The sequence below is a fragment of the Brachionichthys hirsutus genome, chromosome 8, assembly GCF_040956055.1.
Source record: "Brachionichthys hirsutus isolate HB-005 chromosome 8, CSIRO-AGI_Bhir_v1, whole genome shotgun sequence".
In the NCBI taxonomy this organism is placed as follows: Eukaryota; Metazoa; Chordata; class Actinopteri; order Lophiiformes; family Brachionichthyidae; genus Brachionichthys; species Brachionichthys hirsutus.
The window spans coordinates 5,875,382-6,013,443 of NC_090904.1; the positions used below are offsets into that span (position 1 = coordinate 5,875,382).

Here is a 138,062-nt window from a genome sequence, read left to right on the forward strand (position 1 = left end):
GGAAAGGGCTCCTCCTGTTACCAGAGATGTGCCTGATGTTGCAAGAGCTCCTCGATTCAAATGACCTGAGCGTTTGCGTCATGTCAAGTATGCGTCAGAGTTGAGGAAACGATGTTTACAGTATTCCGAGGAGAAGAGACGATGCGGCGTGTTGGGATTCTTCAGCTCTGCGAGCGAAAAGGAGCTTTTCCCCCCATTCACGCTAAAACGGTTCACTATCGCAGTTAAATTAATTACAAATGTTGACTAAATATTCCTTTTAAATATTTCATTGCACGCGTCATCTTGAATTCATGCTGCCACTAGCATGCATTGTTGCAGAAAACCCAATGAACTCCGTGCCCTATCGGTGCACACCACAAAGGAAGCGCGTGCAGTCGTGCACGCCCTGGGTCGTGCTGTCCTCCTCATAATGTAGGAGTGATGAAGAACATGCCCCCCCCCCCACCCCAGTTCAGGGTCTCCTCCGTGCCATGTTTATGTGCTACCCTGACAGCTGGTGTGAAACAAAGCTCTAAAACAACAGGAAGCCTGGGGGCATCAGTGTCAGCCAAACTGCCCAACAAGGCATGCAATCTGTGGATTCGGTCCGGCAGGGACGGGAAGCAATCCGATCCTCGATAATGAACCCCCCGGGGCTTGCGCTTCCTCTCGCAACAGGTGCAAAAACAGCTCATCTGGCAGTTAACCAGAAGAGCGTTTACAGGCAGCAGGATTAAATCAAACACATTTAGTCACGGAGAGTGTTAACCCGCTCGAGGAATTCTTCAAATCATTTTAGTATTTATAGTTTTGTCTCTTCAAATCTTAATACAGTAGGTGTACGGACGTGATGATAGCACAGCCCCCCCAGTGGGCCGTGGAAGGGATGGGGGGGTCTGATGTAAAATATGAGCGGACAGCTTGCAGTTTAGATTCAGGATTTAGTCGTCACACACACGCAGCCCTTGATAAAAAAAGGAGTTCACACCCCGCTCACGACACCCCTGCAGCGGTTTCCGAGCAACCATACCCGCTCTACCTGTGCTGCAAGCAAACAGTGCGCACACCCCCTCACTTTACTGGATTGAGATAATAATGGTTAAAAGCCCTGTAGCAGGCAGGTGACTCACACCACAACACTCGAGTCAGCCATCTGCCCCATATATATATGTGTATATGTATATATATATATATTATTTTGTTCAGATTTAAAGATAGAAGGAGATTATATATTATAGCATATTATCTATCAAACTATCTTTGGGCATACATTTGAGATGAGCAATTTAATTTGCTTTTCATAAAGGACCGACATAATCCAGCAGATTAAATGACAGATGGATCTCCATTAAGAACAAGTTGTCTGTATAAGACTCGATGAGTTAGTCAGACACTTTAACAGTGCAGCATAAAATGCACAAAAAGTAACCTGGAGGTCCCCCCCCCCCAAAGGGGGGTCTCCAGGGACAGGACGGGCTTTCTTAGCCCCTACAAGCCTTTTCTGATCCGTCTCTTGACTCACCTATTAATTAAGCTTCGTCTGTTCTCCTCCGCTGACTCCTCTTTGCTCAGACGGAGCTCCTCGGTTTCTCGGTGGAGGAGGTGAAGCAGCGACCTCTTGGTTCCTCCTGCATTCAGGAGCCGGGCGCGCGCATCGTGACGCTCTGGTTAAAATGTGCCACTCTTAGGTAAGTGTGATATTGTAGCAAGGCTTTTATCAGATATACGCCACACTGGAGGCGCAGGCTCCGCCCCCCCCCCCCCCCAAACGCCTGCCCTTAAAGGCACAGCATTCATTTCGGCTCGTCTCTGCGCTACAGGGCAGAGCGCGTAAAACGTGCCTTCAACGTCCGCACGGGGCTGAGTTTAAATTAATCCGCAGTGATCGACGTCTGCAGTGCATCTGCTGGTTGGATCAATTCAGCTCAAGCAGATCTTTATGTTCTTTTATTATTCTGCACGATGAAAGCAGGAATTATGAGGTGAAACATCACGTCAGCTACTTCAGGTGTCATCTGTGCAGTTTCCTGTACAACAAGCATGCAAGTCAAAATCAATCTGCACAGATCTGTAGGTGGAGGGGGGGGGGGGGGGGGGGGGGGGCTCCAGGGTAGATAACACATGCAGCAGTGTAGGAACTCTTATCTGCACAGTGCTCAGCTGCCAACTGACTGTTTTAGCTCCTCGCTTATCAGATCATCCTGGGAAATGTTCCTTTAACTAGACCCCGAAGTGTTGTCAGTTTACTGACCCAGGCTAAACAAACCCAGCAACGACATGCACACTAACCAAACAGACCGATACAATAGCTACAAACAACTCGTGCTGAATCAATAGTCGAAGAAAGCAGAGGTGTGTATGAAAGGGGAGCAGAGCGTTCTGTTGCCCGACTCCACAAATCCTCCACAACTTGGGTAGGAGAACCACCAAAGCCAGAAGGATTATTAGCACATACTTGGCACCTGCATGGACCATTCTATTCCTGCTTTAAAATGGAACACACATTTCTTGGATTTCCCTGGGCCAGTTGTGGCCAGCACAGAAAGAGGTGAACATTTTGCTTTCTGTGACATAGTTATCATGAATGGTATGGGCATTATAGTTTAGTTTAAAACGGACTTACAGAAGTTAGATGGAACACACGGTGTAAGAAAAATAACTTATTTTTAACCACGTAGGTACATGATCAAAAGTAAGAGAGTGGGGGGGGGGGGGGTGTTAAAACCAAAAAACGTCTATTCCTGCTTTACATATCTTAATCTATCACTGAAAATCTTTCCATGTTCTACCAAAAAGGGACATTCAGTGGGAGAAGCTTCGTCCAAACTCGCTCTACTCCAACTGCACCCCCCATCCCCCTCCCTGCTTGTCTAGCACATTGTGACATCATCTCACAGACAGGAAGTTCCTTATACAGTTAAACGGGGAGGGTAAGAAAGTTAGCCAGTGGGGAGATAAGCAGACGCAGCTCTGACGAGATGTCAGATAAAGGAACTCGTGTCAAAGAGGATATCCTTTCCAGAGCGAATTACTCTGCTTCGGTTTTTCTTCGTTTCTGCCTCATGACTCAGGCCAAACGTTGTCCACCAAATACAGGACCCATTCCAAGAGAATGACACAGACAAAGCCTCTGAACCTATTTCTAATTATCTCTCACGCACAGGAAGGGTGTAGATGGAAACGAGGTAAATAAATAAAACAACAACTGTAAAATCAGTGTAAATGATTTATTCAGTCTGGAGGTCAGCATTGATTGCCTCTGCTTACTGAGGTAATTAAATTACATGAATATTTCATCTGTGTTCAAAGTTCACGGTGATACAGCTGCAAAAGGGTTCAGTGTATTCAGGTGACGTCAATCCTGTTGAACTGACAGAGATTCTTGTCAGTTGGTGGTTAAGGTTTGCACTTTTTCTCTGATTAGCTCGCTGACCTGACCGCTTTTATCCGTTACTGGCTCGCGGGTCTGGAGCCTATCCAACAGCGAACGGGCGAGAGGCGGGGTTACAACCTGGACACGCTGCCAGTATACAGTCAATCAGGCACACATTCACACCTATCGGCAATTTAGCATAATCAATTCACCTAATTTGCATGTTTTTGGTGCTGGGAGGAAGCCGGAAAACCCGGAGAGAACCCACGCAGACACGAGGAGAGCACGCACACTCCTCACAAGTCGGATTTGCACCTGTGACCTTCTTGCTGTGAGGCGACAGTGCTTACCACTGGGCCACCGCTGCCCCGTTAAGTTAAAAGCTGATTATAAGCAGGCACTCTACAACTTCCTGCCCTCAGGTAGAAGAACGGTGACCAGAGATAGATCCACATGCATTACGTCTTAAACCCTGGCTGCCAAAGAGCCACTGAAGTAAGAATATGTGGCTTCTATAATTGAGAGTACACGATTCAACATGATGTGTGAATGGATTCATGCTAGCTCCAGGCAAGCAAAATTATTTGACAATTTATGTCAGTCAATCACTTTGTAACCAAATGCGACAGTAGCTCACAGTTGCTCGCTGAGAGAGCACTTTAAATTTAAGGGTTCACGCCGCAGATGAGCTGCCCATCCAGTCGGCGTAGCTGTAAGGACCACATCCGGCGCGCAGGCTGACGCATCACAGAGAAGACATGCTGGATAATGGCTGCGTCTGGCAGACCCACGCACACTTGGCTTCTCCAGTGGAAACAAAAAACAAATCCCCAGGCAACAGGCTGTCATCTCCCACAGCAATGTAAATATTACCATATTCTACTCCTAAACCATCCCAGAATCCTGACACTCATCCAGACGCTTCAGTTATTAATCACTTCCTGTATTGAAAAAAAAAGACTTCTGGGAAATTTGGAGACTTGAAGGGTAAAATTGCATCATGCGCAGGTATTTTCTACTTTGGAGTGCAATTTAATCAAAAGCAGCAATCACGACTCGTCATTGCGTCACTCCTCAGCGTTGTTATGTTGAGTGCAGCCGCAACCTCCTGTTAGTAATGGGTGGAATGAGCGAGTACGCCTCCTTAATGATGGCAGGGTGTGTTTGGTCTCCACGACCCGAGGATCACTTCAGACACAGACCAGAGGGAGTTATTGGCAAACTCATCCCAGGACTGAGACCATAGCAAAGCCATGTCAAGATTTATGACTGATCAGTACTGTATTTATTCTTCCTTTTTTCTCTAACCACTGTTTCAGGAAGTAGTAAAAACAGTGAGAACATGCAGTACTGTAGATTATGTACACATAATCCGAGATGGACATCCACACAAACGCTCATTTGTTGTCTGATACTTGAGGAGATACTGTGAAAACGACAGCTGCGGTGTGGTGGAGTATTTCATGCTGGTTTGGGTCTCTTCAGCCGCTGGTTACGAGCCAACTCTGCTCACATGTTTCACCACTCGAGCGCCACAGGACTGATTGATACACATGGAAACGGGTTCCAAATATGGCTTGTTTCCGGCATCATAGCTACCGGTAATAGCCGAGGTACAGAACATCGGCTATGGTTACATTGCCAGAGTGCTTGGTCATGTGGGACGAGTTGGGTTCTGTCATTCCCTGCAGGCCTTTTTTGTTATAAATGAATTGAATTGTTGTGGTAGCATTAGATGATCCTTCAGGGCTTCACTTTCCTGTAATTTAACTCCTGGGTTGCATTTCATGTATTTCAAACAGCCAACACAGAAGCTCCTGGCCTTTGGCCAATGACTAAACCAGGTTTCCGGCGAATTTGATGTCATCCTGTATAAGGGAAGTTCAAGGCTTCCCTTGATGGTGTAATCTATAAATCCTAAGTAATTGCTGGGGGAGTTTGCTCTACCCATGGTTTCCTGGTCCAACCTCACTCTTGTGGGGGGTGATATTAGAAACAGAACAACCCAAAGTCCCTGACTACTGATCAAAATTTCAGATGCTGTCCACCAAAGAGGTTAACAGGCCCACCATCAGAAGGGGAAAATTCATGGTGTCATAAATCAGCCGCCACGGGGCTATGGCAGTATTGATCTCTGTAGGTGCAACATTAGGACAGGAAGGCCCATGCGAAATGAAAGATGCAGTCCGATGAGCAGCAGTCATTGAGCTGAATAAAACCTGTTTCCTCCTTTACACTTGAGTGTGCATGAGTGCCTGTGGCGGGGACTGATGACAGCCACTGAGTCATTCAGGCAGCGCATGTTTTCCTCAGTCTGCCTTTTGTTTCATTCAAACGCGGATTCACTTCCACTGATGACTACCTGATGCAGTGCAAAGCAGCAGGCACATTTATTCCTTGCAGGAGCGATGCTTTGGATCACTGCTCACACAACTCTTTCAACAAGGAATCCTGCAGGTTCAGCACGATTCTGATCAAGTCCCACTCTTATTTTCCTCCCCTTGTGATCAGGTTAGTTGTGCAGATGCATATGTTTGGGTGGGGAAATGTGGCCATGCAGCAAGAGAACCGTGTGTGGGTGGAAAGTGCAGACCCGTCCTAACCTCAATAATAAGGATACGAGGTCTGTAATGGCTTTGAGGCTCCCTGCTGAAAGTTAAACCAGAATAATAACTAAACTCAAGTCTACTTTGCACGGCAATATCAGCTCTGCCTTTCCGTAACAATTAATGCAAAGTCACGCTAACCCAAACTATTTATAATCATTACAAAGAAACATTCACTTTCATGAATTTACTATTTAAAATTAATATAATTCAAAGAACCCAATCAAGGCACACCCAAAACAAGAGGATTTTAAAGGTTTTCTTTTTTCTCATTTTCACATTTTAGTGTGGAATGCAAGGAAGCATATTGTTTTGAGTAAAAACGAGTATTTTTTAAATTAAATTTATGAATATATAAAATAAATTGAGGATTGAAAGGCAAAGATAATACATTATAAATATTTGCAACATGTTAAAATGCATGAAATTCCTAAAACAATGATAAAATTGTTTTCTTTATAATTTGCTTTTTTATGGCTCATGATGTAGCAAGACTCAGTAATCAAGCCTTTTATGAGGATAATAATATAATGACAAATTGACAATGTAAAAGGGAGAGAATGATACCATTTGCAGGACATGCTCTATTATCCATGATCAGAGATTTAGAATTCAGTTTTAGAAGTGCAAACCAGTGCAATTCTTGCCATATTATGGGTCCTCAAATTAAAGTGATGCTTTGTGCTCTGCAGAGGGGCCACTGAGAACGCTCCTGTTTCAAAAGGTGATGAAATGTAGAGCTAACAGCTGTTGTGCCAAATTAAACACAATTATCAGTGTGTCCTTCTGTATGCCTTCCGGCAGTTGCGGTCCTCCACACACCGCTGTGGTCTCTGGCAGGAAGTAAATCAGCCAGGGAGCCGCCCCAGACCAAACACTGCAAGGGCTTCCGGAGATGGAGGAGTGTGGGAGTCGTGCACCATGTCCACGGGACATAATGTGCCATAACTTCCTTGTCAAGTAAAAAAAAAAAACAGACACACAGATGTTCATATGCATGCATGTTGACTCATAAAGCACTTTTACAAAGTGCCCAGACTGACAAAGCTAAAGCAGGCTGCAGACAACATGACAACAGAAAAGTATAAAAGTCAAGCCAAACAGAAACTTTAAAAAAAAAGGGACATTTAAATTACAATTTAAAATTTGGAGAGTCTTTATTGCTGTCTCTTTAATTTTGTATTTCATTCTGTTGCCATAATACACATAACACTGAGCACACTTCATTTTGTAGTGTGGGTAATTTTCCATGACTATGTTTGCGTATCACATCTGGAACTTCATCGTCTGTGTCCGTCATTTATACGTGACAGCCAACCTTCCAATTCCCAATCATATATCATTGATAAATAGAAACTCTTCTCTATTGGTCGGGTCAATTGCACCTCCAGTGCCTCCATAACTGGAAAAAAAAAAAAGAATGCTGCCTCTAATATCATGGTCGATTGCGACAGACCCCTGGGTTATTTGTTTGTTTTGTCTGCAGAAGGTACATCTGTGGGTGGAGCTTATGGAGCACCTGGGTCCTGTGCTCCGTGATTATTTAAACCCTGCCTTCACGCTTGAGTTGCTCTCTGCACTCTGTGTTCTTTCTGCCACTGCCACCATCCTGCTGCTGAGTTGTTATTTAAATAAAGGAGTTATCATTTGTCTCCAACCTGCGTCTCTGACTTTTTGTGATTGGTTGTGACAACAATGCTGACAACGCTTTGACAATAATTGCACAGTATCACCCCCCATGACCCTCATCTGCCACACATCATCAAGTCTGATCTGGACCCAGATCTGGGCATGTTTAGTCTAACACGACTCATGGAAAATTCACTAGTGTGAGACAGTAAATAACGAAACGACGGACTAAGATTTATGCTAAACATAAAATTCTAAATGAAATCTTAAGGATTTTTATTTTTATTTTTTTATTGAATGTCTATCAAGCTAATGATACCAATGCAACTTCATAATCTCTGGGTAGTCATGTAATGAAGGTCAAACTATCATGGGGCAGTTGCTTTTAGGTGCAATGACATAATGGGGGAAAGGAGCTGCCTCAGCAGAGCTCTCTGTGTGCTGTCTAGTTAATAATTATGTAAATCTCATGTGCTTCCAGGATGAGGAGATCTTGGGAAGAGCGTGATGTTCAATTTAACCAAACTGCAAGCATACAAATGATATGTTTTAGCCTTATCACAGGTAGCACCATTCAGGCCACCATAATGAGAGATAGAGCACAAATAAAGTGGAAGACGAACTAGGAAGATGTTATTTGCTCAGATTTGTGTTCAGTTGGAGATAAACATATTTAAAAGTAGCTGTTGACTGAAGAATAATAAGAATATATAAGACATGAGGCTGCCCTATAGGGAGTCCTTGGAGGCAACCCTGCATAGCTGCAACCATTGTGAGATCATGAATACTCCCAAAATGTACAGCAGGCTCATTAAAGCAGATCCTTTGAATACCAGTGCAAAAAACAAAAAAAAAGATCCCTCCCTTTCAGTCTACATTTCTTCAGATAAAGAACAAACAATACAATCAAAGGTTGCAACGCGTCTCCATTGTCTGTTGCGTAATCTAATTCAGCATGTAAACATGTTTGCGTGTAAACTGAAGACTGACAATGTGCAGCGCTGCACATTGTTTACTATTTGTGCAGGAGTGGAGAAGCGAGCAGGCGCTAACACATTCAAACGCTGTCCAACCCGTGGATGCATACCAGACTCAAGCCAGATAAGATTGTTGTGCGCCATTGAAAGAAGTCCAGCACTTCCCTCCCATGTTTCAACAGCTCCGTTCAGGGATATCTCTTCCCGGCCTTTGGTCAGGACAGGAAGCGCCCAGCTGAGAGAGGCAACAACAGCTTAGACTCCTTTGGCTTTCCCTGCCGTGGGAGGCTGAGCTACCAGGACGGGCACTGCTGTCTGCTGAGTTTGTGTTTATGATTTAACAGGGATGTCCCTCTGTGTCACTGTATTGATATCATCAGCACTTCATAAACAGCAGATCATAGCAACACATCATGGGAGTAAATCAGCAGGTCTTTTGGCATTCAGTATGATGTGAAGGGGGGGCCCTTGATGTGTTTCCTAGTCCCTGGTTGCCTATTGCTATTAGCACCATAGCAGATTTATAGAAAGGCTTGATCGTGTCGGCCCGCACCAAACACCTTACTTGTTCAAAAACGTGGGCACCACTCCCTGCAGGATTAAGGGGCCTTTGTGTTTGTATAGGCATGCGTTCATCGGTCCATGAGACACAGTTACAGAGTGGTAAACAGAGCTGTCATGTTGTTCCTATGCCAGTGTAGTATTGGTAATGTTATTTATGAGTAAAATGGGGGAATTCATGGAGACATTTGTCTTGATGATTCACATGGAAGAAAGGAGTCAAGAGGAAGGGAGTTGGAGAAATGGGCGAAGAAGTAGTCTCAAGAGAAAAGCCCCCACACTTACCACAAAGGCTTGAGTCATGCGGCTTTGGTTGGCACATGGCTATGGGACAGAGACTTTGCACTTCTCTGCAGGACACACTGCCTGCACCCAGAGCTCAACCAGAGCAGAGCAGATTGTTCAGGTGACTGACAACAGTTTTCACGACTGGAGCCACAGTGGCTGGTTGGTAATTAGAGTTGACGCACAGTTATGTAAATCATAGCATGCAACCCTGCAGAGAGCTTACCTTGCAGGTCATGCACATTGTAGCGAGCTGCATTCCACATAAAGTCAGGGTGTGTGGCGTACTGCACTGTGAATAACTGAGCTTTGCAATACTTTTATTATGTGATTCAATTGCTAACTCGGTTGCAGAGAATGTTTACTGTTGTGCTTTATACATGCTGCTGACATGATAGCAAGACAGCGATTGGCGCATTATGTGCTGCTTGTTATTCTCTTTTTCCACAATAACGTATCAGTTGTATTCATGTTATGAAACAGAGTTGTTCATTTGCAAACATAAAAAAAAAGACAGTGATACCAGGGTTTCTAGGATTCATTCACAGGCCTAAAAGCACCTGATAGAACTTCAAGAGGATGGTGTGGTCTCCTTAGTTATCTATTAACATGAAATAGTTATGATCACATGTAACGCCTACTACTGTTTTCATTGTTTGGTCTCTCGATCCCCATTTTCAACTTGCTGGGTCCCTGGTCACTTTGTGTACTCTCTGTTTTCCATCAGCCTCCACAGCCCAAGCTAATAAAACCCTCCATCTATGGACACTGAGATAAGAGCTTGTGATTATGATAGGTAGAACAGTTAGTGTGCAATCTCGCCGGGGTAGAACACACACGTAGTGTTTATAAAACTGTTCTTGCCAGCTCTCTTTACAACTGTTTCCTAGTTGAAAAGTTCTTTGCAGATGAAATCACCACGATAGCATAAAATATAAAAGCGTTATTCAAGCGCAGGCTGTCGAGGATTGCCTGCCTAAGAGTTGTCCTTGTGTTGAACTAAGAGAATTAATTAAAAACGAATTCATCAGGAATGCACTGGCTCCAGGAAAAACAAGTGACAAACAACTGGACTTGAGTCATAGAGCTCTGGAGTTTTAGAGGCTAAAGGTTTCAGAGACCAGCTTGTTTCTTTGTCATGTCCTGCCATTGTTTTTTTTTTTAGTCACAATGTAATCAAAAGCGTGGGAAAAGTTAAGCAGTTCATAGCCAGGTCACCGTGGAATCTAATCAGCCCTTTACTGAAGAGCCCTCAGAGAGAGCTGAATCCAAGCACGTCAGTTGGGTGGAATAATGGTGTGGCAAACCCGAGCATTTTACAGAGTTGTGGTAAACGTGGATTAAAAAGAGTCTGACAGCTTTTCTATTCCCACCGCCCACACTGTCTGACAGAGGCAGGACGTGGCTGAAAGTCCAGCTTGAACTGCGTGAAGACCTTCTGTTACCACTAACTGCATTTTGTGTCTAGTGTTTCATACACAGAAAGAACCCACACATTGTTTGTTTTACTTGTTGCCCTAGCGACAGTGGCATCTTTCAATATGACCTGAATAGATGGCGTGTGGGTTGTGCCGGGGACAGCTTAATTTGTTTTCGCTACTACTGGCTTATGAGAATAGAAACACATCAGACATGCTGTAGTCTTCTATAATCATTGAGTATAGGGTGTATCCTTTGTCAGAATGTAGGACGTTGTCTTAAATAAGATCTCTCCAACAGTTCTATTCAAAATAAGATGGTCACTTTCTGTGCTGAGTGCATGATTTGTAACTCTAGCCGGGGCAATGGAAGGCCGGAGTATTATGTATCTGGCCCTGGAGTCTGTTTCTGGAGTGACAGTGATGGAGAGAGACCAAAACAGATTATCCTGGACCATGGAGGGGGCGTGTGCTGTTTGTTTCTGGATCAACAAGCTGTTCTTCTCCTGCTCTGTTAGCTATTTGATAGGAAGAGGGATATATAACAGCAGACTGATTGCTTTACAACCCACTGGCACCAGACCGTCTGCCTCAGGTAGACGGTCAACTCGCATTGAGTTCTGAGAACGCGTCCTGATCTTTCAAGGCTGACTGTCACCTGAGTCAGAGCTGTGTGGCACATAGTCAGTAATTGCAGTGCAGGAATCAGATGACCCTTTTGTAGCACTGTCACACCTTGGAACCGAGATCATGCAACTTCCGTACCGACAATATGAATATAAGTATTCCGACAAAGTATGACATTACAGAGCCTCTTAAAAGTTTGTCACATTTGTTCCAAGCATTTAAGAAGGAATCGCCTACACGGATCCATTTTACGAAAGAACTTCAGGAAATTAAAATAAGCTGGGCATTTTAGAGTGTGAATGCTATGTTTGCGTAATCAAGAAATCAAACTTCTACAGACAGGCTTTTGCAGAGGGCTCAAGTGTTTGCCAGATAATCATGGGGAAATGCTGAAGGTTTGTCACCTGTGACTGGTTGGACCTGATCTGTCACATGTGTCTCTGTCCTCGCACCGAGCACAGAGGGTGGGGTTTACCCCTGGCCTGTCAGAAAAGTAAAAGCAAAAAACGGATTAAACTGAATGTCTTCAATTACTTGCCTTTGTTTCTTTTTTTATATGTAAATAAAGCTTTTTATAGGTAAAGGACTTAATAGTTAAATGTGCAAATTGTGTTGCGATTACAGGCAGCAGAAGCTGATGTGGCCTCTTGCCCTTTATTTAAATATACTTCTAAGACAGGCCTTCATTTAACTATGATGCCCTGAAAATACATTTCATAGCATGAAGCTAATAATAAAAAGTACAATATCTTTCAGTTAGCTGCGGTACACTTCATCTTCATCATCTGTGATGCATGTCTTGGATCCAGCATGCACTTATTGAAAGGGGGAAAAAAAACAGGTCAGCATATTGCGCAACCTTTTGGCATGTTGCTGTGTGTCAGGTCATGCGAGTAAACGTGTTCTGAAGCATGTGCAAAAATTGCATTTGAAAACTGAACATGCATAAATACTGAGAGTAAATGCACTCAAGATTATTTCCTCTGATTGCACGACTTTCAAATATGTTTAACGTTGACACATTTTTACAGACAGCCAATGAGTCAAGCTCCTCTCTGTACTCCATACGTCATTAAAGAAAAAGACTTGAAAAGTCAAACAGGAAAGTCAGGATTTATGACAGCAGAAAAATGTGTGGCTGCAAGGTTAACCGAGCTTTGTACAGGAGAACGAGTATGTACCAATCTCAGAGCAAGCACCCACCTCCCAACATCTGGACATGAGTACATACTGTATGTTTCCATCACATGTGGATCTGTGCATGCACATGTGCAATGGAAGCTCTGACTGTGTCATATGGCCACAGTTTACAAACAGTCGGTCTACCGTTACCGGACACCAGTGCTATTCTGGCCTCCTCTTCCGACGCACATCGTCCTAGTGTCCGGTCTCCATGTGGAAGTCTGCAAGCCAAGGTCACCGGGTCACATTCCTCCAGCTCTCTGGCATTCTGCCCCAGGGTTCAAGTAGTGTGTAAGCATGTGCATGCGCATGCATGTGTGTGCGCATGGTGTGTGTGCCCGAGTTGTTTGTCTTTCATGCCGCAAACTGCATTCTGTTAGAGGAGGGGCATCGCAAGAGAATTCAGGCATGGTGACAGCGAGAGGAACAAGCACACACACACACACACACACACACACAGAGGTTGTATTTGAAATATAAAGCTTTAAAAGGAAATGTTGTACAGGGTTGTGATTCATGCGGTGTTCTCATACTTTCAACAATCTCAGTTAGCTGGGAGTTGAGCTCCATGTGAAACTGCTGTTTGCCGGGGGGGTGTACCGTGATATAGCGAGGAAATACTGTAGACCCATGGACACTTTGAAATCATTTCAAGTTTACCAGGCTCTTTGGCCACATCATCACCTTAGGTGGTGTCACAGCTTGAGGTGGGCCAGTGTTTTTTTTCCACACACTAACTTCCCCTGCAATCAGCTCATTCCTGTCACCTGTATTTCTGCAATCACCTGCAACTCATCCCTCATCAGTCCTGACACGACTTGGGCTCTGCTCCTACCACACTCATCTGCCAGATTGTTTAGTGATGATTCCTGCTCTCCAGAATTCCTGATTGACCTCCCGTGTTTCGACCCTGCCTGATCCTTGGATTCTGTTTCTTTGCCTGCCCCTATCTGGATTTGTCTGCCGTTTCGGACTAACTACCTGGTTTTGGAGAATAAAGCTCAATTATTGGATTCCCCCTCTTCTGTCGTGCAATTGTGTTCTTACCTGCCTTGGTTGGAAGAACACTTTTCCAGCTTTGCTTTGAGACCATCCTGTAGGCAGCCCGTTACAGCATCTAACCATTCCACTGCTCTCCCTGGAAAAAAAAGACAGCATCACCCAAGTGCTTGTCTCCAAACTGGTCAGTGCTGGTCTCCAAACACCCTTTCCATCAAACTCTCAAAAGTTTGATAAACGTGATTCGAAATAAGATCTTTTTTTAAATTAATATTGATGAGATATGCTGACAGACTGAAATAAGTTGGTGATAAAAAACAACAACAACTTCTCCTGTCTTCCAGATCCTCCTGCAATCAGCTCATTCCGGTCACCTGTGCTCCTATGTTCACCTGCAGCTTATCACTCATCAGCCCTGCCATATTGTCAGAGATGGTTCCTACCTTCAAGCGTTCCAAATTGCGCTCCCGTGTTTTGACTCTGCCTGATTCCTGGATTCCATCTCTTTGCTTGCCCCCTTGGGATCTGTCTGCCTGCCTATTCGGATTTGTGACCTCACCCAAGATCAGAAAAGAAAAGAAAACCAATGCAGAGTCGGAACAGGCAGCATCCTCCAGGGTTCTGTCCAGAAAACAGAGCAACATACTACTTAGGTCAAACGGCTGGAGCAAGAAAGAGAATAAATCCAAAAAGTATTTCTTGACCATTTACTGGCTGACGAGAGGCAACATCGGGGAATATAAAACAATAGTACACATTACACATGCTCTTGTAATGATGTGAACAAATTACTTCTGATCTTTGATGAGTAAATGACGAGTCATCTTTACCATGTTGTGAATTGAATCTAAATCAGCAGTTGAAGAAAGATATGTTAAATAAAAGCATGGGGCAGTGAAGTGTGAACCAAAGCGAAGCCACGTCCCAGAGCTTCCATGAGTTCTGTTCCCTGAAATTGCAAGAGTCCTGCCGGAAATCCAAGATGAGGCAATAGGCCGCCCCTTTGAAAGGGTCGTAGAGTGTGAATAAGTCCACAGAGCAAACATGGCCGTGGCTGACAGACGGACTGAGTCAGCGCCACATTCCAGTGGAGTCAACCATCCACTTTACCCTCAGCACATGTACCCCTCTCCACAAAACTCTCTCTCTCTCTCTCTCTCTCTCTCTCTCTCTCTCTCGCGCACACACACACACACACACACTCTGACCGTAAGTCTGCCAGCCATTGGCCGTGTGATGCATCTTCTTGTTCTTGGGGCTTGGTACCCAATCTCAATGTTTGGGGCCGATGAGACCACCCCGAACCTGATCTGGCGTCCTGGCTCCCCCTTGCCGTAGCATGTTTGTGTTTTGGATGAGCTACATTGTGCCTCATCAATATCCAACTGCGGTAGCAACCTCTTCCTGCGGATATTTGAACATTGAGCTAGTAGTTGTTTCTTGCTCGGTGTGTATGTGGGGTTTTGCTGCACTGTGAAGGTGTGTGATTAACTCTGAGTCAGATACAGGTGTTTTGCAATTCGAGGGAGGGTTGTAACACCCCCCCCTTCCACAGCTTCTTCAGGTTTGTAGTTGTGAAGCAGCCTTCATCTTCCCACGCAAGCCTGCTGTCAATCACAAAGAGCTGTGGTACACGGGCAGTCATTCGTCACTCTGGAGACAATTGGAGAGTCTGCTGGGGTGTCTGTCTGTGTTTATGTCGACAGATTTAGACCAGGTTCAAATTTAACTGATTTATCTTATGGAAGTGATTTCAGCAGAAACATATAATTATACACCTATCCTGAAAATATATAAAACATAACACACAGCATGTACATCATTTTCTATATTACAATCATTCTTAATTTGCAACCTGAGTCTCTTGCCCCATCCTGGGCTTGATTTTAGTGGCAGCTTGTCATCAAGAAGGCTTTTGCCAATGCACTGTATGATGATAGTGATGACTGCTATTGTCACTTGTTGGAAGTAATGCTATGTGGACTTTCCTGTAAGATGACAAGAGTGACGCAAAACTCATGTCTGAGGGGTAAGGACTGAGTCATCTATCCAAATAAAATATAATATACCTGGTGCACAGCACAGCACCATGTATATTGTTATGTTAAACATAAAGTCGAGCCAAAACCGGCACACGCCAAGCGTGATATAAAGCCAGGCCTCTTTTTTGAGTTTGGAACTCATTTTAGGTTAACTTTGTTAACTTGTGGTGGCTGAAAGGGAGCTTTACAGGGTGTGGGCTGACGCTGTAGTCAGAGCACCAAGAGCCATTGCACACAGATCTGTACAGGAAATGGACTATGATGGCAGCAGGGGCAGCGCCTAACCTGTGAGGACAGACACCCTGAGGGTTAGTCTGTGGCAGCTGCTCTACCCCATCCCCCCTCGCCTGCCCCTGGCCCCCTTCTCCTCCTCCTCCTCTGCTTCTGTTCTTCATAGCAGATGCTGATCTGTGTCTGACTTCAGAGGGAAGTAATTATTGAGTCAGAGAGCAAGGCGCACCTCTTTCTAATAAACCCACATCAAATCATCGGATGACTGACAACTTCATGCAATGACTCACGTGTTTGGCGGAAATGGAGAGTGAAGTGGTTCCACGGAGACAAAGAGGAAACGACAAGATCTTATTAGATGCCGAGTGATGCAGATTACAGAGCTTCAGGTAACAGACATCCCAGGCTTTCATATTCATTTTTATCTTGGTCCCTCGTCACTCAGGCGTCATAGCCTCTGTTATGGACACCATGCCTTTCAAGTTGCACTCCTCTCCTCCTCTCTCTCTCTTCTCTAGCTTGGCTGTATGGCTTTGCTCTCTGTCTTTGTCTTACATAAGGTTGATTTGGTAAAATTCCACTGGACTTGCTTGTCACAAGCTTTACCTGCTTTGAAAAACTGAGACAAAGCTGCCACTTTGGTCTCTGTAGATTAACCACTACAAATCACAACTGTTGCCAACACATAATCCAGAATAAAACAAAAAGAAACAAATTAAATTAAAATGCTTTATTCTCTTGGAACATTTTCAGTACATCTTAAAACAACTGCAACACAATACTGGTTTAGATTGATTTGCTGAACAGATTCCATTGTATCTTCAGAGGATTTGTAACATCACTAGCTATTTAGCAGGTAAAACCCGTACCGGTAGAGCAGACTTAGTCAAAGATCACCAGATAGCACATGTCATGTCATTTTCTAACCGCTGATTCCACTATCGGGTCACGGGCCAAGCTGGAGCCAATCCCAGCAGTTAATGGGCGAGAGGCAGGGGACACCCTGGACAAGCCGCCAGTTCATCGCAGGGCAACACAGAGACAGACAACCAGCCACACACACACTCACACTCACACCTACGGGCAATTTAGTGTCACCAATCAGCCTAGGCCGCATGTCTTTGGAGGTGGGAGGAAGCCGGAGAACCCGGAGAGAACCCACGCAGACACGGGGAGAACATGCAAACTCCTCACAGAATGGCCACAAGCCGGGGACGAACCCACGACCATCTTGCTGTGAGGCAACAGTGCTTACCACTGCGCCACCGAGCCGCCCAGATAGCACATCTGTTGAAAAAAAAAAAAAACATCACACACAGTCAAACAACACCGATAGGAAAGTCAGATATTAAGTGTTTTTGTTGTGTCACTCATGGTCATTTAAAATCTTGATATAGGCTTGATCAACACTGAGCTCATTTAGCGAACTCTTGACTGTAACAGGTACACACACACACACAGTTACACTTTCACAAAGTCACTATTTGTTTCTGCCTTTTGTTGAACTTAGTCACCGATTTCTCACTGCCGATTTAAAATATTAATGTTTTACGTTCTGCATCGTAGAATGATATGATAAAGAATTTGCATAGTGAGAAATGGAAAAGTAATAATTAAACATTTTAATTTTCCTTTGTTTCTAAACCCATGCATGTGCGAATGCACGTGTAAATTGCAACACACACACTGACGACACGATGAAGAACAAGTTTTACTGCTGGAAGTGGGGGAGGATCAATCCTTTATTTAACCCTTCAAGGGGAGCTAAAAACACCTCCGTGTGTATTACATGTGTTCAGGCTGTCATGACATACACAGGTTCTTAAATATAAAAAGGAGTGTTGTTACACATCTTTAGCCCTTATAAACAAAATCTCTATGTTGCCACATCTCCTCCAACATCATTGCCACAGAGCTGATCGAGACACACAGTCTCTTATCCAGCAACACAGTTTAGTGCTGTGCTGCCTAGCTGCATGGGCTCTCTGGCTGGCTGTCATCACTATGCTCGGGGAGGCTGGCTAATAATTGGTCAGCCCTTATGGGATATGAGGCCAGCATGTCAACAACGGGCCCAGTGTTTCTCACGCCAGTGATGGAGAGAGAGCAAAGCTGATACGGCCTCTATTAAGGCAAAGGGGAGGAGTTGTCGAGAGAAGGGGGAGATGGTGGTATTCCTGGGTGACTCTCGGGGAGGGAATATTACCCAAAATGTGTTTTGCCATGCTCATGGCCATTTGGAATGGAACGAACAACGAGCAGTGGGGGCATATTATGTTTGCCACTTGCAGCGGCACAAAGGAACAAAGGAGACTGCCATAAGTATCCATTGATTCAGGATGCATGATGTTCCCTTCATTAAAGAATGGGCCGTATCTTTGTTTTCACAGGAGCTGTTGTGCAACAGTGTTCCCTTCCTGCCAGGTTCAAAGGCTGACCTACGTAAATCTACAGACAAACATAAAAAAAAAAAAAAAAAAACAGGTTTTTAAGTGCAAATTATGTTTCTCTGGAGTCTGAGTCAACTGACAGATTAATACTAAGAGAATTATCTCAGCCCATGTGCAGGTTGCCTCCCCTCTGTTATCAGTTGTTCAAACAGCCCTCTACTACACAATGTACCAACCTGCTACCCACACAAGTGCAGGAAGCACCTCATCTCTTTCTTTTTTTTACTGCAGTTTCTCCGCTCAGGCTTCAGCTTCCCGTAATATTTCTGTTCTGTTGGTTTAGATAAAGTTGCAGATTATAAGCCAACAAAAAAAAGGGATAATATATTGGTAAAAAGATAAAATGCACACATCTGACATCTAGTGGCTGATTTATAGAGATGGCTATCTTCAGGAAGTGAAGCTCTGAATGCACCCAGATGATATTAACCGCCAAAATCCCACCTTCTTTGTATTGTGAATTAAAAAGTAGTAGGTCACTAATCAAATAGACTAATGAAATTGGAAGTATCTATTCATGGGTTAGGGTGTGCAATTTGTAATCCGATGCTGACATTCTTATAAGGGATGATACCACCAACCGTGAACAATGTTATTGTGAAGCATTTAATATTCACTCCAGTCAGGTAACTTTTCTGATCATCAAGTGCTGCATTACAGCAGTGATTCAGTTCCGTCACTTCTTAGGAATAACAACACGGGGAACAGATTACCTCCAGTATCAATGAACAGATCTGAAGCTCTCCAGACCTGTTCAACGTAAAAGAGAATTCAGAAAGTATATATATTTTTTATCATGTCTAATTCCATGGACCTGCAGCAGTATATGTTAAAGATTTGTTCAGGACGTATCTTGTTCAATGTGACACTAATAAAGAGGATGCTTGATATAAATTGTGTATCTGAAATTAAATGTAAACCAAGCTGCAACAATCAATAAACAAAAAATGTTGTTTTTTAAACACATAAGAAATGAACACTTAAAGATAATCGTAACCCCCCACCCCCCCCCCACACACACACACACACACAACAAACCGAACCAATCACATTGCCTTCTGTGTCCACAATGTGTCACTAAAGAACTATAGAAGACGTAATTGTACATCCTCTTCCAAAGAAATTATGTGAGGACCAGAAGAAAATAGAATATCAAAATCAAATGGGTTGAGAAAGGAATGTTTACCCGGTAACCGTTACCGGTTTAATTATTAACATCTTCCTCTTTTATACGAATGATCAAAATTCTTGATCACAACCTTCAAATTAAACAAAAGAAAACCCTCATATATAAATATATATTAATTAATAAGATGTAATTCTATTAAATCAATTTCAAGTCAATTGCATCCATTCTGTAGGAAGAGGTTGTTTCAATGCTGCATTGAAAAATTATCACCCCTCCTCTGTATTTGTGGCCATGAGCCGCCATTTCTACCTAACTAAAGGACCCGTTTACACGACAACACTTTCGACCAAAAGCTGTGAACTTTTATTGTGCTGTGGCTATTCGTTTATTTAGTCTGAAAAAACTGCAAAACTATTGCTATGTGAAACGTCGGACTGTAACTCCACCAAAAACAACGACATCGCACTCCCACTTTGCACCTGTCTGTTACAGTTCCAGCTTTGTTCACGTACATGGGCAGAACACTATGGATGGAACAATGTCAGACTGTCTAGTTGTTTTGTGCTGAAAACACTGTTGATAGATTACACTGCCGGCCACTGTTCTGACTGTGCTTACAGGAATCTATTAGAAAACATTGCAGTCTAAATGCAGAACCACTCATACGGCTTAAACCTTTCTCAGCAGACGGGCTGGACCTGCATGTGGTGCTAAGCTGTATCTGACATGGAAAGTCTTTGGCTTTAACCAAAGGGCACATCACCGCCCTCATTTGAATTATCGTAAATAAGAAGTCCATGCAGGGATCTCAGCCTGCCTTTTACCCTACTTCTTTCCGTCTCTCCATTTTTATCGCTCTCTTCTTCTTCTACTGTCACACCTCCTTTTAATCAATAAGAACATTAGCACTGATGTGCAAATGCTGCAGCTCTGTCATAATCTGAGCATACTGTACATGTTGTACTCCAGAGCTTCTCACATTTATTCCAAGGTCAAAGAGAGAAGTGGAGAAAAAAACAATCAGAGAAGGAAGATAATGAAAGAACAGCAAATCTGTGTTTCTTTTCTTGACAGGCTGGATTTTGCGTTCAACAACGTTTAACACTTCCATAAAAAAAACAAATCTGACTAGAGACAAACTGATCAAATACAGATCTTATATGATCACAATTGATGTGGAATATTTTTGCAGGAACAAAATAAATCTATCATTCCATTACAAGAGTAATTTCATTTAATCTATTTACAAAATATGAAATTGAAATTTTCCAGAGCTGCGCTGATCAAATTAAGTTTTCTTTGTTTCTTTGTTCATTTGTTCATATATCAGGGATACGGGATGCAAATGTTTTATGCAAGGATAGGTAAAAGGTTGAAGAGTTGCTCACGTTTTTCACCGTAAATTCACCGTTTTTTACGAGAACAGCAAGCTCTTGCATGCAGTAATTATTGATTATTTCAGCGGTTTCTGTGCCTTCAAGCTTATAAATGCTGCTTCAAAGTATGCTGTTCAGGTGGTTTTCAAAGAAGCTCACAATTTTCCAAGTTTTATGATGAAGAATCCTGGAAACAATTATCTTTGACATGGAGCAGCAATGAAAATGCTGACAAAAACACAGTGCATTGTGCAATATTTAAACTTCCATTTTCAAGACACTACTACTACTGAAAGCTCATGCAAATATCGTGGGTGGAAATGTGTCAATTTGCTTGTATGGATGAAAAACACCAAGCGCTGGTTTTGCATGCAAATGGCCCTGCATGCAAAAAGAGGGGAATGTAATGCACGACAACAACACAGGTGGGAAAAGTCCTTAACATACAGGGAATTAGAAGCATCAGCGGAATCTTGGCTGATCTGCTCTCATCTTTTTCTTACTGACACGCAGGTTGCAGTAGCAGATGGGAAAACCATCCATACAAAATTGCATAAACATTTGCAAAGTGAGAAATGAAAGGTTTGGTGTGCTTATGGCATCATAACTATAGAGAATCAAACAGCAAACCACAAGCAAATGTCAGGGAAATGTTCCGGAAAGATTCAACTGACCTGCACAAAACACACACACACACACACACACCCACACACACACACACCCACACATACAAGTCCAAAGGCTGTCTTCACTTTGAACATCAAATGCTGATAAATAAGATTCCACTATTTTCTCTTTTCTCAGAACTTGATTTGATCAATTTAGTCAGAATCACAGCGATAGTGCAAATAAAACTACAACTATTGGGGGTTTTTTTTGGGGGGGGGGGGGAGTTCAGATATAAACTGTAAAATAAATCTTCATTCATCTTCATCTTTCATTTCATATTTATTCATACCAAAAATGTAAATGTAGGTCAAAGTCTTAAGGAGCGTTTAAAGTGATTTTCAGTCACTGTGTGTAATACCTTCAGGTGGTTGGAGAGGGGGGAGGGGCCAATCGCACCAGTTCAACTCTGGGGTTCGAGGTGAGTTTGCATACAACAATATTCTCTGCTGTACTGACACTGACACGCTCCTATGTTCTGTATGCATCATGGCTGCCCCTCTTACTGTACTGGTTTTGTGCTGGGCGCTGAGGCTGAGCTGCAGTACACCGGAATGGTTCCACAATATCTCTACTAGCCTCTTCAGTTTGTCTGGGGATGTTATTCTTGGAGGGCTCTTCCCCATCAATGAGCTCACCAGCAACCTGAGCCAGAGGAGAGAACCCGGTGACATCAGCTGCAAAAGGTAATTCAAGGTTTAAGAAAGACGTCGTTCTAGTGCCTGAAATGCTGAACCAACGTGTAAGTTTAACCCCACTGATCAGTGTTTTTAATTATGTTGTGTGTGTGTGGTCTCACAGTTTAAATGAATATGGACTGGGCCTCAGTCTAGTAATGAAATATGCAGTGGACGAGATCAACGCAAACCCGGTTCTGCTTCCCGGAATCAAGTTGGGTTATGAGATTCATGACACTTGCAGACAATCAGCTGTCATTGCGAAAGCTACCCTTTCGTTCCTGACTGCAAAATCAGACAATGTCCTACCTGTGAAGTGTAATTACACCAATTATGAGACCATCGTATCGGCTGTGATTGGTCCTTATAGTTCGGAAATGGTGTCAGTCGTAGGAAAACTTCTGGGATTCTTTCTAATGCCACAGGTTTGAGTACAGATAAATAGCTATACAGTATATATGCACATATTTTGAATGAATGTGATATTTTTTTAAATAGTATTCAGAAATTTTAATGCATATCTTAAGAGTAAAGCTAAATATTTGTCTTTACAGCATCCCACATTAAAATTATTGTTTTATCTCAGAAGGGATTGACTTGTTTGACAAAGCAAAGTGTATCATAAATAATAATAATAATAATAATTCAGGATTTTCACTAATTATTTTTTGGTTTTTAATAAAGGTATATGACTAACCACAATAATATCTTCACTTCAGATTAGTTTTGGTGCCACCAGTGACAAATTCAGCAACAAGCTCCTCTACCCATCGTTTTTCCGAACAGTGCCCAGCGACAAATGGCAAGTGGAAGTCATGGTGCTTCTCATGAAAAAGTTCAACTGGAACTGGGTGGCAGTTGTGGGCAGTGAAGAAGAGTACGGACAAAGAGGTGTGCTGGAATTCTCTAAAATAGCAGCAAACAATTCCATCTGTGTTGCCTATCAAGGGCTGATTCCAGTATACAGCGACCCTGAGCCAGCGATCAGAACCATCATCAACAATATCATAGCAACCAAAGTCGGAGTGGTAGTTGTCTTTTCCATTGTGGAACAAGCTCAAATCTTTTTCAAAGAGGTTAGTGAAACAGACAACTATCAAATGCGAGACAGCACTATTGACTATTTTATGATATTGATGGATAATTATATTAAAAACAGTCATCCAATTCACCCCAGGTTATCAGGAGGAATGTAACAGGCGTGTGGATCGGCAGCACAAGTTGGGCCATCCATACTCGGATAAGCTCTCTCCCCAATATTGAAAAAGTCGGCACTATCATTGGCTTTACTGACAAGCTGCAGACCCTGGATCTGCTCACTGCGTACACACAGCAGCTTCTCGTCAAAATTAGTGCAGAGCGTGACCACGCATCCCCTCCTGCCCTCAACGCAAGCAATCCTCCCAATCCCTGCCCACAATGCTGGAACTTGTCTCCTGCTAATATCAGCTTGGTGACAGAACCAGGCCTGCAGCGCACAGCCTTCAGTGTGTATGCTGCCATCTATAGTGTGGCGCAGGCCTTGCACAATGAGTTAGGCTGCGATTCAAGTGCCTGTCTGCAGGGACCTGGGGCCAAAATCTATCCTTGGAAGGTGATTTTCTTTTACAGGTCACCTTGTAAATTAATTATGATTTGTTAGATGACAACTCTGAAATTAAATAATGAATACATTCTTCTTTTGCAGCTGTTGGAAGCTTTAAGGAACATGTCTGTAGACATAAATGGTACACTTTTAGTATTTGACAGTAACGGGAACCCAAACATAGGATACAATTTGGTTGAGTGGGTTTGGAATGCCTCAGATGTAAACTTCATAGCGGTTGGAAGTTTTTATAAAGAGCTGTTCGTCAACATATCTCTCCTCAAATGGCACACGTCGGACTTGCAGGTAATTTTCAGAAAATTGAAATTAACATACTGTTTAAGTTCAGTCAAGCAGACATTCCTCAGAAGTCTCTGTTTTTTTTTTTTTTACCTTAACAATTAAAGCTGTATTGCAATTTTGCAGGTTCCTCAGTCCACCTGTTCAGGAGCATGCAGACCAGGCCAGGTCCGCAGAGTCAAAGGCTTCCATTCCTGCTGTTATGATTGCATTGACTGTTTGCCAGGCAGTTACCAGGCAAATGATGGTAATAAAATGTACAATATATCTGAAATATTTTGGAAAATAAATGTCTTTGCTTTTTTTCTTGAGAGAGAAATTTAAATAATAATAATATCACACTCTCATTTCTGATGGTAATTATAAGGCTTTCTGTCAGTGATATATACATGGAAGCTCTTTAATATGAAAGTCACATTTTGTTATATTTATCTTTCCATCCAACTCTGCAAAGAAGAACATTTCCCAAAATGTCAAAGTGTTAATTTTACAGTGATGCAAACAATGTATCACCAATGCGTCATGATTTGGTTTTATTGCCATATGGCTATTAATCAAGCTTCAATTTCTTGCCGTGCTTGCGGATTCACAGACGACATTCACTGCACTAAGTGCCTGAAGGGCCAATGGTCTCTGGAACGGAGCACAAAATGCACTGAACCCAACTTTGAAGTTTTGTCCTGGAACCGTCCTGAAGCTTTGGAAATGATGGTTGCTGGGGTGGTAATACTGGTATGTCAGGGGTCAGTGGGTGCTGTGTTCCTGAAATACCGGGGGACCCACATGGTACAAGCTTCGGGGGGGTGCATGTGTTTTGTGGCTCTGTTTAGCCTGATGGGAGCTTGCCTCAGTCTGCTTCTCTTCCTGGGGCGTCCAGGGGACTTAGTTTGTCGTCTTCAGCTGCCACTCAGCTCCATTTTTCAAACAGTGGCTCTCGCTATTATCACATCCATCTCACTGCAGGTGAGCCAATGACAGGTAGAACATGTTTCTGTCTTGTATAATGCATGTTGTAATCAAGATACAAACCATACTTTTAAAACAGATATTCAGCGTGTCCGAGTTCCCAAAGATGGCAGCTTCTCACCGTTCTGTACTAAGAGGCCCTGGAAGCTGGCTCCTTGTTCTGGTCTGCTGTGCTGCTCAGACTGGAATCTGTTGCTGGTTTGTTCATGAAGGGCCCTCACTGTCTGCACATCTGGAAAATATGGAAATAAACTTTGTGAGTGCATTTCTGTCCTGCCCAGTATCACCGGTGACTGGATTTGCCGCAATGCAAGGATTCAACAATGCAATGGCAATTATATCATTCATGTGCACCTTCATGGCAGTGAAGCATCTTCATCAGTACAACCTTGCAAGAGACATCACCTTTTGTTCCCTGATCTACTGCATAGCTTGGGTGACCTTTATTCCAATCTACATAGCACTGAATGACATATACAAGTCTATTGTCCATGTTTCTTTCAACCTGGTGAGCATCTTTGGGCTTGTGGCAGCCTACTACTTCCCAAAATGTCACTTTCTGTTGAGAAAACCTGAGCTCAATACAGCAGAATATTTCTGTACATTCTTAGAGGTTGTCCCTTCAAAACCGGTTCAGGAGGAACCACAGACTCAGACAGAATCAGAGCAATAAAGTAGCAAATTTAGAAATCTAAAGAAATCTCCAAGAATTATATATTTTGTAGAAAGAAAAAGTTAATGTTCATATTTTGTATGAGCAAATGTAGTTTGGTAATCAAGTAGCTCAGGCCTTAAAAAAGATATTAGCCAAAATAAATTTAATATGAATCTCCAAATGTAAGATAATGTTCAGAGCATCAAACTGCCAACAATGGACTGACTAGCATTTTACTTTATTTATTTGTATCTTCATCGACATCACAGACATCAAAAAGAGGCAATAAAAAGAATAATTTTATTTTCCATGTGCTACGTTTTTTTTGTTCCTTCTTTTAAAATGCCCTCTGCTCGCGTTCATCAAGGTACTGCTTTTGCTAAACTTGAGCTCATTTGAATAAATGTACCATTCAGAATTAGAAGCATTCTCAAAGTGCACTTAAGTTTAAACACTTAAAGTATTATTTAGTCAGCTTGGCCCCAGTAATTGTTACACAACATATTTTATAAGTATTATACGTGAGGTAGAACTTTTGTGACGGTCCACTTTAATTAGTAAAAGGTATTTTCAGCTCTGGAAGTCATATACTATTTTGCATGACAGTTGTAGTATGTGAACAAGTCTCTGAGATTTTGACAGATCTAAATCAAGTCTTGACTCATCAACCTGGCTGTGACGTAACCGCTGCCTGACAAGCATTACTCTGGGGAAAACTACACTACACCCATAGCAACGGTTACTACCAACTCAGCCGCTGCATCTCTGGGAGGTGACACTGGGTTTGACGTTCTGTTAAACTTGGAGAAGGTGAGTTTAAAGCTTATTTTCTTCATTATTTTAACGCTTATGTTATAACATCGTTCCTAGATATTAAACTCAGTTAGCAAGGCTACATGGTTTTTGGTTTTTGCTCCTGTAGGTATGGATGTAGTGTAGGTCGTAGATTATGTCTTTGCCTACGCTTGTTTTCTGTTCTTATATTTTTTTGTTTGTCTTTTTGCCTTTCTGCTTAATTCTTTGTCTTCGTTTTTATTTTAAAAATAATTTGTTGGACTGTCTGTGTCAGAGTAATCCTAATAAACAGGCAAACAAACAAATCCAACACGGGGAAAAACATGACCTCTAGTGGAGAGGATACTATTAAACTAGTACTCATGGATAACACATGATGTTTACCACCATTTACTGGAAAAAACATGAGTCTGAGACCATTTTTCAAAATCATTTTCTAGTGATTAGAACTTTAAATCAAAATGCTGCATTTGTATAATCAATAAAAAAAAATTAACTCAGTCCATCGGTGCAAAAGTTGTATTTGTGGGCAACTTTTCAATCTTTTCCCATGAAGCCCTGTGGAACCATGCCTCGCAGAAGATTTGCCCTAAGTGCTCACTCAGACAGCAGTGAAATGGATCCTGACAGTGCAGGTAAGGCTACAGTTTTTATTAGGTGTTCCTGCTGTTTACTTATTTCATAGCTGAAACGTCGTGCTTGTGATTTGTTTAAGCAGGATCAGAAATGGCAAAACTGCAGAGGCAGTTCAGGATCATGGAGGGAGATCAGCAAGCCTACAACCTTCAGGCCCGGGAGCAGATCCGCAAGCAACAGTGAATACAGAATAAATCACAGCTTTGCAAGTGTTTTAGCCCTTTTTCTTATCAGTTGTCTATCTTGTGTGAGAGAAGGCAGGAGATGGAAAAACTACTGAAGGAGCAGGAGGAGCAACATCGAAACCTCAGTGTGTGCAAGAGCATTCCATGCCAACAGCAGGACAATGAGGACATCCAGAGTCTTTGTGTCCTGCTGGAACAGAAAGACATGCTGGAAGAGGCACTGACGAAGGAGAAGCGGTGTCAGAAAGAGATTGAGAAAAAGGTAAAACAAAATGTAACTCTAAATAACATCAATTCCAGTGTCATTTCATGTTTACTGATATTGTTGGGCACAACCTGCACTCTATATGTTGTGTCTGTAACGTGGACAGATTGCAAAAATGCAGTTGAAGCAGGCCGAGCTGAGAAAAGGGCAAGTCGGTGCCAGTGATGTACAGAGGAGTGACGAACAGCGCACTCAGAAGACCATACGCACCTTGGAATACAAACTTGACAGAGTGAGTCATGAAATTGAGCATTTAAAGAACCCCTAGATAACAGACAGGCTGCTTAATGTCAGAGTGCAGAATGTATATTGTTGATTTTTTGATGCTATTAGATGATTCTTTTTTTTTCTCTCTCTCGCTCCTCATGACATGTTCTGTTTTGTCCAGGCTTTGACTCACTTCAATGAGCAACTAACCAAAAACAGCCGCCTGAGGCAAGAGTTGCAGACTCTTCATATTGAGCGAGTCCATTTCCAGCAACTGCAAAAGAGACTAGAAAAGGTCTTAATTTACACTTTTATTGACACTTGCAAAAGACAGGATTTCCACTGATTCCTGTGTGTTGTAGGAACTGCAGGATATCCACAAAAAAATTGCGGAGTTAGTTCACCTTTCCACCGCAGCTTACGATGCCAGGTCAGACGGTCAGACAGCTGAGGAATGAATCCAATCTGTCCTTGGTGATCTTCTTTGTTAGTTAATGTATCAAGTTTTCCTACTCAGGACAGAGGGTCAGTCCAAGATGACCATGATGAGGGAGAAGGCAGTGAAGGACCTTGCCCAGTACAATGCTGAGATGAAGGAACTGGACAGAGTCATTGCACACGAGTGCAACCTGAAAGAGTTCATGACGACCAAGTGCAGCGAGAGGAGTGGGCAGGATGCTGGCCACGAGACAGGACCAAAGCAGCGTAAGAGCCCGCCATGATGCTGTGTGGGATTATATTACCGTTGTGAGTCAGTAATAATCATAATGCTTGCAAAAGTGAACCTGTGTAAAAATGACTACAGCATAGGACTCAGTTTGGGAAATATTAGCAGTCATATTGATGATGAATATGTTTTAGAAAATGTGAATGTTGACATTATTCATGTTGGTGATAGCATCCCTTTCTCCCAGTGTCTGAACTAACGGAGCAAAGGAGGATGGACTTGGGAGACGACTCGCTGGACTCTCCTCAGGAGCTGTTTAAGATGATCCAGACTATGACAGGGGAGGACAACCTGGACGTGCTGGCCACCAGGTCCATACAGCGTACGTCCTAGCAGCCTTACAAATCATCACATGTTGGGACATGTTTCAGTATCTGTAGCAAACAATGTCTTATTGTTATGGTATTTTATTTAAAGACAGTCATACCATCACAGTCATTTATTTCTGTTCATAGAAAATTAAAGAAATAGACATACAAAGTCCACTTAATAATAATAATAAGAAGAAGAAGAATCCATTTCTGTTTAGAAGATTTAAATGCATCTCACTGCTGTTTCTCTCTTCATCTCTGTAGTTGAAGATCAGAACTTTGCTCTCTTCAACTTCGTAAATGAGCAAAACAATGAGGTGGAGAAGCTGAGGGACCAAATCAGCCAGGTGAGTGTCTCCTCTGTGGACACCATGGACACACTTTACAGACATAGTTAGCACAATTAATTCAATTCACAAAGAATACAGGAATACCTGCTATAACAACTTCAAAGTTCTGGTTTGTTAAGTACTTAGAATATTCCGGTAAAGTTTAGGAGATTACATGAAAGACAAGGCGATGGGGGGAATATCAGTTGAGTCGGATTCATGTAGAAGATTACTTGGTCGTAATGTGTCTGTTTTTTGCTGAAATCTGCAGGTAAAAGCAGACATTGAACAGTTTCGAGAAATGAGTTTGCAGCAGGAGGAAGATCATCGCTCTCTGCTGAGAGACACTGATGAGCAGCAAAAGAAAAGCACACGCCAAGCCGAGGATTATGAAACGCAAACCAGCATCATAAGCAGAATCCTGGATGAGGTTAAAATAGGTCTGGGAGCCATTCTCTAACTTCTTAAGAATGTGTAATGTAACGTGTAGCAAAGACCGTCAGGAGAAAAATGTGAAACATGTCTACAGACAAACATGGAGAATAAATTTCAACAATTAATGATCATTGAACATTTATTTTTTTCTTTATTTAAGCAGTTTTGTTCAAAGAAAACACCTTTTCTCTAATAGTTTAATGATATTATTTGGAAATGACATGCATCTAAAACAGTTGAATTTGCATGCTCAAGCGCCAATCATCAGAATCCCGATCAGCTGTGGCTCGACATTTATAATAGACCAGCACACACTGACATCCGCAGATTCTCCTGTCACGTTTCCCCCCCGTCACAGGAGTGAACGGCATCTTCTCCAAGCTGGAGTGTGGCCGCTCTCTGATGGAGGGGGCGCTCGGCTCCTCGACAGGAATGAATGAGACCAACATCATGTCCTACCTGGCGCTCGTGGAGCAGAAGACCGATGAACTGCTCACCGTTCAAGCTTTCTTCAGTTCCAAAGTAACTGGTGCAGAAACCTGTCGCTCTGTTTCTGCTGTGATTGTGTTGTGTGTTCGATATTGTGTTGTTCTTCCTCTTCTTACAGGATCCAGAGAAAGACTACAACCTGAAAGACCTTCCCAGATCTCTTTTGGGTCAAAATCCAGAACAACTTCAGCAGAACATCAACATCCAAACTGCAATTAAGAAGTGGGCTATTTATCTCTTCATTCTTTGTTCATTCTCATAACTCTATGTATACGTTGCAACATTTGAAGCGTTTTGATGGTTAGCGTCTGTGTTGGTTGGACTCAGTGTAGATCATGGTGCAGAAGACTTTCCTGTCACCAATGAGGAAGAACGACCTCTTTCAAAGGAGGAACTTCGCCGAAGAATAACAAACGCAGTCAGTGCTTCACTCAAAGGCTCGTTTGTGTTTTACGCCATATTATTTGTTGGCTTGATTCTTCTGGGTATGACTCACAGGTTCTACGGAGAGAGAGCTCAGCGACCAACAAGTCCTCCAAGATCCATCAGCAGTCTGCTGGCAGACGGCACTCAGCGGAGGACGCATTGATCTGACACACGAGCTGGATCTGTTTTCCCATTCTGCACATTATACAAAGAAATGCTCGCCCACCTCCTTTCAATTTTTTTTTTTTTTTTTTTACTGTAACGTAGACCAATGGCGCTCCTGACCACCAGTGGAACCAGTTCAATTGTCCTTTTTGAGCTTGTAAAAATAAAAACTTTCATTATGATGATGTGATGAATCTCATTGCCGTGATCTTTATTACATCTTGATGTCATCTGTTTAGTTGTAACTAATAAGGTTAGACGCTGTGAAGACCTTTTCAGACTCTGGTAACCAGCTGTCCTTTAGATGTACGACTTGCCATCTGGCTTTCATCGTGCAATCTGGTCTCAGGACCGCCTCCGTTCGTCTCTGGCGTCACGACGCGATCAGGGCTGCTATGCTCAAAAGGAAAGGTTGGGGGCAGCAGAACCTTTAGTAATCATAATTAGCACGTTGGGACTACTCATTGCACACACACATTTGTTGAAGTGAATTCTCTTGATTTCATTTGATATATTGTGTTTCCATTAAATGAGTTCTCTTTTCATGCACGCCACCATCATTAACGCTCCCTTTCTACGCTCAGTCAGTAACCTCTGCGTAAACACAGAAGGCAGATGACACCATTGAGCTGACGTCTACCGCTATATCTATTTCCTAATAGTCAGTGTTGATTAAAAAAAAAAAAAAACGAAACTTTTATCTTTGGCATTTCAAATGTCACCCAAACATCAAGGTGGCAACTTCCTTTGTACGAAGGGGAATGTATTTAAGGGAACTTATTTTAGGAAGCATTTTCATTCACAGCTCAGAGAAACAATCAACAAAGCACGTTGCTATATTTGGGTTTTTAAAGCTCATGCTGGTACAATCGTGCTTTTATGTCACAGCCTCACAGGTTGTCCACTGAGAGACGTGTGACCCTGTAAACCAGTAAGAGACACGATCAGGTCCTACTGTGTGTGGATTTAATCGGGTTTGCGGTTAAATATGTTTTTCAGTTGATATTCGAATATCATCTGCTTCATGCAGTAAAGCTGCTACTCTGTAAAAGCAACATTTGACTGATCGATCAATGACCGTTTGATAATCTCACTGACGTTCTCAACTGTGCGGCTATGCGAACCGATTATCAGAGATTAAAGGCTGCTGTGGAGCAGTCGTACGAGATGAGTTGGAGGAGGCTGCTTTCTTTGAAATTCTACTCCCACTTAGCCCCCTCCGCGCCCGGCGAACTCTCTGTGCACACGGCTCTCTGCATTGCCATAGAAACCTTCCTTTTAATCGCAACAGAAACCTCATTTCCTCCTCCTGACAAAGAGTCCTCATTGCCTGTAGAGACCGCCTGCATCAGCCATTTCCAAGGCCCACCTCCTTCTGCAGGCTGCGCCTACCAGCAGCACCCCCTCCTCAATCTCCATATAAGCACATTTTCCACCTATTCTCCTCCCTTCAGCCCAACAGTGTTGTCTTTCTCTTGGAGCACATTCATAGCCACTTGTCAGTCTAACCTGCTTCATTCTTACGTTGACTGTTGTGCTCAGGTTTAGGTCATCTTGCCAACCCAACGCCTACACGCTCAACTCTGTAGACAAAAGCAGGCACGCGCAGGTACTGCTTACCAGCTAACACTATTATGTTCAGTGGCGTGTTGGTCAACTCTCTGGTGAACCGCTGTCTACTTCCTGTCTCTGGTCTGCTTTTGGAAAACTAATTATTAGGACATATAAAATAGCTTGTTTACTTTATCTCAATTCTTGACTATTCTCTGGAGGACCCCCCCCCCCCCCCCCCCCAACATCACTCCGCGCGCACACGCGTGTCTTGTTTGTTTATTTGGGAATTGTGCCAGGTATTTCCCAAGTCAGTCTGCCTTCACCCATACCCTTGACAAACGCCCCCCCCCCAACACTCTCACCCTCCCAACCAGAGCCCTCCCTCTCCTGAATGTTGCTAAGCAACTGACTACCATGGTGCAGTTTCCAGCCAATCACATTACTGAACATATTTTTGAACAGTGTTAAAGGAAAAAAGACGTATTTTCTTTTCTCCTACACACCGCTGCTGACCAGGCTTGAGAGAAACGATCCTGCGCTCATCCTCGGCTCGTGCTGGTTGTCCACCGCTGGGTGGCAACAAGACCCGTTTGGCTTCTACCACACAGGCTGCATTTTTAAAATGTATATATATATATATATATTACTGCTGTTGCTAAGCAATCTTGACTCTCGTACCTTACCTGTGAAATATTTGTTATTTGTTTTTTACAGCTGTCCCTGACACCATTTTGTCTTTGCTTTCACCATCTTGAAAGGCACCGTCGTGTGAAAAGCAAACCACAATTAATTCACATTGCATCTCAAAACCTTACACAAGTTTGAAAACATTCAACTTGTAAATCGAAATATTTTAAGATCAGTGCCTGCACGAGGAAGAAATGAGACACCCACTGTGCTTGGGAAACGGATCCGGTTAAATATTAGCCTAGAACAGTCACAGTTGACTTCATCTCACCATGTAGAAGGCAGGAAACGTGCTCTTGAGTAATTAGACCAGTGACATCTTGTCTTCCACTCTATCCAGATACTCTCTGGGTTCTAATATCGAGCAGCTTCATTTGCCTACGGGCTAAAATGTTTGGTGTTTCACACATGATGCACCTGATCAAGTCCTACTTTAATGTTCCTTTGTTACTGTGTCATTGTTTTATTTACACTCCCCAGGTCCTTTTGTCCCTCCCCCTCGGTCCCCCTGTGTGTGTGTGTGTCCCTCATCTCTGTGCAGATGGCTCTTTGTTGGTGCTTCACAATGGGTCTAAGGTCAGGGTGCCTCAATGCCATCAACACACTCAAACTTCTCCACTCCAGATGTCTTGTCTTGTAGTCTGAAATGATTTTGATCGGGCATCCGGGATGCTCATGCGTACATGGCTCCAGTGTGGCCTCTAACTAAGAGGAAGTTATAAAACCACAGAGGCAGCATCGAGGGAGCGGCGACCTCACAGGCTGTAAACGTGTTAACGGTTATCATGTTGTTGTCCGTATCTGAGCCACAGCTTCGTTCTCCTCACTAAAGCTTTTCAAAGGTCTGACTTCTGGCAAACTTTGGCGCTTCTGATATTTCTGGAACAATACAGACACCAGGAAAGCAGATCAGCAACCGAAATAGAAATGCTAATCCACCATCTGCCCTGTTGAGCCCCAAACCACCTTTGTTCATCATCAAAGTGCTGAATGTCATCCAAATGGTAACGAGAGACGATGCTCGTTCAAGACATGGGAATAATCTGTGAAATTACATATTTAAAAAAGTGATCTGCTCTCTTAATGCCATTTTCTATTGCAACACATGGCTGAACTTGCACAAAATTACAGATTACACTAACCTGTTTAATAAATGGTTCACGTTTTAAGTTGATTTCATTTATATGCCGATTATGGTGCTACAGAATTAAAATGCTGAACTTGATTGTGAGAAATACGGTGCTTTCTCACTGTGACGTCAGCAGGCAGGCCACCACAGGCTCCAGGAGCAGAGGGCCACGAAGGAGCAGGTAGACAGGAAGGCGGGAAACCAGAGGGAGGAGGAGCATTTCTTGCCAGGCCGAAGGAATTACTGGAAATTTCCACTTTGCTCTGTCGAGGCAGTTGCAGAGGTGGAGCTAAGAGGTGGCTTAAGATGGACATGAGTGTGCAGAGGGGAAACTGTTACTGCTCATTTAAGACACAACTGTTTGTTGATTACCGGGTTTATGCATCTTCAGAGGCACTTTACTTAATTTGGACAGTTTATTAGCCCTTTTGTCTGATTTTCCTTAGAATGCATATTAAATATTGAATGCAATATCAAGGAGACATTTCAACCACCACAGCCTCAACAATATCCAGGGCAGCAGGATTCCAGCGTCAGTGGAGGCCGCGCGCCGTTGTGTGTGTTTCTGTTCAATTAGATGCAGTTATTCATATCGAGTTTCCTGCTACATTATCACGTGTGTTTACTTTTACTCTTGGAGTAGTTTTTATAATTCTACAATATTGGTGTTTTTTACTGCTTATTCGTACGCTTATTTCCATTTGCTCGTTTGATAGGCTGCTATACTAAATGTAGCTGCAGACAGTTTGCCCGAAGCAAATGAATTAATGATTCTTAATAACAAACCGTTCACGTTACAACAGTAATCTTTAAGTAGAAATATAATTTACCACTGGAATGTTTACTTTTTATTCGCTGTAATCATATTAGTTATTTGTTATGCATCAATATTGTTACTTTTTTGTTTTGTTTAACCAATCATTTTTTTTATTAGATAGAAATGCACTGCTGTTGTTTTTTTTAAGTACACCGTGAGCCTCCGGAGTTCTTGCAGCAGAAGTTATGTATATGTCTTCATTGCTGTAAGAAATAAATGTACTTAATTGTGTTAATCATGGATCAAAAAATAAAAGCGTCCTCCCTTGCTGTGAACTAAACAGTCCCAGTGAGAAGTCATGGTCAAAGAGTTCAGCTTGCCCCCAACAATTCTCCCAATTATTGCAACACCCCCCACTCAGTCCTGACCTCTGCTCTTTTGATGGGCCCCACTTTGCTTCACCCCCCAACCACTAACATTCCTCAAGTCAGGTCAGGCCTTTGTCCTCAAGAAATAAAGATACCGTAAAATGAAGGTGCAGTGCTTCCCATCCTCTGAGCTGTTAGGACAGCAGGAACAGTTTGGCATTCAAAGTAATGTTTCCTCAGGATTTGGGAAACGATGCAAAATATATTTAAATTCAACAAATACAAAAAGACGTTTCTTTCACACAGCAATGCATTCTGTGGTTTCATATATTTTAATAGCTTAAAAAGTTTTCCGCTCCATACTCGTGGATCGTGTGGTAAACAGTCAAGTTCTTCAGCCAATAAGAGGTTTCGACAAAGCACTGTATTGTATCTCTACTTCAACTTTTCCTTTCCCTTAAATGCTCAACTTGCTGCGACAGTTTGCTTCTCATCTTTACCTGCCAATGAACAGTCCGGCCATAGATAGTTTTTCTTTGTAACAGATTTGTGGCACATGGAAATGTACAGGAAATGACCTCACATACACCGTCCCTCTCTCACTGCTCCCATTTTCCAGCAACAGAAAAAAGTGAGCAATAGCTCCTTTGAATTCTTCTCCTTATTCCTCATGTACGTGTTGTGAATTTGTGCAAACACTGAGGCCATTACTTTTTTTTTTTTGCTCCTCAGTCTCCACAGTATCTACATTTCTAAAATGAAACCGTTTATGCAATGCGAGTAAGAGTCCTTATCCTCAAGTGCAGTGACACTTGAGGAAACAGTTTTTTTTCTGTTTTTGCAATTTCATTGTACTTGTAATGCCAATAAGGGGCGACGGTGGCGCAGGGGTCGGCGGTTCAATTCCCAGCTCCGGCACATGTGTACGCTGTTGTTGTTTCCTTGGGCAAGACACTTCACCCACATTGCCTGTGTGAATGTAGTGAGCGAGTGAATGTCGGTGGTGGTCAGGCGGGCCGATGCCGCAAATCGGCAGCCTCGCTCCTGTCAGTCTGCCTCAGGGAAGCTGTGGCTACAGTATGAATAACGCACAATGTAGAGTGTCTTTGGGTGCCTTGAAAAGCAACATATGAAAATGCATTATTATAAATACATATTCTATACCATATGTAAACTTATGCTTGATGTAAGGCAATGACATTACCTTTATGCCTGTTATTCATGATTTTCTAATTACCTTTGAGACATTTTAGTGTTTTATTATGTCATTAGTATTAGTTACCAAGTAGTTTTTATGACACAGCAACAAAGTCATTTTATGTTAGAGACAGACAATAAACCACGTAGCCACACACCCATTTGATCTGTGAATTTAAATACAGCCATAATTATATTTCAGCGCAATCAGAGTTGAATGACTAAAGGGCACTTGCAGGTTTTCTCAAAATCAGTGTCTTGAAAGCCGGTATAGCGTGGAACAGATAACGGAGACAATGTGGGATTAGGTCCTTGGAGCTTCTAAAATTCGAGGCCGAAAGGAAACACTTCTGTCGAGATATCCTGTTTGGGTGTGTTGGCTTCAGGACACACACATGAGTAGGACTGTCAAGGAATATTTGAAATGTATCTCAAATATGTGTCATTTATGCTTCATACAATAGAGTTAGTTCGTTGCTCCGGCAACTATCTGATAACTACAGGTAAACTGAATATAATTACAGCTGGTTATGGGCAGAAACAATGATGGAGGAATTATACTTGAGGAATTATACTGCTGTAAGATTGGCGTGACTAATGCTAAGTGTAGATTTTACCCATGCTGCCCCCCCCCCCCCCCCCCCCCTTTGAGGCACTATAGGTACAAACCATTTGTAGGTTTGTCTTCACTTTCTTTGGGTTAACAGTTGGATGAGTGAGATGAGTGGTGGCAAAGAAAATTAGCCAGAAAAGTCAGAATTTATTACAGTTGTCAAATCACTTCATGAAATGCCCCTATGGCATTACATTGTTATTACATGGTGCATGTCATCACTTTTATTTGTTTACACATGAAGGTATCAATACATATTTGCAGGTTACCTCTGATCAGGATTAGACTTAACCTCAGACATAAAGTTGTTCGGGTCTTCTTCAACTTTGGATGGCTTTACTATCCCAGGAATAAACCATTACCATCACATTACCTGTACCTGAATGTATTCTATAAATGTTTCTCTACACAAACGCTCCATTCCTGTCTCTGATTGCAAAGTCTGATGTTTAGCACATTACTCTATCAAATATTTACAGAAACAGATATACGTTTCTCTTACTGACTGTTGTGTATTATGTACGATACTAATGTTTAAATAAACGTAATTTTTAATTGGCTTTCATCAAGTCATTGAGTGTATTCATATGAAAGAATTATTATTTACACAAAGGTCACATTTCAGTGTATTCTGAATTCATAAATGCTTCACCCATCAGTTTGTGTTGTATGCTACAAATTAATTACAGGAATCTTTCTTAAATTGATTAATTGTCTTCTACTTGTTTGGCTTACTTAATAAAAAATAATAAAAATGAAATGTAAGCCCACTTGAGCACTTAGCATTTATTTTCGAGTGTTAAATATAGAAAAGAGGAGTGGCCGCAGTTGTCATATCGTCGTTTTTTTTTTTTTTTTAATGTAATTTGATACCCCATCGCTGCGGAGTAACATCGCAAAGACAAAAGATGCCGCTCATGCGCACATGTTCATGCAACATTCACAATTCATCTCTCTACGGCAGTACTCTGTCGTCAGAAGACGATGGTCGAATCCTACAACTTTAATAAACCGACCATTTAAGTATATTGTTCGAATTTAGATTTTTTTAAAAATTAAATAAACAAACAAACGGTGAACACAGAAGGAGGAAGGAGAACTCTGGCGTCACAGTGCAGCGCTTTAAAGCGAGTGACCAATCAGCGATGAGGTCGCCAGTGGGCGGAACGTCTCATCGTGATTGACAGGTTATTCCTCCAATCGAATGCACCGGCGGTCGGCTTCCTCCAATCGTTGGCGGGATTTGCTCGCTGTACCAAACAAGAGTGGCTTTTCAACTAGCTCGAGAGAAAAGCGGGGAGACGGCGAGGCACCATTTCGATCTCTGCTCCGAGGACCGTCCGCACGGAAGTGAACAGCCGAGATATTAAAATATTCTTTGAACAGGAGTAGAATTTATCTACATTAATTAATCCAAAACCAACCATGGCCGAAACAGCAGTAGATACGACCACAAAGGTTTCAGAGGTTTCCGTAAAGGTGGGTTTAATTGATTTCTTTTTTTTTTTTTTAACTGGCCTGTGCAAAGATTTTCTCTGAACTTTTTGGTCAAGTTGTGTTTACGTTAACATTTGTCTTGCTAGCTTTGGTGAGATAGCTCGGTGACTCTGGGTTAATTGAATTGTAAATGGTAAAAATACGTATATTTACCTAAACGACGGGTATAGTGAAATACCGACAGCGCGACGCGGTACACGGGGCTATTTTAAATGTCGCTAACTAAACGCTGTGTGGATGGAAGTCCGCCGGAGGTGAAGTAGTTCGCTACGAGCGCCTCGCAGCGCAGACAAAGCGGCAGAGAGGCTGCAGCTGGCGAGGCGAGCTGCTGCTGTGGGCGGGAAGACGAGAGTATCGATACCGGTCCGTCACAAAGCCTCGAGTGAAAACGCGAAACGTCGCCCACAATGAGTCCTTGTTTCCTGCGATGTGGACTTAAAACTTCAGATACGCCAAGAAAAAAAAGAAATTTAATTCAACGAAACGCAACGTGTCGCGTCGCAAATGGAGTCTCTGCTCGGTCGCTCATTGTGTTAAGAGGCGTGCTCTTATTTTGTAGGAGCGGAAAGAGAAAAAAGAAGTGGAGGAGAAGGAGGTAGAAGAAGAAAAGACGGACAACGGGGACGCACCTGCGAACGGCACGGTGAGCGAGGAGGCCGGCCTCATGGCCTTTTGTCTCAGCGGCACGCTGCTTTGTTTGGGTTGGAGAGATGGAAAGTCCGCGGCCATTTCTGTTTGTCTCCGGTCAGAGCTTTACTCTGGAGAGTAAAACGAGCGCACCCGTGTGTCTGACCGTGGGAGCATTTTACTTGTGATTCAGTGTTTTTGATAATCGTAAAATGATTGTGTTGTATGTTTGTTCCTTCTCTTCCTGCAGAATGGTGCCGATCACGGTGACAAAGTGGAGGAACCTGAAGAGGAAAGCAAAGATGGCGATGGTGTGTTCATAAAGAGCAGTTTACCTCCCCGCATTTAACACTTTATTACTGGCGGCTGGTCCCTTAGAGCCTCAAGCCTGACCTTGAGTTGACGGCTACATTTTGATGGATTAGTTCTTCCGTGAATTTGTCCTAATTACACTCAAACGGGTATAATTTATGAAGTTGACAAACTGTCCTGATAGGAAAAGCGGAGGAGGCGCCCCCTGCAGAGGATACCGACGCACCGCCTGTGAAGCGTGCGGCTGAGGAGGAGAAGGACGAGGTGTGTTGTCCAACCTGGCAGATAAAACCAGTTGATTTTTTTTTAACGTGATGGCAACTCTGCGGAACCTTGATCTCTTCTCGTGCGTGTGTTTATTCTTATTAGGAAAAAGTGGATACAAAAAAGCAGAAGACGGAGGAAAACGGCGCCGCTAAAGAGGCGGAAGTGGAGGCCTAGGTCGGCGGCCGGCTCCTGTCGGCACTGTCCTACCAGCCTGGTCAACGTTGTGTGTAGAGCGTGTGCCGTCTGTTCCTTTTGAGAAACATTTCATTTTGTTTGCTCCCATGTTATCACATTGCACTGGAGTCCTGAGAGAGATGGTGGCCCTGCATCCTTTTTTATGAAATGTTATTTATTGGTCTTTAAAAGGAGCTTCTTCTTCTTTTTTTTTTTTTACTTGTATAAATGGGGCCGCGCCATGAGATCAGTTTTGTTCATTTCATGAGGGTTTTATATCGGTATGTTGGAAGCGCAATCTCTATTATGCCAGTGCTGACCAGACAATTCATTCATATAGGCAGCTGCTCATGTTGACCGCTCAGATTCACTTAAAAAGGACCAAAGATAAGTTTTAAGCGGGGGCTAATGGACAGTTGTTGTTGAGGCAGAATGTTTTGTGGTGAGCTGCTACTTAATCCTTGGCTTGGCTGCCCTGTTTAACGTCACAGATGGTGCAAATGAATAAAGGGGGCTCTGTCTTGCACCTCCATGATAAGATCCCTTGATCTTGTTTTATGCAGGCAGAATTTGCATTGTTAATTAACCCCTCTTAAATCTTAAGGCTTTGGTCGTTTGTTCTGTATGCATTCCACGCAAGTTTGTACCATTTATACTTGTTTATCTTGCGTTAAATGAGTTTTGTTTTATGGCTGAGTAGCCCAGTTTTGTGTCCCAAGACTGCCTTTTTCAGAACCGGAATAACATTTGTTACTTCAGCCACTGCTTTGTATATTCTGATTAACAAATAAAATGTCTTTTTACTTAAATATATGTTTGCCTCTGATGCCGTTTTATAGATCATTACTGCATCTTAATCATAACCATCGCTTTATAAGTAGGTGATGTCACTTGACCCAATTTTTCTAAACATGGAAAATGGCTGTCTCATTTGCAGGAAGGAACAGGAGTCCTCTCACTTGGTAATGGAAACGGGTCCACGCAAAGAATTTAGCTGAGATGTCTCCTGGCGCCACCATGTGGTGTAAAATAAGATTGCATGACTGAAAATAATTGACACATGAATCCAACGTGGCAAAACGGTTGTTTTAGTTTGAACTGAACCCTGGATAAAAACGTGTTACAGAAGCATTGCTGATATTCAGCGATAGGTGGTCAATTATTTTTTTGGAGCTGCAACCGCAGGATCCATATACTTATTGTTTCCCCAGAAACACTAGCATGTTGTGCATTTTAGGCAGCAACTAAGACAAAGATGAGGTTCTCTGTAAGCTACTAAATCACAATTGTAGATTGAAAACTGATCATATGCTGAAGATAAAATTATTTTTTGAAAGCCCTGAAGTCAAACTTATTGCCCGTGTTGAGCAGAAAGTTTGCCGTGGCACAACAGATGTTTAAAAACAAACAAGTGCTATTTTTATGAAGGAGGGGATCAGATTTTTAGACCTCTTGTAAAAAATACCTGGCTGAAACGATTACGTCATTGCAACAGAGATGTGCAACAGATGGCTTCGGGGTCGTGGAGCAGAAGCGTATAGTAGCTTCATCATGCTCTCAAATGACAAAATAAGCACTTGCTGTTGGTCGTGTGCCCCCCCCCCCCCCCCCCCCCCCCCCACAGTCTTTAAACGCTGTCCACCTTCAGGGTTACCCACTGTTCACATGAGTCTTCTCCCTGTTTGCTGTTCTTCTGTTTTGTTCGGTTTCCAACTGAATGCTGATTCACACCCCAGTTTCAACTTCTCTTCCTGATAATGACAAGAATCAGTCATTACAATGGAATGGCCAGGAGGAGGATGACAGCTCAAGGCTTAGAGAGGGCCCACCGGTACACCTTCGTGTCTATGAAAGTGTGTGTGTGTGTGTGTGTGTCCTATTACATAGCACTGTGTGTTGATTAATTGAGCATTGTTAATTTGGGATTAACAATGAGTTAAAAAATAATAATAATCACCCAGCAACTGTGAAGTTTGAGTTAGTGTTGTGGTGATTCTTGTAGTGAATGAAAAAGTGTTGAAAATTGTGAGCAATGCAAAACCTTTAACGATTGTGAATGAACGTTTAGTTTCATGTGGAGAATACAATTTGGCTAAAATATAGTAGGAGAGATCTGCCTACGGTTGTGATGCTACGATGCTAACTCAGAGAAACAGGCAGGCAGACGTTCTCTTGGCCATTAGGTAGCAAAAACAAGACGTGAACTTCAAGGATTTTAAGAGATTAGAATGGAGCTCATGCAGATGTTTGGCAACTGATTAACGGAGGGAAGAGCGAAGGTTAGCCTGAAAGGGAGTGGTCAACCTTTCTATTCTGAACACTGACAAGCAAGAACATATGATGCCAGATTATTACATCAAATAATCCGACATAAGGTATACATACACAGGTATACATTTGTCCCACGCTGCATTCAGGAAGGTCACGCATTTTGTTTGCTAAGGTTATGATGCAATGGGAACACTGGACACACACGGGTCATGTATACGCGTGTCACAGTCGTGGCCAGTGTCTGCCTCTCTGTCTGTCCAGCTCTGAGACTAACGGTGCTGATCAGTGTGAGACAATCTATAGAACCGTGCTGATCAGTGTGAGACGATCTATAGAACCGTGCTGATCAGTGTGTGTCAGGCTGTGAACGCCAACCAGGTGACAGTGTGAGGTAAAGTAAATTAAGAGGCTCTTTTTTTTGGTTTTTTTTAAATGTGCACCAATAGTGGCTGGGTCTCGCTTTCGGGGGGCTCACCCTCAGGGGGGGGCAGCTGGTACACCACGCAGAGAGAGGAGTACAGGCAGCCCACGAATGACATCAGGCTTGAAAAGTACATCACTCCCTGGGCCCCACCCACCAGTGAGGTCAGAGGTCCCATCGCCACAGAGACCAGGATCTGAGCCAGGAAATACTGGCAACTGAGCAGAGAGATGTCCACCCCCATCCCTCGTCTGGTCCCCTCCTCTGATGAGCCACAGAACTGAGGAACATGTGACATGACATAAGTCAATTTGTCGCACCATAAAATCAGTAAAAAAGAAAAAGCTCCACATTTTGAGAAATGCTCTGATTCACTTTCTCACAGAGACGCTTGCTCTCTCATATCTGTGCACCATCTACAGAAGAAGCTACACCCAGCATCCCACTGTGCTACGCTTTGCATTAACACTTGGAAGAGAAGCAGCAAGATAGTGGTAAAAAAAAAAAAAAAAAGATTCTGGCCACCAGCTACAGCTACATCTAATCACAAAAACAGGATGCTCGAAAATGCTGATTATTGAACTCTACAGGTTGTGATAAGCATATCCCTTATTCAAGCCTCACCAGCTGTTGGCTTCATTTACCTGTCCACCACATCGCATTTTCCGAAAATGACGAACTGTTTAACAGTGATTTAGGTTGATCCGAAAGAAATTCCATCAAGCAATGACAAAATGACCCGACATAGTAATCTGTTAACGTATTAGGGTACTGACCTGAGGGCTCTGGTAGTACTCACATAGGAGAGAGTAAGGCAGAGTGCACAGCGAGGAGAAGAGCACCCCATACGTAGCACAGAGAGACAGTACCACATAGAGGTTGGTGGAGAGTGTAGCAAGGCCGGTGCCCAAACCAAATGCCAGGTAGGCGAAAAAATATAGAGTGCGAAGAGAGAAACGCTCCTCCAGTTTCTCCAATATGGCTGACAGGTGAAGAGGAAACCCCAGAGAGGCAAAAGAAACAACACATGCAAAGATTTAGCACGAGTGGCAAAAACACTCGAGCGACACTCACGTCATAGACATGATATGTTACGAGCGTGTCTTACCTGAGTAGAAAGCAGCACTGAATGCATAGATGCACATGCCCCAGCAGCCCATGCTAACGCCAGCATTATAGCGTTGGTAGGCCTCAGAGTCATGGGGTGCCTTTGGGTCTCCTTTAAACACCACCTCCCCCATGAAGTCAGTGTAGAAGAGCAGCATGCCCTCAAAGGACAGCCAGCCTACAGAGAGCCACAATGCATCAGCTGGAAATAAATGCACACAAAAGGAGTGGTGGAACACAATAAAAGTCGTCTCACCTAGAAAATGGTTAGTGCACAAACTTCGGAGGGACGGCGGCATCCTGTAGATGGCTATGCACAGCAGCTTCATTGACATTTGGGATTCTCCCGTCTCCGCGTTCTCGCTCAGATCGCTCTCATAGCGCACGCCGTTCAGCAAAATGTTGGCGACCTTCGCCAGAGGAAAGGGCAAACAGTGTTTAAAAATGCAGCATTTACGACGGACGACGCCGATTCAGTCATTTTTAAATGTGTCCCGACCTGCTGCCTGAAAGTCACAGTCCTCCTGCGTCCATTCTCCAGCCCAACAATCTGTGTTGCCATAGGCGCCTCCATTAGCGCAAGACTTTGGGGTCGCTTCAGGATACTAGCAGAAGAGCCTTGATGTGACCCGACACCAAGCTCTGCCCCAGCCGTGACCTGAGATGGTGTATCTCCCTCAGGCTGCAATGCCTCAGCATCCTGAGCTTCCCCAGTAGGTTGAGACGCAGCATCATCCTGGGTCTGTCCCACAAGATGTCTCCCTACCTCGTGTGGAGAATCGTTAGGATGAGGGTAGTCTCCTGGAGGCAGGAGAGCAGCGGCAGAGTCGGAGGTCAAGGCCTGTGGCGTCTGACCTGTGTGGCAATCTATAAGCACGCTGTCTATATAGGAGGTTCCTAATGAGGAAGCAAACTCATTGATTCCAGTGAGTGAGTTGTCTCTACTAATAAAGCTGCCATACTTTGGTGTGAGGGGGCTCAGGGGGGATATGGGGCTAGTGAGACCAGCACAGAGGCGTGCATTGGCACTGCAAGAATGGGAAAGAGTGTCAGTGTTCGATGCATGAGACTTTGCAGAGAAACTGTAGCCGTAAAGAGCATCCTCGTCTTCCTCGTCCAGTCCCAAAGTTGAACCCGGGGGAACAGGGGGAGAAGGAGGAAGAGGGAGGCTGGGGCTTTTTAGGTGGTTTTTGCTAGAGTTTTTGTTTGGCTGGCTCTTTGGTAGAGGCCGTTCGGGGATACTCATCAGAGTCATGGCTGTAGCGATCACCAAGGTGACACTTGTGAACATGTATATGACACGCAACTGGCCTCCCATTGACCGTCCAAACTGTGTCTGGTCCCAGTTGATGCCACCAACAATGTAGCCAAATCCACCTCCAAGTCCTGAGGAGCATAATCGAGAAGCACCTTAGTTACTGCTCATGACTTGAAGCTTTGTTTTAGTTATTTCCAATGAAATGCTGAAAATGAGAGCCGTCGTCTCCCATGCTGCTGTAATGATCAGCAAACCCAGAGGTTGTGACTGAGCAACGTGCGTTCTTGCCTGCTAGTAGTGCATGGATGTTCAGCCCCCGATCCTGGTCCTCTGGGCTGCACACGTCCATCATGTACGCGTGACTTGGGTTGTCAGCTGAATCAGCGCTGAAGTCCATCAGAACCACACCGCACACCGTCAGAATGATTCCCCACTTGTGGTTTGAGGCTGTGTCTGCCAGCAAGCCACCGATGTCCCGCCCGTTCAGCACAAAAGACAGACCAACCAAAGCCCCTGTTGTGACGAAAAGTGTAAGTGAGACACTGCTGTTGACCATTTACTATAGTCGTATTCGGCTTTATTAGTCATAATAAGGAGAGGCTGTGGCTTAGGTGGTAAGAGTGTCGTCTCCTTATCAGAAGGTGGTTGTTAAAATGTTTCCAAATCTACACGTGGGTGATGCAGGTGCTCCTCAGGGAAGTTTCCCTACAGCCATAAGTCGTTTTAAATGTTATGTAACTGGTGCTTATTTGGTACAAAATGACTGGGGTGCATGTCCTACCTATAGCCAAGGCAAAAATAAAGGGTCTCCTTCGCCCAAACCGGGATGTGCAACGGTCACTCCACGCTCCGATGAGAGGCTGAACGAGAAAGCCTGAAAGCCAAATACAGAGAAAGGAGTTCGAGTACAAACAGTTTTACGTGACTATCACTACTCAGAAATAGCACGATCTACAGCATCTCACGACACCCAGGTAGGCATCTCGCTCTCCGGTTCTCTTACCCAGTATAGGGCTGATAAACCACACCAAGCTGTAGAACTGATCAGGCAGGCCCATCTGTAGAAGCACAGGAGTCACATAGGCTGTCTCCATGGCGTAGCTGAATTCAATACCAAACAAGATGCAGCCGTTGAAGAGCAGCTCTTGGAAGGTGCGCCTCGGGGGAAGCTCGCTGAGGTCCAGTTGGTCCAGAGGGCAGGGCGTGTTGGGCGGCGGCGGCGGCGAAGGCCTTATCAGCTTCCGATGCTTTGGCTGCCTCTGGAAGTTGTTGGCTCTGTGACTCAGGTGCCGAGTGGTGGACGTTGGGAAGCTGGCGGTTTTGGGGAGCGAGCTCCTCCAAATACCTGCCTGAGATGTGGATAACCTCCCTCCTGGACTCGCCAAAAGGGGGTCACTGGGGGTGCCCATGCCTGGGGACGACATCTCTCACACCAGCTTACGCTGCAGCGCAGGGAAAGGGTTAAAGACAGTTAAAAACCCGATATCATATCAGAGGTCATTCAAGATCAACGCAATGTAGCATGTGAGACGCGATGCTGATGGCAAACCCCACAGCAAGAGGATACCGCAGTCATCAGCAACAATGGCCCCCGCGTCGACGGGCGCGACGCGCTGCAACCAATGCGCATGTTAGTGGTGTGCGCAAAAACGCGTGCGTGTGTGTCCGGCGTGGCTGTCTGACTCCCGCAGCAGAGGATGCGGCGCATGCAGGCTCTGAAGGAGCCCGGCTCCTTTTTAATATTTCATAGAGGGGGGGTTAAAGCAGGGCAAGGATGAAGGATAAACATCTGACCGACGTTTATCCAATATGCAGTCACGTCCAGCAGATCAATTCATTCATGGGTAGAATTATTGCCCCCCCCCCCCCCGATTTGACACGATCGACCTAAGATCAGATGAAGCAGGCGGTAGAATAGAAAGATGCTGATAATTAGCCTACCTGACCGGGGGAGGCTCGTCACGCAGCGCGTCATGCTGAACAGGCAGGCGGTCCACGCGTTTCGGGTTATAACAGAATAGATACGATGAATTGCTGGAGGCATGGTTGCTGTTTTGTTTCCCTTTTTCGTGCAGTCATCCCCCCCCCCCCCCAGCTCTCCCATCCGTCCCCTTTCCTTCCCCCTCAGCTCCTCTCCTCCCTTCGCCTCATCCTCCCGGTCTCCCCCGTGACGTCACGCCCCTCCCTGCAACGCGGCGAACTGTCTCCTTAAAAGAAAACCAGTCTGTGTCCACAAAGGTCCATCTATACTCTGCTGCATTATAACATAGATTTCCTTTGAGGTTTCATCAGGGCCGTTACTTGTATTAAAACCTTCCTGGGGCACAGGAGAGATGCTGAGCTCACAATAATCATCACTGCCATTGAGCTACATCTCCTGAAAGTGATACAACAGAAAGTAAAATATAGATATGAATCTTTCTGAAAATATTTAAAGATATATTCTGAACATTTTCATCTTATCTTTATTGTGAAAGTAAATGCCCTCGCCTGCATGTAGAAGTAATGGCAACGCCTAAGGTTAATAATTTTGCATGTTGCAAAAATAATTTATAATCATAAATATCTGTCACCTTTGGAGCAGTTTGGTTGAATGCATGCTGCACTTCACTATCTACCTTATGCAGCTTCTGAATGTTTTGGGTAAAGTGTCAGAGCTTCTGGATTGCAGCTCAAATAAATCAGGATCCAGATTCGTCCACAGTCAAATATACAATATTTTCAAAATTCACAATGTGAGATTTTTACAAAAAATACATCAAAACGGATTTGTGCTGTGGTAAAATGTGTTTACCAATGTATGTTCAAAATGCAAGTGTAGCATTTTGTTAAATGAACTGATAGAAAATCTCTACAGAGGTAAGAAGGTGCAAAGGAGTGTTGTGTTTATGAAACAATTTTTACAAGCCAGTTTCTGTTGAGGGTGATTTACAGATATGGAATTTATAGGGTAAAATCTTGAAGTAACTATTAGTTACAGCTGGTTTTTTTCCTGAAATTCTGTGATTAAAGAATATTTAAGCACATCAAACGGGACTGAAGTACAGGCTGAACAAAATGGCTTTGCTAGTCTCAGGATTTGATAAATCACAAGCAGAGGGGCAATAAAAGCAATAAAAACCCGACAGAATCGGGCAAACAATGGACATGGCAATAATTTACCTTATACCTGTGACCTCACCTGTTGCACAAATTACGCAACATGAATTGTGAAACAAAGTACATTTTCAAATAATCAGTTACCATAGTGTGGGAATTGATTCTATATCATACTGGCGCAAAGACTTTATTATACAAAGTGTAGGAAACAGTAACCAGTGTGAGTGCAGCTCGTTAAACAAAACAAAACATCACTAATGACTCTGCTGATGTTGCCTCTTTAAAGACCCGCCTACTGTGAATATATTGTGCACTCCAATTGGCTGGTTCCCAGCACCAGCTGAATGTGATTGGCTGTCAGCCGTCAGTGGGCGTATCAGGATGCAGCTGTTTCGTAAAGGCCTTTTCGACATTTGGTCCGTGTGTAAATCTCTTTGTCAGCGCGTTTCCTCTTCACTGTCCGGGTAGAAAATGGCCAAAGTCGACCTCGGTCAAGTCGGCAAGAACCTGTTGAAGAGCGAAAGTGGAGCGGTAAGCGAATTGGGCCGTGGGAACTGTTTATTACCGCTCGGCATGTATAAATGTTGTCATATGACGCCTCCGTGACGTATCGATGATCTGAATCAGATTTATCGCCTGTTTGTTTCGCAGCGCCGTGGCTTCTCGCTTTGAGCCGTTTCCCTGTCTGTCCTGCTGCAGAGCGTGGCGCTGCAGTCTTTGTGGCAGGGCCAGCCGGTGGTCCTGTTCTTCCTGCGCCGGTTCGGGTGTCAGGTCTGCCGCTGGATGGCGGCAGAGATCAGTAAACTGGAGCCGGAGCTGAGAGCCGGCGGCGTCGCTTTGGTGGGCGTCGGACCGGAAGAGCTCGGCCTGGAGGACTTCAAAGAAGGAGGCTTTTTCAGAGGAAGTAAGTGTGACGGAGTTTATAATAATAGTAATGCAGTAAAAAAAAAAAAAAAACCTGCACAAATGGGATTTATTTATTTGTTTATTTGAAAGGATAAAACCCCTTGAGATGAAACCATCTCGTTTTCAAAACAACAAAAAAGAATTAATTTATTTTCTATTAATGTCTTGTTTTCCTTTTATAATTACACACGTTTTTAAATATAATTTTTGTTTTTAACATACATCTCGTGGGTATTTCTGGTTTGGAGCTTTTTGTCCCTCCTGGCTCTCTATCCTATGTTCCTGCTTCCCCTCAGCACTTCCTGTCTGTGAACGCGCTGTGAGGAGCAGGGGATGAGAGTGGATGTCTGTCGTTGTGAGATTGTGTGTAAGTGGTTGTCTGTCAATGTGTGGCCCCGTGGATGCCCTGGTGACACATCCGGGGTGTACGCAGTCCAGCTGGGACAGGCTCCAGCCACACCTGTAAATCCACAAGGCAGACACAACATCGACGATTGAGGTTGTCTCGTCTACAAATGGATGACATTTGTCCCACTCTCGGTATTATTTCAATTGAAGGCCGTTCTCCTTGTGTCACCTGAAGCCTGTGAAAATGATCCGGTGAAATTCAATGTCTTGGCCACAACTGAAATGTTGATCAGATTTTGAACTGAACAGATCTGTCGCCGATCACCTTGGGGAAAAATAAAAATGTGCCTGCATGATTTGTTTTGCAACGTTTGGCTCTCTAATCTATTGATTATGCCACAAAGAATCAGACTTCAGCCCTTCACCCTCCACAGTACTTTTCTTGCACTTTTCTTTTAGGTATTTATGTTGATGAAAAGAAGAAATGCTACCAGGATTTAGGCTTCAAAAGGTGAGTCCAGTAAATCTCAAGTTTCTTGCAAGTTTAGAGAAGCTGTTTGTTTATAGCAGTGACGGCTCTTTTCATATGTCACAGATTGTTTGTTTAGTTTTGTCTTTATACATAGAGCTGCAGCTTTTAGTTGGTTACAGATTTGTCAGTTATCAGAAAGATGATCTGCGTTCATAATAATGAGATTGATTCATATATTGTTTTGTTTTTTTACAAAGAAACAAACGAAGGAGGGGATTGTAATCCATCCTTTGGCTTTCCTCTCCAATCTCTCTCAGATATTCAGCCATAAGTATTATCCCTGCAGCTATTGGGAAGCGAGTACGAGATGTAGCTGCAAAGGTCTCTGTATTCATAGTTTACAGCAAATGGGGGTGAAGTTGCTGAGATCCAGGCTGACCTCTGACCTCCTGATTTCTCTGCTGTATTCAGGCCAAAGCTGATGGTATCCAGGGAAACTTCTCAGGAGATCTGCTGCAGAGTGGAGGCTTGCTCATTGTGGACAAGGGTATGGACCGTACATGCCTGGGGGGGCGGGGGCTGTATTAGCACAGGTCTGTCTTGTGGAACTGAGCAAGAGAATGCAGACAAGGAAGGATAGAGGAGTATGTTACTGATTAATGTGCTCATTTAAACGAAGATAAGATTTTTGCTGCTTGTTCTGAGCCAGCGTTGGTCCTCAAAGCTTATTTTCCAAATTAAATTCCACATGGATATAAATGTGTAGAGTAAATATAAAGTAAATCGAGGTGTTTTGGATAAATCTGGTATTTATGAAAGAAAATTATGACTTTTTATAACAAACTGAGATTATAATAGTTAAATTCAACAAGCTACTGTCTCTGTGATTTCTCCTCGATTTATTCTGCTCTACAGGTGGAGAAAATGTCCTGATGCACTTCATCCAGGATTCCCCTGGAGACCACCCAACTCTGGAAGACATTTCCAATGCTGTGGGCATCTCAGCTACAGTAACCCCAGGGGAGAGGCCAGTGGTAAGACATGCCACAAACAACAACATCCCATAAAAACAGATTTTAAAACGTTTTGGGGCCCTTCTACCTATTTCTTTGCTTCCCTTTTTCAACTTTTGTATTGGGGCAGGAAGGTGGTCTGTCTTCTGTCCCGCCCTGCAATAAACTTGCGACTTGTCCAGGGTGTGCCCCCCCCTCTCACCCAATCTCAGCTGAGATAGACGCCAACATGAATCTGTGACCCGGATTCGCGTAGGCTACCGAAGATGAAACGATTATACTTTTTGTGTCGTCTTCAAGAAAATGAATGCATTTTCTGTTGGCACTGAGGGACATCAGCTGCATGGTGAAGGTTGAAATGGACGCCAAGGTCATTGTTGTGCTTCCCGAAGGACACTGAACTCATGACCCCTCTTCCATTCCCTTTTCTCTCGCTGGGGATCCACCCATTTTCATCCTCTTCATCTCTGTCTTTGACCCACAATAATCCAATTTCCTGCAGCGTTGTTAACCCACGAGACGTTAATCCGGCCTTGACCGATCCGGTATCACTTTCTTAAAATCGAAATGCCACATTCTTGGCTAGAGTCCAACCCTATGCAGAATGTGATCAAAATGTATTGATAACCATTCGCAATCATCACCAGATGAACAAAATACAAACATCAGTGATGACATATTCTCTATCACGTGAAGGAAAGTGTGCCCATGGCATCCAGCACGTTGCCCTCAAGGAAATTTCAATTCAATTCAGTTTTATTTATATAGCGCCAGATCACAACATAAAGTCATCTCAAGGCACTTTACAGGATTAGCAGGGAAAGACCTGCAGGGAAACACAGAACCCAACTTGACCCACAAGAGCAACGGAGGCAAGGAAAAACTTCCCTTTAACGGGCAGAAACCTTGGACAGAACCTAGGCTCATGGTGGATGGCCATCTGTCTGGCCGGCTGGGTTGAGAGAGAGAGAAAGAGAGAGAGAGAGAGAATGGCAGGTCGGAGACGAGTCAAGGAGATGGATAGGGAAGTGATAGTGAGACAGAGCAGGAGCAGACAAAAACTAAATGCTAATGCTAGCGACGTGGACTTCAGTGTTGAGGGACACAGGTCCAGGTTCTGCAGCACCACGGACAGAAGGACCTGAAAGAGAGAGAGGGACAAACAGCGGGAGAGAGCGAACAAGACTACGGGGAATAGAGACATATTGCACACATCTATTTATAACATAAATAATCAGATAAAGGGGGAGGAGCTCAGTGTGTCATGATGTTAAGCCACCAATGCTGCCTAATGACAGCAGATTGATTATACTGATTACTGCATTGATTAGTTATAAGGTTTGTTAAAAAGGAAAGTCTTTAATCTACTCTTGAACATAGAGATGGTGTCTGTCTCACGAACCAAAACGGGGAGCCGATTCCACAATAAAGGAGCTTGATAGCTGAATGCTCTGCCCCCCTGTCTGCTCTTGGAAATTTTTGGAACCACGAGCAGGCCAGCGTTTTGGGACCGCAGGGTCCTAGTGGGGCAATACGGGATAAAAGGTTGTGTTTTTTTTTTTTCTTACCCCAAATCACATTTCAGTTTCCATGATGAACAGCAGATTTCCCGATGACCTGTCTGAAAACCACGAGACAATATCACTGGAGCCCTTGAACTTAGGAGCAGGAGGAGAAGGAGGAGGAATGGAGTATCTCGAAGGAAAAGTTTGTGCAGAATGTTCTAGAAGTAGTTATTGGAGCATGTTGCTGAAGGAGATGAAGAAGTGATGGCCAAGTTTGGGATTCAGGACAGGAACTTAGAAGGACAGATGGTGGTGGACTTTGCAAAAAGGATGGAAATGGAAGTAGTTACCATTTATTTCCAGAAGAGAATAGAACAGAGGGTGACTTACGAGAGAGCAGGGAGGAGCACACAGGTGGACGACATCTTGTGTAGACGGAGCAGTTTAAAGGAGGTTGGTGACTGTAAGGTCGTGGTAGGAGGGAGTGTAGTCAGCCATCTGCAAATATTACGGTACATTGTTGTTTTTATTTACTATAAACACAACTGGAGCAAGAATGACGATTTCTGTTCTACTTTAGGTTGGAAACTGTGACTAAATTGTACTATTACTCCTGAAGAATCCTGTCAGCTCTTTGCAGATACCCAGTTTAGTGATTTGGGATACTAAAATAATTTCCGTTCAATCAGGAATTATTTGTACTTTTTGCTGGTTATTCAATTTGAATTCTACTAGAAACCACATTCCCCAATAGAAAGGAAAGCTTTTAAGTATTCCTTTGCAGTGTCGACGGTGATGATTCATTTTCTAGAGATGTGGGAGCGGATCTGTCCAATGAGATGCTTTATTTATTTCCATGCTGTTAACATTATATCTTATTAACAAACACATCTAATTTATCTAGCAGCTGGTAATGAGCTCATTATTTGATGTTTTAATGTCTCTTGCAGTGCAATGATGACGTGTGTACACGATGATGACGGATCCATCCATACCTGATGGGAATGGAGATGGTGGAAGTACTTTCATCAATCAAAATTCTAAAGTGAACATAAAAAGCACTGCCAAAGGGTCTTCTGATTTTGTTCTTGCATTATATTCAGGCTCTGGGAGGAACGGAATACACAGAATGAAAATCGGAGTTTAAAAATAAAAAACTGTATTCAGTTAGAGTAAAAAATGACATTTGCTGGAAATGGAAATTAATTAAAAGATGATATTAAAAAAAAATAAAGAACATTATTCATCCAGTTCTCACAGAAGTTACATTATGCATTACTGTAATGTAAAAAAGTTTTAGTTTTTTGTATCAAATGAAATTATTTAAAAATCAAATCAATGCGGACAAAAAAAGTAAAAGAAGCTGATGAAGAAGAAGCTATACAAAATGTTCACTGATTATCTTCATATATATTGTGAATAAACTACTACGAATGGTATCTTCGTGTGTATTGGTATGGTGTGTTCTTTATTGTCTTGTACGACAGGGTTCGATGAGTGAGCATCGGGCTTTTGCAATCTCTTGCGCCGCCGACTGCTTTCTTCTTCGAGAAGCCACAGAAAGCAAAGTTGCAATTACAAGCAGAGTTAGTGCACATTAAACACACACAGATAGGAATGACAATGCTGCACTGGGAAGCTGGGGCCGGGGTGCAGCCACAGAAGAGAGTCGGGGAGGACAGATGAGCCGGAAGGGAGGGAGGGGTGTTTGCGTCAGTCCTTTTGTTTGTTTGTTTCAAGTTTGTTGAAGGAATAAATAAATAATAGCACAATTTTAAAAGAAAAATTAGAGGATCAGTAAAATTATATTTAAAAAAATCACCTTGAAATGGAACAGTATTTATTTTTAATCCTTCACTAAAATCACTAATGTAATAAGAGAAGAGAGTTGAGTATTACCAAATTCAGTATGATTATTGATTCAGGTTGATTCATGAAAAAGATGGATGATGAATAAAGACTACAAGTTCCAAATTAAAAACAGTATGAAGGCATTAAAGACTGTTATTTTTGGTTGGGGGATTCGTCCCAGCTTGTCTGGGAGGAAATCTGTACATCATACAATTAAGATAACGGACGGCATTAAAGTGGCATTTTACTTCCTAAAGCTGGTCTGATGTCTGCTTCATGACAGGCATGATCAATAAGTGTGCTGTATTAGAACTCCTATTCCATCCTGATTCTCATGATCAATTTAAAAGGAGCGTTGATTCATGCTCCACTAATAAGATGCGACTCCAGCATCAATAACAAACATTAAGCCTCTGGGTGCTTTTAGAGGTTGACGGTATCACAAATCACTTTGTTGCGATATAAAAGATTATCTTAATTATCTTTCCTTTACATAACTATTGCTTAATCGATTTTTTTTCTTTTTAAATGCATGACATTAAAATGACCCTTTGAACAAAGAGACTGAAGAGCCCATCCATTGATACAGTCACTTTAATGGCAGTCTAGATAATTACGTAGCAATAACATTCATAAAACATCTTAAACATTTTGGATTTTTGCAAAGCAGCAATGTTATTTCTTAAATATTCACATAGACAAATAAACTCCTATGATTGACATACTGCTGAAACACATTCGTGTATAACAAAGATGCATTTGTACTTGTCCGGTGACTTCATGTTAACAAGAAGCAATACTTATGCTAAGAAATGTACTCTGTCTTGCTTACATAATTTGAATCCTTTATATGTAAATACTGCAGTATATAGCAGAACACTGAATATCCACAATAACACATTGTAGCATAGATTTCGTACAGATGTGTTGAATGTTGAATGTTTTTTTTTTCTCATTTTGAACTAAACCAGACAAAGTGTCTGCTGCTGCCCTTGAAGCAGTCGACAGACATTACCCTGCAAATGTAATATATCCTTGAACCTGTCATTACAAACTCATCCGGTTGTTTTAAAGAACAGTCTGACAATTTATGAAAAATGCTTGATTGTTTTTTTTCCAGTTGTTGTTAATATTACTCTGATGTCGATATGTTGAACAAAGATATATCTGATTAGCTTCTGTTGATTGCAAAGAAGAGAAGCAGGAGAAACTGATTACCTGATTCTACACGAAGGTAATGGAATTAATCTCTGTAAAAGAAAAGCATTAAAACTATGCAGTAGTTAAAAGGAGACAAGCATTATTGTCGAAGATCTTTTGGAACAGAGCAGACGGTTAGTTTAACACTTTATTTTTTAATATGGATTAGACGGCTGAGTTGTAAGTGTTAGCAAGGGAGGTTTTGTTACTGCTTGAAAATGCCATCCTAATTCTAAGGCAAGAAGAAATGCTTTTTTTCCTGCTTCATTCAGCACAAACAAGTGGCCGGCCGCTATCTTTCATCCTCTCTTCTCACTTAAGGCTCTGCTTTGATTCTTTTGCATCTCTTAATGATAAGCCCCATTGTTCAGCGTGTCTGCCTGCGGGCTTGTGGCTCGGATATAGCCGTCACCACGCCGCTCTGTATCCTTTCATCTCAGGCACTGATCAATGGGAATCCAGAGGGCAAACCACTTCATCTAAAGCTCGCCCATGTGAGAGTGGCTCTGAGGTTTCTTTTTGCCGACCCACCAGGCATCTAATGGCTGGCTATGCTTCGACGCTGAAAGTCTTCCAATTGCTGTGAGACGATAAAACGTTTTCTTTTATAAATCCATCAGCACATAAAGTCAAACTGAGATATCATGCAAGAAGACATTATAATTTTATATAAATATAGATAGTTGTCATTTAACAAATGACCTATACCAAGCCAAGTATGACAATTCTTTAAAATCATTGAAGGTGGAATGTGTAATCAGTCTAATCACACAACACTGCTGTGAGTTGTAACGGCAGGAACCAATAATGCAATAAAATTACATTCATATAACTTCATCATTATTATATATTTTCTTTCTAGAAATCAAGATGACACCAATATTAGAAAACATGTTTCTTTACAGCAAATCCTTATGACGTACAGTACACATACAATTCTACAATGATTATAGAGCAACAATAAAGAACAGATTGTAAAAGAAACTTTGGAGAGAAAAAAAAGTGCTTCAACAAATATTAAGGAGCTTTGTAAATTTTATATATTATCCATTCTCAAAGTGCAAAACGTTAAAAGCAGAAGCTCTCTCAGAATGTTAATTTAAGGCTAAAGCTGCAAAGATTTAACAGTCTTAAAGTCTTAATTTGTTCCATGTAACAGTGAAATGACCAAACTCTTAGAGTGTGACTAATTCTGCTGTGCATTTACTTCAGCAAAGTGAAGAGCTTTCATTTCCTTTATTCTCTTCAGTCAAACTTCGATTTTCTCACGACAGTTTCTTCTGAATTGGCACAATGTCTTAAAAGCAATGCACCAGAGGAAAGAAACTAAGGCAACGCAGTGCCGAATGATAATGGAAAAAAATCACAGGAGCTTTCTTTTTAGGATTAGTTCAAGAAAGACTGGCTAGCCACAGAAACCTTTAGTGTTTAAATACTTTGTATATTTTTTGTACCCACTCACTGTCTGTTGTGGGATGTAGCAAAACAAGAACAAGTAACTTGAGAAGATACTCGGGAAAGTTTAATTTTTTTTGTCATATGCAAGCTGCAAGATATCGGGTGAACTATTCTTATTTAATGAAATACAACAAGAGTATATGAAAATATCGGTGTCATCGCTTTGAACCAATTAAAATTTGAATAAGGAGGATGTCTCTCTCCATTTGGACGTACAAGCTTGTTCTTTTAATTTGAGCTGAGAACAAGTTAGAACACAACTTTCTACCAGACGCGACACTTGAGCTCTGGGTTCATTGGACTGCCTTTCTCACAGTGAAAGGCTTCTGAGAATGCTTCAAAATTCTGGAGCGATCCAAGCACTCTAAAGGCAAAAGAAACACAACATCAGTGTGATGAAAGCTGTATTGTCCTCAAACTTTTTTAGTATCAACAAATTGATCTGAGCTATTTGCAAAAGTGAAATTAGTTGTGCTTTGGTTCAGTAGTTTTAAAAAAAGCCATAAATTACTGTATATTGAAAACATGGGTTTATCTGGATTTAGGTTTAGATAAAGCGGAGCAGTTTTTTCACCATCTTCAACATACCGGTACATGATAGATTTTTTCTTTTCACCATTTCTGCCGCGCAGACATAAATGACCTGTGAGATTTTGATGAAACTTGGAACAAGGCTTGGACATGTATGAAGGAAGAACGCATTACATTAAGAAGTGGATCCAGATAGAGGGGTGGCTGAATGGAATTTGGACTAAAATTGAATTTATTTATGAGGAATCAGTGGGCCCGGGTGTAAACCCTGCTGGATGCACTTGAATTTTTAAAAATGTTACTTTTAACTTACTTTGCGTATTTCTTTTTTTTGATATGATGGAACCTTTAAGGAATTTTCACTATGCATGTGGATGAAAAGGTAATTCACTTAAGTCGCTCTAGACCACCCTTTACTCATTAACCGATCAACCTTTACTTTTAATGAGCGGATGGAAATCCATTAAGTGTCCATAAAATACCCTTATTGGTTCTTAGATAAACATTGGAGCACACTTAAGCTCCCTACCTGTATTCTAAAGGACTGTGTGAGTCAGTTTTGATGGACTGACTGGCGTATTCAGGTCGATAAGCGCCACACCACACCTGGAAAAAATATGAAATGAGTAAATAGTAACTTTAGTTGTGAAAGCAAACATTAGGATTTGCAAACTGTTTACATTATAAAAACAATTTTACACTGTCAAAATTAGTATTTCACCTCAAATACAACTTCTGATCAGTTAATGTACTTACTTGGGCAAAGTTGAGAAAGAAAATTTGTTTGTGGTCCATGTCTAGACCAGGTAGATGAGCTTCTTCACCTTCCCCCTCCACCCACTTTAGATAAGCCTGTAAACGCACACATGCGCAGATCATACACAGATTTTGCACGTGTAAAATGTTTGTTGTCGCAGTTATGGCGTGGTCACTGTTGTTGCAACAGTAAGGTATGGTTAAGTACTTTAAACATCCAACCTTATATGCTTGACGAACGCCTCCGTTGTCTGCAATGTTCTCCCCCAGAGTGCTGATCCCACTGACCTGCAGCCACAGAGACGAAGCCACACGCACACATTAACATGAAAGCACTGATTCTCTGGTGATCTCTTAATGCGAGGTTTACACATGGATTGCAGGAAACCTGGGCGCTTACGTTTTGTCCACCTGCTAGCTTCCAGTTGAAATTGCCGTATTGTTGCACCATGCACTGCGACTGGTCTTTAAAATGATCAGCAGAGAAATTACTCCACCAGTTTAGCATATTGCCATCCTTGTCAAAATTACGCCCTGCAAGGAAGCATAATGCATTAAATGCCGTTTACTAAACATCTTGCATGCGACCTACTGTTGATCAGAAAATTACAATCATTTGCAGTTTTGTTACTTTGGGCTTCCCAAAATATAACCACAATCAGTCATTCATGTCTCACCATTGTCATCAAAGCCATGTGTGATCTCATGTCCGATGACCATTCCGATTCCGCCAAAGTTGAGGGCCTGGTGCTGCTGTTTGTTGAAGAACGGCGGCTGCAGGATTCCCGCTGGAAACACTGGACAGACAAATTCAACGGCAGTGGAAATACCGCAATAAAGAAACAGAATTACACGGAGTGACGGTACGTCCATAGAGTATAACATATACGGTATATATTAGAGCATCACGGAGCCTTTACCTATCTGGTTCCTGTTGGGTGAGTAGAACGCGTTCACCACAGCAGCACCGATGATCCACCTGAGGAGTGATTTGTAAAAGGTTTACGAGGTAAAATTGTACAAAACATTATTTTCAGTAGAAGAAGCATTATTAAATCCATTAAGAGACTTTGAGTGTCCAGAAAAGCGCTATATAAATAAAATGTATTATTATTATTATACACAGTCCTTTTTGCTTGATTAGATTTTTTACTGCTTTTGAGGTCAGCTACCAGCTCATTGTCTTGGAGATTTCAACATGATGGATTTCTGTTGGTCTTAATGACATTTATTTTCTATATGCCGCCTGTCACGGTAAAAAAATCTTTTGTTTTACTAATGTGAACCGATCGTCTGCTCGGGTGTATCGCCAGCTTACAAGTCCGGGTCAACTGGTTCTCTGAGTTTCTTCAGACTCTTGTGTGCTTCGGATTTGAGGTTCTCAAGGACATTCTCAAAATAGTGTTCTTTGCTATAATTAAGCTGCAAAGACAATCAAGATAAATTTGGACATTAGCGGTAAGTGAGCCCATCGGTTTTCAATGAGGTTGAGAATGTGTTCTTTACTTACATGAGCGTACTCCTGGTCAAGCTTTTGGTTGCTTTCCTGCAGAATATGATCAGGATATCCAATGTGCTCTTTGATTGCCATGGCCTGCATGAGATGCAAAACAATTCCTGTAATGTTGGAACAAATGTAAGGTCTCATTTGCTCAGCTTGGTGCTTTACCTTTTCTCTTGCCTTCTCCTTCGAGGGAGCGTCCATCCAGCTTAACTCCTCCAGTGTTTCTACATACGCTGTCTGGATCTTAGAGATTAGATCACTGACCTGGGAACAGTGTAATCAAACCCCACACAGGGGCAAGCTTTCATTAGGACCGGGCCCTGGGTAAACAGAAATATTTCTCGCTACATAGCATGCAGTATTTTGTATTTTCACTAAGAGAAACGATGATGTTTCACTTTGTGATTTCTAAATGACATTTTCCACACGCAGTAAATGCATATATTTCCATGCATTTCTCTCGACAACGGAGCATGCGACAGTTATGGTATGCGTCATTGTTTGACTTAAGATGATTATCATCTATGATAATCCTTGGGGCGATAGTAAACTTAAAGGACTTACCATTTGTTTGCTTTCTCCAGCAAAGGTCTCACGGACATACAGCGCTCCGACCGCGTTCTCCATGCTGCTCTGGACGTAACGAACACATTCTCGCCACCAGGCATCCTCCACTGTGGTCCCATACAGAGTCTGAGCGCACCAATGGAAAAAACACCCTGTAATTGCTTTCTGAAATAAGCCCATATCGATGTATGCTGGTTTGCTCCATCCTGCACCTCACACCTTCCTGTAGCGGGCTCTGGCTTCTTTGAAACGGCGGCTCAAGCTGTTGACTCTTTCAAAGAGGAGCTGCCAGACAAGGTAGTTTTGCATCGTCCTGCAAACATGCGTTTGTTTTGTTTAACTGTTGTGATGGATCATGGCTTGCGCTGCAGTTTTCCTGCACTTCTGTTGTGCCGCTGACCTGGTGCTGTGCTTGGAGAGGATATCATTCATCTTTTCAAGGTAAGGGGAGCCGTACACCACCACCTCCTCCTCGAAGTGCACCCCAACGGACACGCTGGACAGCACTCCTTGAATAAATCGTGTCCAATTAAAACCCTGGAAAACAAACATTTGTTGTTGTTTTTCCCCCCGTATTTGTAATGTGGAATGAGTTCATGCATTACATTTAGTAAAGCAATTAATTCTCAGTAGTTTAAGCTAAGAAGAATAGAAATAGTAAGAACATACTCTGCATCATGTGTGCAGTATGTCTGCTGATGAACAGACTATCTCCGTTTAACAACGAGACAAAATATCCTGCTTTCAGTAAAGCCAACGCAACTCGTATTTAGCCTACGTGGAACCTTCAGTTACCGCCGGTGAGAAGTAAACAACAGTAACATCATCTTAAGGATTAATGAAAAATACTGAGGTGATGATAACTTCAACCAAATTTCCTTATCTGCCTTGGAATAGGATTTACACCGTCCACATGGTGATCTGGATCTTCATCAAAAGGTTCTAAATTATTCTTGGTATCTTTATACACCAACCATGAAAAGTAAAAGTGAATCAGGGCTGATGTGTATTTGTAACTGATTTTTGAATCTGTAAATGGAGTTTTGTTTGTTAAAAAGTTTTTTTTAAACTTCTAATCTGATTCCAGATCTGATCAGGATGAAATTCGGTGGTGAGATTGAGCCCCCCCCCACCACCACCCTATATGACTGTGTATAATTACATAAACATCAGTTAATAATCAACCGAGATATTGAGGAACACATTTTGAAGCTCCATTGACTGCAATGTTAATGAAAAATTCAAAGTGATCCAGAATCCAGGATCTCTTCTGGATCATCACCAATATGTAATCATCTGTTCCTGGTAACATTCCCAACATTTCCTGAAAATGTCATCCAGATCCGTCCAGACCATTTTGAGTTATCTTGCTAACAGACGGACGGACGGACAGACAGATGCCGGCGATTACATAACCTCCGCCTCGCCTCAGTTAAGTGAAATCACACTTACGTTAAAGCTGAACGTGTTCTGCAGATCTCCAAGTGTCATCTTGTTGTACAGAACAGTAACATCCTGGCGCTCCTCTGCTGGCGACGTGGCCTGTCCAGCACAGGAGGAAAAGCCTCCTATAAACTGATACCTAATTATATATTCACAATCTGCTCTCCTCTTATTCATCATCACAGAGATAAACAAAGAACACAAGACAAGTTAAAGAATCTGATCCACATCCACAATATATCCTGGTGCACTTAGAGATGCTCTGTCTCCTTGCCATCGTCCAGTTTCCATGTTTTATTTTCTTTTCTTTTATTCTATTTATTTATTAATGGGGACGTTTCAGTGAGATGTCTTTCAAAAGAGAGAGGCCTCGCCAAAGTACAAGAAATACAAGATGCCCATGAAGCTCAGGTCGAGCATGCAGGTTTTCTCCTTCCCCTTCCCGTTATTCCATGCACCTCTGCGGCCGGCACTCACATTAGCGATGTCTGTCTCCAGTTCCAGCACCTGCATCATTTCCTCCCAGACATGGTCGTCATCCTGAGTCAAGTTCCTGTCCTCTCGCATCATTTTTGCAATAGAAATCATGAAATGCACGTAGGCCTCACGGACCTAAGGCACAATCACAAGCTTTGAACACTTTTCCACAACAATGGAAGAGAATGTCAGTATAAAGTCAACGTCGAGTTATCAGCACGGCCAAACCGGATGAAATCTTTTCTTCTACGCTGTCACAGCACAAAGATCTTTCAAGGATTTGTGTGAACTGAACCTTTTTGTAGTTTCCATCATTGAAGTAATAATCTCTTGACGGCATTCCAAGTCCTGGCTGGTCAATCTAACCAGAACATAATGACAATCAACGGCACATTTTAATGTGTACAACTAAATATTCTATTGAGTACAATTAAGCAATATGGCTGGTTGTCTGCATATTTCTTCTTCTCAACCAATCCCCTGCAAAAACAACCAAAACACACTCAGTTGGTTCTAATACAACCGATCCCACCAGTGTTGTCCAGAAGCCCGTCAGTGAGTGACGCCCTTGGACTGGGTGAATGTCCCTTCACTAGCAGGAACAGGGACACTGTAGTTTATGTCTTATTCATGGTAATACTCAAACACGAATGCTGAAATATGTCCCCCAAATACACTATTAACCCTTGACTATTAAAAGGTATACCGCAGCATCACTCTTATGAAAGTTAGACTTTGTATTTCCTACTAAATTTAAAGGTCAACCATTAAAGTAGAAACAACAGCAACGGGGGGAGGGAGGCTGTTTTCTTTGCTGAATTTGTTTTTTCATGGGATTAGTTGACAATATAATAAATGCACATGAACACCAGCCTTATCTCTAATAAGTATTTGGTCATCACGGCTGTAATCTGTTACTTGTGCTCAAGCAGACAGCGATCTTACATAAACAATGTGGCGCCGAGAGTCACGGTCGTCCGTCCACACATACAAGTCCAGCAGAACCTTTTTGTGGAAGTAAGCAGTGAGCATTGCCAGGGTGTCCTCCAGGCTCCACGCGTCCTCTGCAATGATAAGAAAACTGACTTCATTCAGTAATATTCCATTCAGCTGTCTCCTCCTGCTGCTCCTGAACTGGATCGTTTAAATCACTGTGTACAAATGTAGTTGTGTGTGGTTACATCTTTTTGAGACACAAATAAGATGGCAAGAGTCCAAAGCTTTGGGAAGAATAGTCTATTTAAAGCATCCCTCACAGTCTCGAGTTCAGGACTGCTCCTATTCCCACTCATCCCGCTCCCAAAATCCACACCTCACTCCTGAGTTGAGGGGCCTCAGCCAGCCTCTCGATCCCAACAACAAAGTCTGTAGTCAGCAAATTCTCTGAATGTGGATATAACTTTGCAGGCTCCACGTGAACACGTCTCTGAGTAGGAACATGAGCACTAGAGAATATTTCTACCTGTAGTGATGTTCCAGTCATCTGAAGCCACAGGCCAGTCACCGATACCAGCGATGAGCTTCAGGAGGGGCTGGGAGTCGCGCTGCTCTATGAGGCCTGTTGGTAGCGTAACACAACATTGTGCTCATGCACCAATTATAATATCCTCAGTCAGGATTTGTGTGTGTGTGTTTACTCATTTTTAGGCATAAAGAACAAGTTTTTTTTGGGGGGGGGGGGGATATTTAAAAATGTCCATTATTTTTATAAAGGTCTTAAATTAAAGAACCTGAGCTGTGGGAGATCCTCAGACAAAAGTCAGGAGTTCAAAAAGCATGTATTTATTTTTTCTATATGCATGTTTTCTTGTCTTCCATTATAATTGAATGAGTATTGTGTATTAGGCCCGTGTTGAGACTGTGTTCAAAGAGCCTCACTCTCATTCATGCAGGAGCTGTAAAGGATCTTGGCCTTCCTGATGGCGTCTCTGTCCTGTTCATTTTCCACCTCAAGAACACCTGCAACAACATAACATGTAGCAACAACGTCTCTGAATGGAGCCCACGCTTAGCTCCAAACTCTGCAGCTCCACTGAGAGTTAACAATGACGCTGACCTTTCAGGACAATCTCCAGCTTGTCTCTAAGAATGTCAAAGACACTGTGGCGGGAGCTCGTCTCCGGTATGACATGTCGCTCCAGCCAACCCCCGCAGGCATACTGGTAGAAATTATCACAAGGCTTCACAGACTTATCCATATTCTGCAAGAGTCGAGCAGCTTTAAGGCACATCACACAGATAGGGGGGGGGGGGGCAGAAGGTCAGTGAAAATTCAGCTTTTGCAGCCGCTTGACTTGTTGACATGTAACTGCTGGAGGCCAGTAAAAAGAGAAAGCACTTCCTCTTACCTGCTGTGACACAGTCTGCAGTTGTACACACACTGTTAATGGTGGAATGAAATGGCTGGCCTGGAAAAATCAGTGTGGACAGTTAGGGGAAGGAATTTGCAGTATTTGACAAATCACCCCCCCCCACCCCCCCCCCCCCACCACACACACACAGGGAACAGGAAGATGTCTTGTGAAATGTTGCTCTAATCCCAAATAACAGAGCTCTATGGAATGATCTATGTGCATGTGTTTGTGCACGACAGTCAATGTCTGTGTCAGCACTCTGTTCTTTCACTTTTGTGTGGCACCGCTGATCTGGCAGGAAAGGGAATTAGAGTGTTAGAGTGACAATCAGTGGTGCACGCCTCGATATGACGCATGCTCATTGAGCTCACAGCATATTCTGTGTTCAAAGGCAGCAATGCTCACCTGCTGTGCTCCTTGACACGCTTGACCTATTGGATTGTTCTGAATTGGTTGGATGAAACAGATTTTAGACATTAGACAGAGTCAGGGCTTTAATCTATATTATAATAACTGTTAAACTGTAGATTTTTATGAACTTGTATCAATTAACAGAATTATTATTTTTTAAATATAGTCTTCATTGAAATTTCTGACAAAATAGTTGAAAAAAAAATTCAATTTGAATATGTGAGCTTTAATATCTATCATTTTTGTTACATCCGGAATGTGTGTGTAAAATGGAAGCGCATGTGTCTGATTGTATACGTCAGGGTTTTCAGGGAAGAACAAATATCAAATTTACAATGTAGAAGTCTCAATACCCTGAAATGCAAAGTATGGATTTAATTTAAAGGGTTAAATACATTCAGGTCTGACGCAGCATTGTTTTAGTGCATGTCCACAGGGAATCATTTATTCTTACAAATGTAAAAACTTTGGATTAATGTTAACCTTCACAGACACTAAAAAAGTTTCACTGACGACAGACGATCTTCAGTGTTACGATAAAGCATGTTCACGTTGAGAGCGTCTGCTGGGAGCCAGAATCGTTCCCTTGGTCAATGTCAGCGAGGTACTTATTATTACTGCTGCCATCTGTAACACCGGCATCTTTTCAGAGTCATTACCTTTAACAACAGAAGTGTAGAGGACTACCAGCCCAGCCAAGGCACAGCTGGCCAACAGCAAGAGCACGGATAGTCCAATTTCTGTACCAGTCCAGCGGCGCCGTCCGGGTTTACTTGATTTCTCCATAATATCCATTTGGCTTTCAGATTTGCCCATATTCCTCCTGACTCCCAGCTCTGCAAGAGAGACACCGCTGGAGTGTGATTTGGTTTGGTAGGGAGAGAGACACCAGTGTGTGTGTGTGTGTGTGTGTGTGTGTGTGTGTGTGTGTGGGCTGTGCAGTGATGTATCTCGTTGCTGACCTGCAGTGAGTGAGATTCAACGACTGCACACCTACAACAGCATCGCTGACAGGCGTTGTAAGTGTATGAGTGGTCTCATGGCGTTAGAAATAGTCTGCCATGTTATTATTATCGACTGAACGGTGACGCTAATTCCAGGTTTAATATTTATGGCTAAGGCGCTTTCATTTACGGAGCACCCATTATACACCAGGCAATTCAATGTGCTTTACAGGGCACATTTAGCAGTGACATTAAAAGGACATTAAATAAACAACTAGAAAAGCACTCAGAGAGAGCAGACCTCCTCCAAACAGCTCATTCCCCTCCTAACAGGATTTACATCATCCCCATGGTGATCTGAATCATCAACAAAAGTGAAAGTGACTCGGGGTTGATGTGTATTTTTAACAGAATTTTGAATCCGTAAATGGAGTTTTAACTGTTAAATTTAAATATTTTTCCTGACCTCCTTCTCATATCCAGATTAAATTCGGTGGTGAGATAGAGCCACCCACCATACATGACTGTGTCAAATTCCATAAACATCGGTCAATGAGGAACAAATCTTGAAGCTCCATTGACTACATCGCATCTCTTCACTTCACTTCACTTCACTTTTATTGAATTTGTCCCTCGGAGGGCAATTTGTTTTACAGCATGTACCCATTTTCCACAACATACAACGGACACGTAAGACACAATTACGTGTCAATCAGCTGTTCCCTTCCTAATCCTGGTCCACCTGCACACCTGTGTCAGATCAGGCCTTGATTTCCTGAAAGACTCTCGTGTCCTTTTTGCCAAATCTGTCTGCTGCCGGTTTTTTTCTTCAGTCGGATTAGCTTCTTTGTTTGTAGGGGTTTACCTTAGTTGTTTTTTGTTATGACCGCGCCCGCCGGCTTCTCGTTTTCTACCCTATGTCGTTGAACGTTATGACAGGCTGAGTATTTTTGCTGAACTTTCGTTTCTGGCGCTCATCCATCTTTTGCTCGTTTTTGATTACCGGTACTAGTTTTAGTTTCGGCTCTGTATTTTTGTTGTCTTATATAATTCTTGAATCTGAGATAGGATTCTAACACAGACAAACGACCTCCAGCCATAAGCTTAATTCCAGCAACTATATTTCTATGCGCAATAATTATGTATGTGTGAACACAATATTGCAAATGAGCATTTGGGCAGGGGACAAAACGACAATCATCTGCGGCTTCTAGTCACATTGCTTCACATCCATTCACTCTGCAGCACCTGTTTCTCCATAAACAGCCCTATTGCCCTATCATTAGGACTGACGGGGGGGACGTGCTGTAAATCAGAGGTTCACACTGCTGCTGTGCCCCATTAGCCCTTCCTGATGAATACTCATGGGCACATATCTGGCACTAGTGTGACGAAGAGCAGGCAGGAGCTTGTTAGAGCTGCACTGGCATTCTCTGCATCAGACGGCACAGAAGTTATCCCTCAGGCAAAATCCTGTTGTCACTTTATGGAAAACTGTGTAATAATGGGCAACGTAGTGTGTCAATGCGAGAGTAGTTGTCCGATAGGAAGAGGTTTTATATTTTTATGTCCTCTGATAGCTTTGCTGCATTTCTCCTTGCTGTCAGGACACAGGCAGACATGAGCAGTTTGGTTGAGTCTTTATAAGCATACGTTCATTATTCTATTTACAATAACCAACAGTTGAAATGCATGACTTTAATTGTATGATACAATAACAAGATTGGCCAATAAGGTTAAAATAGTTAGTCGCAGTAAAAGTTCAGCTCGAGAGCCGTTTGCAATCTCCCCACAATCTGTTGCAAACACATTCTCACAGACTAATTATCCTCACATCATTTGTGCCTCCCTCCTTTTGATTGAAGTAAATACACTCTCTGTCAAGTCTCAGTCGACTGGACTAGAAGGTTGAGTCAAGTCACAAGACGTAATGACGTCGACCTTTCCCGCTAGGATGGGACTTTGCGATGATTGGTCAGCATTATTGTAAGCGAACTAGCGTGGAAACAAGCGATGCGTGATACAAGCAGCGATCTGCGTTCGTCACTCGTCATCATGTTTAAGAGAATCCATCCGTCAGGTGCAGAAACACAGAAGAAGAAAGGAAACAACAGTCGCAAGGTACATATTTAATGTCGTTTTGTGGGGACTCTGTTGTGACTCGGTTGATAGAATGGTTATTTGTGTGGATGCTCGGTTGTGACTTTTGCCGTTTTGTTTTTTCGGTTAACTGTTTTTTCTGCAAACTCCATACTGGCTACTCGGATCGCTGCTGACTGGCTCTCACTGTCGACACAAAAATGACAGTGAGAAGAGCACCAGCAAATGAAATGTGTAGAAATAACAAGAATACATAGCTTGTCATAAAATAAGGCAAAAAAACAGTCTGCCCATTGCACCTCAACCAGAGAGTTCAAGTGCCGGCCCAAAGAAGAGCCAGTCGACCTCCAGGGCACTGTCGACCGGTGTGAAGGAAAACGAATCGATCTTAAAGGATCAAGCAGAGGTCCAACCCACTAGCTTTGATTGACAGACCAAGTCTTTCTGCTGAAAAACTACATTATGAAATAAAAATTGACTTTGTTAAAAAAACAATTTTATGTTATAAAATGTTGGAAAATAAAATATATATATATATATGAATATATCCCCAGCAATCTTCACTTGAACATGACATTTATTCAGTATTATGTCAGTAAACATACGATGCATGAAACAAACAGTTAACGTACCAGTGATATTGTGCTTCTACCAGGAAAGAGGTTCAATTAGTAAAAATAAAAATAAAATCCATACACGAAAACTAATCTGAATCTGACCGGACCTTGAATCTACTTGTTTCAAGAACATTCTGATTACGTACTACTGAGCACACTGACTGCTGTACTCCAAACTTAGTGTTTCAAGCAGCCAGCTGTTTGCGTCTGTCTGTGGAAAAACTCCAAAATGTAATAATGCCTCACACTTTTACAAATCTTGTTTTGGGGCTGCTGACAGTCTGACATAAGTAATCCCTAAAAGCTGCAGTTCCACGTGGTTTAACCTCCACTGAACAGCCAACATGAACCTGATCGAAAGGATCCCAAGGCTTACCTTTGAGGGTGGATGGCAGAAGTCCCCGAGCCTTTCCCCGCAGCGAGCTAATATCTCAAACACCCCTGCTGAGCATCCACTCAGAGCTGGTGTGTAGAGAAATAAGTCTGTGCTGCGAGTTGAAGAAGACGTGATCCCGTTCAGTGCGCCGCTGAAGAAATGAACCAGGCAGGAGAGAGGGAGGGAGAGATGGAGGGAGAGAGGGAGGGAGAAATGGCAGATGGGAGGTGGTAATTCTGGATTGTTTTCAATCACAGGACTGTGATGAGAACAAAATGTCAGAGGTGTATGCATTATGAGGTTGTGAGGTGGATCGTGATGTGTGTCTCTTCCTTCCAAGTGTTCCCAGCTGCAAGGCAGAAAGGGGCAGAAAAGCTCACAGACAGATCAAACAAACGCATTCTTAAAGGACAAATAATCTTGCAATACAAAGTTTTCTAAACCCCCTCCAGCAATTCTTTAGCTCTGTGTAAATCTGGTATCATCAAAATAAACACCACTCAGTTCTGTTACCCTTCATCTCTCTGGAAAACCTCGTCTTCGGGAAGATTGCAGATGCCCGGTGTGCTTGATGGGAATCTGAACCCTGGCCTGGTGTCACATTTAAGTGGCAGGATATGCAGACTCATTATCTGCCTAATTAACCACAGTAATTAGCTGATGATACAAAGAAAAGAGGGGGCACAGTATGTTTGATTGTTTGGCTTGCATCCTGTTGATCAGGTGCCGGAGGATCAATCCCATAATAAAACTCCTGCATAAGAGGGACTAAAATACAATCAAGGGCTTTAGGTTTGCTGTCATGCAGCGGCATTGAAATTTACAAAGAGGGGAAATGCAGAAGCTTGCATGCAGTCAGCGACAAAGGATGGAATGAAACACAGGGGGGTGGGGGGGGGGGGGGATGAGGTTTCTCAACTGAGTTAATTTATTCATGGTCTTTAATTAGCAGGACGGAAGATTAGTCTTATGTTTCGCATTAAAGGCAATATTATTAAATTCCCTGATGACCTGAGTCTTGGTTGTAATGTTCATGATCGCAGACGTCGATAGGGTAAATACACTTCTAAGGTTAAGGAATAAATATTCCGGTGGGTGTGGGGGGTGGGGGGGATTTGGAGAGCTTAACCATTTTCTTAAATGTAATATCTACAGTATCTTAAATATATATATATATGTATAAATTTAAATTGCTTTCTTGGGACAGTCCCTTTTTTTCTCCTCTTACCGTGCATCGTATTTCTCACTCCATGATTTTCACACTTTCATCATCAAGTTGCTGCATGCTGTCTGCAGGCTCAGGTCCACCTGTTATCCCTGCAGGTATGCACAAAGACTCAAGTGTTAGCAGCAGGTGCACAGCCAGCAGACTCAAACAGCCACCCATGTGATCTGTTGCAAATTAAATTAGATTAAAGTATTCCTTTGAATATCTCTAAGGAATGCTGCTTCAGTCCGTGCATGAAAAAGACCATCTGCTCTGACTAATGCATTGCTGCTAATTTGAGATTTCATCCCAAATAAATGAACATCAGTGTTTTTAAAGGCTTGGTGTCTTTCAGAAGAGTATTTTCTTCACCTGTTTCAGGTCACAGACTTTTGCTTTTTTGACACCTACGGTCTTATTTTTCCCTGATATTTACCTAATTTCAACCAAGCTGTTTGCAAATGCCAAAACTTTACTTTAATGCAGTTTTTCCAAATCTGGGTATTACATGAGTACAAAAGTAAGTTACAGCATTTAAGTCGGGAACCTTAAATTAAATTATTGGACATTTGCTGTAAGCTAAGTTTATGTTTGTTCTCGGATAGACCGTAAAATACTCTGTGATTAGTAGAGCTGACAAATAAGGCTGAAAGCTTTTTAATTAGGCCGTTGTTGATGAATGTGATGGTAAGAGATGGCTGCCCAACTCTGTTAAAAGCCTGTGGAGAAAATAAATGAGTAAAAAAGAGAAGAGATGGTTTTCAATATTTTGGTTAAAAACATCACATAGAAAAAATAGATACTGTATATTGAATGAATGGCTGTATAATATGGAACCAAATGGCAATGCACTCTTTGGAACCAACACAAGTCAGAGACCAAAAGGTTATTTTTTTGCAGCCACATTCACTCATCATCTCATCATTCCTACTGTTTTTTACTTTTGCCTAAAATCTTTATTTATAAAAAACAACTACTACTTAACAATGGTAGTAATCACTGCATTAGTCCAGCATTTTTATGCTAATTTTGTTGCGTGTTAAATCGTGTTAACCAGCATAAAACCAGAGCAGAACATTCTTCTGATAAATACTAATGATTCCATAGTTTGGGTTACGTAACATCATTTGCATTGATTGTTGGTTGTCAGTATACATGACGGCGGAGGCAGCTTGTCCGTCTGGCACGACCCTGTCGGTTGTCCTTACACGCTTCCTGTCTGCTTGACAGCACTCACGTGGATCCATTGTCGTCTCTCAGCCTGAAACAAAGGCTGTGATTAACTCAGATGCTCCTGCTCTACTGATTCACTGCTTGTGTTTAATAGGCCTCAAATAAGCGCACAGATCATTAAGTATGGCAGCGACATAAAATCCCCCAAATGATGCCCCGCAGCTGACGGTAACTCAGAGGAGCCCAAGCTGGAGCGGGCCTCATTGTCTCTGCCCTTGTCTCATGAATCAGCATGAGCATCACCATTTCCATGTGTAATATGCAGAAGTGTGTAAGTGTGTGAAGATCTTAGCTGGCGTTCTCAACCAAACAATCTCTGATAGACGAAAAGAAGTAAAGTCAAAGTGAAGCTGCTACTCAGAAAACATTCCATGTGCTTTAGACTTATTACCCTCGCCGAAGCGGAAGCGAGGGTATTGCAATTGGGTGCGTTTGTCTGTCTGTCTGTTTGTCTGTCCGAGCGCATAACTCAAAAACTAGTAACCCAATCGACTTGACATTTTTACACAAGCAAGGTTCTGTCCGTGGCTCGGTCCTCCCTGAGAATGGCGTTGATCCGGATCTGGATCCAGATTCTAGAATTATTTTTACATCTGGAATTGTGCCTGTGCTGTAAACTGCCACTTTAAGAGGGAGGGACACGAATGGCATGATGGGAAAAAGAGTCCAGAAGGACTCTTGTAGTACGTTCCGGAGCAGCAAGCTAGAGCAGGTTTGGCCCCTCTGATCCGGAAGCCCTGTTTACTGTCTCACAAGATCCAATAGTCTTTTGGAGGCGAGGGTCTGCAATCTCTGATTGTCGTTTTCTAGTTCTTTCTGGTTATGTCTAATGTGCTGTTCTCGCATCGCTCTAGAATTTAGACTGAGATTGCTTTTTGTTGTACGTCACGGTGGGCTGCTAGAAATAACAAGTTTAGAGAAGCTTCTAGCTGAAGAAGTGTCTTGGATGAAACTTAAAGCGAGTCTAGTTCGTTCTTTGTTCGTTTTTTTGCTCTTCTTGATTCACCATCCAAGCCGCTACCTGCACGAGGAGCTGGGCCTGGGACATTTCCATTTCTGCGCTCGCTGTAGCATCGCTACATGCAGCACAAGACTCGCTTCCATGCTTAAATAATCGATGTACAACACAGCAAATGTTGTAAGTTGACTCGGCTAAACAAAGTGAACCCAAGTCAAGCTATGTGTTTTTGCAGCACTATATTTCCCTACTGAGAGATGTCACTAACTCAGTGTCTATGCAGCACAGAGAGGTCTGCTACAGAATATGATTGGTGAGTGGCTGCTGGGCTGCCACCTAATCAGAAGCCAGGGATGGCACTGATATATTCCATGCTGTTTTTTCATTGGCTGAACAAATAAGATTTATTCACTCCTGACTGGCTGGGCACACATCTGCCCAGATGCTGTGTGGATTCATTTTAATCCAAACAAGAAGTCAGCTCAAAATATCGCCTGCTCATCTGCTCATGAAGCAGTCCCATTGGTCGCTGACAGCTAAGGTGACAGCAAGCCCCCGCCCACGTAGGGTCTTATTCTTTTCTACCTGTCCCTCGGGTTGGAGCAGTGAGGACAGCGATGTGGCAGGTCCAATCCTCCTTATCTTAATGGCATCTGCTACTATCGCTGGGGTGTTGGGGCCAATCGGCTCCTTCCCTTACTTTATCAGTGGCAAGCACCCCTCACCCCTATCTGTCAGAGAACCCCCCCATTCCAATTTGCCTGCATCCTGCTCAGTGACTCATTTGTACTTGTTTGGAGATGTTTGCAGGATAAATTAACTAGTTTTCAGAGCGATGCTTGTGAAAGTCAAATGGTCCATGTCTTACAGAAGAAGCTCACACACCTACTCAAACAGACGCTGCTCATAGGTTAGGTGTGCTCTCTGGGCCCGGCTGGTTTTCCTTTTTCCTCCTCCAAACTGGAATGAAGGTTCCTCCGCAACGAAGGACTCAAGATGGACTTTCATAGCCGATAAGTTGCAGCAAAGCTGAAAGAAGCGGATCTGATGCAGATACGGAGTTTTGTTCTCAAAGCCCTCACACACTGCAATTTGTATAACGGAAAACTCCACGTTCCCCGGCCAGCCTGTCAACTAAAGATAAAATGTTGAGCTGATGTGAAGAGGCACACTCCTCCAATCAAAACAAGCTTTATTTCTGGGCCGTGTAGACAAGGGAACCCAACGGGCTTTACTTTGAAACAATATTTACTCAGCTTGACCCTGATGAATTTCTGATTTCTGGCAGTTGCTTCAATGGAGGTAAATAAAATTAATTTCACTGCTTATTATAGGATTCTCTGTGTGTTTTTTTTATTCTTTGCCTTCGAGAACCGGTCCTGGCTGAGCTGAAGCCACTTCCATCCACTCGCTGTCTATAACTGACACTAGGCAAGAGCTGAACTCCTCCCTCAGGGGGTCACCAGTTCATCAGAGGGCAGACTTTATGAATACATTGGGACATGAAATGCGACTCTCAAAAGCATTGCCAGTGTTGATAATGAAACAGTCAGACAGACTTTGTTGCCCACAGTCACGGAAAAACATTGTGTCTCCTGAAAGCGTGAATATATTTCTTATCGATTTCTAATCATCGCTACGAATAAGAGCTTCTAGGAACAAGAACGACTCGCGTATTTAAAAAAAAAGTTCTCTGATTGGGATAAACACTGAGAACAACACACGAAATGCATTTGAGATCGGGCAATTTCAACTGTTTTCACATTGTTTCTACTATGAAGCAATTTGTCTTGCCGTGGTTTGCAGCTATACAGAACATATAGATGACCAATTAGCTTATCTCAGACTGATAATAATGCTAGTGACTCATGTGAGGAAAACCGCCCACTTGTGTTTTCTGATTCAACGGTTGACACGTGACCTTGTAGCCGTGTGTACTCCGCACCAATCAGGTATCAGAGGTGAAACATCTTCAAACCCTGAAACAGAAGTCCAGTTGCTCCAGATCCAGCTGCAGGATTACCATGAGCTGGACGAAAGAGAATCTGCACCGATATATGTCCTAAAGACGGCAGCCACACATCCCCTGACATGTACTATAGAATTCCAGGCCATCGTTATACAAAATATAATAATACTTGTAATATAGTTATGATACCATCAATATTTGATGTGATATTTTGCTGTTCAGAATAAAAATGAGTAATTCCACTTATTCGTTTGTTTTTGTTGTTGACGCCCGTCCCTAATCTGTGTCTAATGGACGAGGAGTCTTCTGGTGTCGGGCAGTAATTGCCTGGAGCCCAACAGCGGGGGTGTAATCGAAGAGACAGGGAAGAGTATATGACTGCATGACTGGCACCGTCATGATAATAGGATGCAACTCTACCTTACTGTGGTCAACTAAATCACACTGGACTGGCCTGGGCAGCTCTAAAGGCAAGCCAGCCGTGACTGGAATACTGAGCAGCAGCTCGCTCACATGCAGTTCCACACCACTGGCTCCACAGGGGATCAGGCATATGATCACACCTGCACCTCCAGCATTAGCATCAACAGGGACGGACATGTTTAATGTCATTAGGGCACAAGACAGAAGAAAAATACAATCTCCTTTCTACACTTTTACAAACGCAGACGGTCCTTTAAGATTGCGAGGAAGCCAACCTGATCAAATATAATCCAGGACATCAGCTCATTTTAAACAACTAAAAATATTGGGCTATTAATGAATCAATGTTTTGGTTGAACTGCATTTTATATATGAATGCTCCATCCCTGCAAATCACCTCAGTAATAAACTTGTATTTAATTATTCTCTGGCAGTGTCAAACAAATAATTCTTTGTAAAAGCAGAATTAACAATGAGATGTTACATTGGAGTGCATTAGATTGTACATGTGTCCGTAAGAAAGTGGCCACTGGCATCGAAAGTGTCACACAAACATTTCAAAATACACATTTAATTAGAGGAATGCCAGACCCTGCAATGATTCTAAAAGCTTTCTGGCAATGAATGTAAAGGAATTGCAGCATTTGTCTCTACAGGATATCCAGATACACTCCTTTAAGATAAGCGTCCTTTTACTCTTCAAGCAAATTTAGGTTTGTTTTATTTTACCACAATTTTATCCTCATTAAAGGAGCATAAAGGTTACTTTAGCAACCTACTCATGCGTTCTTCTTCTGCCACCAAGAGCGCACAGCTGGAAATATTGGCACATTTCCTCACGTGTACCTGAAATTTGTGTTTGATTGCCGAACTTTAGATATAAAGCCAGCTAATGTCTTTACGATTGTCAACAAATACACAATTTAAAGACCAGAAGCAGGTAATAAATAGTCCGTGTGCACTGTGCAGTAAATGACTAAACAGCGCCCTCTGTTGTTTAATATCATGTTGTGTATCTTAAATCAAATGACTGTCACTTTAAGACAACATCGCGAAGGTTGCAAGGCATGACGGGTAAGAGGGTCTCACAGCCAATCAAATCATTGCTTTAATCTGTTGTTATGGCGCTGCAGGAAATCCCGTTTTAAATCGCAAACGACGTTTGGTTCACAAAGAACGTTGCGCTGTGGTTTAAATTTAAAATAAAATGTCCTCAACGGACGAGCTGAACGTTTTACGAGAGCGTAATAAAGAGTTATTGAAGCAGCTGAAGCAGCTTAGCGGCTGCAGGCAGAGACACAAGAGGGGGCGAGAGGACGACCCGGAAGAGATCCTGATCCGGACGGACGCAGAACCCGGTACCGCCGGGGCAGCCCTCGCCAAACCTACCGTGAGATTTGCAGGTAATAAGATAATTTATTACCGCCCATGACAACGTAACTAGCAGGTTGTACCGGAGTTTGGCGCCGCGTCATTCTTATTCGCCTAAAAACATTTTTTTTCTTGAGTTAACCACAAAAATATCATCTTTGAAAATATGTCTAAGTTTATTCTTCTTAATTATCCACCCAATGACATGCTTTGATATGTTTTGCACGTTCTGTGCTCTGATCTATCGCTTTTCAACATCACTAATGTGGTTTTTGCTGTTTTCTGTTGCTTATTTCAGTTCACGCATCCACGATGGCGACTCCTCCGCCTCCATCTTTGACATCCAAACACGGAGAAGGATCTGCTGCTGGACGTTCTTCAGACGGCGAGCGACATCTTCAGGACCAGGGCGTGAGAGCAGCCAGCACAAAGTCACGTCTATTGAACCACAGCGAGGAGCAGGCATGAAAGAAGACCCGAGGACACTGATTGAAGCAGGACATTCTGGCTGAGACTCAGACTCTTCGTCTCTTGTTTGTCTTCGTAAGGGGGAGTCGCAGCGTGGAGATGCGGTCAGCCATCGTTTGCAGCCTTTGCTCGGCTATGACTGGATAGCAGGTTCGTCTCCCTGGACTCTCTGTGAACCCGTTTCCTTCTCTGATGGATCTCTGCCCCTTCGAAGGCATCCTGGAAGCTGACGACTCTACGATCGAGCGCCCTGACGAGTTCTTTAATGAACTCAGTGCATTTCGCTCTCTCAATAGAGTCGAGTGCCACCACAGCCCACGAGCGGCGTGAGTCTTTCACGCTTCATGGTTCTTTGCATCTGATGATTTGTGCCGCGTTCCCCTGTCATTTTGGATATATTCATATGTATTACTTCTCCTGTTAGGTTTTCTGAGTCGAACCACTCGGGTCTGCCGTCGCTAATGGACAAGGATGACCCGGAGGCTACCGTGGATACTCATAAATGTAAGAGGAGTCGCGTATTCTCTTGTCGTTAAGGCTGAGGTTGTTCTCATCTCTGCTTGTTCTGCTTCTCTTCAGGTACGTTCTCCTACAGGATTAACGGCAGGCTGTTCCCGGTTCCGCTTCGCTCTCAGGAGAGCTGCCCCGTGTGCAAAAGACAGAAGTCCTTTCACCCCCACACTGTGACTGAACCAGCTCCCGTCAGGTAATGATGGCGTGCGCTCTGGCTGCGGCATGCTGGATTGCAAGCGGCTAACAGACATTTTGAGTTGGCTCTACCAATAAGAATAAGAATAGCAGGGCGGTGCATCAAGGCAGCGGGTTCAGTAATGATCTGTTTCATGCCTCGAACGTGTTTGAATTCCTGCTGAAAGACATCGGACATTTAAAACAAATTCAAAGCTTTTTACTGCATTTTTATGGTTTCAAGGTTGAACTCTTAACTTGATACTTGTTTTTCTTTTTATAAAAATAACAATGATCCAGTTCCCCACTGTGGCAGTTTGTACATGGTGTCATGAACGTTCTGCAATCTTTCTAAGGGTCAGCATCCCTCGTGCCGCCCTCGGCCCACCTTTCAAGTACAGAGCTCACCGGCGATGCAGTTTTGATCCTTCTGATAGTTTGGGGTTACCATCGGTGAGTTCCTTGAATTACAGAGACGCTTTCTGACTAATAGACTGTTTCTCTTTAATTAAATAGCATCTGTTAACATCGGATTGTTTAATTAGCATGACAACAGTCATTATTTTGCTCTCTGGTCTTTTCAGCACTGTCTCTCGGGCTGGTCAAACACCGGTCCCGGCGCGCTGCCGCCGCTCAGCAGCCTTGACCTGCGGAGCAATCTGAATAGGAAGACGTCCAGCGGGTTACAGGACACGGAGCTGGAGGTGATGCTTCCAGGCCTTGTACCGTAGCCAAGCTAAATCAGACTTATTTCACAGCAGACGTTCACCTCGCCGAAGCAGATCTAGCTAATAAAGTTAACAGTTTTATTCTTACGTTCAGCAAGTTTTTTTCACCCACGTCTGTCTGTCTGTTTATTTCTTACTAGAATTGCACAAAATCAACTGCGCAGATTTGAAATCGGTATTTACTAAAGTTATTCTCAGATAACCTGATGGTGCAGGACACGCTGTAGTCGAGCTCATGAGAGGACTGTAAAGTCCGACATTCATTTTTACATTTCAGATAAACGTAGTCATATTTATATCAGACCGCTGGAGTTACAGAAAATAAGCGCATATTTTTAAAATATTTTTTTTAATGGTGTGTGTGCCAGCAAAAATACTTTTTTGATAAGTAGACAGATCTAGGATTTCTCTTTGCAGTGCGTACTATTTCAATATGCTCTGTGTTGTTTTTGTTGTTGACATTTTCCATTACTGCACAAGAATTATTCAACTTATTTCCACTAATATTTGAGACGGGGTGGGTGGAGACAGGAATTTTTAGAGCTTCGATGTCATCGACATTGTGATTGGCAGTGAAAAAATGACGGCCAATCACAATCCAAATGATTTCTGTGTAATGTCCGTCTTGAATATGACTGGGATGTGTGAAAAGAAAGAAATAGAAAAAGATTTACGTTTTTAATTTTGTGAAAACAAACATTGCACTTGTTCTTCAGGCTCTCTCTGTGCCCGGAGTCTCCGGTAACCAGGTCTGGGACAAGATTCCCGTGTCTCGCTTGGCTCGCCACAACTTGCAGCACGTCTCTCCCATAAGAAAACGAGGAAGCTCTTCTTACCCTTCGTGCTGACAAACCATTAACATTCTGTTTTTAAGTGATTACAATGATTCCTGTGTGAGACATCTGGTCAAATATGTCCTTTTTTTTCATGCTTTTGTTTTTTATGTCTTATTTCTATAATGCTTTTATCTCTGTAATAGCTCTGCTAAGTGTGCTACGCCACACTTTAAAGCTTGATGTTTGTTTTCATACCAAACATTGGTTCTAACAGGAAGAACGACATTTAGTTTGGGAACTGAAACATGGAATCAGTGTTTTCAATGACTGTGTAATGAGAAAGAGAATGAAATGTTGTCGTTCTTCTTTTTAATGTATAAATAAATACATATTTCTATATACATAACATTCTAATAATGTAATGGGATCATTTAAATGGCAGTGGGAGGTACGTTGTGTTTGCCTCAGCTGAATTGAACCTGGAACACAGTCGGGTCTGCATGTGACCGTCAGCAGACTCATGAATGTCAAGTTAGAGGTCAGTGTTACGCCAGAGTGGAAAGGGAAGAACCGGGCGGGTCACTTTAGATAAAACTGAGTCGGCTATATTAATTTCACATATTTAGGGAAGTCGAATTGAATAATTGCCCATTGCTCAGGCATCGGTTCGTGTTTCTCTTTTTAGTAGGTTTTCTTTGGCTCCCAGGTTCAGACGTACTTCTGTTTTTAACTTCCTTTGACACTTCTTCCTTGCAGGGTTTTAAATGCAGGCTGCGGTTGCAACTAAAGTACAAGGGCTGTAATTCGTGGGAAACCAGCTACACTAAAAATACTTACCTGTGGCCCTTTGGGTTTTACAACTGGCTAACATATTTCAATAAGTTGGCATAAACAAAACATCTCAAGATGTGTTGAATGAAATCATTATAATTTTAATTCAAGTTTCGTGTATGTTAAATCTACTATACTTCCTATTTATTCATGGCCCGATAGAAGTGTGGCGTAGAACCTCTGCAATCTCGGGTAAGAGGAGGTTTTGCGTGTGAATCTCGGCCTGTCGTCAAATCTTTAATAGTCTGTGTGTTTTCATGCTCTCTTTGTTTTCACTGGGCAGTGCATCCAGCAGTGATCAGATGCTTGAGTCAGAGAAATCTTTTATTTTATGGGAAAGAAAAGCAAAATGTGGAGAAACAGAATTCCCAGGTAAATAATATATTATACCTGAGCCACTTCTATCAAATATCAAATCTGCAACTTGTTCTAAGAAGCAATGCAACTTCATATAAACATGTGTTTGGTAATAGTTTATATTTAAATACAGAGTGAAAATATGCAGCGCATTTCCATGCTAGGAGAATTGGAGTCTTCAGCAAGATTATAGCAGACTGTGTTCATACCATCGTGAGTTTGCCATCGTGTAAACGTGGAGATTAGTCAGCAGGAAGGTCCAGTAACTTCTACAGCATCAGTGTAGACATGAAAGTAGACCAAACACAAAATGTCTGTAGTCCAGGTTTCACTTGTTCCAACTTCCAACTCATTTTTTATAAGTATTCCATTAAAATCACTTACACTGTAAAAGTAATCCTAACTGAAGGGGGGGGGGGGGGGACAAGACCAGCACGGGCAGCCTCTGCTGTACATTAACAGAGAAATAAGAAGGTGGGAGGGGAAACTCTAAAATTAAATGTCAACCTGTGGCAGAGGAATAAAGTGAAACATGACAGCAGTAATGTGAATTACAATGTCATGATTTACCAAAAACAACATTATGATAAGAAAATAATTGTAAATTTAAAGGGGGATGGGAGGCTTAGGGCAGTCTAACCTTTCATTTCTTAAGGTTTTTTTTTTTTTTGCCAGTTGTTTCTGGTTGGGTTTTGGTGTCCTGAGACAAAGATGGCCTTATTGTGTCTGGCCCTGTTTTCATGCTCCAGAGTCACAATGCTGAATTTGCTGGCTGCTTTTGTCTGCCTGCACTGTGTCAATGGCATCGAAACAGCAGCACCGATCAGCTCTGAAAAACACCAGAATTTCCATCAACATCCTGTTTCACATTTTGTGATGGCTAAAATGACTCATGCTGTGCACGAAGCTGAGCTTTGTGGGAATGTACGCACACACACACACACACACACACACACTGAATCTACTTTCTGTTTTGGTGTAAAGACACTGTTGCTTAATATTCCCTTCCATTCATATTAATGGCTTATAATAAGCAGGGAAATTCAACTCATATACTCTTAATCTTTCTGCAACAATGTGTTGATAATATTAAAACTTGTCATGTAGGATTTTATGACCAAATTAAAGTCATGTAAGCGTTTTTTTGTTTTTGTTTTTGCTTTGCAGTGATGCTGACCGACTAAAAGTTGGACCCTCCAGACCGAATCCTTGACTTCACTCAATTTAACCATCATATTATGTGACTCATAAATCAGTGGCTGCATCAGCGATGAGTCAGACTTCATTTCAACACAAATGTCTGCAGTTTATACTCCTTATATTTCCACATTCACGCTAAATACATTTGTGAATACCAACAGCTTCGTAATAAAAGGCTAACTCTCCTAAATGAAAAGTATATTAAAATTATATGACCTGTGGTTTAGTTGTAAGAATACATCAAATGGCTACTTTTAACTTTGATAAATACATTTGAGAGCCTGCACATCTTCAGTTTTACTTTAGCTACCGTAGGAATGTTCTCATTATAAGTACAGGTCTGCAGCTCTATTTGGAGAGTGAATCGCTGTTGTGTTGCCTCCTCTGCTCATTTCCTTCCTCCAAACACTCATCTTAGGTTCAAGGAAATTGCTCCTGTTCACACTGGCTGCAGGTCCGCCTTGTAAAATGATCAGCACAGTTCATTCGCTGGTAGCTGCATCCTCCACACTCTCTAATGTGCTTTTAAGAGGCAATGAAGGACATAGTTGCACTGCTTGTTCTCCTGAGCACCCAAGCTTTCCTGGTAGGTTTTTTGTGTGTGTGTGTGTGTTTGAGCCTGTGATCCATGTTTGCACTATTTATTGAGGGCGGCATAGAGATTGTACATCCGCATATTACTTTTATTTTGCCTGTTTCAAGGGAGTCATTGAAAAGCAACACTTCAAATGTGTAATAGCACTTTTTGTGTCATCACTCTGAATATGAATGAATTATACTTCAACTTTTTTCTACTCATGGAGTCAATAATGGGAGTGTTTTCCTCCATTCTTGTGACGCTGTTCCATCGCCAGCAGATCCTGTGTGAGCATTACCCTCCAGCAGAAAGTCGTGTGATTCTATCAACGTTTGGTTTCGGTTGCTTGGCATGAGAAGCAGTTTCAGTGTCCCACTGTTAACAGCCCTGGTCGTCTTCCAGTGTCATTGTGTATTTCTGATAAAGAGATTAAATTGGTTTAAGACGGGCAGCCAGAGGATAGGAAGGAAGGAAGGACGGGGGAAAAAAACTGAATGTTCTCTTTCCACAAACTTTCACAAAGCTTCACAAAGCTTTGCCCCATGTTACCGCCAGTGGGTCAGACCGCAAAAGAAGCAGTGTGCTTTTGAACCGAGTCCGCCGCCTCTGTTTCCTGTAATACGAGAAATAAACTGCTGCTGTCAGCGCATGCCAACTGTTGCCTGACACTGAAGAGCGTTGCGGTAAATCGCAGGTGCATCAGAAACTGTTCATTGGTTCAAAGCAATGTTATTGGTAGCATTCATATGTGTGTGAGTGTGAGAGAGAGAGGGTGCACTTCATGAATGCATGTGTGCAGTGACCAAAGCATGAAGAATGCTGAAAGGCGCCACTCAGTCAAGATACTGCAGGCATTCAATTCCCTTTTTTTGAACAATGGCTGTTTGTTTGACCATTTCTGCAGCTCAGGGCAGCAGAATCACCAGAAGGGAACGGTGGGTGGAGGTGAGAGTAGTGCGGATGAAAAACCGATCACTGGCCAATAAGAGTTGGGAAAACGGCAACGGGCCATTCCGCACTCTCAGTGCTGTTCACTATTCATGGCAGTTTAAAGACACGTTTAAATTCCCTTTCCCATAGGTCGACTCTCTGCCTTATCAGACGGACTCAGGTGGAAAGTGCCTCAATGCGACAGAGTACCTGGTAGAAGATTCTAATCTGTGCTGCACAAAATGCCAACCTGGTGAGTGTTGCCTTGCCAACACAGCAAGGGCTGGACATTTGTTAAATAACACATGAACTCTAAGAAGTGATTGAACACACTGCTCTGACAGACCAAGCTGTGTTGGTGTGCATTAAAATACACAAGCAAATATAAAACAGGTCGCTCAAAGCTTTGGGGGGAATCAGCACCGACCATATTGAAGATAAAGATATTTCGTTTCGTTTCGTTACGACAGACCAAGACGTCAACGGTTTAATGTGTTTTATCAGCTCACAGTGTTTTATTCCAGTTTGTATGAATATATGCAGAAAAGAAATCTGAAATTGAACTACATCAATGCTGAATACACATTTTCAGCACGAGCGAGTTAGTTAATCAATCGATCAATTCGTCGCTGAATCTTTGCCAATTCAGTTACTGGGCTCGATCCTGAATAAAATCTTCATCAGTTAAATATTGCTTTTCTTGAATAATTCATTGTTGTATCAATGATACTAATGTGCTTTGAACTTAGAGGCATGTTTTCCTGTTAAAGGAGTCGACTGTCGATGTGCTCATTCAGTAAAAATGTTCAAGGAATAATTTCAAATTAATTCTTTTTTTTCCTTTTTTTTATGGTTTTGTTTCCTGTTGGAATTTCTGGAGCTAAAATACAAATGTGAGTTAAACATGGCCAACGTTTTGATTAATGTGAACTAATTCAAGTCATACTTTTAAAGGGCACCGACTGAAAATCGAATGTTCCCACGCGAGCGACACCGTGTGCGAGCCATGTCCTACAAGCCAGTACGCAGAGGGCGAAAACTTCTCCCCAAACTGCATCTCCTGCAAGAGATGCAAACCGGGTGAGCAGCTAGAATTGAAAGAGATGACGCTTTTATCTATTGCTTCATTGTATTTTTACACAAGATCACCCCTGTGAGCAAATCATTCTTTCTACACCCAGCCAAAGGTCTGCTGTATGTCCAGAGGTGCTCCGCTGCTGCGGACGCCTTGTGTGGCTGCCGCCCTGGGATGTATTGCATCATGGGATTTGACTCCCCATCCTGTGCAGAATGTATTAAGTACCGGCTGTGTCAAGCCGGTTACGGAGTATCTGTGTCAGGTGCAGCACTTATTTTCAATAGTCAGCAGTTAGAGGATTACCGCGCATGCAATTCCTACACAGGTTATTTTGTGTTTTAGGAGTGAACACGTTGTAATTTGAGCTGCCTCGTTTTTTAGGGCTCCTTTATAATGAATGCAAATTTGCACAAGCAGAGCGCAATGACAGTTTAAAGAATTGTGAAAAGTGTGGCAAATGTTAATTCACGTGATTTTCAGAGTTTACATAGAACTATGGTGTCACAATAATGGCATCATATTAAATGTTAAGTTTAAGTATCTAAGTATTAGACTTCTGTTTTACGATTCTGTGTATGAAAATGCAGTAATTAGGGTGTAAACATGCTCATAAAGTGAAACACAAAGACTGACAGCAACTGTTTGGGTGTCTCCAGGTACGGCTGACTCAAATGTGAAGTGTGAACAGTGTCCTGAGGGGACTTTCTCTGACACAGCCTCCAGCACAGACCGCTGTCGAGCTCACACTGAGTACGTGAAGGGCAGTCGCATCTCAATGCAGATGCTTTGGGTGATCAGGCCTTTGACTTCTCATTTTCTGTCTCCAGCTGTCAAGGGAGGGCTGCTGTTAGAAAAGGCAACGCTACGGCAGACGCCGCGTGCGAACCCGAGGCTTTCATAGCCAACGCACAACCTGCAACAAAAGAGACTCACAACAAGTTCACAACGATGATGATCACAGTCTCGGAGCCTAAAGCCGTACACAGACCCGAAGACCCCACACCGTCTATCAGCCTTTCTGCTACTGGGTTGGGGTTTAACCACTCGGCACCAGCCACGGCCTCTGACAGTGCACTCGGTACTGATACTGACTCAGCATTTTGAAGCAGTCATCATGAGACAACTATGAAATGGAATCGGCATCTCCATATCTTTCTTTCTGACGTTGCATTGTGTTGTTGTTGTTGTTTTCCTGCCTGTTAGCTGCAGTCAGTGCCAGTGTCGCTGGAGTAATACTTGTTTTCATCGCCATCATTCTGCTGTATCGTCGGAAAACAAGCTGGAAAAAAGGTGATAAAAAAGTGCATTAATCAGTCTTGTTCTGTGGAGAACCTTTTTTTTAGCGCGTTTACCTGCTGCTTGAAGCAGAGGATGATATATGATGATGAAAAATGCTGGTCTTTATCTCGTCCTTACTTACTGCATGCCCGTTCTGCCTTTTCTTTTACCCAGATGCTGCAAGATTTGATCCTAAAATTGATGCAAATGGAAATTGTGCGACTGGTGACAAAGTGAGTCTTGCTTGGATTTTTCACCCAAATGCCTTCGAGTCGAGTTCTCCAGAATAATGAGAGATAACTATTTCAATGTTTTTCTCCTGCAGATTAATCGGGATTACTGGGGTGATGCCCAGTTTATTTCTTTGGCGCTGGCCTCACCAGAACAACAGTGTCTGCTGGAGACGGGGGGGAATTGCAGTGACCAGAGTCAGTGCAGCAACGACAATGAGACTTTAGCAAGGACAGACGGCTGCAGCAGCAACGGGTCAATCGGCCCGTTGCAATCCATCGGTGCTCATTCCACTCCAGAATCAGCGCCGTCTGACCCTACGGCTTCACTGTCCCACATCGAGCCTCTTCCTCTCCAGACCGGCATGCCCACACAGTCCTCCTCTCAGCCCACCAGTCCTCAGATCATTAGCCCCATTACCACCAGTCCCCACGTCAATGTCAACATCACATTCCACATAGGAAATGGCTCCGGCACGACGCCGTCATCTGTCATGCCCCCAGACAGTAATGCACAGATAGACCCGATACTCCCAGTGGGAGAGGAAGAGGAAGCCTTCAGCATTCCACAGCAAGAAGCTGGAAAACAATCCCTGATGTCAGTGCAGGAGAGTTCAAGTTGAAGACTCGGCTGCATGACAGACGGAGATCATTTGTTGTTGTTGTCGTCAAACAATGTGACCGTGCGACGCTTCGACGTCATAGTTGCCACTTTGTGTTAGTGCATGTACATAGCGCATGCTGTAAATAAAGATGTGCATATTATCATTACAATGATTATGTACTTTCATAATGCTGAGACTCAATTTTAAGATGTAACAGAAAAACTAGAGATTTTAGAACACATGCATTTAATTCCGCGAGCCTCTGTCAATTTAAAGTGTAATACCATTATTCGCATGTATTTTTCATATAAATCTAGTGGGTATACAGTATCTGGTGTACCCTGGATTTGCTTTGAAGTACTGTGTACACTTGTTCGCTACCGCTATTGGTCGTTCTGCGGATGATGCTGACCTCTGCTGGTTAAAGTCGGGCACTGCAGCTTGTGGATCTACATAATTGTGAATTGTGGCTAGTGTCCACGCAGACAACAGTTCCTCGTGTATTTAAAGTCAGTTTCCTCCGTGGGTTCAAATGTTAATGAAGTATTTGCTGGGTTTGTCGCAAGTATTGTAGCTGTCGGTAAGTAGTAGCGATGTTAGCCGAGAGAACGAGACGGAGGGAGGGAGTCTGGGCCATTCCATTATTTGACAGATAAAACTTTACATCTAGCATCTAGAATTGTGCGCACTCACATATGAGCTTATTTAAACCTCTGAATAAAAACAAATAAGCAAAATCCAATTTATTTTCTTTACGTATTGATCTAAGAACTGTAATTATCTCCGAAATGGTATGTCCGGTACCCCCCCATTGTTCAGCACAATTGGTAGCATCTGTTGCCGCTGTGTGTTGCTCTCCTTCCTGGAAGCCACTTCCTCGCATTGAAGCCGCTGGAGTCGCCCCGGAGACCTCGGTGAGTTAATGTTTCTATATTAGTGCTTCTGCAGCCCTAAGTTCATGAACTGTCATGTTCAGATATAGTTACCCCCCCCCCCCCGCCTTCGTGGGCGACTGCCTCGCCTGTTTGCCCCTCTGCCCCACTCATCATCCCGCTGTGTTTACAAACGCAGGAGGAACAAACCGATTATTAAGCAGCAAAGCGTTTTAGCGTTTAGCACTATAACTTAAGCATTGTGTGCTAGTTGTAGCACGAATGTTGGATCGATAGTTTCTGGCGCATGGCAAGAAGTAACAGGCTGGAAACCAGGCTGCTGGACTCTCCCCCCCCCCCTTTACTGGGGAAGGAAGCCTCCTCACGCCGGGTGTAAGAGAGCAGGAGCTGCAGGTGATTCCCTGCTGGGGGGGGGGGGGGGGGGGGGTAAAAGGGATGCTGCAAAAGGTGTTTATTAAAACAAACACAATGAACATGTTCTGTTTAATGTTGGTAGGCTGTCACGGTTTTTTAAAGATGTTTTTGAAGACAATCATTTTCAGGTTTTAAATAAACATCAAAAGGTGGCATCGTTAAACTGCTTAAATTACCCTTAATTATGAGTGTAATACAAAAAGGGATTTCCATCAGCTATAACTGTTAACGTTGACCGAAAAATAAGAAATGATTAGAACGTGGAGTTTTTCTTTGGCTTGGTTGGGTCCCTGTGAAGTAGAGGGAGTCCTCCCCAAATCATCAGCACTAGCATATCATCAGGTAGTGGTTCCTCCTACGCTCGTTAGCTCCAGAATGCTAATGTCATCCCCTCGGCCCGGGTGAGAGCATTTCACTGCTGCAAAGAGCTCAAAGAAAGTAACTCCGGTATTTAGCGGTTAGTCTGCACCGGTGGGTTTCTCAGGCCAGCAGTGTGCTCATAGTGCACGTTAGTGCACCAGCAGTGTGCTCGTAGTGCACGTTAGTGCACCAGCAATGTGCTCATAGTGCACGTTAGTGCACCAGCAGTGTGCTCATAGTGCACGTTAGTGCACCAGCAATGTGCTCATAGTGCACGTTAGTGCACCGTCAATGTGCTCATAGTGCAGGTTTGTGCACCGTCAATGTGCTCATAGTGCACGTTAGTGCACCGTCAATGTGCTCATAGTGCACGTTGACGGTGCAACGGACAACTGGATACCGTTTTCAGCCTGAAGATATTGTTTTCCATAATTAAACCGGGAGCACCAAAGCAACAATAATAATAATAATTGTTTTTTGGTTCATCATTCCTTGCATTAGAATGAAGAAGACCTTTGCTTGTATCTTTGCGCCCCCCCCCCCCCCCCCTCGTGTTTATTCCTCTGCTCATGGATGTCCTTGTTAATGAATAACCGACAGAATCAGCTTCTGCCAGTGATTTCTTTGTTGTGCACACGTTGGTCCGTGCGTTGCGTGCATTATTAATGATTTTCTATACGCTAATGTTGTTGTTTCCCGTATTTCAGAGACCACTAAAGGTGCGAGTCTCCTGAAGTCGCCTGCTACATGTTCACTGCATCCCTCACTCGGAGAATAACCCAACGAGACTCCGCTCCAGAGAATCGCCCTCTTGGACGCGGCTCGGCGTCTCTGTTCTCAAATGGCTTGCTGTCTGAAGGACGAGCTGCTCTGTTCCATCTGCCTCAGCATCTACCAGGACCCCGTTAGCTTCGGCTGCGAGCACTACTTCTGCAGGAAGTGCATCACCGAACACTGGAGCAGGCAGCAGCATCACGTAACGCGGGACTGTCCCGAGTGCCGGAGGACCTTCGCCGATCCTCTCCTCTCGCCGAGTCTCAAATTGTCCAACATCGTGGAGCGCTACTCGGCCTTCCCGCTGGACGCCATCCTCAACGCCCGGAGGAGCTCCTATCCCTGCAAGGACCACGAGAAGGTCAAGCTCTTCTGCCTCACCGACAAAAGTCTGGTGTGCTTCTTCTGTGACGAGCCGGCGCTCCACGAGCAGCACCAAGTGACCACTATTGACGAGGCGTACGAGGAGATCCAGGTCGGTAACGGGACACACGCGCACGCACACACACACGCACGCACACACACACACTGACGGCTCATTAGAGACGGGGAAGCTGACATTTTCTTAAAACCCGTCAAGAGGATGTGCTCATTCACCCCTTTGGAGCCGCCCAGACAGTTCAGGCTCAGTCCTCGGAGCCGCTCTACTCATGCGCTTTGAGAATTTAGCACTTTTTTCACGACTACCTTTGCTGATGTAGACTCTCGAGACTGTATTTACTGCCCCCTCCCCCTCCCCCCCCCCACACTCTCTGAAAGCCCTCATTACCTCATTCTCATCTCTGAGTTCTTTTGGGTTTCATTTTTTTCGACTGTGACTTTTTTAGGGTTGTTTTTTTTTTTATGTAGGCAATATGCAAAGGTTATTTCAAATGGCCATTTAAATTCTGAAAGTATTTTATAGAAAATATACCCAAAAAAAATGCAACTCTGATAAATCTAAGGCTCTGCATTTCACTCCCGGTGAATTTTGACACCAATGCTTGCTATCAACAGAATGCTTCCATGACAGTGACTATGAAGATATGAGCTCACTTGCTAATCTTGATTTCATGTGGAGGTAGAAATACACCGACATGTATTTTCCACAGTTCAGTGTTTTGTTGGATCATTCCCACTGAGCCCAAATCCAAGAACTGTGAAGCAAAGATCCTAATCTCCCCCCCCCCCCCCCCCCTTTGCTATGCTAAGAAACAGATTCCCGTCTAATTTCATGCCGCCCCTCTCGCTTCCCAATGACGGATGTTCAGATCAGGGTGAGCTCGGATGGGAAATGGACCGTTTGATGGTTAATATTTACTTTACAGCACACGGGTCCGAGTCGGTGTCAGAGTTCATCGGATTCTGTACATTGAGTTTAACGTCATAATTAAATGGTTGTTCCGCGTCCACATAAAATGCCCCCGAGTCTCTTGCAGGAGTGTAACTCTATTCTTTGCTGCAGTGCCCGTCTCGGGGAGCAGCCTCTGTTCCACTTCCACATCTTCCACTTCCCTGGCAGCGTTTTTGAAACTGGTCCTTTTAAACGCATGTTTATATGAAGAATACTGCTGAGTTATGAACGGCACGTTGGTCCGGCCCCCCCCCTACCCGACTTCCTCTGAGGGTATTGTAGGATAATAGTCCCGATGGTGGCTCTAAATACAGAAGCCATACATTTGAAACCACTTAATATGCATAACCTTGATCAAAGCGCAGCCATATTCAGACTGAAATGTTCAGATGGTCTCAGCTTCAGATTCTGAAGTCATTCCCCAAAGGTGTAACCTCGCCAGACGTCGTTCAGGTGAATCATCTCTCTGCTGTTGTTGAGTCAGAAGCAGAGTTTCCAGGAGGATGAATTTATATTCCCCATCCGCAGGAGTCCTGCAGTGGTCGGTCTGTGGCAGGCTGTGAGCGCCTTAGCCTGGCACGTCACTCCATTCACCTCGGCCTCTGAGACTTGTTGGTGTGTTGAGAGCTTTACGTCCTGCTGCTTGACGTATCTGTAACACTCTAACACGCCAAGGGCCCGGCCATGCCGGGGATCATTGCTGCACACGCATCGCAGCTCTGCCAGTCAGTGAGTGAGTCATAATCAGATTATCAGATTTATACATGTGTAGATTCCTGTCGCTTTAGTTGTCTGCTATTTCTCTGTCTTCACTTTGAACTCACTAAATCCAGTGAGAACCAGAGAGCTGCACATTCTTATCTGCGCATCCTCCTCTACTCGATGCTCTGGCGAATGATACCTTGTGTTTTTGGTGCATTGATGCCATGTTAATTAGAGATTAGCTGTGTCGCTGTAACCCTGACAGGAACTGGACAGAACTTTGCCCTTGATCTCACCACCACTGTGACCTAAGGTTTGCCGTGGACTCCTGCAGAGCACAACTGTCGCCGCTGCACCTTAACTGTGATGATGGAGACTGTCGGTCGTCTGTGTGCGACTACAGCTTTGCAGGCTTAGATGGTGCCCAAATAACCTGGGGGCTTGGCCTGAATCTAGAATGGCGTGGAGAACCCCCCCCGAGACGGCGTCGCTGTAGCGGCTGTGCAGCGATCCAGCTCTCACTAAGCCTACCGGTGAACGATGAAATGATGAAGAGCGAGTATCCGAGTCATCCGCACGGACCTGCCGTCCAGCTACGCCCGAACGCTGCCCTGGATCAATACGCTCCGCTGTCAGGCCTCAAAGTCAGGCGTTGACTGTAGGAGAGTATCGACGCGTTCAGAAAGGGCAGACGGAGAACGGCAGCTTCGGAGGCGTTCCTGTGGTAGCTCCTCTCTCTTCCCCCCCCCCTAGTTCTTCTCTCTCTTTTTCTGTCCCTCTTTTCTCTTCTCTCTCTCTCTCTCTCATCCTGCCATCACCACGCATGGCCGTGCTTACTGCAGTAATGAGTCAAGGGCACCCACGACTGCCTTTCCCCCCCCTGTGGCTCATTTCAGCCAGCCTTCCTGTTGCAGCTCCATCTTCCTCCCTCTTATTTCGTTTGTCTCTCCAGCTCTTTCGATGCCTTTCCATCCGTGCCTCACTGCGTCGTCTCTCCGTGGTCGAGGCACGCGCCTCCATTAAATGCCACGGATCTTGTTCGGCGTCCGACATTTCAGCCAAACAACAGCCGGAACACGAGCTGCAGTTTGTCCAGTTTGGCTGCCAGTCAGTTTGGGTGACAGAGAGGCAGCTGTCGTGTAGAGACCATTACCGGGCTTCCATATTGCATTGGATTTCACTGAGTAAACTGGAGACTTAATTCATGTCATTGAGCCACAATTACAGGTTTCAGGACAGAAATAGCCTCTTCCAATGAGGTGTGTTGTGCAGATATGTAATTCTCTCCCACACCAGATGAATGCTTCCTGTCTGCTGTATGACATCAGAGGCTGGACCCGAGTCTTTCAGGTTAGACCAGGTACCGCTCTGAAATCATCGTTAAATGAAGGACCGGCAGGGAAACGTCTGAGGTAGCACAACCCTAAAAAGTGCTGGATATCAAAGTGGAGACAATTTCAGGTCTTAGAAAATGTAAAAAAAAAAAAAAAAGCTTCTCGGCCTCGCAGTTTTATCTGTCATTTGGGTATTTGGGAAGATGTGAGCTGCTGCAGCCTTGAGATTCTGCCTTCTTAGCTGCCTGATGAGCTGGGATTAAAGGCAGATTATTGGTCATTGTTCTCAGTGGGCGGGGCTAATCTCCTGTCATGCCCTGCAGATGATTTAATCAGACGGGCTGCTGGTCGGAGTCTTCAGTCTCCGTTCCAACCAGCCAGATCTGATGGAGGCTTTCCTGTCGCTGGGACGGAAGCAGAGAGGGACTTGCATCCCTCTGATCTGAGGTGAAAGACTAACAGTCAGTTTTGCCCCCCCCCCCCATCCAGTGACAGATAAGATTACCTCATACAATAATGCTAGAAACGGATCTTTTAAATTCCTGGAACTGCCGCCAGCGTCTGCAGGAACAGTCTGTTATAAACAGACATCCCAAAAGTTTGGGCTGAGTGAAAGAGGAGCGGAGACGCTCTTTATTTGGTCAGACGGCGCTGCTGGCCAGCTGTAGCCGACGAGACGACAGCCGCAACAGAAACGCTTCTGGACCGAGTCGAGGTACAAAAAGCCGTCATCCCTCCTGTACGCGTTGGGCGTGCCGGGACGACGCGGCGAGCCTTCTTTCATGCGCTGCGTGGTTTTATATTAAACGCTGACTCCTTTAGGTTTTACTAATCCTAAGAAGCGTTTCTGAAAAGATGACGCGAGCCTGTCTTTGAGCTGAGATTGATGTTTCACAAGCAGCACGTTTGCTCTCTTTACTCTGAACCTCTCAAATGTCCTCTCTTGTGGTGGAGACCCAACCCGGGTTTGTCTTAAATAGCGTGTCCTGCATCATGTTTATCCATCAAACTGGACGCTTTGAGGCCCGTTGGTGCCTTTAAAGTCTCCCTCGTGCGTTCCTAATGCCTCACGACACACTCTAAAGCTCAACCCTTTATTTATGTTTTTAACAATTCATGAGTGATTTTATGTTCTGGATGGCGGTATTAAAATGGGCATGCATTGTTGGTTTTTTGTACATTTGCATATTCTGTGCCCCTCGTCGCTCCAGAAGTGGAGCAGTGGCCTCTGTGTGCATTCATCATTTACACGACGTGTCCTATATTCAGAGGACTGGAGGCTGCTGCCAGCATCAGCGTGTTGCACACCATCCCCACTGTTTCTACCAAACGTGTTGTGTAAAACGAAAGTTGGAGACATTTGGGGGGGGGGGGGGGTGTCACGTGTGATCTCGAGATCTGAGCCAGCATCAGTCACACAGAACTGAATACTCTGTCACAGGATGTCTCGAATGTTTTTCTGTCACATCCTGGACGATTCTCTTGAACTGTCAGGTGGTGGTTTCCATAGAAATGCTCAGGAATTAGATTTTTATTTTCTCTGTGCAAATTTAAGTATAAATATTAAACGTGTGGACTGAAATATGTAGTTGATCATTTTAAAAATCACCAAAAATGATTTGCTGGTTTTTGGGGTTTTGGACCCTTTGTATGTAAGATTAAAGATTACATTTTATAGGCCAAATACCAGAAACTCTTATTTTCATTAAATATTACCATGTTACTGATTTGTCTGTAAAAAAGTCCATAAATACTTCTCACTTGTCATCACTGTTATGAAGGAGGAGGCGAAGTTTGCTCTCACACTTCCGTTTTAATCAGTTGACTAGTTAATCTTTACAGCGATATAAACTGATCTATCAAACAACAACTCGGTTGAAGCCCGATGAAATCCTCCGTTGTCCCTGACGACAGCCGGGGGTGTGGCCATGTGAGGCCCACAGTCAAACCCTTCTTTATTCATAAAGCACATTCACACAGTTTGCTGTACAGACTGTTCCCGTCTGCCTGCCTGGGACAGATGTTGGAGGTGATGTAGTGTCTCTGTCCTGCAGCTTTCAGCCCCCCCCCCCCCCCCCCCCCCTGCTGATACTCGGGGAAAGAAGGCACTGGGAGCATCACAAGTTCATTTTGATGTCTCCAGAGTTCACAGCGTGAGGCAGCACTTTTGTTTTTCTGGTTTTTGTTTCTTTTCACACGTTAAAACTATATTTGGCTGATAGTTTTACTACTAAGCAGGAATCTATCCTCTGTCGGCCCGTCTGAAAGTCTGATTGTGTACAGAATCACAAAGACTGCGCGCCCAGAGGCCATTACTCAGCGTTCTGTTGTTCTGTTGCATCAAAGACGAGAAAATATGTTTTGAAATACTACACCGCTGAACTGTTGCTTTTATTTCGGTGTTTATATACTCGCAACACTTTGAACCCGCAGCAGATTATTTGGCGTGGCTGCTCTGCTTGCTGTTTGTTTTTTACCATTTACAAATCAGAAATGTTGACGTTTCATCTCCCTTTTGCAGTTTTATTGACTTATTGTTTCAGGAATTATGAGTTTGGGCAGGGGTGGATTTTTTTTTTTTTTTTTTTTGCACATTCATTTGAACTGATTCAGTCTAGATACCAAGAAAGTAAAAGATGGATTGTTGGCATTTAGTTCATGTTGATCACTCTGTGAGTGAATTTTTTGTTCTCGAGTGGATGATTATTTGGGACTTTAATTTCATGCTAGATTCATCGTGCGATTGTGTGTTCTGCACCGAAGCTCCTTCTGCGCTGAGCCCAAACCCGGCGGTTTGATTTTAAGACCAGGACAGAGTTGAACTGACTTTCATGCCAGCCTAAAACAAACCAATTAACTAAATGCACCAGACTTTAAATGCACCATGGTGATTGATCTGATACTCTTTTTCTACCCGTGCATAAAAGGAAAGACTAACCCTACCCTAACCTTGAGCTGGACGGGCATATTTCAAGCTAATTCCGTGCTAAATCAGGAGGAGCTCATAAAGCTCACCCCGACTGTGATGCTGTGATGCGTTCACTGCTTTGTCAGTGTTCGGGGTCCTATTTACGCACCCCGTCTGCTGCCTGCAGGAAATACGCCGTCAGCTCGGTTGTGCCAAACAGTCCTTGCAAAAATAAATAATTTGCAGTACTATACATTGCGATATTGTCTGCTCTGCTGGGGACGCCAGTCTAATGAGGACCCGATGAAAGCTGCTGTTTTCCAAGCAGCGTGTCCACATTCAACATGTCCTCCAGTCAGGAGATTATTCTATTTTTATTTCCTGTCATAGGTGCATGTGGGTGAATTCTCTGGGAGCCAGGCCTGCAGTGTGTGATGACGTTCTCCACCCTGTAGGCTTTTTATTATTCATGCTGTGACACTGCGTGTTGTTTTGTTCTCCTCTTCATCGGGGCTGGCAGCTTAAAGCCTAGAACGCTCTCTGAATCCCGAACAAGCTGCTGAATGTAATCAGACTCGGCCGTGAGGAACGTTGGAGGAATTTTCAGCACACATTCATCGGTTTGTAAAAAAAAGATTTTTATTCCTTCTATTTCCTCGTACATGTAGAGCTGCCAGCCTCACAGAGGAGGAAGAGGATGAAGGGAGTGACAGTGTGAGATTTAGAATCCTTCAGCCGTGACCTCCATTTCCTTCACCTTGAAGTCCTGGGGAAATGTCATGTCAGACTTGTGTTGGCCAGATGTGACGGACAGGAGAGAGAGAGAGAGAAGCGTCCACACACTTACACACACACACACACACACACACACACTCCTCCTGTTCCTGCCAGAATTTAGTCTTTTGTTAGAGCTGGTTCGTGTTGCGTCCCTCGGTTGATGAGGGGGCAGCGACTTTTTAAAGTTTCGCTGCCGATGTGCAGCGGGAGCCTGTTTTGTCTTCGCCCTGCCGGTACCGCTCCGTCTCTGTGTGTGGGAGAGGCCTTTGACCCGCTGCAGACACGAGTGGCGCGATGAGGCGGAGAACCTGCTGAGCCTGCCGCACTCCTGTCATTATCATGGAGAGTCACGCTCCACCTCTGCACCAAACATTGTCCTCCACTCTGCTTGTCATTTAGGAGGAGCCCCGATTCCTCCTTCAGAGCAGCACATCGTCAAAGTCACACGTTTTCTAATTCCCCGCAAAAAGATGCATGGATTCTTTCTTTCTCCTTTTTTTGATTTCGTGTGATTTCCCCTGTTTAATTTGCAGAATAGATGGTTAAATGGTTGGGTCAGTGGAGACCTAGTTTTACATTGGCTCATCACCAAAAGGTTCTAAATTGTTCTTGGTATCTTTATACACCAACCATGAAAATAAAAGTGAATCTTGTTGAGTTGATTTGTGTTTTTAACAGATTTTTGGATCCGTAAATTGAGTTTTCAATGATAACAAACGGCAGCCATTTCAGGACCTCCTCGCTGGAGGTAGAAATAGATCCTGATCCTCCAATATGGAAAATCCTTTTTTTTTTGTTGATAACTGATTAACTGCTGATGATAAATCTCCTGCTGTAGGTCTCCAGGGTATTCCGATGGTATTCCTTACTTTGGCATTATCCGATTCCAGTCATGGAAACATTGCAGCAGCCCGTGGTGCCGTCTGTGCACGGGGACAAAGCGAATGACTCATCTCACAGAGATAGAGTGTTTGTTCAGAGTGTTTGGGTTTTAGATGTCAGCAGGAGGTCGTTTACATCCGTGCTGTGTTTGATTGTTGCTGCAGACCCGTGTATTTAAACTTGAATGTAACGGCACCGTCATGGTTTGCTTGTTTTACTAATCACTAAGCATAAATACTCTGCACTGTTTGTTTGAATAGTGAGATTAAATATCCAGTCGTTTCTGAGCTGCAGTGGCTTTTTCTACTTCATTGATTGTGATAATAGAAGCTATTTGTCCTTTGCCTCCACGGAGATGATTGCTTTTTTTTTTGCTATGACATCAGAAGTTATCTTGGTAATTTGCATCAGATTTCTTTATGTGTTGAGGAAATTTCAAAAGCAAACAACTTGCTTGAACTTTTTCGAACAATTTGTAATCATCCATTTCCTTCGTCTTTCTCCACTCAACACAAATAATTTTTATTTTTTAGGAACTGACTAATTATTTTATCAACTTGAAAGAGGAGCTTGCCTGATTGGCGTATTGCATGCAACTAAACCCTTGCAGACGGTACTCTGCTGCTGTGATTGTGGTGCTAATGCCTCATCTCAGACCTGCTGGTTGTTGTCTTCCGTTGTGTGCAGAGGGAGATGAAGGAGCAGCTGGCCACCCTGCAGGACAGTGAGAAGGGACACACCGAGGCCCTCCACCTCCTGCAAAGACAGCTCACTGAGACCAAGGTGCTGCAACATTTCCTTTAGCCGCGTTTCGGTTGGTCCAGGAGCCGTTCTTCATCTCAATAGGCCGGCGGCAGCAGATCAAGCCTCAAAACTAAAACGCAGCCACGAATTATTCATTTGGAATCATTTCTGAATAATGATGATCATTTCTTGATTAATTGATTTTAGTTAGAAAATGTGAATGAGACAGTGATGGTTTGTTTTGGGTTTTAAATTCAAACGGGTAAGTTGGTTTATTGACAGTTCGACACCTTTGAATCAGCGAATAATGGGCATCCACTCTTCCGTTCGAAGCCACCCCCCACCCTCAGACACTCCCCCTTTTCTCTGTCCTGTGCTGACATCAAAGCTATTGACCAGGAAATGGTCTCACAGACAGCGATGTGCAGCAGTCAGCTGGTATTTGTCATTCAGGAAGCGCCGTCCTCTTCCTCCCGGTGGTGCGCCCGTCGAGCGATGTCACAGCAGCATCCTTCTTCCTGAGTTCTGCACTGCGGCGCCATCGGCTGCCAGAGCGAGCCACGCCATGTCTGTCCATTGACTTGTTTTGACTTCTAGATTGCAGCCCCCCCCCCCCCCCCACTCCTCATTGGACGGGACTGATCTCGTTAGGCTTGCATCCATTTGCACTGAGTGGTCTGCCTGGACGGGAGCCACGCGGTGACTTTATTGATCTCTGATGTATTTAGGGAGCTGACAATGAAATGTCACTCTGCATTTTGTTCTTATGTGGGTACGTTTGCAGTTTGTACTTCCTTAATGTTGTTTAAGCGATACGTTGCCATCTTATCCTTGCACTCGTAACACTATTGGACTCGTGAGGGACAATTCCGATGCCTCGCCGTATGCCGACCATTGAAGCTGCTTCTGTTGTTTCCGCTCTGCCATCATATATCGTTCGCTCGAGCGGCTCGGAGCGATTGAGCCGGCCTCACACTCCGGTTTTAATCTTTGGCCCGTGTGTGTCTCGGTCTGAAGCCGAGCCGTTGTTTCCTATTCACATGCCCACCGTAGCTTCGCACGCTTCCCTGGAAGGCCGTCAGCCTCATGTCTCCAAGGGTTGCAGACATTGTCTCGGTCCCAGCGCGGCCTGCTGGGCCAAATAAGCAGACGTGTCACTGACGGACTGATTGGTGGGCTGCTGCCGTCTCCTCCGTACCATCAGTTCCTGTCTATATAATAATATTAATAATAATTGTGAGTCTGTCAATATCCTCCTGGGACCCAGCCCGCCAGTTAGCATGTCCTCTGTAATGGACAAATGTCCACTACGGAGGACATGCTAACTGGCTGGGTCTCAGGAGGATATAAATGTCGCCGTCCTCAGCTGCTCTAGAGAATCCTTGGATTCATTTTAAATCTGTTTATGGACATGAGTTTAATTTTTCTCTTACGTGACGATTGATCAGGACATACGAGGGTTCAAACGGTGTGTTTATGTATTTCTGGTTCAATGTGTTTTTGTTTGTTTTGTTTTTTTCTTCTCTGTAAAATGGTGTGAATCTACTTCATTTTCTCAGGGCGTGATTGTGCACAGTCTGTTCTCAGAGAGACACAAAAATCTATACATTGAATCAATAACGGAACGTTAATGTAATATGAACACAATTTAGAGCACTGACCTGTATCTAATTCAGTCAACTCGGATGAACTGTACTCTATAATCTATTTCATGGCCCCGTAATGGCGCTTCCTCTCACTTTCCTTTTCAGTCCTCGGCCAAGAGTTTGCGCGCCACCATCGGCGATGCCTTTGAGCGCCTTCACCGCTTCCTGCGCGAGCGCCAGAAAAGCATGCTGGAAGAGCTGGAGATGGACACGGCCCGCAAGCTGTCTGACATAGAACACAAAATCCAGCGCTACAGCCAGCAGCTGCGCGACGTCAAGGAAGGCATCCAGATCCTGCAGGAGCGCCTCAACGAGACGGGAAGGCACGACTTCCTGGAGGGAGTAGCGATCACGTCTGAAAGGTGCCCAGAGATTTCATGAACCTGTCCCAGCGCTCAACGCTGCAGCCCAATGAGAAAAGAGCTGAGCTTTAAATTCACTTGCTTCAAGAAGGATGAGGTTTTTATGAACGCCTTAAATCCTCCATCAACTCGCTTTATAGCTGAAATATTTGCTGTCGAATGTTTTCAAATTAAACAAAAAACAAACCTCACAGCCTGTTCAAGGTAAATGTGAGGTTGCTTAGATTTAGGAGCAAGTACGGATTTGAGCATCAGCTAATCCCTGAGCAGATGGTGTGTTAGTCCTGAAGTAGACCAGCTGTTATGTTTAATCTGGGAGGAGGGCTTAATTGAGCAGTTTAATATCTTAGATTAATGAGGTTGAGTGTACAGCTAACCATAATCACCGAATCACGCGGCCCAGCATCATTTTATACGATAAGGTTTGCTGGATAGAATCCTGTCCGGGTGACGATCGGCTCATTTCACTCCGCTTCATCCTTCATCCTGACGTCTCGTGTGAAGGAGTGCAGCGAGCGGATGCTGCAGGTTGAGCGGCACCTCCTCCTCCTCCTCCTCCGTTAAACATTCATGTCCGTGACTGTAGAATGTCATAAGTGGACCCGCTGACGGTGTGGCGCAAACAAAAGGGCGTGTCATTTAGAAATCTGCTGTTGATGTGTTTATTCTACGTCTCAGGATTAAAGGGAAGATACACGAGACCAACCTGACGTACGAAGACTTCCCCACATCCAAGTACATGGGTCCCCTGCAGTACACGATATGGAAGTTGCTCTTCCAGGATGTCTCGCCAGGTATGTGAGCGTAAATACAACATGCTGCTGCTGCTGTTGTTGTTTACATGGGTCAGCGAGCAGGCGTTAACCAGCAGCTGGCTAGCTTAGCGTAGCATCAAAGCTGGAAACAGTATACCGTACATAGATTTGTCCAATAGGAAGGAGCTCCTCCTACCCTTCTGAAGCTCAATAGTCTTCCTCTTATATCGTGTACATTTCTTCTCTTGTTGCTTTGGCGACCTCGACACCATGCTGACCTCCTTTCTGCGTGGGACGCTGATGTCATTTAAAAAACCCGCGCAAGGATGATTTCCTCATTCTCACTGTTTATTATTTATTCACGTTAAACTCTAGACGGTGTTTTTTTACCACCATTGGCTTGTGGCCACGCCCGCCATCCCGCCCTTCATGCCAGACAGACGAATGACAGCGTAGCCGGCGTCGTGGTTAAAACCGAGCCTGAGGCGAGCGTAATCGTCTTAGTGGTGCTGGTGGCGGGACGTCTGATACCGTAGAAACTGGATTCTACGGCTCCGGATTCAGGAATTCTGGGATGTCTTCGGCTTTTGTTCTCTCCTCGGATGAATGATGATGGCCGGAGCCGGAGTGCAGCCGTGCCCCATCCGTGATTGACGGCGTTAAGGGGAGCACTCCTCCCTCCGTCTCTCAGCCATCGCTCACTCACCGGAGATTATCCGGAATAATGTGAGGAATTTTTCACTCCCTCCATCAATTCTTCCAATCGAGCTTGCTGCCTGCTGAGGGGGAGGCCAGGCTGGGTTTTTTTTTTTTGCCGTCCGTTGACTGGCTGCCAAATGGAACAATTGATTGCCATCCATCACCAGCAGCTGGTAGACATGAAATAAAGACATTCCTCCCATCATTGTCCATCCCTCGTTGTCACCGGGCAGTTAGTCGGGAATATCTAGCCGATCCCGTGTTCTGCTTTCCTCCCTCTGCAGGAAACGCGGAACCTCCCCTCACGTGCACGCTTGTTGGTTTCTCTGTGACACAACGAGGAACCTGGGTTATGAAACTTTAATGGCTGGATCGTAACAGACACCGTTTGAGCCCCTCCCCCTTTCTGTTGCCTGGGCGCCAGACTTTTCGCCTCTTTTTACCAGAAGGAGCTGGAGAAAAAAAAGCCTTTATTTCCACTTTTAAAAAGCTGTTTCCTGCTAGAGAGCAAAGAGAACGAATATATATTTTTTAAAAATGGGTCATTCTGTTCTCGCATTCACACTGGCTGCACAACTCGGCGTTTCGCTGTCCTGACATTTGATTGGGTGCTCCACGTAAACAAGAAGCCGTCAGTCATGGTTGGCCTCGGGGCAGCGCTTTGATCACGTCCTCCAAAGACAGCTTCAGTGACGCATGCTGGTTTATTTTGTCCACATTTAATTCTCGGTTAAAACTCACCAATCTGTCTTCTGTGAAAATGAACCATTTGTGGAATTCAGCGTGTCTTTACTGGATAATTCACCGAGACGTGTCCCCTATTTACTCTGATGCGATGCTGTCCTGTGGACGCCGAGTGGCACCTAATCCCACCCTGTCGCTTCAATCCTGATCAGACAGTCATTGTGGATCTTTCTGCAGCTTTCTCTTCTGGCTCTAATGATTCGCTGTGTGCTGGGATTCCACCTTAAAAGCCTCTCAGATGTTTAGCTCTCACAGGATCAGACGGCTTGGTGGACGGCAAAAAGAACTGGACAAACTCCGCTTTATTTCATGGATTCCTTGAATGGACGTCATTCCATTTTGAGAGATGTCCGTTCTGTTTTTGCGTGCTTCCTGTTCTGGATCAAGTGTGTAAGCAAAGAGGAAGTCACATGTGTGCAGCCACACTATACTGAACAAACGCAAAAGCCCTTTGAGGCAAGTTTCTGATTGAGTAAATTTACCAGTAATATAAATAGACTTCGATTACTTTTTATGTATGTTGATTGTATTAAGAACCTCAGATGACCTGCATGTCAAAACCAGTCAAAAAAGAAAACAGTTCTTCTGTGACATCATTGACGGAAGACAACATTTTCATTCTAGGTTTTCCAACCAGACGGGTTTATATCTTCTCATCCGCTGCCTGCATGAAGTCTTTTCACAGGGATCGGTTCATGACCTTTTCTCCACCTCGTTGTATTTACTCTCCGCCTCAGCATCAAACTGTTGACACAACATCTGTGATGACGAAGAAAACAGCCACTAAGAATGGCGCTGCAGTCCTGGCGTTCTGTGCTTATCGTGACGTACGGATGTTTGCTTTCAGCTGGGGGCCGGTTCGTAGCGCTATTGAGCCCTTAGCTACCGTTTAAAGTACGTTTCACGCCACTGAATCCTCCTCCAGATCATCGGAGCAAGCTACGACGCGGCATGGATAAAGTACTTTATTATATCAAAGCTGTGTTTCTTTTGCATTGAGCCGATTTGATGCCAAGCCGCTGCAGCAAAAACGAAGGCGCTAAGCTACTGAGACAAAATGCAGCTACGCTAATAGCGCTGCTGCTAAAGGCCGACTTGTTTCTCTCCGCAGCCTCAAGTCAAACCAATACTTGCTGACGTTTGTCTTCGTGTGGTTGTCTTCCTCAGTGCCGGCGGCGTTGACCCTGGATCCCATCACAGCCCACCAAAGACTGATCCTCTCGGACGACTGCACCATAGTGGCTTATGGGAATCTCCACCCGCAGCCCCTGCAGGACTCCCCGCGCCGCTTTGACGTGGAGGTGTCTGTCCTGGGGGCAGAGGGCTTCGTGTCGGGGATCCACTACTGGGAGGTGATGGTCTCAGAAAAGACCCAGTGGATGATAGGCGTGGCCAACGAGACGGTGAGCCGCAAGGGCAGCATCCAGATCCAGCCGAGCCGGGGCTTCTACTGCATCGTCATGCACGACGGGAACCAGTACAGCGCCTGCACAGAACCCTGGACCCGCCTCAATGTTAAGAGCAAGCTGGAGAAGGTGGGCGTCTACCTGGACTACCACAAAGGTCTGCTCATCTTCTACAATGCCGACGACATGTCCTGGCTGTACACCTACCGAGAGAAATTCCCCGCAAAGCTCTTCCCTTACTTCAGCCCGGGCCAAAGCCACGCCAACGGCAAGAATGTGCAGCCGCTGCGAATCAACACGGTACGCCTCTAGGAGCTGCTCGCGTCTGAGATCACGATCGTCCCGAATCCATCAGAGGTGAATTCACAGGACGAGTGGACGTTTAAGAAGATGAGTAAAAATAAGGTTTAACAAGTTGTTTGGTTCTGTTCGGTTCAGAATTACGCTCAATGTGTCTATGAAACCTGCACCGTCTTTTGCGACTTTATGATACCGGCCCGCGCTTGGGCCTCATTCCACGTCTTCAAATGAGAAGATGGCACGAGAGACAGAGGGCCGGTCTTCTCAACAGGCTCCAGGTTTGTCAGACGATGTATAGTCGACTTAGCTCTGTGTGTGGAACATGATTCGGTTCCTTTTTTTTTTTTTCGTCCAGTAATCTATACCCGGAGGTTTTCAAGGACTTTCTTCTGTCTGAGGCCGTGGTTTCCGTTCCCACTGCAGGTCCAATCCATTTGAGTTTTTCATCATTGGAAGGAAATGCGTGTGTCCGAGCGAGTATTTATGCCACTAAGAACAAAATAAGGAATCTCTGTCCAGCTGTACCTCGCGGAAGGAACGTCGACATCTGGAGGTTCGGAAATATGCTGCTATTGTTGTGGTAAAATCTGCATGTATGTAAACAGATTATCCAAGATTAAAAGGTCTAAATGTCTGATCATGCTGGCTCCTGCTTAATTTTACCATTCTTAGTTCTGTCAGTTAAATGACGATGATGTCTGTCTACAAGTATAACTTCTCAGATGAAGTTCTGAAAGGTTAGAAATGTATCATTGATCAAAACCGCTAAAGAGTCGGTGGAATCGAGCTGGATTCTGTGAGAAATGTTGATTATCAAAGGAAACGGAGGGCGGCTGTGCGGAGAGGTGGATGGCTGCTGCCGTGTTGCATAATCACAAAATCACTGATAATCCACGCAGGTTTATTCCCCCCCCCCCCCCCCCACGTATCTCCAGTGTACAGACACAAGATCTGCAGAGGCATCTCTAAGAGGCTCCAGTTGCCCAGCCAAGTCCAGCATACTGAGAGGTGTGTGTGTGCGTGTGTGTGTAGGTGTGTGTATAGGTGTTTATAGCCTGCTTCAGATATAATTTTAACATCTAGTTTTGCTTGAGGAATCCCATCTGGCTGCTAAAATAAACCTGTGCAGTGACCAAGAGTGATTATTCCAGAGCAGATCTTCGGTAACTTTACAACAGTAAACAAAAACAATCACTTTGGTCTTTGCCGCTTTTACGTGTGTGTGTGTGTGTGTGTCCTGAGTCCGTTTAACAGGAAATCGGTGCGGCGCCCTTGTTTTGTAAAGTGAACCTCCAGTCTTTGCAGTATGAAACAACTGAGGGTCAAATGAGCTTGGCCTGGAACACTGGTAAGCATGCAGCTTACCAGTGTTCCAGCATTCCTCAATTTAGTTTCTGCACATTGTTCTGTTTTCAGGTTGGTAACATGAGTCACAGAAAGACATACCTCCCAACCAACAAGTTCCCTATCCTCAAATGGGTACTATAATGATTAAATAGTGACTTCTTGATACATAGAATCTGTCACGGTCTGCAGTTTCAGATCTTTTTTTAAATTGCTGCAGGGTTAACCCTCCCCAGGCCTATAAAACTCTCCTTTAAGCCAAACCCTGGCATCAGTATACTGAAAGGTCGTCACGCTACTGTTTAGCAGTCTTTCTCGGTGTGTAGCTGGAACTGAAACACTTGCTGGAAGCAGCAGGGACATCTGCCTCTGCTTGTCGGTACCTGCTTCAGTTCAGTAAAGCGTCATGCCAGACATTTTCCCTGACGTGTGCCGAGCTCTCTCAGCCCTGCTCATCCATCCAGCGGAGGGGCGGGAGGTTCCTGCGCTCTTTCCATTACTGCTCTTTATTCTGGCAAAGGCTGAGACCCAAACATGAGACATAATAACTAAAAAAAAGAAAAAGATGGCCCCCTGTGGGGGAGCAGCAGCTTCTATCCATTTGTCATCTGTAACAGCTACACTGGAGAATATGGCCATACCCAGAAAGTCTGTCTGTCTGTTTTGCTTCATATCCGGCTGTTTTTCTCTCACACTCCAGAGTAAGGGTCTTGTTGCATCACGATTGCGCCTGCAGCTCTTTCATGTCAGACTGTGTGGTTTGAAGGAGTTTTTTTTCCCAGCAGACCCACAAGACAGATATCTCCACATCCCCGGCTTTGATTCCGAGTACTTTCCTCCCCTGACTCTCGTTATGACTTTTTCCATTTCCAAGGTAAGGCGTCTGTGATAAAGTCACTACGGTCCCCTCTTAGAGACCCAGATCTGACTCTGATACGCGTCACTCCGGGCAGGATTGAGAGGTTTTTCATCTATTAAGTGATGGGAAGCACAAAAAGGAGAGCTCAGTTCTATCACCTACAAATAGGGAAACATGGGCCACAGCTATAATCCTGGGACATGAACAGATTTGAGGTTTATGTTATCAGGTTAAAGATTACTCTGGAATAATCATTTTCTTTTTAAAATAGGGACAGGATTTGATCCATTCTAGCAATGAAATATTTTTAAAAACAAGTCTTTCCCAGTTGTCTCTGTCCCGACATCAAATGCAGAATAACCATACTGCTTTATTAAATAAATAAAAAAATATTATTTTATTTTACATCAGGTAGTGTCGATGAGATAAAAGCATTAAATATATAGTTGTCACATTTTGCACAAAGATTTTAAATGTTTGGTTGCACATTCAAACATCTTTATGTTGCTCCAGAAGCCCGTTATAAGATTTGCTTTTTATTTTTATTTTAACCAGATAACTTCTAAAATAAATACCGCTGCTGGAAATCTGTACGGTGCAACTTGTCCCGAGAAACATGAATGATTCCCTCAGATAGGAAGAGAAGAAAGGTCACATGAAGGTCAATCTGGGATCATTTATATTTCTGGGAGCAGCACAAATATGTTTGAATAAAACAGTGTTGGGAAGGAAATTATTTATTTACTAGTAGCCATGACATCCTCACCAAGCGAAGGTCCTGCCTGTTCTGGATGTAACAACTGAAACGTCCATATTTCATCATGGTGTCGTCATAAAACAGACAAAACCCACTGAGCTCATTTCCCTTTGTTCTATTCTCACACACACGTCAGCAGAACATGTCGTCTCACAGATGTGAAGCAATAATGACCTTTCAGTGCATCAGGGCAGGCCCAGCGACCCCCATCCTGAGACGACATCTCCCTCAGCCTTGTAAAAGTACATGTAAATATACCTGGACAAATATTTCTTCTGTCTGAAGGAAGAGGTGAAATTAGAAACTCCTTTCCTTTCATATTTCTTAAACTTTATGTCCAACATTTTGGAGCCCCTGAGTTTGAATGTCAGACCCTTTGAGTTGTTGCGCTGGAGCGCCCTCTGGTGTCGAGCCGTGTCCCAGCTCTGGACCGGCTCCAGTACCTGGTACCTCAGGCTGGGGGGGGGCCATAGCTGCCCGCCTGCCCCGACATGAGTAGAACTTGCCTCACTTCCCGAGCCCGACAGGGTTCTTCTGCCACATTGACTGTGAATTGCCATTGTGTGAATGTGGGGTGTGCTTGGCTGGGCCTGTGATAACTGGCGACTTGTCCAGGGTGTTACCCACCTCCACGCCGGTGTTTGATGGAATAGCTTCCATCTACAATGTGTAGCTGTTATTAGCCTTTTCCTGTTTTTACGCTAACTGGTTATCTCCTCGTTTAACTTCAGACAAGAGAGGAAGAGTGAAATGTTTTAAAATATCGGTTGATGGAAGAAGAAAAGGAAGAGCTCGGCTTGAGAATACAAATGTTTTCATGTTTTCACATTCAAGGCGAGGGACAGAAGTATTCTCTGCGTACGTTATACACCCAGTGAACTTCCACCATGACCGATATTAGATATTAAGGGGGGGGGGGTTCTCTTGTTGGGGGTCAGCAGCTGAATTACAGAACACAAACAGACAGAGGTTTACCCTCCAGCTCACCCAGGATTTATTTGAACGTTACTTTATTCAGGGCTCGTGTGATGCAGCATCAACACGTTACTGGTTAACCCATTGTCTACTGGCAAATACTTCCATTGTTCTGCAGTCTCTGAATAATGAAAGTCGTCCTCCAGCTCAGGTTTAGCGTCTTTCTGTCGCGCAGGCCTCAACCTGCCTGCTCGGGACCTTTCAGCCGTTTCCACGTTTTGCTCTCGCGTGAACAGGAGCTCAGATTGGGTTCAAATGGGGTCTGTTCAAACCGCTGTTGACCTGCTGGTGGTACAGATGCAACATGTTTCTGGCGATCCTGCAGCAGGACGCGTCCTTTCCGTGTCCCCATTTGCTCCTCACCAATTGGATCTTATGCAAGACTTTGTGAGCGTTGGATTCGTTGACTGTGTTTCGAAATAGATGAAGCTAAAGCTCCGATGCACGGGTCTAACAGAACCTCTATGGTTCTGATCAGAATAATGTTTACACTGAGGTTTAGTGGCAGGACAAAGATGGCGAACACGGCCACCAACGCTATCATTACATTCACCCCCAGGCTGGGGAAGCCCCACCGTCGCCCCACCCCGCCCCGGCTCCTGTATCCTGAGTCCGTGGGGTCCTCGGAGCTAAACCTCACACCTGGAGCCGTCTTTGTCCCGTCCTGCTCGGGTCCTGCAGGCAAACACGTGGGGAAGGCGATGCCAAAGTCGCCATGGTGACGTGCAGACACCTGTGTGATGTTCCGGGAGCCCGCTGTGTGAACGCTGCAGCTGCAGTGTGTTGTCTCTGGGTCAACATGGCGTGCTGCCGCTGACACCGACATGTCGGGGATCACAGGCTTCCAGAGTACCGCCGGCGCTGCAGCACGGGCCGGCCAGCGACGCTCGGTGTCGGCGTTCGCTTCAAGTCCACGTTTTTCTCTGCGTGGCCGCGCCATCGGTGCACGATGACACTGCGGTCTTTGCAGACGTGAACTTGTGACCAGGGCGAGCGAGACGAGGGAGAGGAAGGCCGTGATCCAGCAGGGACTCAAGGTGCTGGACACGGGGCTCAGGTGGTTGGGCAAACATCTGATCAGGGAGTTGGTTCTGCGCAAACAATCGTTGGCCCGCACTTCCTCCTGCCTCCAGGTGACATTGAGGGCGACGACAACCCACAGCGCCAGGCAGCAGAGGTAGCTGACAACAGGAGACGCAGGCCCCTCTGGGTTGTTGCTGTCTTCCTCCTCCTCCTCCTCTTCCTCCTCCTTGACAGTCCCCTGTCCAACATAACGTCCATCACACAGCCGTTGGGTGAGAGCCTCGACAGCGATCAGCGGGGCGGTCAGCAGCAGCACCATGCCATACGTGTGGCTGAGGAAGAGCAGGAACCGCAAAGCGATGACATCACTGACGGCGGTCGGGTCACTCAGCCAGCGTTCAAAGATGCAAAGGAGAGTCAGGAACGCTGGGGAAGAAGAAAGAGAGAGTAGCAGAGAGCCCACATTAGATCAGAGCAGCAATTCCCATGAACATTCGCACAGCTTGGAATTTTCATTCCATCTGTCCGCATTTTGATGATTGTTCTTTTCCCTGTTTTTATTTTTTTTAGGGCCATCAGGGATTCTTCATGGAGGTACAATCAGAAGATGACTGATGTTGATTGGAGAATGCATTGTCACATATTTATGATGAGATTATATAATTTGTGCGATGCAAACACAAAGATATTTATGTCTAATTGGACTATTGGATGTTATTTATTAGCAAAGTTGGTTCCAAATGACTCTTTTTTTTAAAGAGTTTTTTTTTTTTTAATATATGAATATATTTTCGTATTTGAGATCTAGAGCCAACCGCTTCCTCTGGAAGAAATACAAAAAAATGCACCATAATTACAGAATCAAGTATTCAGCGCAAATAATATTTGATTATGTTTAGAATTCCTGCTGCCCTGCATGAAAAGACGATCAAGCAGAAGAGGAAGTTAGATTGGATGACCAGGAAGTTATTCCTTTCGGCCCCCGCTGGACAGACAGGATCACTCAGAGGTACGTCAACATTTTCTAGACTTCACGAGTGAATGCTGAAGAATTAATTTCCTCATTTCGGTCAAGAGGAGGATGGTTTCATTATTTATAAAAAATAAATACAAATCAGACATAGGTTTTTTTCTGTATTTGTCTCCTTAGTAAAATTAGTAGAGTAAATAAATATAGAAATGAAGTTTTTTGTAATGGTAACTACGTTGGAGGGAAATACTTTGCGTTATTTGCTATGTGATTTATTTTACTTTACTTTATGCTGTCATATCTTTTGTAAAAGTTATGTGTGATGGATGCCATTACATCACATCACATAACAATATAATATAATGAACCAACCAAGTGCTCAGGCTCTAATGTGCTCAAACTATAACGATTTCTTTATACAATTCTTCGTATTAAAAGGCAAAAAGGCCACACCTGAGTCTGGGTTATATCAGGAATTGATCCTATCCTGGGACTCACTTGTGACCAGGAAGTCGGTGAAGATGAGGAGGCAGCAGCAGCAGAGGCTGATGGAGCTGCGGGAGGCAGCCACCGCGGGCAGGAAGAGCAGACTGACGGCCAGTTTACACACGCACAGTCCCACCGATCCTTCCAGCACGCCATCCATGGCTACAATGAAAACACGCGCGTGTGTATCAGCACGTGAAGAAACTGCACCTTTTGCCTCGGGGTGGAGGTCCTCAGGAATGCCAGGCACTCTGCTGACACTAACTGTCCTGCTTTTCTGTAAACGTTTACACGTCAACAACGTGCCTTTGCATGAAGCTTTCATTGTCGGTGAATGTTTCTGCTCTGTGGCTGCAGATCAATAGTTTTATTATTGACTTTACTCGTGAACCCTGGACCAGTCGGCTGTCAACGGTTCGTCCTGCTCTGAACATGTATTATATTTAATTACATTTCAAAACACATTCAACAAATGGCTCGTCGCAGTTTCTCAATCCAGTCAATATTAGCTTCTCCAGATCCGGTGGAATCAGACTGTTTTGAGCATGTTTAAAAGCAACACGTTACCTGTGTCACATCGCTGCAATATAAAAATGTAAATTACACGTATAGGAAAAAAAATGCTAATCCAGGTGGGGAAACTGCAGAGAGGTGCATAAAATCCTACCTGGAGTCAGGAGCCTTCAGAGCAGCGTGTCAGTATGAGCTTCAAATGTTTCATCTGCTCGCTTCACCTCCCTCTTTTGCTCCACCCTAAAGGAGATAATGACCTCCTCCCTCCTCCTCCTCTCCACCTCCTCCCAGGCCAGGTGCAGGGAGCATGTGCGTTTGAGAAGGTGTGGCCTTGTTTGTGCAGACGGGAGAACCTGTCGAACAACTAACAGAGAAATGAACCTGCTGACAGCAGCAAAACACACAAGAGGCATGTTTGATTTAACGGCGAGCACACAAGCCGTATTACCGCTACGTTGTTTGGGCTATTATTAAGCAGGTATCCACTAATATACAGGCAGTGTGTTCCACGGGGCAGGATTAGAGCGTCAATCACAGAGCGGTGAGGCAGGGCTGCTTATATTGACAATGAACCATTCATTATCGGAATAAGAATCATTGGTGTTTCCCACTGATCACCCATCATTGAGGAATGATAAAGGTTGTTGTTTGTTTTGTTTTTTTGCATTCAATGTGAGTGTAATTCTTTTTATTATTATTATTCATCCTAATACGTTTTAAAAGCCACCTGACTGAGTCGGCTTACAGGTGGGGCAGATTAATGGGCGTGGCTCATGTGTACCTTGGGCTGGTCCCAGCAAAAGGTGACAATAATGTGTAATGTTATCACACAACACGATGTTCCGAGGTGCCGTGCAAGGCGACACGCAAAATCCTCCACGCGCTGCAAAGGTTCTTTTTTGTTTTAGTGCTAGTTCCAAAGAATAGCCGAGCTGCTCACGTTCCCATTTGAGTTCCTGAATACAAATATAGTAAACCAGACATGTTCTTATTTTAGAAAGCCCAAATAATCAATAATAATAATCAATGTGATCCGGTTTAAGGAGCAGAATCTGGTTTTGTTGAATACTTATTTGTAATTCTGTCTGTATTTGGAGTGTTTCTGACCTTTCCCTACTGCGCAGGCCGGATTTGCTCCTTGACCTGCTTGAATTCAGAGGTGGGCCCCAGTAATACTGGTAAAAGGACTTCCGTCTCTCTCTGCTCTGCGGCTCGCTCATTGTAGGACGCGCGTTGTGACTTCAGTCCTGCAGAGGTTTGCATTTGGGTTTCAGCCTACATTTGAATGTGTGAGCATTATTTTGTATGTGAGGCTGCGGGTGCGGGTAGGAAGGGAGCTGGATGTGCAGGGCTGAGCGATAAGCGGCGTTCGTTCCCCAGAAGACACGCCTACCTGCAGGTTAAAGCATGAAAGCTACACAAGGAGTTGCTACTAACATCACAGCGCTACCTGGCAGAGAAAATATTCTTTATAGTAAAAGCATCTCCAAATAAAAATAATCAGACCAGACATTTATTTTAGGCCAAGTTTGAGAAATATTTACTCATAAAATTGCCTTTACATTTAAATATATGTAGATGAAGCTTTTGGAACATTCTCAACATACGAGCACACGTTTTAGAGGAGCAGCCCCAGGAGTGTTGCCAGATCTACGATGTCCAATCACAAATGTGAGAGTTTCCTGACACGTTTATGGCTGAACGACGTTCAGTTGACCTTGGATGTGACCGGAGGTACAACACGGAGCTCTCTCCCTCACCATCCATCCGTAACAGCACACAATCAGGATCGACACATCCGCCTGCAGCCATTATAAGCCTGCACATGCTGGACTTCAAGCCTGACCTCTGACCTCTGATGCGAGGGCGACCACAAAGTTCTGGAAGGGACCCTGAACTAAACCCCAAATCATGTCGGCTCGGCTGCGCGAGTGTGAAGGCGCTGAAAGAAGTGGGCCAAAAGCCCACAGGATGACATCTGGAGGTCATCTGGAGGTTTAGTGCTCTAAAGGACCTTTCACATGAGCAGCTGCTTACGGGCACCGTTAGGGCAACTTCGGTAGAACATTCAGAGAGGGAAACATGTCTGAATCAAGGAGGTTGTGCAGAGATAATATATCTTTGGGAGAACATCCAGTCTCTGTTTTGTGGCCACCAGAACCTCCTCTGTTTTCAGGCTGGAGTGTTTTGAGAGTTCATTCAAGTGTGATTCACTCAAGAAGTTCTCACATTTAGGACTGCATGCCTGGATGCCTTTTAGTAGCTCGGCATCTACTGCAGAATCTTAACTCAAGCTATCATCCTGTCCAAGGGAAAAGTAACTCTTTTCACTGTGTCTGAGTTCTATTCAGTGCGTGAACCTGCAGGTTCCTCCAGGTTCTGCAGGTCTCTGTCTCTGATTCAGGGAGACTGTGGGCGTGGCACAGGGCTTAAATGTTACTACCAGCAGTGATAAACTTACTTTCTTGAAAAACTTTCTTATGTCCATTGTTCAGCCCTCCGTTCACGTCCTAAAGCTCTTTTATTATGCTCTGTGTGCTTCAAACACGCTGCAGGGACCGACAATTAGCGCGGTCACAGGGAAAACGTGGACTGGATTTACAGTGATGTGGGCATTCTCTATAGGAACAGGTGGAACGTGTTCTCTAACTTGCGTCATGAAGTGAGGGGAAACAGATTCATGATCAGATTTAATTAAATGATGACAGGTTATATGTTTTTAAACATATATTCTGGCGGCTTTAATAGAATAGAGAATTTTGGTCACTGAACAAAAAAAAACAACCCAAAATTATTTAGGGGGGTTTAAGAATATTTTAGGGGGGCTGGAGCCCCCCTAAAATAGGCCTAACGACGCCACTGCAGTCCATCATTAGAGCCTCTGCTTGTGGGGCAGCAGTGCCATCTCCTGCTGAGGTAAGCACGGGGCAGATTAACAATCTGAGAGGATTACGCTGTACTCTCCCCACATGACCGCCACACACACACACACACACACACACACACACACACACACACACACACGCACGCACGCACGCACGCACACACACACCTACGTCATCATCATAATCAGTACAGCGCTTCCAAAGATGACAGCCGCATTCCCACAAATCCTGCTGACTACATTTTCCGAGCCAGTTGGGTCTGAATTCTAACAGCAGGCTTTTTTTTTTTTTTTTTTGAAATTCTTGTTAGTGATGATGCCAGTAAGAGACTGTCAGCCTCGCACGCGGCGCGCACGCAACTGCCGCTGTGCAGGAATGCATAGAATTAAACGTGAACTTTCCCCTGCACATATATGCAATGTGAGTCTAAGTCTGCAGCGTTTAAAAAACACACAAACACCAGAAAATGGGTTAAACATCAAGCCCAGCTTCAGCTCGACTGCAGCACCCAGAAGTGAACAGCAGGCGACCCGGAAGGTTTGAAGCGCGTCTGGGAGCAGAAGAAAGATCCGATCCGCGAGGAACGGGAATATTCCTGCTCCGGTTCAGGTATGTCGGAACATTATGCAAATCACCTGCCGGCTTCGAGGCTCCTTTCTGGCACGCACCTCTTCTGCGTCATTGATTATGTGTGTGTGTTTTTTTTTGCAAAAGTTGCAAACCTAGAAGAGCATTTGCAGCGCAGAGATGCTTTTTTTTTTTTTTTTTTGCGTGATTTCCTTTCTCCAGTCGTGGAGTGGAACCTTTGATTACGCGGCGTGATTGTGTGGATTTATGGCTCCGCCGCTGCAGAGCGTTCAGCAAATGCACGATGATTGTCGTGGGAAGTGTCAGGCGTTGTGTTTTGTTTTTGTTTTTTCTCCTCCGCTTCAAGCCGGGCTATTCAAACCTGCAAATCAACGTAAACAATCGTTGGTCCGCGTAATGCACGCAACATCTGCCTGATCCCGGCGCGCCTCCGAAGCGTTCCATCACAGCCCCGGATTACGTGCGGGGGTCTGCAGAATATGGCGTCCGTTGCTTATAAAAATAAGACGGGGCTGCCATTTTTGTTTTCCTTTTGTCTGATTTTTTTTTTTTTTTTTTTTTTAATAAACTGTCTGAGAACGTGGAAGAGGCGGCGGCGCTGCGGACTCGAGGATGCGCGCCGGACGCGACGCTGCGCGGGTTCACGTCTAAACATGGTTCCGTTGGTGTGCGCGGAGGAAAGGATTCAGGGCAGCATCAAAGGGAGAGAAAGTTCACGCGAACTTTCGTCTCCACGCGCATTTCTTTCCACAGGTGACGTCGCAGTAAGATAACGATGATTGCATTTTTCCGATCCAACCCTGAACGCGTCATGGGCGAAGGCTTTTTCATCCTGTGACGTTTCCAGGTTCAGTCGCAACGCCAAAAGGAAGCAGGTTTCACAAACATGGCAACCCAAATTCTCACAAGTGAAATTATTTATTCACCATGAATGAAGCCATTTGTTAAATCTCAAAATGTATGCTGGACTCATAGAAACCAGGTTAGCGTTGCATTTAAAACGCAACAAATAAATGTACTGAAACTGAAACTCTGTTTGTGTAACACTTCTAAAACTTATATAGATAATATATAAGTATGGAGAGTATTCTCTCTCTCTCTCTTATCGTTGTAAACTCAACATTTCTGGGTTTTAAGCCACTGATTAGGTGAAACGATGCAGCTCTGATCTCACTGGCAAAGGATGAGTTTCTATTATTCTAGTATTTAATGACGCGACTATAGCAGCCAGCAGATTAATAGACAAAAAGAGTCTGGAAGCTTCTTCTAGACTGTTTTTTTTGCGTTTCACTTTTATGCAATGGCATCAAAAACACCTTCTTTACCTTTTTGTAATTATAATAATAAAGAATTGCCGCCTGGTGCAAAAAAAATCTGCTGCATTTGTGCAACAAACAAGAATCTATTCTGGCTAAAGTGGGAACAATCCCTGACCGGATGCTGCTGATGCTGTACAGGAGCTGTGAGTTTACATTCAGCACGTCGCTGCCATCCAAGGATGTTATTTCAGAAAGTGACACAAAGACGTCCAAATCCTGAGCCCACTTCCCGAGTGGCAGAAAGCCTCCAGGAAGTGAAACCAATCCCCACCGCCATCATTAGAGAAATATTTTGCGGGGGTTTAGTGCACGCTCGCACCCCCGAGTCGTATCGTTTTTGTTTCTTTTGGCCCACAGACCTGGACTGTGGTACGCCTCTGCTAAACCAAACAGACTTAGGAATGGTGAATTACGCCAAAGCATGCAATGCAAAAATATTATTTTTTTAAAAAGAGGAGAAGCTGCAGATAGAAAGACCTTCAGATAGCGACTGCAACGTCCAGCAGCTCTGTGCTTAATTACAGCCGTACAAATCTATAGCCCTGCTTTAAGAGAGAACGCGTCACGCTGGCCTTTTGTCATCAGTCACAGATGCAGGAAAGTAGCTGCTGTCACTTACAGGTCAGCTTGCAGTAAAGTTCCATCCACTCCTCACTGGCTAAACATCGGCTCCTGCTGAAGGGGGGGGGGGGGCAACTTTGTCCTCTCAGCCTCCTGGCCAGGCAGGGTCCCATGTGTGGACAAGCGCAGATGAGGGTTGGGGCCGCTTCTCTTGTCTGGTCACAGTTTTGGTCTAATTCCCGAACCAGCTGTCGTGATCAGCAGAGTGCAGACCTCTCAGGCACCGTTTACGCTGCAAACTCATGTGGTTGGAAAGCTCGAGAAAAGGCTCCTGGGCTCAAAACGGTTCTTACTGACTTGATTTGCTGCAGTAATTATTGATAGTTCCTCTTTGTTGTCTTTTGTAAAGCATCAATTTGGATGAAGACGTTCTGGGAGATGGCGATAGCGAATACAGACTTGTCTTTTTAAAATACGCTATCACAAGACCCGGACAAGCGATCGCAAATGATCACTTCAAACAGTCAGCTGCTGCTTTCTAATCTGGGCCGTGTTCTGAAAATCTGAGGGTTTGCGGGATGTTTAACCGGGGAGGATTATCTTCTGGGTCACAAAATAGTTCTTGCTTTATTCAAAATTCCCTCCAGTATTTGCCGTTTTGCTCCTAAAAATCAACTGTGAACTAAAATTGAGTGCAAGAAGAAGAAAAAAGAAGTCCTCGCCTTTTCAACCACTGATGTGATATCACGAGTGAACATTGCTTCCATTGAAGGGTCCCGAACCGAAGTACCCCTTTACGTGTTTTTATACACGCACTGACTGCCCAGTGTTTACTGATAGACGGATGGAGAAGCTGCACCCACCTTGTTTATAATGCTTGTGTGTTTATTTCAGAATGGCTGAACAGCGCTTTAACAATCCCTATTTTTGGCCTTCGCCTCCTGCCGGGCCTGGCCAGGTAAGTGACTTTGGTGTTCACACCTGACACGTGCTTGATAGACTGCATTATAAAGGCTCTGTTCAAAGGTTTGTGTCCATTAAAGATCGTTTGATGAATGCACTGAAATGTTTGGGAATGTTTAATAAATGTTCCTTCTGAGATCAGATTGATGACGCTGTCTAATCCGCACAATAAATATGCAGCCGCAACCGGCCATCATGCAGAGCAGCGTCTGCAGTCAGCCTTTTTATTTTAATTCATTTTTCATTTTAATGATCGTTAAATGTGCTGCCTGGATTATTTTTACCTTTTGGCTCAGCCAGACTTTTTTGTTTGTCGCTCTTTCAGTCCGTGTAGCAGCGTAGTTCGCCTGCACTCACTAAATCAATGAATGGTTTTAAACATCTGCATCAAAAATGAGTGCATTTTCCTTTTTTGATTTTTACCATGATTCCCAACCTGTGGTACCAGACACCCCGACTCTCACCTCTACCTTGAACCCATGAAGTTCTAAGAAAGATTTGAGTGGTCCCTATTTCATTATACAGATGCATTAAAACGTCCATCTTGGAAATGCATTTTTCCTGATTTTAGCTTTTTGTCTACTTGATACAGAAAGTCTGTTGTGGCTGCTAATAATCCTTTAAGTGAGAACAGACTTTAATATTGCTTCATTTTCGGTGGTCCTAATATGAAAAACTGAGGCGCTCCGGCTTGAATGCGCGTGTCTTGATTTTCTGGGGTGTTGTTTCCTTAGACGACAATGTGGTGTGTGAGCCATTAGAGGGAACCATCACCCCATGCAGCGACTGACTGAACTGATGGCTCTTTTCTTGTCACAAACGTTGTTTTCTTGCTGTCAGCTGGATAACCTAGTCTTGATCAATAAAATCAAGGAGCAGCTGATGGCAGAGAAGATCAGGCCGCAGCCGCTGTCCTCTTCCCAGCAGCCCTTAGTGGCTCAATCCGTCCAGGCAGACGCCGTCCAGTATGGGATGTCCAAATCCCAGCAGATGGCAGTTCTTCACAGCCCTCCTCAGCCTGACGTCGCCCTGCACGCCCGCCCCACCGCCACCTCAGTCACAGGTAACTCCTCCACCTCTGGTGGAACCAAATCTTCTCCCGATTAGAAATATACCCCCAAAATCACAGACTATCTGATCTCATGCTGCACCGACTGTACAGTTTAGGATGCTCCAACTAACACCCTATTTTTTTTTATGAAACTGGGTTAAGCCATCAAACCCTTTATGGCTGTGGTTTTTACGTGAGTGAATTGATGACAAGATATGATTCTGTGAAAAAGCTTCCATTATAAATAAATGGGAAAATCCACATTTTATTGTATCATGACAGTATCTGTATTCCGGATCCGATCCGGATGAAATCCGGTGGTGAGATAGAGGTCCCCACCCTAAACATCTGTGTCAAATTCCATAAACATCGGCCAATGATCAACCAAGATATTGAGGAACAAATGTTGAAGCTCCATCGACTGCAATGTTAACAAACATTTCAAAGTGACCCAGAATCCAGGATCTCTTCTGGATCATCACCAAAATGTAATCATCAGTTCCTGGTAACATTCCCAATATTTTCTGAAAATGTTATCAAGATCCGTCTGTAACGTTTTGAGTTATCCTGCCAACAGACAGACAAACCAACGCTGGTGATTACATAACCCCCCGCCTCGGCGGAGCCAATAGGATGTTCATTGCTACATGAAACGCTTTTTGTTTTCAATGTTGCTACTTAGATACTGAAGTGTAATGAAGGTGATGAAAAATGTGCTGATAAATTTACCAGGTCGCATTCTGGGGGATGTAAATTTGAATCTGGACGATAAGGCAGCCGTAAAAGCCCGAGGACTGTGGGAAGACTGGCATCTGCGTCAATTAATCGAGCATCCATCCAGGACGAACCACGTCTCAGGTAATTCCAGTTTACGTGGCTCCTCCTGTTGTTCTGCATTGAGCTCTGGTTTGACCTATCAGTGATAACCCTTGGAGCCACATCTTTGTCTTTACTTATGCACCGATCAGGTGTGGCTCTGGCATCCAGAACGGGCAACCTCCCTTCAGAGATCATCGCCCCAACCACACCCAACTCCAGCAGCCACGGCCGGCTGGGTGGATCCCCCACAGCTCAGCTCATCTCAGGACTGGCCTGCGGTCACGGGCTGGAGCCTGGGAAAACTAGCGGGGGTTTCGTGGGTCTCCTCGGCCCTCCTCCAAAATTTGAACGAGGGCGTAAGAAGATCAAGGCAGAGAATGGCTCTTCTCTTTTGGTGGTGCCCTACCCGATCCTCGCCTCAGGCAACGACCAGTCCTTTCCTCTCATCGGTGCCAAAACCGGAAAGACCTACAGGTAATAGTGGACACACTGGTGTTAGCTGGTATTGTTCGTACATAGAGGCATAAAAAATGACAACCTGCTCCTAATAATCATACAAAAATCAAACATCTGTATACCAGCTTATGTATACCATGTATGTAAAACAAATATCACCATTCTGCCCCATTTTTAATTAAGAATAGATGGAAATGTCATTCATTTTAACTGCTGCACACAAGAGTTTAACTTTATTTAAACGTTTTCCTTCAGCATGTAGACGTGAAAACAAGATTGTTGGTGTCAAACTCATGCACATGACTCATTCTATCAATCTTCCTTATATATATATCTAAATTATATATTTATTTTACAAGAAGGTGTTTTTAAAACTTTGTTGACATGATGTTTATTCACGCTGAAGGGCATCATTCCTCACGCTGACTCTCTCCAGGAAGTTACAGTGTCAGGCCACCAATTTAAAAGCGCTGTTTCGTTATAAAAATGTAAATATTCCTGACTTAAAAAAGAAAAAGAAAAGTGGACATATTTGGGGAAAATAAGTAAATGACTTGATAAAATATAATGAAGGTCAAGTATTTCTTAAATATTTTAATCTGCTAAAGTACAGCACTTGTCTACACGCACTTATTTAGCTAAAGTTCTGTCTTTGTTCTTGCCGCAGGTGTAAAGTTTGTCCGCTGACCTTCTTCTCCAAGTCCGACATGCAGATTCACTCCAAAACTCACACGGAAGCAAAGGCGCACAAGTGCCCCCACTGCACCAAGTCCTTCACAAACGCATCCTACCTGGCCCAGCACCTGCGCATACACCTGGGCGTGAAGCCTTACCGCTGCTTGTACTGCGAGAAAAGTTTTCGCCAGCTCTCCCATCTGCAGCAGCACACCAGGTCTGATCTCTGATCTCGTGCGCGTAGCGTTCTCATGTCATGGTTATCCGCCAACAAACGTTTTGTTGTTGTGTGTTCAGTTCCTAATTCATATGTCGTGTTTCAGAATCCACACCGGCGATCGGCCGTATAAATGCGCCTATCCAGGATGTGAAAAAGCCTTTACTCAGCTGTCTAACCTGCAGGTAAACGTTCCTCCACCTGTCGCATGGATTCGCTGCAGGATTGCGACTGCAGTGCGTTGCCTGATGCTGCGTAAATGTGACCTTTTTTTTTTTTTTGTCTATCTCGCTTAAGTCTCACCAGAGGCAGCACAACAAAGACAAGCCCTTTAAATGTTCCAACTGTTTCCGTGCCTATTCGGACTCCGCCTCGTTGCAGATCCACTTGTCTGCGCACGCCATCAAAAACACCAAGGCTTATTGCTGCAGCATCTGCGGCAGGGCGTACACCTCGGTGAGTCCGGGAAGCCGCTTGAGTGTCTGCGCTAACTTCAGCAGGGATGTTGCTCAAGTGTTCTCTTTCTCTTTGTTTTTTTCCAGGAGACATACCTAATAAAGCACATGCCTAAACACACAATGGTGGAACACGTGGTGTCCCATCATGCCCCGCAGCACAGGACAGAGTCTCCCGCCATCCCTATACGGATCGCCCTCATCTGAGCGCCCATCACAGACATTTTCTGATGGACTTTAAACCCATTAGCGGATTTCAAATACGTGCCAGATTGTTCACGTGTGGGGAAAGGGCGCTTCTTTGGAAAAGATCCTCCCTTCCTTTCTTGCTGACTGGATAGTTTTATCGGGGACATCCAAAGATGATTTCTCAGCACTTTCAGGCGTCGATGTGATGGGCCTAAAAAAAAACTTTTTTCTATGTGACTTCACAGAAGAAAAATACTCCGGGCAGCTACATGGCGAAACCTTTTGTGTTGCAATAGATTCCATCATCTTTTTCACATTTACTTATCTATTTGCAAAAACAAAAGTCTTCCATTAGCTGGGTTGCCAAGTGACCAGACAGGAGATATAAAGTGTATTCATGTATATTGTGCCACTTTTTATGTCAATATTTGTAATGTTTCACCCGATGTATAAATAATAACATTTTCACATCACAGCTAAGATCATCCTGACCAGGAGTTGCAAACTCATAATTATATGGTTGGGCAAAGCATTTTTTTAAACATATTTTTTTGTAATGTCATATTCTCAAGGCGGTCCTTGAGTTTAATCCTGACAGATTCCAAAACCTTCAAGAATAGAAAATCTCACAAACCACTCAAAAGTTTCAAATTTAGTAAATTATAGTCGATTATCTCGTAAAATTCATCAATATTTATGTTCATTTTGTTGATATTTGTCTAAATAACGCACTCAGTCCTTATTTTAAAAATATTTTTATTAATTGACTTCACAAATAAGTAAATGTAGAGGCAAGTCTGAGATGTTACACCGCACACACTCGTCTGGGTTTTAAGGTATGATATGTAAATGAAGTAAAATAACCCTTTTGAATACTAACATTCCCATCTATACATGAACACTTTACATATTTGTGTTTACGCCTTAAATTTGTTACATTTCTAGGGTCCACCCTCTTATATCACTTTACATGTCACAGCATGATATGACGTATGAAAAATAAGAATTGTCAACCTGTTTTTATAATAAATGTATTCAGATAAATGCTAAAAAGTTTGTTTTTTGATGTTTATATATATATATATATATATATATAGCTTACTTCTGTTTGCTTTATATTGACTTTTATTTTGTAGGACACCGGTGGTCCTACAAACACAGAGGAGCTTTTTGCAACATTTTTCTGAGGTGTTGTTCAGGAGCAAGAAGTGAAGCAGTACTCCAAACGCAGGACATTGATTTGTACCTTTTAGACGTTTGATAGAGAAAAGTTAGACACAGTCTTTAATTGTTTATGACGAGTTTGACCTTTGACCTTACCGGATGTTGGTAATAGAGACTTTCCTTCTGTAAGGATGCTGAGCAGCAAAACCAAAGGTAATCAAACGCAAATGTAGATGTATTAAAATGCTTAGATACCGTAACTAAAGATTAGAATTATATTCCGCTGATCTTACTTTGAGTTTTTTTAAAGCGGCTGATTCAACTGGCATTTGAGATTTCACGTCCATCCATTTCAGTTTCATCTGTGAACTTAATGGCGCATGCCTCTGCACCACGGTGGGACGGAGGTGATGAGCAGTCTGTTGGCTTTCACCTGTGTGTTCACCTTTGTGCGGCCGGGTTCTGAGTAGTGTGGACACTCCCTGGTGCCGCTGCACCAGGCCCCCGGGTTTCATGCACAGGGCCCGCCCAGAGTTCCCTCCGGAGAGACCCGTGTGTGACCAACACACACAGTCAAAGGTTCGCCTGCGAACTTATACCTTCCTACACTGCTTATAACAATTTGCCCTCTAGTATTCAGTTCTCTCCTCTACTAACCTGTAAAGTACTTTCTTTCTTTGCACTGGAAAACTACACAGTTAGCCGTTAGTTATATTTGAAGGGATGGTTGTTTAAATTAGATAAATGAAACCCCTTCATCTTTCAACACGGCACAGCTTGATGATCTGTATTTTTCCGGGTACTACCCTCTCCTGTCTTCTCAGATCCTCCTCCTGCAAGCGGCTCATTCCTGCCACCCGTGTTTCTACGTCCACCTGCAAGTACTTAAACATAGCAGTTATAGATACACCTTTCAAAGTTCCTATTTTGCACACGAAATGTATGAAGACATGACTTAATGTTCATCATAAATAAAGTTGTTACCATTAGTTTCCCATTTGAGTGACTGTAATGCAAATGCAATCCTGTGCAACATGATATTGCATAAATGACAACGGTGATAGCCCAAATAATGCATATTATATATTTTGATATAGTCATCATCATAGCCGCCACACGTGGGTTTACAGTGTGATAGCATGTTGTTAACGTTGAACAGAATATTTCTTCCCTGAATGAATGGTGGTAAATTAATGAGACGTTACTCATTTTGGTGCGGACATGCATGTTTCCTTCAGTTGCAGGGAAGTTGTTCATATATCATGTTGCCTGCAGTAAACAACTGACAGCATGTGTTTTGTTTGTTTTTTATTCTATGAAATATACTGTTTTTAGTGTAGCCTGCCGTTTTGTTAACGATTGCCTTTTCATTTTACTTTTAGTGTCATTTTGGTTTCATTTCTTGTTTTTTTTGTGTGTGTATTTTTTCCAAGAATGGCATTGTGGGTTAAACCCTGTGTCCTTGGCCTTGGGTGATCTGACACTTCCTGCATATTTTCAGTGAAATGTGGTCAGTTATCAGCCCTTATTTCCTGCCTTTCAATCACCGCAGCCTGGATCTAGCTGCCGCTGCTGTGGTCTTCTTGCCAAGCTGCCCAGTTTGAAGCAGCACATTATGAGTCCATGTGCAGCACAGACGCAACACTGTGTCTTCAATGACACGGCACAGCTCGCACAGCACTGTTAGTTATGACGAGAATGTGCTAACGGAGGGAAGAAGCAGCGTTCAAACTCATCACGTTTTGTTCCAACATTTTAAGCACACTGGATGTCTGCCACACATGTTTTGAGGAAAAGTGCATTTTTGTCGGCCTGTTGGAATGTAATTTGTGGTCCACACATCAGGTTTGAGGGGGAGGGCAGGGAAAGTTTTGAGGAAATGGGTGTAGTGAACTCCTCCTATAACTAAGTCACATTCCTTTTTTGCCCTTGCCTCCCAGTTTGGGAACTAGAACGCCTTCGAGGACAGCCGGAGCACAGAGGGAAGGGAAAAAGACAATCACTGAAGGACACAGATTTGAAGCTGAAGGGTGAGAACCTTCTTTAAACCCTTCTTAATTTCGCATTAACATACTGTACTTTGCTTATGCTTGTGATGTCTTTCGTGACCGCCTTCCTTCTGCGTGTGCCAGGTAGCCCCCGCCGTGAAGTAATCCAGATGTGGTGCTATGTAATCACGCACATGCCTCTCTGAATTGCACACAATCTAACGGCAACGGCAATTTCCCACTATGGACAGAGCTGGGTGGGAAAGACCAACGTGCACCTCCTAAACCATCTAGCACTTGCATCTGAAAACGGATGCAGGATTTGCCGTACCAGGAGGCGGCCGTCCTTTCTGAGCTCAGAAACAGAAAACTATGCAGAACTGTAGTAGAAAGGTCCTGTTGTAGGAGAATGTGTGCTCGGCAGCGTTGCAAATGATGCATTTATGTGTTTTAACAACTGTATCTAGGGGAACTGAAAACCAAAAGGAGTAAGTATGACGAAACAGACTGGCTTCCCCTTTTTACTTGTGTTCTTGCCAATGTTTTTATGATTGAGGAACTCACTCCACTGCCTAAAATAAAGTCCAGTGAGTCATTCATCACTTTTTGCTTTTTTGGCAGTTTTGGCTGTTTCACCACAGGTTTGTTGTGGATCACTGGTGCCTGCGAGACTTAAGATTGAGCTATGATAGTACATTGTCCTTCTTCATACTTTTGAGGGGCAGTACCCTGGTTCATATACAGAAGTGTATCGCTGCAGGTTGAAAGGGTTTCGGACTACAAGACTGTTTACAGCGTTTAACGGGAGCTGGTGGTCTGATGACTGGAAGGCTCTGAAGGGGACTCCCCTCCATCTGGCCTGTTTTTGGCTTGACAAATGGACAGAGATTGTCAGAGCAGATATTGAGCCGTGAGATTTTTTTTTTTCGAGAGTCAGACTGAGAGTTCATTGTTTCCGGATACTGCCTTCAGGATTTGCCATCCGGAAGCAGAGCTTGTAATGACGGAGCTGATTGGCTTCACCTGTTTGCCTGTTTGGTCTGTTCACAGGGCAGCAGACGCTTCCATCGCCACTGAGCAGCCATGGTCCTCCTGCTCGTCTCCCTAATGGTGCTGCATCTGGTTACCTTGACGCTGCTCCTCATCGCCACCCTGGAGAAGGTGGGACAAACTGTCAGCTGGAGTCCCGACCTGCAGCTCTCATCTCTGTGTACGCTGGGTCATTTAAATCACTGTGAATCACTTCTTTGTTTGTATGTCTGTTCCTTCCTTCCTTCCCTCCCTCCTGCAGTCGTGGTGGATATGGACAGAATCTGAAATCACAGACCTCTGGTATAACTGTTTCCATGACAACGCTACAGACGTCTGGATGTGTGCCACTACCAATGAAAACGGTAAAATGTTTTATTTACATGTTTGCTTGTTTACATGCTTATCCTGCATGCTGTATATTTCTACCTGGCTCTTTTAGTCTTCCTTGAGTGTCCGTCTTCCCCTCACGTCTCCCCTTCCTTTCCAGACTGGCTGCAGTCGGTCCAGGCCCTGATGATCCTCGCCGTGGTTTTCTCCTCCATCTCCTTCCTGTTTTTTCTGGGCCAGCTGCTCACCTTGTCCAAAAGAGGAATATTCTACTTCACAGGCATCTCCCAGGCCTTTGCAGGTATCTAAAGTATTATTCTTATAGCCACGTAAAATGACCACCAAAAACCTGAACGTGTTTTCACTCTTTCAAAGACCACATATTCATGTATAATAGGTCAAAACCTAACTACATTTAAAGGCGCTTAATGTCCATTAATCCGCAGAAGGAAACCGTCCCCACAAAAACACCACAAATCATTTGTCTCTGCAATGTGCTTTTTTTCTTTCTTGCAGGTTTAACAACCTTTGCTGCTTGCCTCATCTTCACCTTCCACAGAAAGGAGATCTTAAATGATTCCAGGGACGACAGCAGAGGACGCTTTGGCTACTGTTTCGTCATTGCATGGTGGTGTGTCCCTCTTCTCCTCATCAGTGCGGCGCTATATGTCCACTTACGCAAGCGAGAGTAACGTAAAAGGAAAGGGGAAAAACCTCTTCTTAAGAGTGTGCTGTGCAGGATATTACTTTATGGTGGCATCTCTGTTTGTGAGACACGTTGTTGTTGTTGTCAGTCAAGTAAAGAATTATGAAAAACATTAAATCATGCTGTATTACACAAAACCCATGAATGTGTCATAAGAGAATGAACTGATGAACCTGTAACCTGCTCTGATTATTGTGCTGGTCATTTCCTTTTGCAGACCAACGTATAATTCAAATGACCGCTTTCATATTTCACCCACGTTTTTGTTTTTATTATTAAAGAAGAAATACACTGATTGGCCGTCACAAGTGTTGCAGGTTCATGTTTTAAAAGCTAAATCTGTGTAAGTGCCTCTCTTGTGTTGCACTAAGTGTTCCACGTGCGCCACGGCACTGGTGCAATCCATTGTCACAATGTGCTTGTGACGGGCAGTGCCAACGTTGTCAATACCCTCATTGTCTTCTGGCATTTATTGTTTGCATTGTTAAAGTCTGCTTTCCACAGAGTGGGACAAAAAAAAAGACAAACAACGGAAAACAAACTGAATATTTACCCAATCAGTTTGTTAAGAAAGAATATTTCAGAGAAAAACAGAAATCCATTGTTATGAGCCCACGACACAGCGATGTGGTGCAATGCGTGACGCTCCAAAAACCAACCTGTCAGGATAGACCAGTCCTAAAGGACGCGCGGTAGTAGTGGCAGACTTTCAGTCTCATTATTCACCCACTGAATACACAGTCCGCAAGTTATGAATGAAACAAAACAAATCTGGGACCTTAACTTAATCTAAATGCAGCAATCTCTGACGGGGAGAGAGGAGAGGCGCAAAAGGAGCTTTGAACAAACCATTGATTGATCCGTCAAAGGCACCGCATGCCCGGAATCAGGGCGCAACAAGGAGTGGAAAGGGTGAAGAGGTGTGAGATAATGTGCAGGGGAGGGGGGAGCTTGTGAATCACACTGAGCCTAACAGACAGGAAGCACCGGAGGTGAAGTTATTGTGTTCTCGTGTTCTTCTTTTCTCTGTACTTGTGTTGATAATGTACTTATAAGACGGAGGACAATGCTGCTGCAGAAGAACAATCGTGCTTGGGATCGGATTTGTGAAACCTGATCGGCTTCTTGTGTCATCATCAAGATTACAGGCCACGTCTAAGGCGTCGCGGGTGTTTATGACAGACGGAAGCGTTGTGCATTTTCTCAGAGGAATAGTCATTTCAGCTAGATTGAAAGCTGACGGGCTGCCCCGGGATACCAGCGTCATCACACAGCTGGAGCCAGCTGGTGGGAACAGGTAGCACTTAATCCCAGAGACCTCCAGCCGGCTGTCATGTCAAACTCCCAAGAGCAGAGCCTGGATGAGAATGCAGTGTTCCTGCCAGTGATTGAGGCCTCTCCGGAGTTCCGCCATTGTGAGAAGGAGCGTCAAGCTGTGGAGAGACTCCTCAGCGAAGGACCAGAGGCTTTCTACAGCTCCATCGACACGGAGTTCTCTAGCTGCTTCCTATCCTCTGAAGAGGTCAGGGAGATAGCCAGCTGGGCTCAGAACTACAGCTCCAGCCGGCTGCAGGTACAAGGATGCATGCGAGAAGACGCCTCAGAGATGGAGGTCTTCTCTTCTTCCTATTTCCCCTCAAACTCAGACATACCAACCCCAGACCTGCAGCTGGGCTGGCCTGAACAAAGCTCCAGGGTGCAGAAAGACAGGCTCACCGTCTACACCAGTCCTCCTGCAGAGGGAGAGCCTCCTGTCAGAGAGATCATCAGACAGAACTTGCAGGAAGCCGGCAAAGTAAGCAAAAATAGCATGCATGGAATTTTTATGGGTGAAATCAAAGCTTTTTCTTAGATTGTGTATGTGGAAACTAAAACCACCCGGATCTGGTATATTTTTTAGACATTATGCGTCGTCTACTTTGGAGCAAGGAACTAAAAATAGGTTCAGATAAACTCTCCAGTAGTATATAACCTGCTTCTGCTGCAACATGAAAATGTAAAGATTAATATTTTAAAAGACTGCTAGAAACCATTCCCTATTTCTTTTTGTGCCACTTTTATTTATGTAAGGTCATTTTACCACAAGGTGACTAATACAGTTATTATTATCCAATCATAACTGAACGTTAAGGAGGAACTTCACAAACAGAACACTGTAATCTGGTCACTGACAAAGGCTCAGATACTTTATTTGTATATTTTTCCTATGCAGGTAATAGCCATAGTGACAGACAGATTGACAGATGGCGCGATAATTGGTGATTTACAAAGTGCTGCCTCCAGGGGTGTCCCTGTTTACATCATCCTGAACCAAAGGTCGATTCAGGGGAGCTTCACCCTCAACAGGCTCAGGCATCCGGTGAGTCACCTCCCGCCCATCAGCACCCTCTACAAGCAGTCTGTGTGTGTGTGTGTTTGGGCAAACAACATTTTAATTAGCCAAAACCAAACCCCACCAGTCCTTTTTTTGTAGCCAGTCATGTATAACGCGATGTCTGCATCAGAAAATCCTGCACGCCCCATTTATTCACACGCTCCCTGTTTATCGAACTAAACAAGTTGGAAGTAGCAGCACGTCAGCTCGCCACCCCAGTCAGGGCAAAAATACTTGGTTCATGGTTCATGGGTTTAATGCTCCACGCCCATCATTCCATTTCGGCATCTCACTGACTGCAACGGTGTCTTTGTTGTGCTTGGAATGCTCAGCAGCAGAGCAGAACCAGTTGCACAACATTCTGTCTCATATGGGTTGTCTTTTAAGAAATGAAAACCCCGTTTTAAGTTACCGTAATAACGAAATGTATAAAACAATATTATACATGAAAGAAATGGACAAAGACTCATGATTGAGCTGATTTAAAATCATCTGTTGACTAAAGGAAACAAACCATTCAATACGACCAGATAACCTTTTATTTTTTACGCAGCTATGCCACAGCTATAGTAATTTTGTTGGTCCAATATCTAGACATCAAAGTTGATTTATTGGAAAAGTGATACAAATGGTGGAGCAAGAAGGACGGAGGACTTACTTTGTGCATTGCTTGGTGTTCTCACACGTAAATGCACTTTCACGTATCACTTTGCATGGAATACATTACAATCTAGCCACATGCCAATCACAATCAGCTAACCAGCTCATTTTAGCATGCTAACACTACAAACTGAGACCATCAGCGTTGAAATATATCAGCGAATGGCATTCCACGCTGGCTTCACAGGGAGCTGACCGTTCTTATTCCATCACAGTGTCATTCAGTCAGCTTGAGCTTGTGATCTTGCAGAACATGCAGGTCCGTGTCCTTGGAGGGAAAACGTTCTGCTCAAGGACGGGAAGAATGGTCGTTGGGGAAATGAAAAATAAGTTCCTCCTGGTGGATTTAATGACTGTGATTCATGGCAGCTACAGGTGAGTAGAAAGGCCCTCCCAGTCCTTTCACTGCAAACTCACTTGAGATAGATGTCTTGAGGTCTTTATATGCTCTGCAGCCTTACATGGACAGATGCCCACCTGCACCGCCAGCTGATAACTGTTCTCACCGGCCCAGTCGTCGACTCGTTTGACAGGGAGTTCAGGGTTCTGTTTGCTGAGTCTTTGCCTGCAACAGACACTCAGAGACTTGCAGGCCCTTGTGTATACGCGAGTCATCAACCGAAACACCGCTCAGATCGGATCTTGCAACATGTCCCCTTGGAACATGAGATTATGAACCCTCCGACCCCACCTGCTGATTCCCTTCTGGATTGGGAAGCCATGGGGGTCTTCCAGATGAACTCCTGGAAGGCTGACAGTCCTCACGATGAGCAAGAGAAGGCTGCAGCTATGGAACTGACGCCGCAGAACAGCATCCAGTTGGATGAAGACACGCACACTATGGACAGTTTTACTCACAATGGACATCCATTTCTGGACGAGAGAAGGTACATGGGCCTGACCCACTCCCACTGTGATGTACAGGATACAGGATGTTTTTGTTTATTTTTGAGTATAGACCTTTATTTGAGCTCTCTCAACATTTTAATTGTCATTCTTTAAGTAATTTCCCCATATAGAGCTTGATATAGTTTTGATATTTATATTTCAGGACTAAACTGATCTATTTTGGCATATTGCAGGTCAATAGAAAACACGTTTCCAGTGGAAAATGCCGCAATGTATTATTCATCTCATTTCAAGTCAGTGTCATCGCAGTCCATTTTGACAGTATATTTGACTGTTTTTCTAAAAACGTGTTAATCTTTCCTTTGAATCTATCATTTGTGTAGGGACGCTGAGCCCTTGATAACAGACCTGAGCCCAGAGAAAAGGTAAAACACAAGTAATAAAGGGAGGATTTTGAATAATAACAACTAAAATGTCATCATCAAAATGAAATATTTTTATTTCCTGGAGGGTGAAATGCATTATAAAGAAAACTCACACCAGGCAGCTCTACCAAGAGCAGAACGCGGATTCACACGACAGAACGGGACTTGGCAAAGCATCAAAAACGACACACGAGATGGCCATAAATCCCATTCTGAAGAGAGGAGAGCGCTCCAGGAGGGAGGCGGAGGAAGAGAAACAAGACACAAGTAACAATATGCCCAAAATGGAGAAAACGACATCTTCTAAAGTGAGCAACTTCTGTCACAACACTCGAGTCAAGCTTTACACAAAGACTGAGTTTGGTTTTCTCCTCGCAGAAACCTTTAATCCTGAAGGTGCCAGAGTCTGAGACCTTCAGCTCTCTCAGTGACATCATGAAGCGTTGTCAGCCTCAGCCGAGCTCTCCCGGGCTGATCAACAAGGGATCCAAGACGGCGGCGTCAGAACTGAGCCAGTCCATGATGGACCTGAGTTCACACAGGCCGGACACAAATCACGTCAAAGTGCCGAGAATTAAGGTCCGTGTCAGCGGGTTGGTCTGTCCAATTTCCACATGCATGAAGTGTGTGTGTGTGGGGGGGGGCAAGAACACATAGTCCCACTTCTGCAGGTGTGAAACCACGAGGGAGGGGAGAATTGAATTAATTTGATGGTGCTCAAACTGTCGCCATATTTTGTAGAAAGTATTTGTAATGAAACTGTCCTATAGATGCTGCTTTTTTGATATTTCAAACATAACATGGCAGTATTTCTGCAGCTCATCTCCGGCTGTTACCTTCACACCAATAGCTGTGACCATTTTAGCCAAATAGAGAACAAGCTTGGTTGCTTTGTTTCATTTCAAACGTCATAAAAAGACAGAGTATCAAGTATGTAAGAATGAAGCAACAAAACATATCTTTAATATTGGGTACGATGTAATTGTCTTTCTTATAATTGGAATAATCCCGAAACGTTGCCTAAGACACCCAATTACAGACTGAGCCGTGTAATTATTGGTGTCCTCCCACTTACAAGGAGTAAAAACTAATGAGCAGCACATTCTGTTTCTGGCTTACTAACTGTTAGTTCCTTGTGCGTCTCCTTGGCAGGCCTTTGACCTGAGTAATCTGGCACCTGCTTTTGCCCTGATGAAGAAGAGGAATGACAATTTGAAGCAGCAGTTGTACAATACGCCCCAAAGCCTTTTACCCAGAGAGAGGCCTCAGAGCTCAAATACCCTGGACTGGAGGAAGTCACTGTTAGCGAGGAATGAAAGTCAGGAAACAGAAAAATAACAAAATAGGAACATTTATTTGCAGTGTGCACTGCAATATCATCTACTGAGAGTGGAGAGTCGTGGTATCGAGAGCATTAATCATCTAAAACTCTAAAACTGGAACAGCTTTCACTTCTGGATGCCCATTGCTCCTAGTACTTGTTAAATGCAGAGAACAACTATCCCTGTAGGGATGAATATAGGATAAGTAAACTAACATATGGATTTACCACAGCATACCCTACCTATGGAAGATTTAACCCCCCACCCCTCATCCTCACCAAGACCAGCAGTGTCCCTGACAGTTGATCAGGTGCATCAATAAACTGGACTGGGCTCGGAACACAGAAGCCCTTCATAAGAAAGGCCAGAGTCGCATCTATTTCCTGAGGAGGCTCAGGTCCTTCAACATCTGCCGGACGATGCTGAAGATGTTCTATGAGTCTGTGGTCTCTACTGTCATCCTGTTTGCTGTCGTGTGCTGGGGCAGCAGGCTGAGGGTTGCAGACGCAACGAGACTCAACAAAGTCGTCCGTAAAGCAGGTGATGCTGTGGGGGGTGAAACTGGAATCCTTGGAGACAGTGATGGAGAGAAGGATGCTTCAGAAAGGAAGAAGCGTCCTGTGTCAATTAAACTGTACAATCTGTCATTGTAACATTCAATAGTTTTTTTAATATTTCTCAATATTATTATTATTATTATTATCTATTAATGCACTATGTGCATACTGTTAATTTAGTAATTCTGATTTGTTAAGTGGAGCACTGCTGCTGTTATAATTTCACTTTGGGAAGTATTCTGATTCTGATATTTGATAACATGCACTTGTTTAATGACTTGAAGTTCGGCTCTATAGGTGGTCAGTAACGAACTAAATTTACTTAAGTACTGTACTTAAGCAATTTTTTTGAGGATCTGTACTTTACTTGAGTGGATTTTTTGCTGAGTACGTTATACTTTCTACTCCACTACATAAAAAAAAGACTCTCGTTACTTGTTACTTAAATTGCAAAGTGCATATGATCGCGTTTTCCCCAGAATGTATTTAAAAAAATAAAAATATATTGTCAATGCTGCTCACTGTGAAAAGGAAGCTGTTTAGACCATTGGATTGCTGTCACATATTTGCGCTGCATGAGAACATGCAATACTACTACTTTGCTAAAAAAAAAAGAAAAAAGAAACCGTACCAAAAAAAGTGAATCGGTTTTTAAGTCATTGATAAATTATGAAGGCGACAAAGAATATGTTGCATGCATTTAAGAGTCAGAGACCAGGTAATCAGTATTTTTCTGGAATTGTGAACAATTTTTATTTTATGATTGAAAAGCATTCGTGCAATGATTGAATACTCTTATAAATACAGTATTTATTAGTCACTGGCTTTAAAATTACACTTGGTCACAAGAAATACAAGAAAGGTGTAAATTAATAGGCACAAACTTCACCCTTTCTTTGAGTTTCCATTAATCTCATAAGAATAGAACAATTTTCAATCAAGTTTCTCAAAAATGTGTTCAAATTTTATCTTACAGCGCTAATAAGTTAGAGTTCTTCTTCTTCTGGCTGTATCAGCCCTTTGATTTTTTTTTTCCTTGAACCTTCCGGACCAGCAGGTGGCGGTAGACGCAATTCGTGTTGGTCTGCAGACTGGATTAACGAAGCAGAGGAAGAAATCCAGGAAGCACATGGAGACCAGTGCGAAGAGTGTTCTCGTTCATGTTTACAGTTTCCTCTTGTTTTAATCTCCGTGTATTAAAGTCATCGTTGTTGCTGCCTTTGAGGCGATCGAGCTGATTTACACCATGGTTCGAGCAAGAAGGTAAATCTGGAGGAAGTTAACTAAAAACCAACGTTTGTCTATGTTTTAATAAATGTATATGTATACAGTATTTAATAAATGTATATGTATACAGTATTTAACAAATGTATATGTATACGGTATTTAACAAATGTATATGTATACAGTATTTAACAAATGTACATGTATATTTAATAAATGTATATGTATACAGTAATTAATAACAAACCTCCTCTGTGGGATAAGAATAAGAAATAAACCTATTTTTATATCGAGCCTGTTTTTGCTTCCTCAGAGCGACGCCAGTCCGCCGGTCCAGGAAAACGGAACAACACGATGAAGATGACCCAGAAGCATACAGAGACATGGACGTCCCCGATAAGGTGAGGCTGCTGCAGGGCGCAATGAAAGGCCGTTCCTTCCCGTCGTCTCCGCTTCACCCTGCTCTTTGTGTTACTGTCGTTATTATTCCCCCCATTGGTGAGTCACGTGAGTCTTCTCTGCCCCTCAGAGATCATCCCAGTACACAAAGGACAAAATCGACGAGTTTCACGATGAGAAGATTGCGGTACGTTCTCCTCCTCGGCGACTCTGTGCTACTTTCACTGTCCGCCGTCTTCGCTGGTGAAATGAGTTCCTTTTTCGTCCCGCAGAAACTTCTCGCCAGTGGCGTTCAGTTTGAGAGCGACCCAGAGGAACTCGACGATGAGGTGATGGCGGTTGCATTAGATTTCAGAAAATGAGTTGAGCTTGAATGTGTCCCTTAAAATGTCTGACTGTCACAGGAAGAAGTAATGGCTTTGGATGATTCTGAGTCAGAGGATGAGGAGGAGGAGGAAGAGGAGAAACAAGGGACGGACATGGAGAGCGATCTGGAGGAGAAAAAGGAAGAAGGTGGTCATCAACTCTTCATTTCCATGTTTTGCAAACTTTAAAAGGTTTAACCATAATTATTTTCTCTTCTCCAGATCTTCCTGATGAAATGGCTTGGGGCACCAAGAAGAAGATGTTTTACGACACTGACTATGTGACCACCAGTAAGATCCTTTCATCCAGCAGTGATTGATCATTAGTTGAGATCATTCATAATAAAAAAAAAACATTTTTGTTTGTGTCACTGATACACATTTCAATTGTGTTATCACAGAAGGGAAACCCGTGGAACAGTTGGACGCTGAGGAACAAGAGGAAGAAGAAGAAGCTAAAAGCATCCAGAATCGTTTAGCTGCAAATCTGAGCGAGGAGGATTATAATTTAAACTTTTTCCAGGTATTTTTTTTTACGTGACATTTCTCCTCGACTCCTGTGGTAAATGCTCGCATCTGATAATAACAAGGTGTTTCACTTTGTTTCATGCAACTGTCTCCATGAAGGAGTTTGCTGTGGAAGAGAAGGATGAAAACAAGACTGTAGAAAAGGAAGAGAGGATCGTCAAAGACCTGAATCAGATGTCAAAGAAGGAAAGGATGAAACTTTTGAAGAAGGACTCTCCAGAACTGCTCGAACTTATTCAAGACTTCAAGGCGAAGGTAAAGCAGGATGAGACGAGATAATTTGATCTTTGCGTTGTCACCACAGATCGCCTGTTACCTGAGGTTTTGTTTTTGTTTGTTTGTTTGTTACTGGATGATGTGTGCAGCTCACTGAGCTGAAGGATGAGCTGCAGCCCCTCCTACAGATGGTCGAGGATGGAAAGATTCCTCCAGGAAAAGTACGTGTCTTTGAATTCTTTTTCAGAAATGATCTCGAATCACATTTCATTTCTATAATCTGAGCACCGTGTCAAATGAAGGAGGGAAATTAACACTAATTATCAGCATCAATGAGTCTCCGGTTTTAGTTCAGCATCCCTGCTGTCCCAGAAACTAAAAATGAAAGTAGGAGTGAGTGGTCGTCAAGTGGCCAGAAACACAAGCTGGACAATTATTCTCTGATTTGGCTGATTAATTTTTTTATGTCCACAACGAAGGGAGTGCAATGTCTTCTATGTTTTTCCATGCGTCCGTATTTACCAGGAAATAGTCTTATACTATCTCCTCAAAAACCACAGTGAACTCCCACATGAGACACACCCCTAAAGGAGTGTGTCTCATAGTTGCCTCCTTTCACAATTAAACTTCATGTCCATCTCTGTCCTTAGAGACACAGCTTGTCTCTAATTTAGTTGCATCGACAATTAGGACATTTATTAGCACGTGTTGTAAGTGACAGCAGGAGTGATGTCGTGTAGATAAATGCGATTCAGTATTTATTTCTTCCTTTTTTCCAAAGGGCGCCGACTACCTCAGGACTAAACAACAACTTTACCTAAAGTAGGTGGTAATGTACCTTTAATCTGTCGCAGCCCTTCTTTGGGTGACCAATGTTCCTTTACTGCCTCAGCTATTGCACAAACATCAGTTTCTACATGGCGATTAAGGCAAAGCGGATTCCAGCTCACAACCATCCTGTGATTGAAAGACTGCTCACCTACAGAAATGTAAGTCCACATTTACAATCGCATTCGATGGTGCATGTTGGGACAGCAAATTCTCAGTCTAGAGAAGCGCACCTCTACACTCAGGATCTGGAAAGCAGCACAGTTTCAAAGGTCCACTGCGTAAAAGTTAGAAGGCTGTGAAAGTCCTAGAGGCCTTCCCGAAGGCCGTTGGGTTCTCTATTTTGGGGTTGCTGCAGTGCCAGTGCAGGGACAGCCCTTAATCTGTAGATATAAACTCTTCATCTAAACGTAATGAGAACGCAACCGTTCTTCACTTGATCATAGGCCCGTAGTTCTTTAACACCCAACCTTCCAACGCTTTGACAACAGTGGCACGCAATAACTGCAGATGCAATAGGGGGTTATGAAATATCTTCTCCGCTGACTTCAATCCCTGCCCTCCAGCTCATCAATGAACTCGGTGCAGCAGACGCTCGGCTTGCACCGCAGTTTCGCCAGCTGCTGTCTGGTGAGGAGAGACGGGAGCGTGTCGGCAGGTCAGCAGACGGAAAGGAGATCAGAGTCGCTGGTAAAAAGGAAAAGGTCAGATGTTGCCATAGAATGTTCCTCCTCGGTTTGAATCTGTTGATGTTTGCGGTAACACGCGGATCTGTTCCAGCAGAAATGTGCAGAAACTGCGCCCGGGTTTGAGGAAGACTCGGACTCCGACCTAAATGAGGAAGAAGCTTTACGTTTCTACAGGGAGGTGGAGGAGCGATTGAAATTGAAGAGAAAAGACCCAGAAGCTGATGAGTAAGTCGGGTCTGAGTCTTCAAAGAGTGGATTGGACCAAATCTACTGGTGGGGGGGGGTCTGATAAATGGAATATCTGTTGCAGGTTGGACGAGGAAGAGGTTGGGGAGGAAGAGCCTGAGCCAGATGCGAAGAGAGGAATCACTTACCAGGTACTGAGTTAGAGCCACTCTCCATCGATCCACTTACAGGAGGCGGAGTCAGTCTCCCATATGATCAAGAGCCCAAAGGGAGAGAGAGAGAGATTCCGTGTTTGGAGCGCTTGTTTTGTTTCAGAAGGGAGGCTTTAGAAATCGTGCGCTGCAAAGACAGTTACAGAATGGAGAGATCGAGATGATTTACTCTGAAGTTCTCCTCGTTCGTGACGATAAGAAGAATAAAATCATCCTTTCACCAGATGTTGGGCAAACATTGACTGAGATCACCTCAGTGGCTGTTCGGTCCTATTCCCATAGGCGGCGCAGACCACAGTTAGTGTTACCTACACGCCAGGGGATATTTGCCTCAACTGGCATTCCATTTTCCACAACATTGTATAATTAAACACTGCATGAACAAATACATGAAACTAAGCCGCGTCCTCCATGTTGGTTCATCTGGTCGAGACATTTGCAAACAGGAAACACGCTGGCCAACAAATGGTGGTGTGCCAGTGAGGAAGAATGCACGTAATTTACATGAGACAAGTTTAACGGGTTATAAAAAGAGTGAAGCTGGAGCGGCGCTCCATTTGCAGAAAGGTGTAAAGCTAACAGTAGCCCAGGGATTTGAAATGACGGTTCATAGCAGCTCTTTTGTGCTTCTTGTGCACCTTATTGTTCTGCGTTAAATCAACAAGGACGTCGAGCTGGTTATTGAATATCACACAGTGCTGTCATTGTTTTGTACTGTGTGAACAAACAGGCAGCGTAGAGCGGGGTCTTTAAAAGAAGAAGAACATTATTCATTCCTTTGGGGGTTCCCTCTGCTCAAGCGATATATTTCTTGTTAAATGTTTTAAATGCATTTCAATATATGATCCCCCCGTTAGCGCCTTTCATTTCATTTCATTCATTTTCAACTGTACTTCTACCAATACCCACAGATGGCGAAAAACAAAGGGCTTACACCAAAGAGGAAGAAAATCGACCGCAACCCCAGAGTCAAGCACAGAGAGAAGTTCAGACGCGCCAAAATCCGCAGAAAGGGCCAGGTTTGTATTCGAAGCTCCGATGAGACCATCTTTACTCCACTGGCACGCGACTGTGAACTCTCCATGCCGTCCTCGTCTCGTTTGAATCAGCAAATATGTGTGTCAGCCACATTCTCAAGATAAATATTGAGACTTGTTCCTGTCTGCCAGGTACGAGAGGTTCGCCGGGAGGATAAAAGATACAGCGGGGAGATGTCTGGTATTCGTGCTGGGGTCAAGAAGAGCACCAAACTCAAGTAGCCGGGAGAGAAACTAGCGCCGTGACCCGGTACCGGGACGCACGGAATTAATAAATGATTACATCATTTCTGTTGTATTGATTATTAAAGTCTGACATGCTTTATTTTGAAAAATGACTGGATTTGTTTCTTGGTCACGAGATGCGTTACGCAAAAAAACAACCTGTAAAAACACAAATACGTTTTAGAGCTTCTTTGCAAAGAGGAAAAGGCCAATTGAGGAGCCTGAAGAGCCGACGATCTCCAAGAAAATAAAGCTTTTAACAGAATACCAGGAGTACTACTAAAACACGGGCTTATCTGCAGGTGACTCGTGCACCAAGTCAAGCTAGAAAACGAGGTAACGAAGTCTTCAAAATGGCTTCCGCAGAATGAAACCGAGAACCCCGAATTCAGAGAGAAGAACTTGGAATTTTATGAAGGAAAAACTGAAGATGGACAGAAGCAATTACTGAGATCACGACTTACGGTGAGTAGACATTGGTGTACTAATTGTTTAATACTTATTACAAGTGCATAACAATGTTTTGTGGTTTTATTTTTTACAGCACTGAGTTATTCACTTGTCAGTCATTGTAGAAAAGTTGAAATGGTTTTTCTGCAAGCTCATTGCACGGTGTGAAGAAGCATTCTGTAAACTCAATAACTTCCAGAGACGAGACGGAACGCATGATGCAATCGGTTATTTCTAATCTTACATAACCATGACAACGATTCTGGTACAGTAACGGGTAAGGGTAGCGGGCGTGACCTTTAACAACTCTGCTGACTCATGAACTTGTTATGGGCCGATGTCAGGTTGTCTACTATCCTGACCTCGATCTCCACCTCGTTCTTCTCATCCTCCTCAGT

The 138,062-nt window shown here is 43.7% G+C and overlaps 14 protein-coding genes across 14 annotated transcripts in view; 11 read left to right on the top strand and 3 right to left on the bottom strand.

Annotated features, from left to right (window-relative positions):
* The first annotated feature begins 22,022 nt into the window (after positions 1–22,022).
* Positions 22,023–25,734, top strand: tas1r3 (taste receptor, type 1, member 3). The gene is made up of 8 exons (XM_068742804.1): positions 22,023–22,219; positions 22,335–22,635; positions 22,930–23,286; positions 23,388–23,804; positions 23,898–24,101; positions 24,222–24,342; positions 24,688–25,058; positions 25,141–25,734. The coding sequence occupies exons 1-8, from the start codon at positions 22,023–22,025 to the stop codon at positions 25,732–25,734; spliced, it is 2,562 nt and encodes an 853-aa protein (XP_068598905.1).
* Positions 25,735–27,079: 1,345 nt separating this feature from the next.
* odad1 (outer dynein arm docking complex subunit 1) lies at positions 27,080–30,739 on the top strand. Its single transcript, XM_068742927.1, has 14 exons — positions 27,080–27,146; positions 27,230–27,326; positions 27,405–27,594; positions 27,704–27,829; positions 27,986–28,099; positions 28,167–28,234; positions 28,322–28,509; positions 28,719–28,853; positions 29,107–29,189; positions 29,443–29,611; positions 29,965–30,128; positions 30,214–30,317; positions 30,423–30,513; positions 30,594–30,739. Exons 1-14 carry the CDS (start codon positions 27,080–27,082, stop codon positions 30,687–30,689), a joined length of 1,692 nt encoding a protein of 563 aa, XP_068599028.1. The 3' UTR covers positions 30,690–30,739.
* A 7,552-nt stretch (positions 30,740–38,291) lies between these two features.
* On the top strand, positions 38,292–40,666 carry si:ch211-222l21.1 (prothymosin alpha). The gene is made up of 5 exons (XM_068742871.1): positions 38,292–38,470; positions 39,048–39,131; positions 39,366–39,426; positions 39,612–39,691; positions 39,797–40,666. The coding sequence occupies exons 1-5, from the start codon at positions 38,417–38,419 to the stop codon at positions 39,866–39,868; spliced, it is 351 nt and encodes a 116-aa protein (XP_068598972.1). The 5' UTR covers positions 38,292–38,416; the 3' UTR covers positions 39,869–40,666.
* Positions 40,667–42,567: 1,901 nt separating this feature from the next.
* slc45a1 (solute carrier family 45 member 1) lies at positions 42,568–46,349 on the bottom strand. The gene is made up of 8 exons (XM_068742713.1): positions 45,929–46,349; positions 45,707–45,799; positions 45,214–45,438; positions 44,167–45,053; positions 43,924–44,077; positions 43,669–43,845; positions 43,337–43,542; positions 42,568–42,840 (listed from the first exon to the last, which is right to left on the bottom strand). The coding sequence occupies exons 1-8, from the start codon at positions 46,347–46,349 to the stop codon at positions 42,568–42,570; spliced, it is 2,436 nt and encodes an 811-aa protein (XP_068598814.1).
* Positions 46,350–48,407: 2,058 nt separating this feature from the next.
* prxl2b (peroxiredoxin like 2B) lies at positions 48,408–53,699 on the top strand. Its single transcript, XM_068742620.1, has 7 exons — positions 48,408–48,555; positions 48,724–48,928; positions 49,738–49,789; positions 50,068–50,131; positions 50,222–50,297; positions 50,666–50,784; positions 53,219–53,699. Exons 1-7 carry the CDS (start codon positions 48,496–48,498, stop codon positions 53,243–53,245), a joined length of 603 nt encoding a protein of 200 aa, XP_068598721.1. The 5' UTR covers positions 48,408–48,495; the 3' UTR covers positions 53,246–53,699.
* A 3,342-nt stretch (positions 53,700–57,041) lies between these two features.
* Positions 57,042–65,636, bottom strand: mmel1 (membrane metallo-endopeptidase-like 1). Its single transcript, XM_068742643.1, has 23 exons — positions 65,480–65,636; positions 64,815–64,853; positions 64,404–64,463; positions 64,112–64,273; positions 63,934–64,014; positions 63,518–63,613; positions 63,001–63,119; positions 62,351–62,416; positions 62,056–62,190; positions 61,588–61,677; positions 60,536–60,672; positions 60,355–60,448; positions 60,133–60,261; positions 59,734–59,832; positions 59,575–59,658; positions 59,383–59,486; positions 58,985–59,043; positions 58,742–58,861; positions 58,465–58,598; positions 58,287–58,352; positions 58,065–58,160; positions 57,838–57,914; positions 57,042–57,141 (listed from the first exon to the last, which is right to left on the bottom strand). Exons 1-23 carry the CDS (start codon positions 65,634–65,636, stop codon positions 57,042–57,044), a joined length of 2,304 nt encoding a protein of 767 aa, XP_068598744.1.
* A 10,218-nt stretch (positions 65,637–75,854) lies between these two features.
* Positions 75,855–77,904, top strand: miip (migration and invasion inhibitory protein). The gene is made up of 8 exons (XM_068742059.1): positions 75,855–76,050; positions 76,317–76,480; positions 76,567–76,636; positions 76,701–76,812; positions 76,911–76,990; positions 77,066–77,192; positions 77,530–77,626; positions 77,758–77,904. The coding sequence occupies exons 1-8, from the start codon at positions 75,855–75,857 to the stop codon at positions 77,902–77,904; spliced, it is 993 nt and encodes a 330-aa protein (XP_068598160.1).
* A 3,696-nt stretch (positions 77,905–81,600) lies between these two features.
* Positions 81,601–86,469, top strand: tnfrsf1b (tumor necrosis factor receptor superfamily, member 1B). Its single transcript, XM_068742782.1, has 9 exons — positions 81,601–81,651; positions 82,723–82,825; positions 83,527–83,652; positions 83,754–83,912; positions 84,307–84,400; positions 84,478–84,728; positions 84,854–84,940; positions 85,103–85,161; positions 85,254–86,469. The coding sequence occupies exons 1-9, from the start codon at positions 81,601–81,603 to the stop codon at positions 85,779–85,781; spliced, it is 1,458 nt and encodes a 485-aa protein (XP_068598883.1). The 3' UTR covers positions 85,782–86,469.
* Positions 86,470–88,271: 1,802 nt separating this feature from the next.
* trim62.1 (tripartite motif containing 62, tandem duplicate 1) lies at positions 88,272–103,416 on the top strand. Its single transcript, XM_068742408.1, has 5 exons — positions 88,272–88,679; positions 96,828–96,923; positions 98,636–98,892; positions 99,571–99,686; positions 102,258–103,416. The coding sequence occupies exons 1-5, from the start codon at positions 88,272–88,274 to the stop codon at positions 102,806–102,808; spliced, it is 1,428 nt and encodes a 475-aa protein (XP_068598509.1). The 3' UTR covers positions 102,809–103,416.
* A 12,496-nt stretch (positions 103,417–115,912) lies between these two features.
* znf362a (zinc finger protein 362a) lies at positions 115,913–119,919 on the top strand. Its single transcript, XM_068742820.1, has 8 exons — positions 115,913–116,034; positions 116,880–117,102; positions 117,823–117,948; positions 118,059–118,383; positions 119,033–119,257; positions 119,364–119,442; positions 119,555–119,713; positions 119,800–119,919. The coding sequence occupies exons 1-8, from the start codon at positions 115,972–115,974 to the stop codon at positions 119,917–119,919; spliced, it is 1,320 nt and encodes a 439-aa protein (XP_068598921.1). The 5' UTR covers positions 115,913–115,971.
* Positions 119,920–123,873: 3,954 nt separating this feature from the next.
* On the top strand, positions 123,874–125,339 carry LOC137898653 (epithelial membrane protein 3-like). Its single transcript, XM_068742695.1, has 4 exons — positions 123,874–124,214; positions 124,345–124,447; positions 124,573–124,713; positions 124,929–125,339. The coding sequence occupies exons 1-4, from the start codon at positions 124,137–124,139 to the stop codon at positions 125,102–125,104; spliced, it is 498 nt and encodes a 165-aa protein (XP_068598796.1). The 5' UTR covers positions 123,874–124,136; the 3' UTR covers positions 125,105–125,339.
* Positions 125,340–126,451: 1,112 nt separating this feature from the next.
* On the top strand, positions 126,452–128,531 carry fam83e (family with sequence similarity 83 member E). Its single transcript, XM_068743006.1, has 3 exons — positions 126,452–126,913; positions 127,331–127,477; positions 128,403–128,531. The coding sequence occupies exons 1-3, from the start codon at positions 126,452–126,454 to the stop codon at positions 128,529–128,531; spliced, it is 738 nt and encodes a 245-aa protein (XP_068599107.1).
* Positions 128,532–132,422: 3,891 nt separating this feature from the next.
* utp3 (UTP3 small subunit processome component) lies at positions 132,423–137,301 on the top strand. The gene is made up of 16 exons (XM_068742776.1): positions 132,423–132,568; positions 132,843–132,930; positions 133,059–133,115; positions 133,201–133,257; positions 133,333–133,441; positions 133,516–133,584; positions 133,695–133,816; positions 133,921–134,076; positions 134,187–134,258; positions 134,819–134,859; positions 134,930–135,026; positions 135,432–135,569; positions 135,649–135,779; positions 135,865–135,931; positions 136,864–136,971; positions 137,122–137,301. Exons 1-16 carry the CDS (start codon positions 132,552–132,554, stop codon positions 137,209–137,211), a joined length of 1,419 nt encoding a protein of 472 aa, XP_068598877.1. The 5' UTR covers positions 132,423–132,551; the 3' UTR covers positions 137,212–137,301.
* A 384-nt stretch (positions 137,302–137,685) lies between these two features.
* ppcs (phosphopantothenoylcysteine synthetase) overlaps positions 137,686–138,062 on the bottom strand; it is a 2,475-nt gene continuing 2,098 nt past the window's right edge. The window contains exon 4 of the mRNA XM_068742739.1: positions 137,686–138,062. This exon is cut by the window's right edge and continues 228 nt beyond it. Within this exon, the coding sequence (XP_068598840.1) occupies positions 137,964–138,062 (99 nt within the window). The 3' untranslated portion in view covers positions 137,686–137,963.

What these genes read in the sequence shown, in the direction of transcription:
- tas1r3 (XM_068742804.1), top strand. Translation starts at nt 22,023, where the DNA reads ATGGCTGCCCCTCTTACTGTACTGGTTTTGTGCTGGGCGCTGAGGCTG. An exon ending in GATTCTTTCTAATGCCACAG is followed by an intron (nt 22,636 to 22,929) that starts GTTTGAGTACAG and finishes TCTTCACTTCAG; the next exon opens with ATTAGTTTTGGTGCCACCAG. An exon ending in CAGTTACCAGGCAAATGATG is followed by an intron (nt 24,343 to 24,687) that starts GTAATAAAATGT and finishes GCGGATTCACAG; the next exon opens with ACGACATTCACTGCACTAAG.
- odad1 (XM_068742927.1), top strand. Translation starts at nt 27,080, where the DNA reads ATGCCTCGCAGAAGATTTGCCCTAAGTGCTCACTCAGACAGCAGTGAA. An exon ending in AGAAAGAGATTGAGAAAAAG is followed by an intron (nt 27,595 to 27,703) that starts GTAAAACAAAAT and finishes TAACGTGGACAG; the next exon opens with ATTGCAAAAATGCAGTTGAA. An exon ending in CCTGGATGAGGTTAAAATAG is followed by an intron (nt 29,612 to 29,964) that starts GTCTGGGAGCCA and finishes CCCCCGTCACAG; the next exon opens with GAGTGAACGGCATCTTCTCC.
- si:ch211-222l21.1 (XM_068742871.1), top strand. Translation starts at nt 38,417, where the DNA reads ATGGCCGAAACAGCAGTAGATACGACCACAAAGGTTTCAGAGGTTTCC. An exon ending in TTTCAGAGGTTTCCGTAAAG is followed by an intron (nt 38,471 to 39,047) that starts GTGGGTTTAATT and finishes CTTATTTTGTAG; the next exon opens with GAGCGGAAAGAGAAAAAAGA. An exon ending in ACGCACCTGCGAACGGCACG is followed by an intron (nt 39,132 to 39,365) that starts GTGAGCGAGGAG and finishes CTCTTCCTGCAG; the next exon opens with AATGGTGCCGATCACGGTGA.
- slc45a1 (XM_068742713.1), bottom strand. Translation starts at nt 46,349, where the DNA reads ATGTCGTCCCCAGGCATGGGCACCCCCAGTGACCCCCTTTTGGCGAGT. An exon ending in CATCCATGCACTACTAGCAG is followed by an intron (nt 45,054 to 45,213) that starts GCAAGAACGCAC and finishes TATGCTCCTCAG; the next exon opens with GACTTGGAGGTGGATTTGGC. An exon ending in AGTACTACCAGAGCCCTCAG is followed by an intron (nt 42,841 to 43,336) that starts GTCAGTACCCTA and finishes CATGTTCCTCAG; the next exon opens with TTCTGTGGCTCATCAGAGGA.
- prxl2b (XM_068742620.1), top strand. Translation starts at nt 48,496, where the DNA reads ATGGCCAAAGTCGACCTCGGTCAAGTCGGCAAGAACCTGTTGAAGAGC. An exon ending in TACGAGATGTAGCTGCAAAG is followed by an intron (nt 50,132 to 50,221) that starts GTCTCTGTATTC and finishes TGCTGTATTCAG; the next exon opens with GCCAAAGCTGATGGTATCCA. An exon ending in CTTGCTCATTGTGGACAAGG is followed by an intron (nt 50,298 to 50,665) that starts GTATGGACCGTA and finishes TCTGCTCTACAG; the next exon opens with GTGGAGAAAATGTCCTGATG.
- mmel1 (XM_068742643.1), bottom strand. Translation starts at nt 65,636, where the DNA reads ATGGGCAAATCTGAAAGCCAAATGGATATTATGGAGAAATCAAGTAAA. An exon ending in AGAACACGTTCAGCTTTAAC is followed by an intron (nt 60,673 to 61,587) that starts GTAAGTGTGATT and finishes TTTGTTTTCCAG; the next exon opens with GGTTTTAATTGGACACGATT. An exon ending in TTGACCAGGAGTACGCTCAT is followed by an intron (nt 59,487 to 59,574) that starts GTAAGTAAAGAA and finishes TTGTCTTTGCAG; the next exon opens with CTTAATTATAGCAAAGAACA.
- miip (XM_068742059.1), top strand. Translation starts at nt 75,855, where the DNA reads ATGTCCTCAACGGACGAGCTGAACGTTTTACGAGAGCGTAATAAAGAG. An exon ending in ACCTACCGTGAGATTTGCAG is followed by an intron (nt 76,051 to 76,316) that starts GTAATAAGATAA and finishes TGCTTATTTCAG; the next exon opens with TTCACGCATCCACGATGGCG. An exon ending in TACCGTGGATACTCATAAAT is followed by an intron (nt 76,991 to 77,065) that starts GTAAGAGGAGTC and finishes GCTTCTCTTCAG; the next exon opens with GTACGTTCTCCTACAGGATT.
- tnfrsf1b (XM_068742782.1), top strand. Translation starts at nt 81,601, where the DNA reads ATGAAGGACATAGTTGCACTGCTTGTTCTCCTGAGCACCCAAGCTTTC. An exon ending in CTGCAAGAGATGCAAACCGG is followed by an intron (nt 83,653 to 83,753) that starts GTGAGCAGCTAG and finishes TTCTACACCCAG; the next exon opens with CCAAAGGTCTGCTGTATGTC. An exon ending in ATTGTGCGACTGGTGACAAA is followed by an intron (nt 85,162 to 85,253) that starts GTGAGTCTTGCT and finishes TTTCTCCTGCAG; the next exon opens with ATTAATCGGGATTACTGGGG.
- trim62.1 (XM_068742408.1), top strand. Translation starts at nt 88,272, where the DNA reads ATGGCTTGCTGTCTGAAGGACGAGCTGCTCTGTTCCATCTGCCTCAGC. An exon ending in GACAGCTCACTGAGACCAAG is followed by an intron (nt 96,924 to 98,635) that starts GTGCTGCAACAT and finishes TTTCCTTTTCAG; the next exon opens with TCCTCGGCCAAGAGTTTGCG. An exon ending in CTTCCAGGATGTCTCGCCAG is followed by an intron (nt 99,687 to 102,257) that starts GTATGTGAGCGT and finishes TGTCTTCCTCAG; the next exon opens with TGCCGGCGGCGTTGACCCTG.
- znf362a (XM_068742820.1), top strand. Translation starts at nt 115,972, where the DNA reads ATGGCTGAACAGCGCTTTAACAATCCCTATTTTTGGCCTTCGCCTCCT. An exon ending in CAGGACGAACCACGTCTCAG is followed by an intron (nt 117,949 to 118,058) that starts GTAATTCCAGTT and finishes TGCACCGATCAG; the next exon opens with GTGTGGCTCTGGCATCCAGA. An exon ending in AAAACCGGAAAGACCTACAG is followed by an intron (nt 118,384 to 119,032) that starts GTAATAGTGGAC and finishes TTCTTGCCGCAG; the next exon opens with GTGTAAAGTTTGTCCGCTGA.
- LOC137898653 (XM_068742695.1), top strand. Translation starts at nt 124,137, where the DNA reads ATGGTCCTCCTGCTCGTCTCCCTAATGGTGCTGCATCTGGTTACCTTG. An exon ending in TCATCGCCACCCTGGAGAAG is followed by an intron (nt 124,215 to 124,344) that starts GTGGGACAAACT and finishes TCCCTCCTGCAG; the next exon opens with TCGTGGTGGATATGGACAGA. An exon ending in TGCCACTACCAATGAAAACG is followed by an intron (nt 124,448 to 124,572) that starts GTAAAATGTTTT and finishes CTTCCTTTCCAG; the next exon opens with ACTGGCTGCAGTCGGTCCAG.
- fam83e (XM_068743006.1), top strand. Translation starts at nt 126,452, where the DNA reads ATGTCAAACTCCCAAGAGCAGAGCCTGGATGAGAATGCAGTGTTCCTG. An exon ending in ACTTGCAGGAAGCCGGCAAA is followed by an intron (nt 126,914 to 127,330) that starts GTAAGCAAAAAT and finishes TTTCCTATGCAG; the next exon opens with GTAATAGCCATAGTGACAGA. An exon ending in TCAACAGGCTCAGGCATCCG is followed by an intron (nt 127,478 to 128,402) that starts GTGAGTCACCTC and finishes GTGATCTTGCAG; the next exon opens with AACATGCAGGTCCGTGTCCT.
- utp3 (XM_068742776.1), top strand. An exon ending in CAGAGGAACTCGACGATGAG is followed by an intron (nt 133,258 to 133,332) that starts GTGATGGCGGTT and finishes TGACTGTCACAG; the next exon opens with GAAGAAGTAATGGCTTTGGA. An exon ending in TCGCTGGTAAAAAGGAAAAG is followed by an intron (nt 135,570 to 135,648) that starts GTCAGATGTTGC and finishes CTGTTCCAGCAG; the next exon opens with AAATGTGCAGAAACTGCGCC.